Here is a 131,805-nt window from a genome sequence, read left to right on the forward strand (position 1 = left end):
TCCAACGACAGTAACGGCCAATTGGCTGGCACGCCAATGTCCAGCGAAGTCCTTCACCAGATCAGGGTCACCAATTCTTAGGGTTGCGTCAATTCGAATCTGGTATCAGGATAAATATGACAATGAGTCACCGATTGATTGTATGTTATGTATTTTTTATTAGCTAAGCAATAAGTGGTAAATGCAATTCTCGTATATACGGGCTCTCTGTCCCACCTCGCATGGCAAACAGAGAACTGACTTGTTCCTGACAAAGATATTATAAATATACTCTGACAGAGGTAGTTCCTGCTTCCGAGCTGGCCTGTCAGAGTAGAGACTGGACGTGGTTTAGACTCACCCAGCCTATCGTTGATTGTTGGCGCAGAGGCTGGTCCCAGCCCCCTAAGCGCTTCAGCGGTCAGTCGTTGTAGCTGTGTAGAATATACAGTTATCAGGCACCTGGCTCCTGTTATCTAACAAAAGACCGTTTGTTCTCGCAACACTACGTTCTGAATATGCCCCCCCCAACTCAATGCACAGTTCCTGTCTTCATGTCATTCTGTATTTTTCCATCATGAGAAAGGCCCATGGCCCTGAAACTGTTAACAATGTTTCAAGTCAGCTATGTTGCATTACACATACATCCACACAAGCCAACAGCAGATAATATTCAATCGCATATATGGTAACGGGTTATAGTGCATAACACAGAATCCTCTTAGCTGCATGGCCTTCGTCAGGGAGTAATAATGTATTTGAGAGACAACAAGTGCTCATTGTGCAAATGTATTTATGTTTTCCCCCAAAATTTGGAGACATAACATAGTTTTCATGTTGTCAACAGTCTAAGCCAGCTCCATCTGCTTTGCCCCATAGTTGAGCACGCGTTGGTTTTGTTTCTAAACAACCACCCCGTCTATGGATGTATCAATAATTGTAATTACACCGTTTTCATAATTGTGACCCTAAATTATTATGCTTCATACTGTAACATTGTGTGTGACTGGTTGAAACAGTAAAAAATGGCACCGGGAAGTCAAATAACTAATTTATTTTAGTCAAAGAAGATGTCCTTCACAGCTCAGAACTATCGTTGATGGTATCCATTTTACAGCCACTTTTGCCAAATGTGAGCCGATAACACCTCTCCATGAATGGCTGACACACTGAACCATTGTGTCTGAATGTCACTGAGCTGTTTTATAAGGGGGCAGATCAATAAAGAATGCTACAAATACAGAGAATGGAGGAACAATTACGCTACAAGGGAAGTCATTTGCAAAGCAGATCTTCGATAATGGAAGCTTTGCCAAAGCATCACAAGTACTATATAATTGTTATGTTAAAAATACATGCTTAATCATTATAATAAGCACATAATAGTAGATCTATGGAGATAGTTGTAAACCCTTGTGCACACAGAGTAGGCGTGTGTGAGCGTTGTTGAGGAGCTCTTATATGGTGCGGTGGAGATACAGAGGAAGGGGAGAGGGGGAGATGCAGTTGTCATAGGGGATCTGCAGATTCTGGTCCACGTCCGTCCGGGTCTTCGGGAAGTTCTCCAGGTTGTTCCGGAGGATCATGTTACCGGTGGTGGTCACCCCACCGGCGGTGAGGCGAATGCGTTGTTGAGGCGAACACGGATGCGCAGAGCTCAGGCCACGGCCGGATATTGAACTCCCTGATCTATGGGACCACGTTGGTCAGGATGTAGGTGGCAGCACTGTCATATGGGTCAGACTGGTGCTGATCTGGGTTCAGGTGTCCTCGTTCATACAGGACTACGTCAGAGTAGTCGTCCAGCACTGCCTGGCTGTCCTCAAACTTCATGTGCAGGTAGGCGGTAAGGGAGGGTAGCATATTCCCATTCCCATCAACCTCTGCCAGCTGGAGAGAGCGGGGAGGAGGATCAGTGCATTGCTCACAGATTGTAGACACTACATTTACATTTTAGTCATTTAGCAAACGCTCTTCTCCAGAGCGACTTACAGGAGCAATTAGAGCTAAGTGCCTTGTTCAAGGGCACAGATAGATTTTTCACCTAGTTGGCTCATGGATTTGAATCAGCAATCTTTTGGTTATTGGCCCAACGCTCTTAACCACTGGGCTACCTTCCACCATACTACACAGTTATAAACATACACAACACTGGAATTTTGTTTATGGTATGTTGGATGAAGTATCCAATTAAATGGAACAAATGTAAGCAATGTGTCAAAATAACTATATGGATAATACTGATGAGGCTGAACCAAAGTGTCACACCCTTATCTGTTTCACCTGTCTTAGTGCTTGTCTCTACCCCCCCTCCAGGTGTGGGCTCTTGGCTGGGCTACGACAGTGTGGGAGCAACAATCCACCGTTTGTCTCAGTCTGGAGGAATTCGGGGCAGAGGTACGTAAAGTGTTAGATTCTCTGTAAGCTGCTCCAACTATGTCAGGATTCCCGTAGTTGGCGGCTGAGAATGCCTGGAACCCGGAAGCCCTGTTCGACACATTCCTTCACGGATTATTGGAGGTGATTAAAGACGAGCTGCCCCTGGACCTCGACTCCCTCATAGCCTTGACCATCCGGATCGATGGGCAGCTACGAGAACGTAGGAGGGAGAGGGAGTCTGTTCCCTGTTGCCGACGCTCATCCTCGATTTCCACCTTGCCTCTGAGGAATAATGGAAATCCCCAAAGTCCACATTTCCGAGTGGTTCAGATGTCACCCGAGTTCTCTCGGAAGTCACCGAGGTCTGTCAAGTCATCTCCTCCGGAGCCCTTGCAACTAGGCAGGGCTAGATTGTCTCCTGCTGAGTGCTTATGCAGACTAAACACCCAGACCTGTCTGTATTGTGGAGCTATGGGACATGCCTTATCTACCTGCCCATTTAAAGCTCAGGCTTATCAAGTAGGTACGAGTACACTGGTGAGCCATATGGGGAGTTTCCCATCTTCCATTTCTCGTACCCCAATCCATGCTATCCTGTTGTGGGGTGACCAGCCCAAATCTCTTCGGGTGTTCATTTACTCTGGGGCTGACGAGAGCTTTATGAACGCTACCCTGGTGTCGGAGCTGGGAATCCCCACTCAACCCCTCTCTATTCCTATGGACGGCAGAGCGCTGGATGGGCGCTCTATTGGCAGAGTCACCCACACGATGTTTCCCATTAACCTGAGAGTGTCGGTTAATCACAGTGAGTCTATGCAGTTCCTGCCCATTAAATCCCCTCATGCACCCGTGGTTTTGGGATTTTCCTGGATCCAGAGGCATAATCCTCTGATCGACTGGGCTACTGGTTCTATCCTGGGTTTGAGCCCATTTTGCCATGCGCATTGCCTGGACCTCTCCGCCGTTGCCGCCGAATACCAGGACCTCCGGGAGGTTTTCAGCAAAGCCCGTGCCACCGCACTTCCTCCTCATCGGCACTATGACTGCACCATCGACCTTCTCCAAGCCACTACACCGCCTCGGGGGCGGCTTTATTACCTGTCGGGTAGGAGACCAAGGCGATGGAGAGGTATATTGAGGACTCCCTGGCTGTAGGGGGTATCCGTCCTTCTGACTCTGCCACCCGTATATCGACTGCCTGGGCCTGAATGACATCACGGTTAAAAACTGTTACCCGCTTCCAATCACTGCCTCGACTTTTGAGCCTTTCCAGGGGTGCTACCATCTTCTCCAAGTTGGACCTCCGGAAGGCCTACCATCTGGTATGGATACGGGAAGGGGACAAGTGGAAGACCGCCTTTAACACGGCTAACGGACACTATGAATACCTAGTGATGCCATTCGGACTGACCAATGCTTTTGCTGTGTTCCAGGCCCCGGTTAACAACGTTCTCCGTGACATGTTGAACCGGTTCGTGTTCATCTACTTTAATTACATTTTCGTTTTTTGGCGCTCGTTTCAAGAACATGTCCTCCATGTCAGACAAGTCCTCCAGCATCTTCTGGAGAACCAGCTGTTCGTCAAAGTGGAGAAATGCGAATTCCATCGCTCCACCATCTCCTTCCTTGGATACATCATAGCTGCAGGCAACATACAGATGGATCCTGGAAAGGTGAGAGCGGTGGTGGATTGGCCGCAACCCACACTCCTGAGAGCAGCTGCAACGCTTCCTGGGGTTCGTCCATTTCTACCGCTGGTTAATCCGGGGCTACAGAACCCTGGATCCCCCCCTTTCAGCACTCACCTCTCCCAAGGTCCCGTTTAAGTGGTCTCCAGTTGCAGACCAGGTGTTCTTGGACCTCAAGATAAATTTACTACCGCCCCTATCCTAATCCACCCGGATCCGTCCTGGCGGTTTGTGGTGGAGGTCGACGCTTCAGATGTCGAAGTGGGGTCTGTCCTGTCCTCTCCCATTGTTTCAACATCATGGAAAGGAATTACGACGTGGGTAACCATGAGCTACTTGCGGTGAATATATCATTGGAGGAGTGGAGGCACTGGTTAGAGGGGGCGGAACACCCATTCATGGTGTGGACAGATCACAAGAACCTAGAATATCTCCGCACTGCCAAGTGCCTGAACTTCAATGCTATTCACCCATTTCAACTTCACCATCTCCTACCGCCCGGGTTCCAGGAATGTGAAGCCGGACGCACTGACATGCCTCTATAGCCCCGTTGCTACACCATCGGACACCGAGACGATCCTTCCTATCTCTTGTCTCGCGGCTGCACTCATCTGGGGTATAGAGAACCAGGTCTGTGAAGCACAGCGTTCCCGGGGGGAAGGGGGGGGGGGGGGACTGGACTCTGCCCTTTCCCAAGTTCTGGAATGGGCTCATTCAGACCCAGGCTTTTGTACAACAACGTTTTTGGTAGCCCACTTTGGTTCCTGACGTATCTGTGTTCGTCGCAGCCTGCACCGTGTGTAACCAGAATAGGACTCCTCAGCAAGCTCCGGCTGACCTCCTGCAACTACTTCTTGTCCCTCAACGTCCCTGGTCATGTATATCCCTGGCCTTCATCACGGGTCTCCCCCTGTCTGATGGCAACACTGTTATCCTTACCATGGTGGACTGGTTTTCCAAAGCCACCCATTCCATTCCTCTTCCCAAGCTACCCTCAGCCAAGGAGACGGCCCAGCTCATGGTGCAGCACGTCTTCCGGATCCATGGACTTCCAGTGGACATGGTCTCCGACCGGGATCCTCTGTTCTCATTCCGGTTCTGGAAGGCGTTCTGCACACTAATTGGGTCGTCGGCCAGCCTGTCCTCCGGGTCTAATGGCCAGTCGGAGCGAGCCAATCAGGACCTGGAGATGACTCTTCGCTGCCTTGTCTCTGCCAACCCCACCACCTGGAGCCAGCAACTCATGTGGGTAGAGTACGCCCGCAACACCCTCCCCTGCTCAGCCGCTGGTCACGCGCCTTTTGTGTGTTCCCTGGGATATCAGCCCCCGCTCTTCCCGGAGCAAGAGGTCAGCATGCCCTCGGCCCAGATGTTCGTTCGCCGCTGTTGCATATCTGGAAGAGAGCCCGGTCGGCTCTTCTCAAGACCATCTCCAGGTATTGACTACAGATGGACTGCCACCGGACCTCGGCTCCCCGTTATCGTCTCGGGCAGAGGGTATGGCTGTCCACTTAGGACCTGCCCCTCCGGGTGGAGTCCCACAAACTTTCCCCCCGTTTTATCGGCCCTTTCCCCATCTCCAAGATTCTTAGCCCTTCTGCTGTTTGTCTTCTGTTGCCCCGTACCCACTTTTCATCTGTTTAGGATTAAACCTATGTCCCACAGACCTTGTTTCCAATCTGTCTGCATCTGTGTCTTATCCTGAGTTCTGATACAAAGGGAAAGAAGCTACAGTGTTCAGGGAAGGCTTCTATCAAACATTTAACCGGTGTAACAGCTCAACTCCGGTCTCTGCAGAATAGGGACTTGAAATTACAAACATTTTCCGATAGGAAAAACATAAGGTTATAACATCACATTTGAGGAGTAGACTTACAAAAACAGCAATAAACAGTTTGACCGACCTGTGTTTCATACATCCAGAAGTAGTCCACACGCCGCCCTCTGTCTTCTTGAAGGAGTAGGCTGAGTAGACAGGGATGCATTTCTGGGGGTCGTACAAGGTCACAAAGCGTCGCTTGTCGGCATAGCGCTGACAGATCTTCTTCAGTTTGTCATTAATGATTCCCCGTGGTGGGGTTCCCATATATAAGGAGTTCTTGCATCGCTCTACATGGTTGAAGTCCTCGACCACAGTGGCTTGAGGTGCACTATGGAACAGGGCGAACGCCAACACCATACAGCCTGGCGATAATTGCATGGCTCTTACCAGCATGACTGCAGGAGAGTGAAATGAAAGACAAGGTAAGGTGTGCAGTTAGAATTGAAATGCCAAAGCCCAGATATGCAAAGTGAGTAAATAATGTGATAGAGGGATCCAACCATTTTGTGTGGAGTGAATGACAAGAACACGTGTTGGCTTGTTCTCTATTATCCAATCAGCATAGTCTTATGTGAACTTATGTGAATTTACTGTAACTGGTGGGGGAATAATAGAATATAGCAATTGTACCCTAACATACAAGGACTCCATTCCACACTTTACCATCTATCTAGAAGTGGCCTGCGCACAAACCCCAAAGCAGCCAGGGACACAGTAACAAATATCAGCCTGAGAGACTATCCCATTTCTACCATTAATCTAGCAATTTAGGGGGAACTTTAGGGCGAACAGCATGAGCAGGAACTTGACCAAGCATAAATGCCATAAAGACCCTGTCATCTTGGCAGAGGAGGTAGTACACTCACTAGGGAGGCTATAGACCCCTCAAAGTGAACTCCAGTTCCACAGTGTTTTTTCATTGTGCCCTTCCAATCAGGGACTTATTTAATGGGTGCAATTAATTAACAGGTAGAACAGAAAACCAGCAGGCTCCAGACCTCGTAGGCTAAGAGTTTAATATCCCTGTTATAGGCTATAGGCCAGGGATCTCCAACCCTGTTCCTGGTGAGCTACCGCCCTATAGGTTTTCACTCCAACCCTAATCCAACACGCCTGATTCTAATAATTAGCTGGTTGATAAACTGAACCAGGTTAGTTACAACTGGGGTTAAAGCGAAAACCTACAGGAAGGTAGCTCTCCAAGAACAGGGTTGGAGACCCCTGCTATAGGCTAAAGGATTACATCAAATTCTTAGGCGGTATATCACATCTTCTGCTATTTTTGAATGCTCCCTTTCATTCAATTCCTTAAAATGTCTAATCAGAGTATGACAGGCCTTTTATTGGCTATCACCTATCATAACCCCACTTTCATGAAATGTACTGAGAGGACTCATTTTACTGAGCACCCTCTGTAGTATGGAACACTCATGTTGTCACGCCCTGACCTTCGAGAGCTTTTTATGTCTCTATTTTGGTTTGGTCAGGGTGTGATTTGGGTGGGCATTCTATGTTCATTTTTCTATGTTTTGTATTTCTTTGTTTTGGCCGGGTATGGTTCTCAATCAGCCTTTCCCACCTGTGTTTTGTGGGTAGTTATTTTCTGTTTAGTGTTTTCTGCACCTGACAGAACTGTTTGTTGTAGTTTCTCACTTTGTTATTGTATTCTAGTGTTCAGTGTTAATAAAAATCATGAACACTTACCACGCTGCGCTTTGGTCCGATCCTTCTTCATCAGACGACCATTACACATATGCTAAGCATTCTGTCAACAAGCCTCTTTTGTCTTGTCATTTCAGTCTTTCCTATCTCCTCCATGTACACAGAAGTGTGTCTTGACATGGTTGGCAGACTGTAAAATGTAAAAACCTGCTCTCTAATCTATCTCTGTGGAGAACAAATATGGCCTTCAGTGTCAGGTGAGGTTAAGTAGCAAGGCAGTGGTAATGGTAGATTAGCACAATACCACAGGCAGATAAAGCACACAGGAGATTCCATGTGGACTTTGACCAAAGACAAAGGAGAGTGAGTGAGTGAGTGCAATCAAGGGACATTCATCAGATAGTTACAGTGTTACCTGCAATATGTGTGTTTTTGCTATTGAACCAAACATATTTCATATTGCAAAATAAGACTTTTCTTTATCTTACTAGTTGAAGAAAAGAGACAAAAGGAAATTGAGTGAAAGTCTTTATTCATCAAGAAACAAGGAGCTTGTGCACATGATTGAACGTCATTGGAGAAAGTAGGATTTTAAAAAGCTGAGGAAGCTTTACATGCGAAAACATGTGTTGGTCAGAACTGGGATCTTTAAAAAAATAGATATAAATCTGCCACGTAAAACCTTACTGGTTTATATGATTAACTGGTTTATAAGTAGGCAAACTGATTGTCAATTATCATTACTTGGATTGCTTTAATGTATTTGTAAAATATGTTGTTTCTTGCAGGCTACATATTCGATATATGAGGCGAGCGATCATGTAGGTTACTGTGATATATGCGTGCTGAGAGAAAATAATTGAAGGATGAAGCAAACCGTAAGCATTCATGTAAGACAACACATCAGATTCACCTCCTTTTTGATTACATTATAGTTTAAGTAAATTACGCTACACATAATTGTTTGTATAGTGTCAAGTCATGTGCAGGCCATTATCAGGGGATACACAGTTATCATAGAAGATCTGAAAGGTCTTGTCCACAAAGGTGACACTCTTGAGGAAGTTCTCCAGCTGTTGAACAGACATCTCCAGCACCTCAGGCCTCTCTTTCTCATTGAGACCGTGGGCCGCGTAGGCTGGGAACTTGGTGCGCTCCTCAAAGGGCGTGTTGCGGTCGTAGTCGATGCAGCAGTAAGCTGACCACAGGTAGGTGGGAACGGCCACACGGTCAATGTTGTGGCGGCGGATCATGTTCCCTGAGGTGGTGACACCAGTGACCATGTAGGCGATGCCGCGGCAGTAGTTGTTGAGGCGGCGGCGTATGGTGTGCTCGTGGGTCTTCCAGGGGCCGATGTTGAACTCCCGGACCTGAGGGACCACGTTGGTCAGGGTGTAGGTGGCTGCCTTGTCGTTGGGGTCAGACTGGTGCTCGTCAGGGTTTAGGTGGCCACGCTCAAAGTTCACTGTGTTGGAGTAGTCTTCCAGCACCGCTTGGGCATCCTCAAAACTGCGATGGAGGTCGCCTTGAGGAAAGGGCTGCATCTCCCCAAAATCAGACACTGTGGCGAGCTGACAGAGAGCAGAGGGTTAGTGCTCCTAGCAGAACTGGGTTCTTAGAGCTCCTAGCAGAACTGGGTTCTTAGAGCTCCTAGCATAACTGGGTTCTTAGAGCTCCTAGCAGAACTGGGTTCTTAGAGCTCCTAGTAGTACTGGGTTCTTAGAGCTCCTAGCAGAACTGGGTTCTTAGTGTTCCTAGCAGAACTGGGTTCTTAGTGCTCCGAGCAGAATTGGGTTCTTAGAGCTCCTAGCAGAACTGGGTTCTTAGCGCTCCTAGCAGTTCTGGGTTCTTAGAGCTCCTAGCAGAACTGGGTTCTTAGTGATCCTAGCAGAACTGGGTTCTTAGAGCTCCTAGCAGAACTGGGTTTTTAGTGTTCCTAGCAGAACTGGGTTCTTAGAGCTCCTAGCAGACCTGGGTTCTTAGTGTTCCTAGCAGAACTGGGTTCTTAGAGCTCCTAGCAGACCTGGGTTCTTAGTGTTCCGAGCAGAACTGGGTTCTTAGAGCTCCTAGCAGACCTGGGTTCTTAGTGTTCCTAGCAGAACTCGGCTAGACGAAAGCGAACATCTGTCCTTGCATACTTACTTCAAAGACCTTCGCTTGAAAAACAAGAAAAAATAGGCAATATTACGGTTTGTTCCTCTATATACGCTGTAGCAACAACATAGCCAGAACACTTCCTCAAAACAGTGTGAATAAATCTAAGATAAATCAATAAATCTGTAATTCATTTAGGTTTTTGCCAAGGAGTTCTTAGTTTTTTATTTTACATTTAACTAAGATGTTTGGTGCAGTATTTCTCAAGTTTAAAAATATGCATTAAAACAAATCCTTTCTCGTTAAACGACAGCAAACACTTAATTGAAGAATAGGGTCCATAGTTCCCAATCCTACTAGGAGTAGTACTGTAGAGCAATCACCGATGAAGGGGCATAGACTTCAACTACCAAACTTAGACCTATCTCAAGAAAATAATGTGTGTTCCCCAACAGCCGAAGAAAAACCTGCCGAAGACCAAAACATCACAAAATGTTGTCATGATGAGCAATCTGTTTCTACTGGGAAGCATACGGTAAACTTTATGGTAAAATGTACCATATGCTTCCCAGTAGAAACAGTTTGCGCAGTAAAATTGCCGCTTTTTTCTCATTTTTCAAGCATAGGTCTTTAGGGAGTATGCGAGCACAGACGTTCACTTTGCCTAGTCGAGTTCTGTTAGAAGCAAACCGAACCCATGTATGCGGACACCTTTAGCTTTAATAAGATAAAGAACAGTGGTACTAAAGGAATCTCAGTCAGTGAACCCTCATGGACTCTTTCTCCTGGACTCTTTCACAACAGCTCACTATTCGTTATATTTGCACAGAGATCATCGACATCTTATTGTTGCCAATAACACAACAAAATGATTCATCTGTAGACACAAGCACAAGGCAATGTTGCAGAGATAATGTAAGATACAGGAGTCTGTCAAAATACCTGTGGCTCGTACATCCAGGGCACATCAACCTTTTTGGTGCCGTCAGAGCGCTTGAACGTGTAGGCAGAGTAGACGGGGATGTGATCGAAGGTGTCATACAGGGTGACAAAACGTGGCTTGCCGTTGTAGCGCTGGCAAATCTTCTTTAGTGCTTTGTTCTCAAGTCCCAGTGGTGGTGTGCCCATGTACATGAACTCGCGGCACGCAGGTGAGTAGTTCTCCTGTACCTCTGCCTCCACCATCACCAGAACTAACACCCAGGCCAACGCCTGAGCTCGCGCTATGATGCAAAAAACCATGGAGAAGAGTGCTCACGAAGTGGTGCAGTAGGAGCTGTCAGTATACTTGTCTCTGAAATTGAAAGTATCTCTATCTCTGTTCATAGGTAGGCTAGGCTATGCAAATCCCCTGTAATAGTGATTATACTGTGTGTGTGTGTGTGTGAGAGAGAGAGAGATAGAGAGAGAGAATACAGGCTATGTGCATACTGCCCACAAAATGAGGTAGAAACTGAGATGCACTTCCTAAACTTCTGCCAAATGTATAACCATATTAGAGACACATATTACCCTCAGGTTACACGACTCCACAAAGAATTCGAAAACAAACCCGATTTGATAAACTCCCATATCTATTGGGTGAAATAATACAGTGTGCCATCACAGCAGCCAGATTTGTGACCTGTTGCCACAAGAAAAGGGCAACCAGTGAAGAACAAACACCGCTGTAAATACATCCCATATTTATGATGATTTATTTTCCCTTTTGTGCTTTAACTACTTGCACATGGTTACATGTATATAGACATAATATGACATTTGAAATGTCCATATTCCTTTGGAACCTTTGTGAGTGTAATATTTATTTTTTATTTAACTTTTGACTATAATTTATTTCACTTGCTCTGGCACTGTAAACATATGTTTCCCATGCCAATAAAGCCATTTGAACTGTATTGAGAGAGGCATGTTTATCCCACTCCAGCCCGAGAGGTGGCGGTAATCCACCAATAACTAGTTTGTCCATCGCGCGAATTCTTGACAAAATAAAAAACACAGCTGTCAAATGAAGCAAAGAGTGCGGCCATTTTTCTAAAACACAAACAAGAAGAGAAAGCGAGTTGTGAAAATATTCGCAGCGAATGTTGGTCAGAGGAAAGTATAGCTAATTAATCAAACGTTCAACAAATAGTTGAAAGGAAGTAACATTAAGATATACAGATCGTTGCGAAATACACATATATGTTAACTGGATTTAACTAGCTACATTTCAATTTCGTAAAATTTGCAGCTACCAGCTAGCTAGGTTGTAGCTGGCTAGCTGGCTACTTGGCTGGCTAGCTAGTGCGACCAGCTTTCAACGAAAGGTGAGTGTCGAATTTGGAACAATTATGTACGAAACGTGTTCTGCTGTGGAATATATTGCAATGTTTACTGCTTGGAATAATCTAACGTTCTCATTTTTGTTCATGCTGGATTGTGTCAAGATAGTTGACATTGTCCGCACACTGTGCAGCAATGTTAGCTAGTGAGGCATTCGTTAGCTTGTTTACTAACGTTAGCTAGGAAAAGGTACAGGCCAAAGCCGCGGGCTAAAGTTGAGATGTAGCCTGGGCGAGACGAGTGGGCGAAGTGCTTAAAATAGGCCAATAAACGTATAAAAAGGGGTTCAAGAACCCCCACGTGCAGGAACGCCCTGACTTGCGGGCCGCAATCACGATACACAGTGGAGTTGAGTGGTGAGACGACTACATCGACTCGGTATCAGTCCATACTTGCAAAAATGTCAATTCTACCTATGTTCGTCCTGTTTTCTTTCGGTTCTGCAATCTGTCGTTTTTGATAACTTAATTCTGTGACCTGTGTCAAATTGCACCGTGCAATGACGGGGCTGATCCTTTGGCGTTAACAATTGCCGGAGTTCGTCTAAAAGGCTAATTTAAAAAAATCTAACTACAGATTGCAGCATCCGAAGAAAAAAGTTACAAAACAAATATAGGTACACATGAAAGAATGGATTTTTGTTTGTTTTTACACGTATTAAACTCATCGCCTCGCCACTCAACTCCATTGAGCATCGCGTAGTATGGGATGCGCATTTGAAGTAATTTCCCTATTCAAATAATATCAGGAAATTGCTTAGTCGAAAAACACGATAAATTAAAATCAACTCTGTTTAAACTTGTTTGCTGCATAGCAGCAGCGGGTGGAGGGGAGGGGGGGGATAATTTGTGGAACGTTTCAACAGGAGTCTGTTCCAAAATCTTTGTAAATAACACTGTTGCCAACAAACGCATACACAGTTGTATAGCGGCAGAATATGATGCCAGGTAGGGAGTGGGCAATTTTGTTTAGTTTTTCACTCACCACGTTTATTCCGAAAATGTCTGTCATCACTTAAGAATAAGCTACGTGGTGAGTTGATGCCTATTCGACAGATAGTTAGCTAGGTGAATTGATCATGCTACTTTGTATGCATTGTTTGTTGGCATCCTTGTTATTTACAAAGTTTTTGGAACAGATTCCTATTGGAACTTTCACCAAATTATACCTACCCAGCAGCGGGAATTGGCAGGGACCTGCCTGTGGTGTGTGCATGGGAGAGAGGAAAAGTAGCCACTGACTCGAGCTAGTTAGACAACCTATGACATTTTCAAGTTTGTCTATCATCCCACCTGGCAGTGCCTGTCTTTAATGTATCAAATCTAAATAAAAATACTTTAAAATAGCCAGGTGTTAGCTAGTTGAGGATATTTTGCTGAACTCCCCGTCCTTATCGACAACAACTCCATTCATATTAAACACGTGTTGGTTACTGGTTGTAGCCTACTCGTTCTCATTTAGCTGACTTAATTCCGTAATTTACATTACTTTTAACATTGATTAGTTATCTCACACTTTACATTGCTACACATGGAGCCGCTGGCTGTGGTGTCAACATCAAGCTACATGGGTGAAACCTGTGTAGGCTCTACGGTATGTATTTTTATGGGGCGCAGGTCACAACTAACTGCGTAGTTGCTAGCCTTTATCTAAGCAAGGAGAAATGTACTGCACACTTGTGGTCACATTGTACGAAAGGTCAATGAAATGTATGCGACTAAAGTGAAAACCCTTCTCAGTTATAATAATCCTCTCTACCTTTCTGCAGATTTGGTCAGTATTCTTTGGATGCTCAACACTCAATTTGCCATTTGTGAACACTGAATTGAATATCTTGTTCTCTGTCGCTCGCTCTCTGTTGTTTCCCCAGGTGTTTGGAGGAAAGGGAGGGTTAATAGACCCTGAGGAAATAATCAAGCAGTAGGACAGTGAGAAGTGGAAGGAATAATACATGCCGGTGAAGATGACACTTGTCTCTCCCTGTGCAGCCGCTGTTCTTCACAATATTGCTTCATAGTCATTATTATGATCAACTTCAATGTTGATGTAATTACTGGTGCTGTTTGTCCATGAACATTTAGTTTTCATTTATTTTTGATAGCTGTCACGTTTGGCCGCCTCCGTCACCTCACCCAACTCCTTTCCCTGAGCCTGGCAGCTATTTGCTCAGCATATCAGATTTGTGTGGTCTGAACAATCCCACTGCACACTGAAGAACCAAGTAGCCTTTAACTCCCTCATCGAATCTGGGCGAAACTGGTCCAGTCCTCTGGACAAGGTTAGAGCGCTACTCACTCTGTAAAATTGCCCAGACACATTGTGAGAACGTTGTCATTGATGTGGATGTTGGGGATGTGTGTTATTTGGGACAAATCTTTGAACTTTGTAGTACAAGATATATAGTATTTTATTACTCCTGAAGTGGACAGTTGATTGTATGATTATGATGTGGCTCAGTGTCATGATATGGTCTGACTGACACCCATATTGTGCCAGCAGAAGCCTTGAGCTCCATTTGAAGAGAGGAGTATGACTGCTGAAACACTTAACTTCGGCCCAGAATGGTGACGCATCTCTTCCTTCTCTAACGTAGTCATTCTTTTTTCCTCCCTGCTTACCTTCCTAGCCCATAAATAACTCTTGTTTTTCATTGACTTGCTCTTATGTCAGTAAATTAAAGCGCATCTTCACTATTTTAGGCCCCCCCTTACTCCCTGTCCTTCACGTCTCTCCTCCCCCGTTACTCCCCGTCCTTCACGTCTCTCCTCCCCTGTTACTCCCCGTCCTTCACGTCTCTCCTCCCCGTCCTTCACGTCTCTCCTCCCCGTTACTCCCCGTCCTTCACGTCTATCCTCCCCCGTTACTCCCCGTCCTTCACGTCTATCCTCCCCCGTTACTCCCCGTCCTTCACGTCTCTCCTCCCCCGTTACTCCCCGTCCTTCACGTCTCTCCTCCCCCGTTACTCCCCGTCCTTCACGTCTCTCCTCCCCCGTTACTCCCCGTCCTTCACGTCTCTCCTCCCCCGTTACTCCCCGTCTCTCCTCCCCCGTTACTCCCCGTCTCTCCTCCCCCGTTACTCCCCGTCTCTCCTCCCCCGTTACTCCCCGTCCCTTCGCGTCTGTCCTCCCCGTCCCTTCGCGTCTGTCCTCCCCGTCCCTTCGCGTCTGTCCTCCCCGTCTTTCGCGTCTGTCCTCCCCGTCTTTCGCGTCTGTCCTCCCCGTCTTTCGCGTCTGTCCTCCCCGTTACTCCCCGTCTTTCGCGTCTGTCCTCCCCGTCTTTCGCGTCTGTCCTTCCCGTTACTCCCCGTCTTTCACTTCTCTCCTCCCTCCTTTCTTCCTCATTTACTCCTTCTCAACACCAGCGAACACACTGCATTTTTTCCTTCCACATTTTCTCCTTCCCCATTGTCTTGTTTTCAGAGTGAGTGCATGACCTGTCATTTTAAATTTTAGAATGTAAAGAAAAGAGAAATCCATTTTGTTTTCAACTTGTATATATCGAACTAAAATAATATGATGCCTCCAGTTCTCCTTGAGAAATGCCTCACTCGGGATGTTTTTGCAACTTGGACTTCTCACCCCTCCAATCATTCAGTAGAACACCACAAACATAAATTCTTGCTATGTTGCCAACAACTCGACATATCCAGATTGTACTAAAAGCTAATCTTCACCCGTGGTGTATTGTGTACTGTATTTTCATTTTGCTCCTGCTTGTTGCCCTTAGTTGTCTAGGGGAAGATAATGGGCGATGCATATCCAACCTAAACTTGAGGTGAAGATAAATAAATGGATATGCTCATACACATGGCCCAGTACTATTATGTCAGTAATAATGATTGCATTTGAAGTGTTATTGATGCATGGATTGTACTTATGGTGATTTCTTGTCCCCAGGCTCCGTGCACTATCCAGAGGGGGGAGTGTGACGTCCCCCCCTCCTTCTCCAGCCATGCCAAAGTCCAAGCTGGCTGATTATCGCTATGGCCGCGAGGAGATGCTAGCACTTTATATAAAAGATAACAAGGTGAGCTTATGTACAGTAATGTGTGATTCACTCTTTTATAATGAAGATTCCAATACAGGTGTTTATATTAAAGATTGCTGGCTGGCTATGACTAATGGACATGAAGTAGTGCTGCGACGATGCCAGTATTCCAATATTTTTTTCCATGGCAAAAAGGACAACACGAAGCAGACAACTCTTTGGTCTTTTAAAAACCTGCTCTGTGCAAAATATTGTGCTTAAACTTGGAAAATATGCCTCTGGGTGACCACGTCTGTTTCCCACAATAGGGCTGTTTTCTTGAAGTTAAGTTCGCTTCGTGTTTTGTTTCCTTGCCACGATACTAACGAGTGTCACAAATCTGGTATCGTCCCAGCCCTAGTATGAAGTAAAGCAAACTGTGTTGTCAGCCCCCAGAGGACATGCAGGATAAGGAGTTTGCTGCTATCATGCAGGATGAGCCTGTGCAGCCTTTGGCCCTGGAGCCTCTAACTGAGGAGGAGCAGGTGAGACTGCAGGAGATATAGGAGCTGTTAGTGAGTCAGAGGTTCACCGCTTTGATGCACTGAAGCATTTGGCCAGGATCAACTCTCTCAAATCTCAGCTCTTAGATGCTACTTTTACCCACAATATGCTGATCAGATCCTGCTTCACTGTAGGTTGACAAAACGTCATTCAGCGTTAACGTCATCGACCCTCCTGCCTTTTGTCCTGCAGAGAAACTTCTCCATGTCTGTGAACAGTGTGGCTGTGCTGAGGCTGATGGGAAAGGGAGGCGGGGCTGCCCCTGTAGGCGTGTCTAGGGGCCGTGGAGGATGCATCAGAGGAGGTAGAGGTCAGTCACCACCTGGAGTGATCAGGACGGTGCAACTCTACATATAGAAATGTATTCACTAACCTGCAGATCAGACCTGCTTACTTACAGCTGCACTAGGGTCGGACAGGCTTCTTGTGTAGAATTAAACACTGTGGCGCCGGTGCGAGATATGGCTCGGAAAACGCATCTCGATCCAGGGATGAGAAATGCATTGTACTCTGAATTGTCCCATTAACCTCTACAGGACTGGTGCCCCTAAACTGGGACGGTTGTTACTAACTTGCGCTAATGTGACTAGAATGTTGTATGCAACAGCCAACTTTCCAGGACTTAGACATGTCTTTTATGTGGGCAGAAAGCTTAAATTCTTGTTAATCCAACTGCAGTGTCCAATTAACAGTAGCTATTACAGTGAAAAAAATACTATGCTATTGTTTGAGGAGAGTGCACAACACAACTTTTATCAAGGTGACTTGTTTGACCCATTCACCTCAGAAGGTAAATTATGTACTTCAATAATCTTGCTCTGATTTGTCATCCAGAGGGTCCCGGAGATAAATTGTATGATAAAATTGTATTTTATCAAACAAAACTATGTTCAAATGTAGGAACTGGGGTCTACGGTTTGACCCCTTGGCCGTCTCTGGCTCCACATCCACCCGCCCGGCCATCTAGATGTGTATAAGCTAATGATCCATCATGTATGACATTCCTGGGATTGTGTAAACTTAAATGTTTTATTACCATAGTGTTTTTGTATGTTCTCTATACTTATGTACTTGAAAATGTATCAATTGACCAAAACTCCTGGCAGACTTGGTACAAAGTATCGTGTAGTAATGTAATCTGGATCAGTCTGACACTTTGCACACACACTGCTGTCTGCATGCCAAAATCTAAATTACACCTCTTGCATTTCAATGACTAAAAAAACAAATAACGCATGTTTTTTGTTTTGTAATATATTTGACCAGATCTGTTATATTCTCCTACATTAAATTCACATTGCCACAAACTTCAGTGTTTCCTTTCAAATGGTATCAAGAAATCAAATTTTATTTGTCACATACACATGGTTAGCAGATGTTAATGCGAGTGTAGCGAAATGCTTGTGCTTCTAGTTCCGACAATGCAGTAATAACCAACGAGTAATCTAACCTACAATTCCACAACTGCTACCTTATACACACAAGTGTAAAGGGATAAAGAATATGTACATAAAGATATATGAATGAGTGATGGTACAGAACAGCATAGGCGAGATGCTGTAGATGGTATAGAGTACAGTATATACATATGAGATGAGTAATGTAGGATATGTAAACATAAGTTGCATAGTTTGGTGGCTAGTGAAACATGTACTACATAAAGATGGCAAGATGCAGTAGATGATTCAGAGTACAGTATATACATATGAGATGAGTAATGTAGGGTCTGTAAACATTAAGTGGCATTGTTTAAAGTGGCTAGTGATACATTTTTTACATCCATTTCCATCAATTTCCATTATTAAAGTGAGCTGGAGTTGAGTCCGTATGTTGGCAGCAGCCACTCAATGTTAGTGGTGGCTGTTTAAACAGTCTGATGGCCTTGAACATGCATGTCCTTGCTACAGGCAGTTAGATTTGGGTATGTAATTTTAGGCAAAAATTGAAAAAAGGGTTACGAATCTCTTACACCGAGATTGAACGACTGCTTGTTTATTTGGAAAATTGCCCTTTTCGTTCTAATGCTTGGTAGCAGAAGCCACAGCAGTCATTTTGGAAAAGACAGTGTCAGCCAATCATCTCCTTTGTTGTTCAATGCGACATGGCATTCCATAATGGCTGCTGTGGCTATTGCTAACTAGCCTGAGTATGAAAAGGGCAGTTTATTTAACTAGCAGTTCAATCTCAGTGTAACAGTTGGGATAATAGGCAACTTGGAGTACAGCGCATTTCTCATTCTTGGATTGAGATACGTTTTCTGCGCCATATCTCACGCCGGCTCTGCGGTTTCTTTATCTACACAGGAACCCCGTCCGACCCTAGTGGAGCTGTAAGCAAGCAGGTCAGATCTGCTGGCTATGTATTCCCCTGCTGAATGTGCCCTATAATGGATTTATGTGTTTGGGTAGGGAGAGGGAGAGGTGAAGGTGCGTTCTACCAAAGAGTTCCTGGAGGTCCTGATGAAGGAGAGGTGGGCTTCGGTCGTGGCCGGGAAATGCTCCGCAGCCAAAGCTGGGATGACCGGTAGGCTCACTGTCCATGTTGCCCTCATTGTCCTAAACTACACTGCCCTCACCCCCAGATGGTTATCATTCAATCATATTGATGGCTAATTGTGTATGTTTAGTTTTCCATATTCTACACTCAAGGTGTTAAACTATCCAGTTAACTGGTCTTTCCTTCTGTCAGAGCTGAGAGGCCAAGGTTTGAGAAGCCAATCAGGTGTGCTGAAGTAGTGCGTCCAGGGTTCGAAGAGGCGGGGCCTCCGGGCAGGAAGGACTCCTGGCGTGCTGACAGCGACAACTGGCGTACCCTCCGAGAGGAGGAGGAAGAGGCAGCAGCAGCAGGAGGAGAGCAGCCAGCTTGGAGAGTTGCAGGATCCCGCCGGGATGGTACATACACGCATATTACCACTCATACACCTCTACCCAGAATGCATTTGTGCATGTTTCCCTATGTCTGATGGAGACTCCCTCAACAACACAGATGGAGGTCCTCGTTCTGCAGGCTGGCGTGATCGTGGCGGCCGGAGAAAGTTTGAGTTTGAATTCCGTGACGGCGAGGGCCCCCGCAGGGAATCCGACAGGGACGGCCTTCCTGAGTGGTGCACCGACGAGGAGGATGGAGAGATGGGAACCTTTGACTCCTCTGGGGCCTTCATGTGCATCAAGGTGCGTGTCTGTTGGCCTGTTGTCATATCTGTCTGTGTTTGTCCGTGTGTGTATTTGCATGTTATTTGTACGTCTATTCTGAGCCTCGTGCTTGTCTTAGCAGAAAGACTGTAAGGACACCATCACCGAAGAGGATCTGGAGTTTGAAGCTCTGGCGGAAGAGGAGGAGAATGATCAGGGAGGCAAGGACAACAACGCTGACAGAGGTTAGACTGGATGCTTTCCCTGGCTTTAGTATAACAATTAACAGAATATATTTTATGCATTTATAGAAGACCTATTGTCCCTCTACTCCTTTCATCTAGATGAATGTGAAGCAGCAGGTGAGGGAGAAGATAAGTACAAGACTCCTTCTCCTCCTGCCATCTCTGGCTCTCCACCCTCAGACCCTCTTCCTGCCCCCTGCGCCACACAGGCACCCATCTCCCATCCCACCAAAACAAACTATGTGCCCGCTGAAGGTAAATATTGAATTACTGATGTTGTGAAGCATCTTCACTGTGTTGTGTTTGCATCAGTTGGTATCTGCTCCAGAAGATGTTTCACCTGTATGATCAGTCGTGGCCCTATTACAGTAGTACATGTCTCATCCTCTTTACCCCTGTTCTCTCTGGTCTCATAGGCTGCCCACTTCCAGGGAGTGGTGCCCAGCTCAGCCCAGACCCCCCCTCCACCACCACTTCCAGCCTGATGCCTCCTCCCTCCGGATCTCTCCTCCCCTCAACAGGGGGAGAAGCAGAGGAGGACGAGGGCATGAAGCACCTGCAACAGGTATGAGGCGGGTTGCAGTACCCTATAAATTTGATTGGACGTTCAATACCGGATCTATTGTCAGGCGTATGATTACGCTTGTATACTGGGGGAATGTGTGTGATGTAAATGTTTATATTTATTTACTCCCTTGTAGGAGGCTGAAAAGATGGTGGCCTCACTGCAGGACACGTCCCTTGAAGAGGAGTGTTTCACTCAAGCACTACAGGAGAGCCACACAATCACCTCTCACTCTCACACACACCCAGCCCCACACTCTCACACGCACGCCGCTGGACACACACACTCGACCCATAGGGACTGTGCCCTGCCCCTCTCCCACGAGGCAGCCATGAAGTGGTTCTACAAGGATCCCCAGGGAGAGATCCAAGGTAGACACATATACATTTTTAGATATACAGTGGGGCAAAAAAGTATTTAGTCAGCCACCAATTGTGCAAGTTCTCCCACTTAAAAAGATGAGAGGCCTGTAATTTTCATCATAGGTATACTTCAACTATGACAGACAAAATGAGGGAAAAAATCCAGAAAATCACATTGTAGGATTTTTATGAATTTATTTGCAAATTATGGTGGAAAATAAGTATTTGGTCAATAACAAACGTTTATATCAATACTTTGTTATATACCCTTTGTTGGCAATGAGAGGTCAAACATTTTCTGTAAGTCTTCACAAGGTTTTCACACACTTGCTGGTATTTTGGCCCATTCCTCCATGAAGACCTCCTCTAGAGCAGTGATGTTTTGGGGCTGTTGCTGGGCAACACGGACTTTCAACTCCCTCCAAAGATTTTCTATGGGGTTGAGATCTGGAGACTGGCTAGGCCACTCCAGGACCTTGAAATGCTTCTTACGAAGCCACTCTTTCGTTGCCCGGGTGGTATGTTTGGGATCATTGTCATGCTGAAAGACCCAGCCACGTTTCATCTTCAATGCCCTTGCTGATGGAATGAGGTTTTCACTCAAAATCTCACGATACATGGCCCCATTCATTCTTTCCTTTACACGGATCAGTTGTCCTGGTCCCTTTGCAGAAAAACAGCCCCAAAGCATGATGTTTCCACCCCCATGCTTCACAGTAGGTATGGTGTTTTTTGGATGCAACTCAGCATTCTTTGTCCTCCAAACACGGCTATTTTGGTTTCATCTGACCATATGACATTCTCCCAATCTTCTTCTGGATTATCCAAATGCTCTCTATCAAACTTCAGATGGGCCTGGACATGTACTGGCTTAAGCAGGGGGACACGTCTGGCACTGCAGGATTTCAGTCCCTGGCGGCGTAATGTGTTACTAATGGTAGGCTTTGTTACTTTGGTCCCAGCTCTCTGCAGGTGATTCACTAAGTCCTGTGGTTCTGGGATTTTTGCTCACCGTTCTTGTGATCATTTTGACCCCACGGGGTGAGATCTTGCGTGGAGCCCCAAATCGAGGGAGATTATCAGTTTTCCTAATAATTGCTCCCACAGTTGATTTCTTCAAAGCAAGCTGCTTACCTATTGCAGATTCAGTCTGCCCAGCCTGGTGCAGGTCTACAATTTTGTTTCTGGTGTCCTTTGACAGCTCTTTGGTCTTGGCCATAGTGGAGTTTGGAGTGTGACTGTTTGAGGTTGTGGACAGGTGTCTTTTATACTGATAACAAGTTCAAACAGGTGCCATTAATACAGGTAACGAGTGGAGGACAGAGGAGCCTCTTGAAGAAGTTGTTACAGGTCTGTGAGCCAGAAATCTTGCTTGTTTGTTGGTGACCAAATACTTATTTTCCACCATAATTTGCAAATAAATTCATAAAAATCCTACAATGTGATTTTCTGGATTTTTTTCCAATTTTGTCTGTCATAGTTGAAGTGTACCTATGATGAAAATTACAGGCCTCATCTTTTTAAGTGGGAGAACTTGCACAACTGGTGGCTGACTAAATACTTTTTTGCCCTACTGTATATGTGCGCGCGCACACGTTCAGTGATTTAATTTTTATTTTATTTTTTACATATCACTACTTGTTGCTTATATCTTACAGATACTTTATCACATTGTCATCTTGTTTTGTCATAACCATGTCTTCCCTCCCCCGGTCCAGGTCCTTTCTCCACGGTGGAGATGTGTGAGTGGTTCCAGGCCGGCTACTTCACCATGACCCTGCTGGTAAAGAGGGGTTGTGATGAGGGCTTCCAACCCCTGGGTGACGTCATCAAAATGTGGGGCCGCGTGCCCTTCTCCCCCGGCCCATCCCCCCCGCCCCTCCTGGTGAGACAGCCCCCACCATCTCGGGGGTCCTCTGTGAGTCAACGAGCACATGTCTGTCTGGGTGTTTCTTGTTTCTGTTCACTGGTTGGTTGGCTAATTCAAGTACTGCAAAGGCACAGATACTTGACTGTGGTAAACTTATTTTCTGTGAGGAATTTATAGCAGGGTACCTCAGTGGCCGAGGCAAAATCTACTGAAGAGCTCTCCTGTAGCTCTAACATGTCTATCAGAGCAGATAATCAGTTGCATAGTGGTGTGCTGGGGTGTTGTCTGGAACTGTGGTACGGTCAGTATGGTAACCCTGTAGGTCATGTTATTCTCTAGGGCAATATGGACCAGGAGCTGCTTAAGAAACATTTGGAGCAGGCAGCCACTGCAGCTCTATACCAGCAACTACAGATGAGGTTCCAGCACATGAACAGGTGCACGCACGCACACACGCACACACACACACACACACACACAATGTATGTGAGTGTACTAATGTGTGTATTTGCAGGAGTGGAGATTCTAGCATGATGCCCTCGATGAACAGGTCCATGTCAGTACCTGATAATGGGTCCATGTGGGACATGCATACCTCGGCCTCCCAGCAGTCAGGTACTAAAGAGGAACACGATGCATCTTCCCTGCTTCACATACACCTTTATATAAGCACACTTTATGCAGATGCAGTCAAATATATATTGGAACCCACACATGATTTGCTTTTTCCTCTAGAATAAGTTTGAATTAAACTTTTTTTGTGTTCAAGCATATTTGATTTACAAATGCACAGGACAAAAACAAAAATCGAGTCTCACGTGACGATTTTGAACTTAATCAAAGTGGCCTGGGTAAAATGCTAAATTGTTATTAATTTTGTTGGAGGCAAGTGATTCTCAGCAGGTGTAGTTTATCCTACTTGTAGTAATTGGCAGGTGCCTACATGGTTAAAAAAAAATAGCCATTCAACCAGTTTTGAAGAGAATATTCTGCTCAATGCACTCAATATTTCATATCCCCCCACACTGATGCACCTCAGCTATAAATATATTTATTCACACAGATGTCCTTGTACATATTGTCATTGTATGGCAGTAATGTGTTTGTGGCCCTTTCTAGGTGGTGAGGCCAACCTATGGGACTTAACCATGAGTCATTCCACTCAGGGGCCATCTCTGGAGCAGCTACAGAAGGTACAGTCTTTTCATTTTCTCTCGGTCTCCCTGTCTCTCTCGGTCTCCCTGTCTCTCTCGGTCTCCCTGTCTCTCTCGGTCTGACTCTCTCTTTCTCGCTCGCTCTCGCTCTGTGTGTGTGTGTTCATCTGCTGTACCGCAGCTCCAGGACCGGCGTGAGGCTGAACTCAGGGCCAAGCGAGAGGAGGAGGAGCGCAAGCGGCAGGTCGAGAAGAGGAGGCAGCAGGAGGAACAGAAGAGGCGTGATGAGGAGGAGCTGTACAGGCGTAAGCAGCAGTGTCGGCAGCAGCAGGAGCTGATCATGAAGCTGCTGCAGCAGGCCCAGCCCGGGGCACCAGGGTGTGTCTCTGGATCAGGGTGGAGCGGCTCCCAGGCCTCAGCCCTCTCCAAACAAGGCAAGAGCCTCGGCCTGCTGGAGCTGGAGACCGAAAGGCTGCTCAAACAGCAGGCCCAGCACCAGAGGGCCCAGCATCAGAGAGACAGGGTGAGGAGACGCACACAACCCCAAAACCTTTACACGGGCTGTCCTGTCAAGTCTATTCCATTTCAAAGCAGGGATTAATTGACACACTAGTAGTTTCCTGAGAAGAAATGTGTAATCTGAGGATATTTATTACAATGCCCATGTGAATAAATTACATTTTATTTCCGTGTCAAATCGCCCGTTGGCAAACCCATCCCTTATGGGATTAATTGACACAAACAAACGTAACAATAATTCACTGTGATCATTCAGTCATAATTCTTGTGGTGCTCTCTGCAGTGTGACCACTGACAGATGTTCCTCTGTTCTCTCTACCCCAGCATGGAGGCTTGTCGATGGGCCAGTGGGGTGAGGGGTCTGTGGGCATGTGGTCTGGTGGGGGCATGGAGCCCAAAGGCAGCTCTGGAGGGATGGGTGTCTGGGAGGAGGCTGTGAAGAACCAAAACAGCCTCCGCAATATGGGCATGAAGAACAGCCGCAGCAGCCCATCTCTCAGGTACTCCTCCCTGTGTGCGCGCTCACGCTGTGTGCATGCGTCTGTTCAAAGCCTCGCGTTAGCATTTTGTGTGCATGTAAACTGTTCGACGGCCTGCGTTTCTGTATGTGCGTAATGGTTGCTTCCGTGTCCCCCTGCAGTGAGCAGTACATGCTGAGGAAGAAGCGTACAGAGGAGGAGGACAAGCTGCTGAAACTGCTGCAGGGCATGAAGCCCCAGGATGGCTTCACCACCTGGTGTGAACAGATGCTGCACGCACTCAACACCTCCGCTAACAACTCCTCCTCCTCACTGGACGGTAACGAACGCACTCCTTTCCTACATCACTGGATCTGTCAAATGTCTTCACTGACCTTCACACCTACACAAACATCTCCTTAGTTGCCTGACTCCAGCACTTGGCCTTTCTTTCCCCCTGGGGTTAAGTGTAAATGTCTGTTGTCGTCCTCTGAGCAGTGGCAACCATCGTGGCCTACCTGAAGGAGGTGGAGTCTCCCTACGAGGTCCATGACTTTATCCGCTCCTACCTGGGCGACACCATGGAAGCCAAAGAGTTCGCCAAGCAGTTCCTGGAGCGCCGAGCCAAACAGAAAGCCAACCACCAGAGACAACAGCAGCAACAACAGGTGTGTGTTGTATGTATTCTGAACAAAAATATAAAGTGTTGGTTTCACAAATAAACTTTGATTTGAAAGTCTAACATTGGTTCTCAAGTAACACGAGGCTGAAAAGACCTGGCATGGGCTCTCAGATCCTCAAAAAGTTCTGCAGCTGCACCATTGAGAGCATTTTGACTGACTGCATCTGCACTTGGTATGACAACTTGGCAAGGCGCTACAGAGGGTAGGTGCTACCCAGTACATCACTGTAGCTGAGCTCCATGCCATCCAGACCCACTGGTATAGAGGTCATCATAGGCTGTTCTCTTTGCGATCGCAGGACAAGCGGTAGAGATGCACCAAGTCTGAAACCAACAGGACCCTAAACAGCATCTACCCCCAAGCCATACGACTGCATTGACCCCTTTTCGAACAACCTTTTTTTGACTCATCACATATACTGCTGCTACTGTTTACTATCTGTCACTTTATTCCTAGTTATACTGAACACAAATATAAACGCAACATGTAAAGTGTTGGTCCCATGTTTTATGAGATGAAATAAAAGATCCCAAAAATGTTCCATATACACAATAAGCTTGTTTCTCTCAAATGTTGTGAACAAATGTTTACATCCCTGTTAGTAAGCATTTTGCCTTTGCCAAGATAATCCACCTACCTGACAGGTGTGGCATATCAAGAAGTTGATTAAACAGCATGATCAGTACACAGGTGCACCTTGTGCAGGGGACAATAGGCCACTCTAAAATGTGCAGTTTTGCCACAGATGTCTCAAGTTGAGGGAGCGTGCAATTGGCATGCTGACTGCAGGAATGTCCACCAGAGCTGTGGCCAGAGAATTTAATGTTAATTTCTCTACCATAAGCCACCTTTGGCAGTATGTCCAACTGGCCTCACAACCACAGACCATGTGTAACCATGCCAGCCCAGGACCGCCACATCCGGATTCATCACCTGCAGGATCAGCTGATGAAACTGTGGGTTTGTGCATGCAAAGAATTTCTGCACAAACTGTCAGAAACCATCTCAAGGAATCTCATCTGTGTGCTCGTCGTCCTCACCAGTGTCTTGACCTGACTGCAGTTCGGTGTTGCAACTGGCTTCAGAGGACAAATACTCACCTACAATGACCACTGGCGCGCTGGAGAAGTGTGTTCTTCACGGATGAATCCCGGTTTCAACTGTACCGGGCAGATGGCGTTGTGTGGGCGAGGGGTTTGCTGATGTCAACATTGTAACCGCAGTGCCCCATGGGTGGGGTTATGTGCCGGCATAAGCTATGGACAACAAAAACGATTGCATTTTATAAATGGAAATTTGAATGCAGAGATACCGTGACGAGATCCTGAGGCCAATTCATCCGCCGCCATCACCTCATGTTTCAGCATCACAATCCACGGCCCAATGTCACAAGGATTTAAACACAATTCCTGGAAGCTGAAAATGTCCCAATTCTTTCATGGCCTTCATATACTCACCAGACTTGTCACCCGTTGAGCATGTTTGGGATGCTCTGGATCGACGTACATCAGCGTGTTCCAGTTCCTGACAATATCCAGCAACTTTGCACAGTCATTGAGGAATGGGACAACGGTCCACAGGCCACAATCAACAGCCTGATCAACTATGCGAAGGAGATGTTGTGCTGCATAAGGCAAATGGTGGTCACACCAGAAACTTTAAAAAAAGATAGATATATCTGTTGGTCAGATGCATATGTTTATTCCCATTCATGTGAAATCCATAGATTATGGCCTAATTAATTTCAATTGACTGATTTCCTTATATGAACTGTAAATTGTTGCATTTCTATTTTGTTCTGTGGTTGTGTATGCGTAGAAGAGCTTATCAGTAACCACCATCCCTTTCCCTCACCAGCTATCAAAGGAAGTTTCAGGGCTGTCCAACTTTCCTATCCAGGTAGGCTCCGTCCAGGTAGGCTCTGTCCTCAGTTCATGACCATTTGGTCATCAACATGCATTTGTTTTCTTGATGTAATCACATCTATACTCTTCTCATGCTCTACACCACTTATTTGATTGAGCAAAACCCCTGTTATGTAGTCCATGTTCCAGGCAGCCCAGATGGGAAAGGGAGGAATGTATGACAGTCAGGCTGCAAAGATGAAGAAGAAACAGACCATGATGCTTCACTCTGACCCTAGCATCTTAGGTATTCAGACACTCGGTCAATAATAAAAATAATAATAATACCCACAGTACATTTATTAAATGTCTCAGCACAGTAAAAAGTAAACTCTACATAGAGTTGAAGTATTGTGTATTTGTGTGTGTATACCGGTAACCTGGGAGAGGGTAACTTTCCAACTGAAAAGTAGTAGATTCCATATTAGTTGTGGATATAGAGATGAACTGTGGTGTTTTTTCCTGCAGGATATTCATTCCTGGGCGCTGGGGACAGGATGAACCTGGGTGAGATGGAAACAGTGGAGGATTATTGATCCACAGCATCTACCTGAATCCACCTGAGGCCTTACACCTGGATTAAAACACACACTGACACAAACACTCACCCACACAGACAATGACGAATGTGCACTGCTGAGCTACTTTGCCCCCTCATAGATGAGGACCTGGAAAAGTAGTTTTTTTTTTCTCTCATCTCTGTGTGAGGGGAGGGGGGGGGGTGCAGAGGAGTACCCTCCTGCACTTCTTACAGTTAAGCACCTTAAACTAAACTAATGCACTTTATCACAGGGTTTCAATATTTGAAATGAAGTTTTGCAAGTTTGTTTTCTTGTTTTTAGGATGCAAAATGTGCATATTGTGTCTACAATATGAATACACACATGTGGATGTGTGTGTGCAAACATACCTAAGTAAGGAACTGGAGGTTACATCTCCAATAATAATGTCGGGTGATGAGGATTTCTTTTGGAAAGTATATACTTTTTTTTTTCTTTAAGTTTTTATATAAAATGTAAAGCTATAACAAATTGCATTTTATTAAGAAAAAAACTTGAAGGTTTGCACTTAGATAAACAAAACTAGTTGTAGATAAGTAGTGGAAGAACATTTCTTTGAATGCTGGTGGGTTTGTGTGGTAGACTTAAAGCCTGCACAATTTTTATTGCTTACAGAGATGCATAAAAATGCCATGTTTTTACGTTGTTCCATGATTTTTTTTTACTTTGAAGAATGTATGCAATGTGTGCCCATGTCAGATGTATATGAGTGATTGGTAGCCAATGAATGTGTATGTTTTGTACATGGAGTCTCTAAGCGAGAGTGGAGAGGGCTCTTTTCAACCAATCTTTCACCAGCTCCTCATCCCCTAAATGACTTCATTGAAGGTCTTTTGCTTTGGTGTCCAGTTACCCGACTGGCCGTCTGTGTTTTGTCATTGGTGCATTGCTGCTCTCATTCTCCATGGTGAGTCACGACGGTCCATGGGCTCTGATTCGCTGATACAACTGTGAAAACAGATCTTATAATTCAAGGCAGATTTCCGAGGTGTATTTTACTGCAGTTAAGTCACTCTCTCTCGTTTAAAGAACCATAAGGTTCTGTTTAATCATTCTCTTCCTTGTGGTTATGAGAGTTGGTAAGACCAGAGAAGTCCCTTGCATTTTCCAAGGGGATCTATTGCCTTTAACGACATGTCAGTGTTGAGGTCTTGCTTTCCTGCTTCCAGGCAGTTTTGCAGACGATTGCCACTGCGTATGTTAACCCTAGTATTGATAGCTAGAGTCCTGTCTTTTTGTTGCTTTTTGAATAGAATGTCAGTTTTTAAACAAAGTGAAAGTATTTGGACTTGATATGGAGCACTTTTGAAGCTGCTACACTATTGTATTTTTATATTGTTGTTTTAGTTTTTTTTTGCCTCTATGGTAATTATTTTTACTTTAAAAAAAAAAAAAAAATCTGGGTGTGGAAATGAATGTATTCCAAAAAACTGAAATGTACAACAGTGCATTGAGATGAAGCCAGACTTTAAACAAATCTTTTGGAGCTAATGAGTAGAGTTGTGCTGAAGAAGTATTAGAATCCCAGAAGATGAGCTACTGTAAATGAAACCAAGGTGGACACGGCTGAACACTGCCATCTCTTACTGCTCTCTGAGAAACACATCCTAATAAGATGAAGACATCTGTCCACCGCCATGTTGTCGTCCTCGATACAACACACACGAGGAACTAGCATGGGAAATGTAGCAGTCGTGTGTTTGTTTTTTAAGAGAAATTGGTCTCCTTTTTATCTTTGAATGTCTGGGTTGTTACTATTCATGAATGATCTCTTGCTTTTCCTCATTGCCTAAATCTTTGACAATTGAGTTTTTGAAGATGTGGGCAGAGGAATGATCGGTACGTCATCAGCAAACTGAAACGGTCTTCGCTTTAACCGGTCTGGATTATATTTTTAATGGAAAAAAAGCACCCCCCCCCCCCCCCCCACAAAAAAAAAATATCAAGGGGAATGGATATTATTTTGGGGGGGCTGTGATAATGTAATATGTGGCTATCATTAGATGCCATGAGTTGGAGTGAGATGGAGAGAACCTGAGATGGGCAGAGAGGAGTCAAAAATCGGACTCCTTTCGCTCTCCTTGTACCTCCAACAGAGACTTGTTCATCAGGCCGGCCTCTTGCGTCCTTGCCCTAGCTGATTTTCCCACCCTTTTACAAAATGCTGTGCTATGTGTCTCATGGGGTTTGGCATGCTGGGACCATGTGACTGGAGGCCTCCTGATGTTAAATGGACTTCTAACGAGAATTATTGAATGTTCTAGAAAATAAACTACTAAAATGGGGAGAACATTTTTGAAAAATTTTTTTTTTAACACAGGCCTACAATTGGATCCATTGAAATCCAAAACTACTGGACAATGGACTCATTGGTACGGGTGGGGTCAGTCGTGAAGCTTGTTCATCTTGTGCTTTTGTTGGGTCTAGTTGAACATTTATCAAATCACAGAGCCGAGTGTTGGGGGATGGACAGCTTTGTTGACTGAGTATGCCCCGTCTCGTTGTATTTACTCTTTCACTGGACAGTATTCCTCAAGGATTGCCTTTCCCTGGGCATTCGCCACAAGAAAAGACAACATTGAGGATGACCTTGACACAGAAGACCAGATTCTTCAGTGTTGCAGAACGATACTGCGCTGACCACCAGAGATTCACAGAAGGCAAGTTAATGATGTGACCATCTGTTTTTAGAAAGGGGCTCACTGGGGAAAATGTATGTTCTTTGTTACAGGTGTACTTTTTGTCGACTTTCTAGGTTACGATCTACCTGAAGTCCCACGTAGGACAGGTTGCGACATGGGGGAACTACATAAATTATTTGATTTGACTAGAGATCCTATTTAATAGGTTTGCTGTACCAATTGTCGTGATAGGTATTCAGTGGAGAGTTGGGTAATTAATAGGTTCTTCAGGATATGTGTCCATTTTAATGAGTTTGGACATCTAGGTATGTCTGGACAGCCCCTCGGTTCCTCATGCTACACCCAGGGGTTCTGGGATGTAATAGTTTATGAATCTATTATGATCAGGGTTGTAGTGTTTAATCATCCTCGTCTTAATAGTGTTGTTTCTGCAGGATACCTCATGGACACCACCACCTCATTGCTCTGTCCATGTAGCGGCCTCTCTGCTGGACGACTGTCTGCGGTGTATTGGCGGCTGAGGCCTGTGTACCCTGTTGGACTGGATCACAGCTGGACATGGGATGGTCTCAGAGGGGAGCAGACGGTAGAGGAGAGCCTCCCAGAAACCAGCTTTGTCCCAGTCCTGGGCTGAGGGTGAGATGGAACCCAGCTGACTAAGGTCTCAACCAGGAGTTAACACACACCTTGTGAACATGGACTCTCAATGACTGAACATATACAACTATGCTCATGGCCTGTTACATTCACACACACGCGCACACACATCTGGTTGGCAAGTTTCAACTCCTGGATATAAATAGTCAACGATTAATTCCTCTTTACTCATTTTTGTTTGGTTATTTGAACCTTTATTTGGTTTTACTTGCCTTAAATGTACAGAATTAAATTGCCCATGTGTGATGCCCCCTTCCCCACCATCCCTAAGTAATGCTTGACCTGGTGACGTGTATCCAATGATTTCTGGCGTTGGGTTGGTTTGGGACAACATTTGCCCTTCTAACAGAGCAGTAAAATTGCAGTAATGGGGATTAAAGTGAGTGCTGTAAAAATACAAATATAATGTTAAAGCTATTAGAGGAATGTCTGTCATGCAGAATTGGTTCATTCGTTTTGGGGGAAATGTTATGGGATTTGACTCTTTTGCTACTCCACCACAGCAGCATTTGAGATGGGGGGGGGGGGGGGGGGGGGGGCATTGTGTATATAGTTTTCCTTTTGAATAGACGTGTTACAGAATAAACTGTGTGGAATGCAATATGAATGTGTTGTCATAACTTCGCCATTACATATTGTTTTAAAGGGAAGACCGACTAACAGGACGTCCTTTCCCGACGATTCCACAAGTTGAATTGCCACTGTTCGTCGACGCTCAGCTGTGATCTACTGCGCACGTCCGACGTTCTTGGCGATCGGTCTTACCTCTTACGTATTACCAAAGACCGTACAATGTGATATTACACTGCCTGCGGTTTTACATGTTGCCCACGTGGGGGCATGGTAGGTTCAGTTTTGTTGTCCTATACTCTGCACTTTACTCCGCTCTCTTTTCTGCTTTTCCAATCATGAAACTACTGGAAATGAGTTGCTGAATTGTTATATTATAAATGAATAGCATCTGTTACAGAATAACGGCTGGGGGAGCTACAAGCTTGTTACTGCACATCTGGCATTTCTTAACCAACATTTGACAGGCATCTGCCACAATATTCGGGGCAAAATATGTTGGTTATAGGCTACATGCCCTTTCACTGTTCCTTGGCCACTGTCGGCATTAGACACTCCGAAGTCGACCCGTCGCTGCCATAATGGCGAAAGGATGATGATATACATTATGTGGGAAGTTGTTCCAATTCGTGTTATACTGATTTAGAGAGCATGTTTCATTTGGGCATGTCATCAGTTTGGGTGGTGATAATATTAAGGGGATCTCCCAGAGCTACACTCTGGAACACAAGTAGTCTTGCATAGCATGGGCTACTGCACTCCATCCCTATACCTAGCTACTCTATCAGTGTGCAGCATAGTACGAGGTTGAGAGAGAAGGATGCAACGAACATAAAGCAGTATAGTGAACATTAGAGCCCTCTCAGGAAACTGGCTTTGATCAAAACGAGTTAATCGAGATGCAATATGTTTAATATGGCAATATTCAGTGACTGCCTGTCCTTTTTGAAGTTTGACCTAAGTTTGACTTGATCTTTTTTAATGCCAAGATTGTGCCATAATAGCGGAAAGGATAAATGACGGATAGAATGGGCATTTTTTTGTGTGCGCTAAGACGCAGAAGGCATAACAATGGAGAAAGCGAGAAAATCCTTAATGCGTTAAGCATTCAAGAGCACAGCGAATAGGCGATCAACTTGGGTCAGCGAATGTTTTCTTATACAACATTGGACTAGGCTGCATGAGTCGGTCATTTGAGCAAGCAAACCAGTGCATCTGCGTGGCAAGGTGGGCAATGGCACTTTGCCAATGAAGATAAACGCCCGCTATCCAAAATTACGCTTCCAAAGTGGTAGAATGCCGTTACTCCGATATTCGCGACCTTCAACGCATTTGCATTTGTCTGGAGAGGTGACATTAGGAGAGCTGATAGATATAGGCTTTGTCATGCAATAATGTCCATAATTGCTGGACACATTTTAAACCAGAAAGCTGAATATTGCCACTAATGCACTTTAAACTCAAGAGGTTGACACATTCTCTCTAACCACATTCCAACTACTCTGAATGTTGTTGTCTTGATTTTTGGGACGTTTTTTCTTATGCGGTTTCCGAAGTCGCACAATAGCTGTGCGCTTCCAGGGATTTCGTGAACTTCGTTCGCAGTCTCCAAACGATTCTTTGTCTGAATCGATTCCCCGTCACTTTTTGGGGTAAAATGGCAGGAGAGAGCCGAGGAGCAGGGATGGCTTTGGCGTTTTGGGACGGCTGTAATGGCTTGGGATTTATTTTTATCTTTCTTGTGGATCTACTGGGAATAGCTGCAGGTAACATGGAACCTATTTACTGGAATACGTTGAACAAGAGGTACGTGGTTAAACGCTGTCATATAGACTAGTTTAGATGTATTTATAAGTCGTCGTCGTCTATCCCCCCCCCCCCCCCAAAAAAAACTGTCTGATTATGACTGACTGAATACATGTCACTCGTGTACACCGTGTCTTTACAGGCTGTCAACGCGAATAACTGTGCGTTATTTAGGTGACATTGCAGTCCGGCAGAGTGGCCTTTGGAGAAACATACTGAACGCAACAATTACAACTACCAACTCATGGGGATCATGCGCACCTTGGGGACACAGATTATTTTGTAAGCTTCGATTTCAGGTCTAATGACATGAGTTCACTCAATATCCAACTATACACTGGGCTAAGCTACTTGTTGCTGGTGGAGGTGAATAGTGGTGGTGGGGATACTGACTTCATTGGAGAGGAAGACGGGAGTCTCCTGGCACATAATGTCCAGCGAAGTCGGACACGGGTTCTATTCAACAGAGATGTGTGTCCTGCAGGGTTGGGCTTAATTTAGAATATATCCAATTTCAATTCTTGAATTTTAATTGAAATAGTAAACGGGATACAGAATTCAAATTTGAATAAAGGAAATATAATTTAATTCAAATGTCACTTCAAGGCCTGGTCTATACAAATATAAATATTGTACATAAAACATGCATATCAAATATTAAATGTGAATTTTCTAAGATATTATATTTCATTAATCACTTACATTTGAATTATTATATATATATTATTTACCAGAATGTATTAGTTCAACCCTCAAGTTGACCCTGTGGCTTTCAAAAAGAAGCCAAACAAATGAAATTGTGCTGGAAATCTAGTCTATTCTAAGCAATTAGTTAAAAGATTATATGAACATTTGTCTCCAGAGAAAAGTGATACACTACAAAAGTATGTGGACACCTGCATGTTGAACATGTTGGGTGATTAGGCCTGGCTCGCAGTCGGCGTTCCAATTCATCCCAAAGGTTTTTGATGGGGTTGAGGTCAGGGCTCTGTGCAGGCCAGTTAAGTTCTTCCACACCAATCTTGACAAACCATTTCTTTATGGACCTCGCTTTCTGCATGGGGGCATTGTCATGCTGAAACAGGAAAGGGCCTTCCCTAAATTATCACAAAGTTGGAAGCACAGAATCGTCTAGAATGTCATTGTATGCTGTAGCATTGCGATTTCCCTTCACTGCAACTAATTGGCTTAGTCCAAACCATGAAAAACAGCCCCAAACCATTGTTCCTCCTTCACAAAACTTTACAGTTGACACTATGCATTTGGGCAAGTAGCGTTCTCCTGGCATCCCCCAAAGCCACATATCAGACTGCCAGATGGTGAAGTGTGATTCATCACTCCAAAGAATGCGTTTCCACTGCTCCAGAGTCCAATTGCAGTGAGCTTTACACCACTCCAGCCGACTCTTGGATTTGGGCATGATGATCTTAGGCTTGTGTGTGGCTGCTCGGCCATGGAAACCCATTTCATGAAGCTTCCGACAAGTAGTTATTGTACTGACGTTGCTTCCAGAGGAAGTTTGGAACTCCGTAGTGAGTGTTGCAACCGATGACAGACGACTTTTACGTGCTTCAGCAATCGTCTGTCCTGTTCTGTGAGGTTGTGTGGCCAACCACTTCACGGCTGAGCCGTTGTTGCTCCTAGATTTTTCCACTTCACAATAACAGCACTTACAGTTGACCAGGGCAGCTCTAGCAAGGCAGAAATTTGACAAACTGACTTGTTGGAAAGGTGGCATCCTATGACAGTGCCACATTGAAAGTCACTGAGCTATTCAGTAAGGACATTCCACTGCCAATGTTAGTCTATTGAGATTGCATGGCTGTGTGCTCGAATTTATACACCTGTCAGCAACGGGTGTGGCTGAAATAGCCAAATCCACTAATTTGAAGGTGTCCACATACCTTTGTGTATATATACTGTATATTCTTTGGTATCTGGAAGTGTGACCTGTCAGATTGAATTAAACTCGTGCTAGTCGGAACCAGGAAACTCTGAAATTTCCACCGTGTTTACTTGTCAAACAAGGCACATGTATTACTACAGTAAGTTGGACATTTCAGAGTTTCCTAGTTCTGACTAGCACGTGAACACTATATGACTGAGTGGAATTTATTTAAATTGTATTGAATTAAATTCTACTTCCTGTGGGATGTGGCCAATTCTAATTTCAACTCATGAGTTGAATGGGGGTCAATTCCAAGATTCTGAAATGAGCCCAACCCTGGTGTCCTGTGCCTATAGTTCCATATAGACTAGTGTAAAACTATAGTCTACCTTTCTGGCTGTAGAGAGAGAGCAAGCAGACCGCACTTGGGTTGTTAAGCATGGGAATGCCTGTTTATGGCAGATGCTTGTGTGAGAGAGGGGGTGGTCTTTCTTCATGCATGATTGCACCCTCATAAAGGGTCGCGTGCGTGCCCTCCGAGATTTCGACCCTCCCCTCCCGCCTGCGTGGACTCATGCTGAGTTTGCGAATGGGGAATTATAAAAGCCAGTGAGAACTTGGCCTGGATTTGTCCAACGCTGTTCAAGCAAGCTCCTCTTTTGTCAAAGCCCAGACTCTCACCTATTGGCAAGCATGCAGTAATTGTGCATCAATTCATAAGCTAGGCCTTAATTTCTCTCTCGTGTGAGGACAGACACAGATACACAGTTGAACAATCAAAGAAGGTTTGATTAAATAGGCCTACACGACTTTTGCTACCCAAATCACCTTGTAGTTGTTAGGTTACGTTTCCATAGACAGAATAGATGCATGAATAAACTGCCCAAATGTCACTCTAATTAATTAATAATGTATTCATGAGAGGGTTTTGTTAAGTGAGTTGCAATAAGGGGGTACAATTATCGAGAAGAGTCAAGATGTTGAGAGTGGCCGGTGAAAGGAGGGGAATATGAAGAGATGAAAAGATGCAACCACGAGATGGAGAGACGAAAAATAACCTAGAGTTGGGTCTGATGAGTCTTTTTAAGTGGGCCCGGATAGAGGGACACACTGAGTGTGAGCTCTGTGCTACTGCTGAGAATCTCTCATCCGTATGGAATCTAATGTTCCTCCGATATATGAAAAGGTCAATGGGTTTACTCATGGCCTGTTAGACAGCTCTTCCTCAGACTCCTGATGGCCAAGACGACCAACACACAACAGACAGACAGACACAGGCAATGAATAGAGAAACATGTTCAGTACAGATATAGAAAATCACACACTCTAAACATGGATATAAGATGAGTGAGTGGAGTTAGGGAGTGCAGGGAGCCCCCCAGGTGGTGAGGGTAGGTAGCAACACATCTGCCACGCTGATCCTTAACACTGGAGTCCCTCAGGGGTGCGTGCTCAGTCCCTTCCTGTACTCCCTGTTCACCCACGACTGCATGGCCAGGCACGACTCCAACACCAAGTTTGCAGACGACACAACAGCCTGATCATCGACAACGACGAGACAGCCTATAGGGAGGAGGTCAGACACCTGGCCGGGTGGTGCCAGAATAACAACCTATCCCTGAATGTAACCAAGACTAAAGAGATGATTGTGGACTACAGGAAAAGGAGGACCGAGCACGCCCCCATTCCCATCGACGGGGCTGTAGTGGAGCAGGTTGAGAGCTTCAAGTTCCTTAGTGTCCACATGACCAACAAACTAGTATGGCCCAAACACACCAAGACAGTCGTGAAGAGGGCACGACAAAGCCTATTTCCCCTCAGGAAACTAAAAAGATTTGGTATGGGACCTGAGATCCTCAAAAGGTTCTACAGCTGCAACATCGAGAGCATGGTTGCATCACTGCCTGGTCATTGCTCGGCCTCCGACCACAAGGCACTACAGAGGGTAGTGCGTATGGCCGAGTACATCACTGGGGCTAAGCTTCCTGCATTCCAGGACCTCTACACCAGGCGGTGTCAGAGGAAGGCTCTAAAAATGGTCAAAGACCCCACCCATCCCAGTTCTCTCTACTACCGCATGGCAAGCGGTACCAGAGTGCCAAGTCTAGGACAAAAAGGCTTCTCAACAGTTTTTACCCCCAAGCCATAAGACTCCTGAACAGGTGATCAAATGGCTACCCGGACTAGTAAGCATTTAACTGTAAGGTCTACACCTGTTGTATTCGGAGCAAGTGACAAACTTTGATTTGGATTTTACATCTGAGGCAGAGTCGTGTAAGGCGAAGTGGCTGTACATCTCTTCCCCCTTAAGTGGGCATTCAAAATGAATACTTCACAGGCTGCTCAGTATGTAATGAATCGCGTGCTAATTGGCTGAGGATAAAAAGCCTGGTTAGCTGGGCTAAGCGTTTCAGATTAAAACCTTTTGAAAGATTACACTGCCACATACAGCCAGAGTGTTACACCCTCAGAGTTGGAGTGAGTGTGATGTCTGTGTCAGAAAGGAGTGTGTGTGTGTTTACTTGCCTGAGTTTGTGTTTGTGCATGTTGTTCCTAGGGGTGTGGGTATCATTGTTGTTGGGTGTGTGGGGGTATATTCCCAGTCAGTCACTCAGCGGCTGTCTCAGTCAGAGTGTTTAGACTCGCCTTGTTTACTCATCCAGTGAGGAACAAAATCCACCCCTGTCCTCCTTTGACACCTCCTGCTCAGACAGCCGTGTGCGATGGTTGGGGGGGGGTTACTATGAATGCCTAGGCGTGTCTGTGTTAAACCTGTGTATTTTCCAGTCTAAATATTTAACAGTCTAGATTGAACTGGGGAGAATAAACAGTGTCAAATGAAGAAGGGCAAAGGAAAGTGCTCTGGGACGTGTATGAATAGGCGAGCTGTCTGTATATGAGCAAGCTTGTGTGAAATGTATGCATGCTTGCAGTGAAATACTGAATGTGCGACCAAACAAAAGTTTTCCATAGACTTGTGAAGGTGACTTTGGTAACAGCACCAAATGAGCTGTACCACTTGACCTCGGATTAGGGGTGTGAGGGTAAGGGAGGGTAATCCTCCTACTCAACACACACCCAGCCGTCCCCTCTTGTGGAGTGCACCACTGTCAGTCAGACAACAAAGCATTATGTGAGGGGGATTTTTTTTTTCTCTCGCTCACTCGCTTTCTCTGCTGGTAGCCTAGTGGTTAGAGCGTTGGGCCAGTAACCGAAGGGTCACTGGTTCGAATACCCGAGCTGGCAAGGTGGAAAATCTGTCGACGTGTCCTTGAGCAAGGCACTTAAAGGAGCAGTTCACTATTTACAGCTAGCAATGAATGGAAGTGCTGGGGGCATGTAAACAAAGCAAAATAATAAATTCATGTCGCATGACTTCCATTGGTAGCTTATGGTGGCTGAAGTTTTGTAGAGGCTGTTTTAAAGAAAACTGAACCAGGGATTACAGTTTCTCCTGGCCCATAGACTACTTTCGTGTTGAGGAACCATCTAACATCAAGTATTTTTTTATCACTTACTCAGTAGCTCCATCTCTCCGTGTGCCCTCTTTTACCTGAGATTGTTACCATAATGAATAGCCACAGAGCTATCTGGAGCTGATTTATTAAATAAAACCTAACCGGTGAGAATGTTACCAGTCATAAACTACTGGATGTCAGAATACAGGCTAGTGGTGGAAGCTGCATTTGCGGCATTGCTTGGGATTCTTGGCAGAAGACTAATCTGATGGAATCTCTTCAGTAATCCAATGGTTTCATCAACTCTTGCCCAGGGATATGGGCAGGATTCAAGAGTGATGAGTAAATCAGTTAAAGGGTGCATGACATAAAGAACTTTCCTCCCTTTCACATGTTTTGTAGTAGGTGTATGGCTTAAGGCGTCAGCATGCACCCTTTAACCGAAGTCGGCTAGACGACCCGAACGAGTGTGCTCGCATACTCCCTTCAAAGACCTTCGCTTGAAAAGAATGAGAAAAAAACGCCAATAAGACTGTTTCTCCTATTGAAGATGCCGTAGGCAGTATACACTTCCTCAAAATAGCCAGAATTAATCTAAGATAACTCAAGAAATCTGTCATAAATTTGTATGTTTTTGCCGAGGAGCTCTTAGTCGCGCAAAATACATTTTGGTGCAGTATTTCCGAAAGAAAAAATGTGCATCAAAACAAGTCGTCTCTTGTTGAATGACAATACTTTAAAGAAGAATCCCTACTGTTGCCCAATCACGGACGAAGGGGCGTAGAATTTGGCTCCCGAAATTCGGCTGGCCTCGAAAAATCAAATCAAATGTATTTATATAGCCCTTTGTACATCAGCTGATATCTCAAAGTGCTGTACAGAAACCCAGCCTAAAACCCCAAACAGCAAGCAATGCAGGTGTAGAAGCACGGTGGCTAGGAAAAACTCCCTAGAAAGGCCAAAACCTAGGAAGAAACCTAGAGAGGAACCAGGCTATGTGGGGTGGCCAGTCCTCTTCTGGCTGTGCCGGGTGAAGATTATAACAGAACATGGCCAAGATGTTCAAATGTTCATAAATGACCAGCATGGTCCAATAATAATAAGCCAGAACAGTTGAAACTGGAGCAGCAGCATGGCCAGGTGGACTGGGGACAGCAAGGAGTCATCATGTCAGGTAGTCCTGAGGCATGGTCCTAGGGTTCAGGTCCTCCGAGAGAGAGAGAAAGAAATAGAGAATTAGAGAGGGCACACTTAAATTCACACAGGACACCGAATAGGACAGGAGAAGTACTCCAGATATAACAAACTGACTCCAGCCCCCCGACACATAAACTACTGCAGCATAAATACTGGAGGCTGAGACAGGAGGGGTCAGGAGACACTGTGGCCCCATCTGAGGACACCCCCAGACAGGGCCAAACAGGAAGGATATAAAAAAGTGACGTGCCTAAACAACTGAAACTGAAACAACTGAAAAACCCCTTACCCGAAGTCCAAAATGAACACAAATGTTGTCATAATATATGCACGGACTCTTGCGAACTGTTTCGGCTGTGAATCACGTGGACGCCTTTACACTCCATCTATCTCTCACAGCCTCACGTCAGAATTAGACGGTCATCCATGTTTCTCAAACGTCACATTTCGAAGTGTTAAAGGTTACGTTTAGGCATTAACTCAGACATCTTAATTTTAGGCAGTAACTCAGACATCTTCATTTTAGGCAGTAACTCAGACATCTTCATTTTAGGCAGTAACTCAGACATCTTCATTTTAGGCAGTAACTCTGAATGCTTAAGGGACAAGGATTAAGGTTTGGGATAATACAAAGTCATTTTTGTTTTATCTTCAAACCTTTGGAATCGAGGCAGATGCTTAAATCCATCCGCATCCGCATCCCCATCCACAATGCCCTAGCAAAACCAAAACCTACTTGAAGGTAACAGCGCTCACTGTTGCCCCTAGTGGCTGGTTTCCACTTCATCTCTCTGATGTCCTCAGACATGGATGGACGTCGAAGACTGACCTGTATCACGGACCTGGGTGTTCACCCACACACTAACATTTTACCCACCCTAGTAGCTACCTGCCAGTATCATTTTCAAATTCCCTTTCACCGCCCTCCTCGTTTTTAATGTTCTGTTTCAAAGGTGCTTCCCTGGCATGCCTTCAAAGTCTTGGCAGAGCATGAGAGCATGTGGCGAATAATGGAGTAATTGCAGTCTTAAGATTGCGCTGATGAGGGTTTCACTGTGAGGTGGGGGGGGGGGGGGGGGTGATGATGTATGTTCCCTCCAATATGAAATGGATTCTCAGAACAGTGCATCACTATAATAAAAACGCTTGCTTTTCCCTTGTTTTTGTGCTTGTCTCATCTATATGAACTTTCAATTTTTTTTTTTTAGCTAATTTTCCCTCCCTTCTCTCCATGTGCCTCTCTCTCATATCTCCTTGTTTCTCTCTATTCCTGCATCCTGTTTCGTTCTCCATCTACTCCTCTCTCTCTCTCTTTTGTAAAGGTTAAGTGGCGTGAATAATATTTTCTGTATGCCTTGTTTTGTGCAATTGGGGGACCATCGAATGGAGAACAGGGTCCAAGAGCCATGTCAGTAATAAGAAGGACATGTAGTTGTTTTAACAAACCAGACTAATGTTTCCCCTTCAACATTCTCCTAATTGAACCCCACTCGCTCTTTACCCCGTCTCACTTTGTTTTGCTCTCTCTCTCTCTCTCTCTCTCTCTCTCGTGCTTTGTCTCTGAAGTTGCACATTCAGTATGTCTTTCTGCTTCAAATGCACACACTTCTCTCGTATGAAACGTCTTATTCAAAAATATTACAAAGAATGGGAAACCTAGACATTCCCTGGCGTGCTAGTATGCAAGGAAGACAGGAATGAAGAAGACAAAGGGAAAAGGAGGGAGAGAGAGAAGGGACCAGGGAGTTGTTCTCTCTGACTGACTTTCTGCTTCACTCATCCTCCAAACAAAAGGAAGTGCTATTTTAAGTCTTCTCATCTTTAATCAGCCCTGTGATTTGGGTTTTATGAGCCTTTTCACGTGTGGTTAGAGTCCTGGGCATTTGGGTACATGTATCCCTCTCATAGCCTGATACATCCTGGGAGTCAGACAAACACGGTTCCACTCCCCGTTTCGAAAACTTGGTGACCCTTTACTGGATACCTACCGTCGTAACACGGTCATAACCATGTCATGTCAACAGCTGACATAAAAGTTCATAATATCGTCATAACATAGGACATGTTATGTCAGCTGTTGTGACGTGCTAGGACCTTGTCATAAAGCGTTATGACGCTAGGTGTCAAGTGAAGTGTCACACGAAAACTTCATTCAACGCTCTGAACTACAAGACCCCACTTGTAACAAACCGACCTTAAGGGCTCCACACAGTCCGCAAATGGATCCGATGGAGCTTTTTTTGCGTACCTCTCTACTTTCGTGAAGCTGAATCTTTTTTTGTAAGGCGTCGCAAACTGAGCTCCCGTTTGCGTAAACTGTGAAAACACTGGAGAGCCCTTTAGAGGGGTGTGCCTGCGTCTGAGCTCCGCTTGTGTCAAGGTTGGCCTATGTTAAGGCCAGAGTCTGATGGGGACTGAGTCATGGCGTAGGAATGTGGCTTTTTATCTCTTTAGTACTTAACTAATTAAATAAAGGCTCTAAACAACACTCTGAAAGGACCCACTTAGCAGTTCTGGGGTAAAGGGTCCTAGAAGGGCACGGTATCAGCAATTCACCAAACAGTGCTGTGTTATGGGACAAAATTGACATTTACACATATTTCTAGACACTGAATTACAGTGTTGTACAGTTTATTGGCATTAATGATCTATGGTATGAAACCCTGAGAGCTCTGTGTAAAATTGAGAAAGCAGCTTTGTTTTCTTCTGGCTGGCCTGTAAACAATTCAAGTCGATGGTAAACCATGTTCCACCTCATGCCAATAAAAGCTCTGGTCTAATGAACCAGGCCATCTCCCAACGTGTTCACCCTGGGTGGGCGACTGGGCTGAGGTGGTGCTGGACTGCCCTGGTCCCTGGCTGGCTTAGTGGACTGCGGGCTCTGGTGCATCCTGGTACAGTCCTCCCCTATACAGGACCTCCAGACTGGGGCAGGGGCAGCAGCAGGGGGGATTACGGGGGAAGTTTGCCTGAAATCATCTTCAACAGAGCAGTGAGGCAGAATGGTGTGAGCAAACATGAAGCTGGAAGTGTATTCACAAAAGGTGGGGTTACAGCTAGAGCCACAGCCAGTGCAGTCAAATAGGATGAGAGGGCACATTGCAGGCAATGAAGCAAACACCCACATTCCCATAAACACTGGGCCATGAAGGCGGCCAAAGGCCATTCCAATCTGTCCACTGCAGTGATAAGGCCATGGGATTCAGCAACACACTGAACCCTGGGTAGCCTCACACAGACCACAAGTAGAGACTGTCAAGACCTGATCAAAAGTCAAGTAAGCTTTGGTTTCCCTTCCTTTGACCTGTGTGTCATCTGGTATAAGTAGGTCATATTATGTATGCAATCCGGATCCATCATTTAAGGCACGGTTTTAAAACTCGACCATTGAATAATGCATCAGAATCCGTTTCATCAGCAGCTCTGACGAAGGCACTAATTTAGCATTGTTTTAAAAAGAGAAGTTGGAGAAAATGCAATATTCATGTAGTTCGCTTCAGCGTCAATGTGAGATCAGATGAAAGTTTCTCCAGATGAGAATCAATCAACTGCTTGAGCTAACTGTTCTCGATAAGGCATTTAATCCTAGTAAAAAGGCAGCGTCTTAGGTCAGTTAGGATCACCACTTTATTTTAAGAATGTGACATGTCAGAATAATAGTGGAGAGAATGATTCATTTCAACTTTTTTTTATTTCATCACATTCACGGTGGGTCAGAAGTTTACATACACTCAATTAGTATTTGGTAGCATTGCCTTTCAATTGTTTAACTTGGGTCAAGTGTTTCGGGTAGACTTCCACAAGCTTCCCACAATAAGTTGGGTGAATTTTGGGCCATTCCTCCAGTTTGCAGTTGCAAACTGTAGTCTGGCTTTTTGTTATGGCTGTTTTGGAGCAGTGGCTTCTTCCTTGCTAAGCTGCCTTTCAGGTTATGTCGATATAAGACTCGTTTTACTGTGAATATAAATACTTTTGTACCTGTTTCCTCCAGCATCTTCACAAGGCCCTTTGCTGTTGTTCTGGGATTGATTTGCACTTTTCACACCAAAGTACGTTCATCTCTAGGAGACAGAACGTGTCTCCTTCCTGAGCGGTATGACGGCTGCGTGGTCCCATGGTGTTTATACTTGCGTACTATTGTTTGTACAGATGAACGTGGTACCTTCAGGGGTTTGGAAATTGCTCCCAAGGATGAACCAGACTTGTGGAGGTTTACACATTTTCTTTCTGAGGTCTTGGCTGATTGATTTTCCCATGATGTCAAGCAAACAGGCACTGAGTTTGAAGGTAGGCCTTGAAACACATCCACAGGTACACTTCCAATTGACTCAAATTATGTTAATTAGCCTATCAGAAGCTTCTAAAGCCATGACATAATTTTCTGGAATTTTCCAAGCTGTTTAAAGGCACAGTCAACTTAGTGTATGTAAACCTCTGACCCACTGGAATTGTGATACAGTGAATTATAAGTGAAGTAATTGGTCTGTAAACAATTGTTGGAAAAATGACTTGTGTCATGCACAAAGTAGATGTCCTAACCGACTTGCCAAAACTATAGTTTGTTCACAAGAAATGTGTGGAGTGGTTGAAAAACGAATTTGAATGACTCCAACCTAAGTGTATGCAAACTTCCGACTTCAACTGCAGCTATGAAGCATGGACCATAGCCATACTCAACATAGTTGTGGGCTTCATTCCCAGCATTAAACTTTGAACCCACTTATTAGCAAGGTCAACGGCGTGTAGCCTTGAATTGCGTCAGGCCCGTAGTGTACAGGATGTGACCTCAGGCTACGGGTTATGACAGCAGAGTAATCACTGATGTCACATACGCACTTGACTGGCAACTTGAATATAGCCGAGTATGATGGGGATGTTGAGTCATGGGAGGATGGACAGAAATGGTACACTTAGAAATGTCCCAATAAGGAGACTTAAATAGCACACATGCTCTGTATCAAAGCATTACTATATGCCTAAACAGAGCACATGTGGCTCTGCAGAAGTGAAAAGGTACACCGTGACAGACATGATTTGATTACTCAACTCGGAGTCATAGAGAGGAGACCGCTTACACGCCTGGCTCAAAGGCCTGCACAGTAATTCTCTACTTACATTGCTAACTGTGTGTGTAGAATAACGAGTGTACGAGAGCATATATGCGATGCGTGCGCTGAGCAGAAGGTGCACGATGTGTCCGGACAAATGAAAAGGTCACTGTCTCTCACTATCTGTTCTATCTGTGCAGATCACCGTGAACCTCAAGCCTCTCTAAATGTGGTCATAGCAGGAACAGGACCTCGTTGTAATAGAGCCCAGGTTAAAGCCACTACATGGTACATACTGCATCATTCGTACTGTAGCCTATGTCACAGCAGAAACCTCAAGGGGAAAGTAACAGCCAATGATTTATTATCATGCTCTGTCAAACGCCCCAAAACCTTGTTTCCCTCTCTTCCAAAACACCTTGATCTGAGAGAAGGAAGGAGAGGGATGAAGGAGCCTGGAGCTCCCTGGTTGATTTGTCTGCTTGTCCCTCCCTGTGTTGAAATGTCACCAGGCTCTCAGGGCAGTAAGCGCTTAATGGAGAGCCAGGGAGCTGATGCTCTCTGTACCTTCATCTGCTCAAGGGTTATTCTAAGCAGAGCTATGGTCATCTGGTGGTGTAATCTACTCTCTGTTACGTTGAGCTTGTGACTGGAGGTCTGTGAGAGACTCAAGGTGGGGAGTTTAGCATGGTTGCACCGTGAAATGACAGCGAAATCACACGGAATTAAATGTGTCCTCAGACTGTTAACTGCTGTTGGATTTAGCAAGAATCATGGGAGGTTCACATCGGAATGCCAGACGACAAAAACCACTGCGAAATCCCACAATTCTAAGAAGTTGTATTAAAAGCGGAAACCATGGCAGCATAATTTACTCTAGGATTATTAGGGAGGGACCATTTGTGGATTAGAGTAACAATTAGAGAGCTTAGTTGTCAATGATTATTATTTTAAAAATTACATTTTACTCCAGCTTGCTGGCTAACATTGTGAAAGCACGCAGAATAACACAGACAGAGGACTCATCCAAGCCTGTAGCCTCCATTCCCTCACTGAAGCTGCTCGGTACTGCAGTGTTCACTGTTTGACTATGGTCGGTGGCAAATTGCAGTCCTGTCGAAAGTCTTGGTAGTGTTAATGACAGGGTAATGTGTGTTGTGCCTGAGATCGGCCACGCAACACAGTCACACACACGGCACTCCCTCTCTCTCCGTCTCTCTGAAGGAGCCCGCTGTTTTCTCTTCCTCTTTGCCTGTCTGACAATGTGTCTGCATGTGTTTCCTCATCCTGTGTGTTATCTCCACAAGCGCCTTATCTCTCCCTATCCCCACTGGAGCTGACAGGACCATGACCCAGAAAACCCTTTCAGATTTCAGCCTCCGATACACTCTCTCTGTCTCTCTGTCCCTGTTTCTCTCTTCATTAGTTGAGTTCACCCTTTTCTTTTTAAGGGTGGCAAGTAGCCTAGCGTTTAGAGCACTGGGCCAGTAACAGAAAGGTCACTGGTTTGAATGTCCAAGGTGAAAAATATGTAGTTCAAACATCAGCTAACCTTAGAACCACAGCTAACAATCACTAGAAACATCAGCTAACCTTAGAACCACAGCTAACAATCACTAGAAATATCAGCTAACCTTAGAACCACAGGTAACAGTCACTAGAAACATCAGCTAACCTTAGACACCACAGGTAACAGTCACTAGAAACATCAGCTAACCTTAAACACCACAACTAACAGTCACTAGAAACATCAGCTAACCTTAGACACCACAGCTAACAGTCACTAGAAACATCAGCTAACCTTAGACACCACAACTAACAGTCACTAGAAACATCAGCTAACCTTAGACACCACAGCTAACAGTCACTAGAAACATCAGCTAACCTTAGACACCACAGCTAACAGTCACTAGAAACATCAGCTAACCTTAGACACCACAACTAACAGTCACTAGAAACATCAGCTAACCTTAGACACCACAACTAACAGTCACTAGAAACATCAGCTAACCTTAGACACCACAGCTAACAGTCACTAGAAACATCAGCTATGTACATTCAGAAGAAAATCAAAATCTGTTCAAATCAATGTAGTTTGATGTTACTTAAAGGTGATTTAAACTTAAAGGTGATTAGGAAATAAAAACTTCCATCGGTTATTAGCTTATTTTGGCTAAAGTTAGCTGAAGTTTGTGGAGGATGTTTAAAATAAACTGAACCAGGGATTGCTGTTCCTCCTGGTCCATAGCCTACTTTCAGGGGGAGGAACCATCTAACATCAAGTTGTAAAATAGCAAACTACTCTATTTAACCCTAGTATGCTCCAGGGGGCCTACTACTATGACTGACCCTGTAAAACAACACATTTCACTGCACCTATCATGCTACTATGGCTGACCGTGTAAAACAACACATTTCACTGCACCTATCATGCTACTATGGCTGACCGTGTAAAACAACACATTTCACTGCACCTATCATGCTACTATGGCTGACCGTGTAAAACAACACATTTCACTGCACCTATCATGCTACTATGGCTGACCATGTAAAACAACACATTTCACTGCACCTATCATGCTACTATGGCTGACCGTGTAAAACAACACATTTCACTGCACCTATCATGCTACTATGGCTGACCGTGTAAAACAACACATTTCACTGCACCTATCATGCTACTATGGCTGACCGTGTAAAACAACACATTTCACTGCACCTATCATGCTACTATGGCTGACCGTGTAAAACAACACATTTCACTGCACCTATCATGCTACTATGGCTGACCGTGTAAAACAACACATTTCACTGCACCTATCATACTACTATGGCTGACCGTGTAAAACAACACATTTCACTGCACCTATCATACTACTATGGCTGAACGTGTAAAACAACACATTTCACTGCACCTATCATGCTACTATGGCTGACCGTGTAAAACAACACATTTCACTGCACCTATCATACTACTATGGCTGACCGTGTAAAACAACACATTTCACTGCACCTATCATACTACTATGGCTGAACGTGTAAAACAACACATTTCACTGCACCTATCATACTACTATGGCTGACCGTGTAAAACAACACATTTCACTGCACCTATCAAGTGTATGTGACAATACAACTCTATCTCTCCTCTTGTTTTGTCCTTTCAACCACTTTCTCATCTCATTTATTAAATGAAACATAACCAGTGAGAATGTTACTAGTCATGAGCTACTGGTTACCAGAATACAGGCTAGTGGTTGATTGGGATTCTTGGCAGAAGACTAATCTGATGCTCTCGCTCTCTCTCTCTCTCTCTCTCTCTCTCTCTCTCTCTCCTCTCCTCTCCTCTCCTCTCCTCTCTCTCTCTCTCTCTCTCTCTCTCTCTCTCTCTCTCTCTCTCTCTCTCTCTCTCTCTCTCTCTCTCTCTCTCTCTCTCTCTCTCTCTCTCTCTCTCTCTCTCTCTCTCTCTCTCTCTCTCTCTCTCTCTCTCTCTCTCTCTCTCTCTCTCTCTCTCTCTCTCTCTCTCTCTCTCTCTCTCTCTCTCTCTCTCTCTCTCTCTCTCACTCACACACACACACACCCCAACACACATTCATCCACATAAGAAAAAACACATACCACTCCCACAGCTATGCATGTACCCGCACACCCAGTGCTCCCACAGGCACTCGTCTGTGCCTCCAAACTGTGCCATGAATAGATGAGAGGCCTCCTCTCCAAACACAAGCTGTCAGACACAGAGATGGGTAAATATCACACTGTCAATCATTTGTTGCCATGGATACCATTCTCACCTCTCTCTGTCTCCCTCTGCAGGTTCCAGGATGACAGGGGGTATGTGTTGTACCCCCAGATAGGGGATCGTCTGGACCTGATCTGCCCAGCCTCCAACCCCCCAGGCCCCCGCTCCCCCAGTGAGTATGAGTACTACAAGCTGTACCTGGTGTCCATGCGCGAGCAGGCCGACCGCTGTGAGGTGATGGGCGCGCCCAACCTGCTGCTCACCTGTGACAAGCCCAACAGTGACATGCGCTTCACCATCAAGTTCCAGGAGTTCTCCCCCAACCTGTGGGGACACGAGTTCAAGACCCTGACGGACTACTACATAATAGGTGAGGGGACCTGTGTGCGTGCGTGTGTGTAAGAGAGAGAGAGAGAGAGAGAGAGAGATATATGTGAGGGGGGGAAAGGGAAACATTTTAGAAATGTGTGGTATGCAATATGGAAACACTATCTTTCCAGTTTGTGATGCATTTCTGTGTCTCCATGATAAAGTATTTCCATATGTCTCTCACAATGAGTGACACAGATAGAGCAGTGTTGAGCAGTGCCACTGTACCTCTGTTTTCTAGCCTCTCTCCTAGCTCTGTAGTAGACAGTGTGTGTTTGTGTATGAGAGGCCTGGGGCTCAGCAGTGTGTGTACTCCCCTGCATGACAGGAGCAGATCAGCAGACTGAGCTCTACATGCTCTGATCCAGCCATGACAGTCAGACTGAGCTCTACATGCTCTGATCCAGCCATGACAGTCAGACTGAGTGCCACTCATCACACTCACTCCCCACACTGAGGAGATATGGAAAGGAATGATGACACACTCTTGTATTGCAAATCCTAACAAGAGTACTTGGAAAATATGTCTCACCTCACTGCATATAGACAATATATATTTTTCCAATTAAGTTTTTAAATGGTTGTTAAATGTTTGTTTTTTGATGAGAGCATTCTGGCTTTGTTTTTACATCTGTGTGTGTGTGTGTGTGGGGGGGGGGGGGGGGGTACTATAACCATGGGGAAATCACAGCTAGTTAACCTATATTGATTGGCATTTGTTAATTTTTCCAATATGGCAGTAATGAGTTGGAGTACTGAGAGACAAAGAAAGCTGGGTGAGGAGAGGGAGTTCATTCACCGGCCTGCTGTTTTACATATTTGCATCAACATGTTGATGTCGTTTGAGCACTGGTGTTTAATTGGAAGTAATGCATGGTGGAGAGCTCAAGGGCACAGTGGGCAATGGGGGAATTGACTGGGTCTCCAGCCCACAGCTCAGTCAAGCAGCCAGACATAGGCCACCAATGCCCATACCAAACCAGCCTAGCCAGCCAACATGGACTATACAAAAAAACAAGTTGTTTCAACTTATTATTATTAAGTAACTGGTTCCACAGCCTTTTGTTTTCCGTTTACTAAACTTTTCGTTCCAAGTGTTACCTGAACAAAAAATGTTGGCCAAAACTTAGCTCCAACTTGAGAAAACCTAGTCAATTTAAAATGGTGTGTTTTCTCAGCTCTAAATTATAATTTGGGGGAATCTTAACTAAAGAAAGCTGGTTACACACACAAACAGTGCTTTTAACTTACATGATTACATTGTGCATGTTAATTTATACAGTAGTTATTACTCAACATGTCCTCACCTGGGATTTGAACTCACTACCTCTTGGTTCATGGCATTCCGATCTTCCTGCTACTCCACCATGTCGGTGCCAATTATCAGATAATCTGACTGTTCTCTCATCATTGATTTGATTGACTTATTTCAGCAATTTGAGGTTCTTCTGTATAGTTGTCTAATAATGTTAGTGGGGAATATTATTCTGCTTTAATGTTACTCCTAAATCACTATGATTTAATACAATTCGTTTTTCTTGATTGTACTTTTAGCAAGAGTTGAGATCGGTCATTGACCTGGACATGGTGGCGTAGCAGGAAGCTCAGCATGCTGTGAACCAAGAGGTTGAGTGTTCAAATCCCAGGTGGGGACATGGTGAATATCATTTTTTACAGTGTGGAACTTAGGGCCAAAGCTGCAGGTGTGTGTGGGTATGGTGACTTTTCTCACTTCTGGGTTTTAACTGGTGTGTGTAGGTACAGTTGTGTGTCTATCTTTGTGAAGCATTGTGCTCACAAGTTATTTTCATTAGATGTAGTCAGACAAGTGGATGCAGGTATGTTGTAAGAATATTAGATTGCATAGAGGTGTTTTACTGTCCGAGCATTTAGTGAGCGTTCTCCTGCTCTGTTGTCTTCGTGTACGGCTGTTTATAGGAGCTCTGTCGACTAGGTTTGATCACTCAGCAGTCATACGGCTCCCGTGGGAGCACTTCAGCCACAGCCATCCCAAAAAACAACATGAGAGAGGCAGTCAAACAATGCTGCACCATGATCACATCAAGCCAAACGCTCACTCTAAATGACTTGCCTCACAGTGGAGGGCGTCTGTCTGTGTGTGGCATTTTATCAAGCTGATGCTCCAAGTGTGACTGTCTGTGCTTGTGTGCATGCCTGTACATGCCTGCATGGGTGGGTGTGTTTTGACTGACTGCCTGACACACACTGGGTATGAGTGTGTTGGCTGCTGGCAGGTTGGCCATTGACAGTGTGTTTTATGGTGTCATAATGCATCAGTGTGTGCTGTGTAGAGAGGTTAATAATTGAGGAGCTAGTTGGATTATTTATCAGTGTTAAACTGAAATAGCGAAAAGGAGCAGACCGTTTGCTCGCTCTGTGTGTGTCTCCGCATGCGTGTATGCCTGCATGTAAAATATATCTACAGTGGGGCAAAAAAGTATTTAGTCAGCCACCAATTGTGCAAGTTCTCCCACTTAAAAAGATGAGAGAGGCCTGTAATGTTCATCATAGGTACACTTCAACTATGACAGACAAAATGAGAAAAATATCCAGAAAATCACATTGTAGGATTTTTAATGAATTTATTTGCAAATTATGGTGGAAAATAAGTATTTGGTCCATAACAAAAGTTTATCTCAATACTTTTTTATATACCCTTTGTTGGCAATGACAGAGGTCAAACGTTTTCTGTAAGTCTTCACAAGGTTTTCACACACTGTTGCTGGTATTTTGGCCCATTCCTCCATGCAGATCTCCTCTAGAGCAGTGATGTTTTGGGGCTGTTGTTGGGCAACACGGACTTTCAACTCCCTCCAAAGATTTTCTATGGGGTTGAGATCTGGAGACTGGCTAGGCCACTCCAGGACCTTGAAATGCTTCTTACGAAGCCACTCCTTCGTTGCCGGGCGGTGTGTTTGGGATCATTGTCATGCTGAAAGACCCAGCCACGTTTCATCTTCAATGCCCTTGCTGATGGAAGGAGGTTTTCACTCAAAATCTCACGATACATGGCCCCATTCATTCTTTCCTTTACACGGATCAGCCGTCCTGGTCCCTTTGCAGAAAAACAGCCCCAAAGCATGATGTTTCCACCCCCATGCTTCACAGTAGGTATGGTGTTCTTTGGATGGAACTCAGCATTCTTTGTCCTCCAAACACGACGAGTTGAGTTTTTACCAAAAAGTTATTGTAGTTGACATTCTCCCAATCTTCTTCTGGATCATCCAAATGCTCTCTAGCAAACTTTAGATGGGCCTGGACATGTACTGGCTTAAGCAGGGGGACACGTCTGGCACTGCAGGATTTGAGTCCCTGGCGGCGTAGTGTGTTACTGATGGTAGGCTTTGTTACTTTGGTCCCAGCTCTTTGCAGGTCATTCACTAGGTCCCCCCGTGTGGTTCTGGGATTTTTGCTCACCGCTCTTGTGATCATTTTGACCCCACGGGGTGAGATCTTGCGTGGAGCCCCAGATCGAGGGAGATTATCAGTGGTCTTGTATGTCTTCCATTTCCTAATAATTGCTCCCACAGTTGATTTATTCAAACCAAGCTGCTTACCTATTGCAGATTCAGTCTTCCCAGCCTGGTGCAGGTCTACAATTTTGTTTCTGGTGTCCTTTGACAGCTCTTTGGTCTTGGCCATAGTGGAGTTTGGAGTGTGACTGTTTGAGGTTGTGGACAGGTGTCTTTTATACTGATAACAAGTTCAAACAGGTGCCATTAATACAGGTAACGAGTGGAGGACAGAGGAGCCTCTTAAAGAAGAAGTTACAGGTCTGTGAGAGCCAGAAATCTTGCATGTTTGTAGGTGACCAAATACTTATTTTCCACCATAATTTGCAAATAAAATCATTAAAAATCCTACAATGTGATTTTCAGGATCTTTTTTCTCATTTTGTCTGTCATCGTTGAAGTGTACCTATCATGAAAATTACAGGCCTCTCTCATCTTTTTAAGTGGGAGAACTTGCACAATTGGTGGCTGACTAAATACTTTTTTGCCCCACTGTATATAAATATATACATATACATGTGAGAGGAGAGAAGAGACTGTGAGAGGAGAGAAGAGACTGTTAGAGAACATGGAACACTCGCTAGTAACAGTCCAGTGACTGTTCCGTGTGTGATCCTGTGTGTGTGTAAGAGAGGGGCTGTGTGATGACTGTGAATAACACAAAGTGACACGTCGCTTCCCCGATCTAGGTCAACAATCAGAACCGTACCACGCTGTAGTTGTGAGTGTTTGTGTGTAGAGAGAGAGTGCAACAGAAATGAGAGATGGCCTTTGTATCTGCTTGTTCATGCTTGTCTATTCAAGCATCCATCTCTGTTTTTCTGCATGTGCTTTACCGAACATCATGTGTGTACTGTGTGTGTGTTTTCTTCGCTGAGGAATGTCATTCCGTACAATTCTCCAAAAAAATTGGATTGAAAAGGTTTAACACACTGATTCAATAACCTTCTGGTTGTGCCAGCAACTCACATTAACACAGACGTTCACACACTTTTTAAACACGGCGGCAGGAAATCTGCAGGGACTCTCTCTCTGTCACACACACACACACACACACACACAGACATTGTTTTTACAGACATTCGTGTGAGCAGAGAGAGAGATTACAGTGGTCAGGGGATTGGGGGAATTCACTCCACCAGCTGTTCACTAGGGACAAGGACAGACAGACAGACGGACGGACGGACGATACCAGGGTAATATAGAGTTGATCTCTAACTGCGGTATTAACTATAACATGGTGGAGCTCATGCTTGAACAGGCACTTGTAGATCTGCGTAACACACACACACATACACACACATTCTGATACCACCCCTAAGGCTATGGGATTTGCTGTCATGCCAGAGGCTTAATTCTCGGTATGGTGTACAGTCCCCCAGGCAAGTCTTTAATAGACGTAGAAAAGGCCAAATAATCTGCCTGTGTGGAGCGTGAGGGTGATGATGTAATGGCTCCAGGAAGAGGATCTCTTCACCATCCTTAATCTGACTGTGCCTCTTCTCTTCAAGTACTAGAGACAGACTGAGACCTCTCAGGTGCCAGTCAGTCCACCTCGTGTGCCTCTGAGGCCTGACAGAGAGAGAGGTACTTAGTTTACATGGTCTGTGAGCAAGCACGTGTTATAACATGCCTACAACAAGGAAATACCATTTAAACATTAGCGCGTCTGGGGGAAAAAAATGTATTTTTTTTATTACTTAGATGTTGATCTTGATACTCATATCTGACATGAGGAACATATGGAAGATATAGAACAGATGTGTTTTTCTACACACGCTGTAGATGTATATCTATTCCTTTCTTTTCTCCCATCGGTCCTGCTACCCTCCTCCAACCAGTGACATACTTTTAATGTATGCCATTAAGAAACTAATTAGGATAATGAACAGAGAGAGGGGGGAGGCCCGTCTCCTTTTCCCAGGCTCTAACGTAACAGACTGTATCCTCTCGCCACACACACACACACACACACGCGCGCACACATAGCCACACACACACATAGCTAACACGTGTAATGCTGCTACCACACACACACACACACACACACACACAGCTAGCACATGGGCCTAGCATTGGCATAAGTAACACAGCTAACGTGACTACACTGAGACAGTCGGCGGAGACGCCGATTTAAAAAGAGATTTGATCCCATCTCTATCCCTCTCTCCCCCTCTCTCCCTCTCTCACTTTCTCTCTTTCTCTGCTCCTCTACCCCCTTGGCTGTGATCTGACTCAGTTGTCAGACTCGGTTAGTTCGGCTGGATGGCTCTCTATAATGTCTCTTTTTATTGTGTATTTGTTCTCCTCTTTGTGAGGTTGCAGTGTGGGGGCGGGCAGGCTTTTTTGATTGTACTCGAGGGGAAAGAGCCTTAAATGATATAGCGCAATCTCAGATCTCCAATCCCCTTTACATGTTCAACATTTCACCCTGCTCCTCTGTCAATAATACAACTCTGCCGGGCGGGAACAGCGATTCGCCTCACATAATGAACAAACATGATTAACGTCACCATATACTCAATTGGATGAAACATGAATGAAAAGGACATGGGAGTGTCGGCATTGGAGAAGGTCTTTGTGTACTGTGCGTAGGTGGCTATGATTATGTTTTGTTTTTGTCTTACAGGTTTTGGAGGGTGTGTGTATGTGTGTGACAGTTGGGCAGTATGGGCCTGTCCGAGGGATCCAGGCAGAGCATAATCAGCCGTTACACAGCTGATGGAGCACCGCTGTTTTCTCTTCCTCTTTGCCTGTCTGACAATGTGTCTCCATGTGTTTCCTCATCCTGTGTGTTATCTCCACAAGCGTCTTATCTCTCCCTATCCCCACTGGAGCTGACAGGACCATGACCCAGAAAACCCTTTCAGATTTCAGCCTCCGATAGAGTCTCCTCATCTCTGTCTCTCTCTAACTCTCTCTCACTCAATCTCTCTCGCCACATTCCCTGTTTCTTAATTTAGTCTTCCCTTCTCTCTCTCTCTCCCTCCCACTCCCCCTGTTTGTGCTCTCAGCCTCTCTCCCTTCCTCCCTCCTTCTCTTCTTCCATCTCCCCTGCTCTCTTTCACCTCTGTCTTATTTCTGCCATCGATTCACCTTTTCCAACCCTTCCTCCCTGCCCTATTTTGGTCCGTCTTTCTTTTACTCTATTGGAAATCAGCTCGCTGTGTTTTGGGCTTCAGCGTCATGCCCTATAACTACAGAACTAGCCAATGTGGAGAGACATTGCTCTGCAATGTAATGATGTACATGATGTACCTGAGGTACAATGCTGATGAGGGAGAGGTTTCTGTGATGAAGATGTAGACGGAGACACAGATGGCCTGCAGAGACAGAAAGCGTTGATAGCCAGAGCGGAACAGCGAAAGAGAGAAGACAAGGAAGGACAGGTGATGCTGAGTCACAGGTGTGAATCTGTCTATTTAACTAAGGTGAACCCTGACCCTAAATCTGAGTACCTGCTTCAACTCCCAAGCCTTCTATTGCCTAATAACCACAGTTAGTATTCAGTGAACGGCCTCATCCAATCAAAGAGAGGTGAAGCGTCATCTGTTTCAATTTGTGTCCAATCAGGCGGTGTCCTCAGTGACTCCACGAATTACAGATTAGTGCACTGAGGCAGGGCTACTGCTATTTGGCTCCGGAGACACTGCTGCCCACACAGATTGGGGAAAATTGTTTCGGCCCAAGTTACAACTCACAAAAAAAACACAAATTCAATTTGAAAGAGGGTGTGTTAGCCTATAAACCAATTATTTGAAGCTTGCATGGACAGAGATGTAAGGGAGAATAGAGAGGGAAGAATCTGAGTGTTTAAAGCGGCAATCAGCAGTTCAAACGATAAGAGTGTTCTCTGCCCCTGTTTCGGTAAAAAGCTGAGCGATGGGACTGGAGAAATGTAACCACTCTTTAAATCATAGACAGAGCTATGGATGCAAGGACTGACCATCAATAATATCATTTAAAAAATGTAACCATGTTTTGAGGCTTTATAGTGTTTTACATTTACTTTGTTTACAAACATTTGGTTCTGATGGCATGGTTGAACTAAGCTCATGAGGCATTTAGAAGTTATATTCTTCAAGAATCAAGGAGTACATTTCAGTCATAAGTAAAAAATATATATATAAAAAAATGGATGTAGCAAATGCAGAAGGGCCATTTATCAATACAAGGAACCCTATTCAATCAAACCCAGTCACCAGATTCCTAAGATAAGTATATTTGTGCCTTGTTGGAAGCAGGTTTAAATCAGTAGGCAGGGGAATTTCTTGCAGTACACATGGTTTGGATGAGTGCATGTGAATGTAAACGTGCGCTCATGCAGCACAATACAAAAACGTGTTTTAGACCATACAGTGGGGCAAAAAAGTATTTAGTGAGCGACCAATTGTGCAAGTTCTCTCACTTAAAAATATGAGAGAGGCCTGTAATTTTCATCATAGGTACACTATAACTATGACAGACAAATGCTCAGCTCACTGCAATACTTATTTTCAACCATAATTTGCAAATAAAATCATTAAAAATCCTACAATGTAATTTTCTGGATTTTTTTTCTAATTTTGTCTGTCATAGTTGAAGTGTACCTATGATGAAAATTACAGGCCTCTCTCATCTTTTTAAGTGGGAGAACTTGCACAATTGGTGGCTGACTAAATACTTTTTTGCCCCACTGTATATCTGTTTACTATGTTAAGATGGAATAGGAGCCAATGTCTTGCACACAGTAAAAAGTATGTTACGATCAATACATCATCGCAAATAGTTTATTGTCAATCCTAAATTCATACATTTTAGCATCCTTCCACCTACTGTAACAGCCAGCCATGTGTAAAGCTTCATCTCTGTGAGCTGAGCAGAGTTTGTTTTAATGGATGTTAAAGCCTGCCACTTTTTTTTCACAACATAACCTTATCTGAGTCAGACATCAGAGTCCAACCCCACTATACCAACCAGGGATAGAGCAGCACTGCACTGCACTGTACTGCATGCAGCTTGGCTGAGTCATGTTTAGAACATAGCCTACACACAGACCACACCTCATTTAGAACACCAGATAACAGGCTTGTTAACAATGGGCTGATATTAGGCTACTGTACTTTACAACATACAGATTGCAGTCTAGATTTCCAACCATGTCTAGCCAAACCTATCCACTTCCCTGTAAGGGAACGTTGACTGCACGTTGACTGCTATGGGATTACGTTGGCTGCACGTTGACTGCTATGGTGCTACATTGACTGCACGTTGACTGCTGTGGCGTTACGTTGACTGCACGTTGACTGCCATGGCGTTATGTTGACTGCACGTTGACTGTTATGGAGCTACATTGACTGCACGTTGACTGCTATGGCGCAACATTGACTGCACGTTGACTGCTATGGCGTTGTGTTTACTGCACGTTGACTGCTATGTCATTACGTTGACTGCACGTTGACTGCTATGTCATTACGTTGACTGCACGTTGACTGCTATGGCGTTACATTGAATGCACGTTGCCTGCTATGGCGGTACATTGAACACACGTTGACTGCTATGTTATTACTTTAACTGCACGTTGACTGCTATGGCGTTATGTTGAATGCACGTTGACTGCTATGGTGCTACATTGACTGCACGTTGACTGCTGTGGCGTTACGTTGACTGCACGTTGACTGCCATGGCGTTACGTTGACTGCACGTTGACTGTTATGGAGCTACATTGACTGCACGTTGACTGCTACGGCGCAACATTGACTGCACGTTGACTGCTATGGCGTTGTGTTGACTGCACGTTGACTGCTATGTCATTACGTTGACTGCACGTTGACTGCTATGTCATTACGTTGACTGCACGTTGACTGCTATGGCGTTACATTGAATGCACGTTGCCTGCTATGGCGGTACATTGAACACACGTTGACTGCTATGTTATTACTTTAACTGCACGTTGACTGCTATGGCGTTATGTTGAATGCACGTTGACTGCTATGGCGTTACTTTGAATGCACGTTGACTGCTATGGCGTTACATTGAATGCACATTGACTGTTATGTCATTACGTTGACTGCACGTTGACTGCTATGGCGTTACTTTGAATGCACGTTGACTGCTATGGCGTTACATTGAATGCACGTTGACTGCTATGGCGTTACATTGAATGCACGTTGACTGCTATGGCGTTACATTGAATGCATGTTGACTGCTATGGCGTTACATTGAATGCACGTTGACTGCTATGGCGTTACATTGAATGCACGTTGACTGCTATGGCGGTAAAATGAATGCACGTTGACTGCTATGTCATTACTGCTAGTCATGACCTGACTGCCCTTAACCAACAAAAAAACATCCTATGGCGTTCTGCATTAGCATCGAACAGCCCCCGTGATATGCAGCTGTTCAGGGAAGCTAGAAACCATTATACACAGGCAGTTAGAAAAGCCAAGGCTAGCTTTTTCAAGCAGAAATTTGCTTCCTGCAACACTAACTCAAAAAAGTTCTGGGACACTGTAAAGTCCATGGAGAATAAGAACCCCTCCTCCCAGCTGCCCACTGCACTGAAGATAGGAAACACTGTCACCACTGATAAATCCACCATAATTGAGAATTTCAATAAGCATTTTTCTACGGCTGGCCATGCTTTCCACCTGGCTACTCCTACCCCGGTCAACAGCACTGCACCCCCCACAACAACTCGCCCAAGCCTTCCCCATTTCTCCTTCTCCCAAATCTTCTCAGCTGATGTTCTGAATGAGCTGCAAAATCTGGACCCCTACAAATCAGCCGGGCTAGACAATCTGGACCCTTTCTTTCTAAAATTATCTGCCAAAATTGTTGCCACCCCTATTACTAGCCTGTTCAACCTCTCTTTCGTGTCGTCTGAGATTCCCAAAGATTGGAAAGCAGCTGCGGTCATCCCCCTCTTCAAAGAGGGTGACACTCTTGACCCAAACTGCTACAGACCTATATCTATCCTACCATGCCTTTCTAAGGTCTTCGAAAGCCAAGTCAACAAACAGATTACCGACCATTTCGAATCTCACCATACCTTCTCTGCTATGCAATCTGGTTTCAGAGCTGGTCATGGGTGCACCTCAGCCACGCTCAAGGTCCTAAATGATATCTTAACCGCCATCGATAAGAAACATTACTGTGCAGCCGTATTCATTGATCTGGCCAAGGCTTTCGACTCTGTCAATCACCACATCCTCATCGGCAGACTCGACAGCCTTGGTTTCTCAAATGATTGCCTCGCCTGGTTCACCAACTACTTCTCTGATAGAGTTCAGTGTGTCAAATCGGAGGGTCTGCTGTCCGGACCTCTGGCAGTCTCTATGGGGGTGCCACAGGGTTCAATTCTTGGACCGACTCTCTTCTCTGTATACATCAATGAGGTCGCTCTTGCTGCTGGTGAGTCTCTGATCCACCTCTACGCAGACGACACCATTCTGTATACTTCTGGCCCTTCTTTGGACACTGTGTTAACAACCCTCCAGGCAAGCTTCAATGCCATACAACTCTCCTTCCGTGGCCTCCAATTGCTCTTAAATACAAGTAAAACTAAATGCATGCTCTTCAACCGATCGCTACCTGTACCTACCCGCCTGTCCAACATTACTACTCTGGACGGCTCCGACTTAGAATACGTGGACAACTACAAATACTTAGGTGTCTGGTTAGACTGTAAACTCTCCTTCCAGACCCATATCAAACATCTCCAATCCAAAGTTAAATCTAGAATTGGCTTCCTATTTCGCAACAAAGCATCCTTCACTCATGCTGCCAAACATACCCTTGTAAAACTGACCATCCTACCAATCCTCGACTTTGGCGATGTCATTTACAAAATAGCCTCCAATACCCTACTCAACAAATTGGATGCAGTCTATCACAGTGCAATCCGTTTTGTCACCAAAGCCCCATATACTACCCACCATTGCGACCTGTACGCTCTCGTTGGCTGGCCCTCGCTTCATACTCGTCGCCAAACCCACTGGCTCCATGTCATCTACAAGACCCTGCTAGGTAAAGTCCCCCCTTATCTCAGCTCGCTGGTCACCATTGCATCTCCCACCTGTAGCACACGCTCCAGCAGGTATATCTCTCTAGTCACCCCCAAAACCAATTCTTTCTTTGGCCGCCTCTCCTTTCAGTTCTCTGCTGCCAATGACTGGAACGAACTACAAAAATCTCTGAAACTGGAAACACTTATCTCCCTCACTAGCTTTAAGCACCAACTGTCAGAGCAGCTCACAGATTACTGCACCTGTACATAGCCCACCTATAATTTAGCCCAAACAACTACCTCTTTCCCTACTGTATTTAATTTATTTATTTATTTTGCTCCTTTGCACCCCCATTATTTTTATTTCTACTTTGCACATTCTCCCATTGCAAATCTACCATTCCAGTGTTTTACTTGCTATATTGTATCTACTTTGCCACCATGGCCTTTTTGCCTTTACCTCCCTTATCTCACCTCATTTGCTCACATCGTATATAGACTTGTTTATACTGTATTATTGACTGTATGTTTGTTTTACTCCATGTGTAACTCTGTGTCGTTGTATGTGTCGAACTGCTTTGCTTTATCTTGGCCAGGTCGCAATTGTAAATGAGAACTTGTTCTCAACTTGCCTACCTGGTTAAATAAAGGTGAAATAAAAAAAATTACGTTGACTGCACGTTGACTGCTATGGCGTTACATTGAATGCACGTTGACTGCTATGGCATTACTTTGAATGCATGTTGACTGCTATGGCGTTACATTGAATGCACGTTGACTGCTATGGCGTTACATTGAATGCACGTTGACTGCTATGGCGTTACATTGAATGCACGTTGACTGCTATGGCGTTACATTGAATGCACGTTGACTGCTATGGCGTTACATTAAACGCACGTTGACTGCTATGGCGTTACATTGAATGCACGTTGACTGCTATGGCGTTACATTGAACGCATGCTGACTGCTATGGCGTTACATTGAACGCACGCTGACTGCTATGACGTTACTTTGAATGCACGTTGACTGCTATGGCGTTACATTGAATGCACGTTGACTGCTATGGCATTACGTTGAATGCACGTTGACTGCTATGGCGTTACATTGAATGCACGTTGACTGCTATGGCGTTACATTGAATGCACGTTGACTGCTATGGCGTTACATTGAACGCACGCTGACTGCTATGGCGTTACATTGACTGCACGCTGACTGCTATGTCATTACGTTGACTGCACGCTGACTGCTATGGCGTTACGTTGACTGCATGTTGCAAGGCGCATGCCGGCAAAAAATTGCAGCAGGATATTTGAGTTCAGTGACCTCCCGTAGGACAGTGTCCCTGTTTTAACACCCTGGTGGACAGAGTGGGCGAGAGAGAGACTGCCTGCCCTGTTTACCAACTTGGCCCTAATGTAGCTTCCCAATGTGTCTGTATGTGCTGCTACTGCTGATGGAGACTGGCCAATTGGGCAGAGTGACAGCTGACGTGGGCACAACTAAAGCCTGAATCTGCTGAACTGAATTAAAATGATGTTTTCAGATTCAGAGTGTGTAATAAGAATGTCCATAGGGGGAGCATCAGGTAAGGTAAGTGTACTACCCGCGTCTGAGGGATTGAAGCGGGGAGAACAGGTCGTGGCTTGGGTGGCTGGGGTCCCTGATGATCTACTTGGCCTTCCTGCGACACCTGGTGTAGGGCACTATGGTATTGAAGGCCGAGCTGTAGTCAATGAACAGCATCCTCACATATGCATTCCTTTTGTCCAGGTGGGTTGTTGTGTGGGGAAAAGGGTTTATGCAAGGCACAGAGATTTCTTTAATTTCACATGGGATGGGTTAAACGGGCTACGATTTAGCCCGGTTAAAGGCGGGGTAAACCCATCTTTTGGAGTTACACTCCTTGGTCAACACAGGTCAATCCCTTAGCTGCTCTCTCACTTAGAAGAGAGGGGAGGTTTGGCAAGGGGAGGAGGGGGGGGGGTGGGGTTGGGCTAAGTAGGTTACTCGCTGGGTCAATTTAGGATATGCTAGAGGCGAAAATACCCCCCCCCCTCCTCCTGTCGCTTGTCTGTGTATAAATCCTCCTCTGTTACAGAGTGGGTGTGCTCGTGTGTTAATGGGTCAGTCTTGTTTTATTTAAATGTATTAACAACTTTCCCTTTTGTCTTGTGTTGGGGGTTTTTCCGAGCAACTTCCGCCTGTTTCTGTCCGTGGCTGTACATCACGCCCTCTCTCTCTCTTTCTCTCCTTCACCACAGATCATCATCTCCATTACGAGCTCCTCTTTTTCTCCTTTGCTCTTTTTCTCTGCTCTTCTTCTATGTCTCGCCCCAAACTTGGTCATCATCTCCATTACTCACTCCTCCTTGGTCATCATCTCCATTACTCACTTCTCCTTGGTCATCATCTCCATTACTCACTCCTCCTTGGTCATCATCTCTATTACTCACTCCTCCTTGGTCATCATCTCCATTACTCACTCCTCCTTGGTCATCATCTCCATTACTCACTCCTCCTTTGTCATCATCTCCATTACTCACTCCTCCTTGGTCATCATCTCCATTACTCACTCCTCCTTTGTCATCATCTCCATTACTCACTCCTCCTTTGTCATCATCTCCATTACTCACTCCTTCTTGGTCATCATCTCCATTACGCACTCCTCCTTGGTCATCATCTCCATTACGCACTCCTCCTTGGTCATCATCTCCATTACGCACTCCTCCTTGGTCATCATCTCCATTACTCACTCCTCCTTGGTCATCATCTCCATTACTCACTCCTCCTTGGTCATCATCTCCATTACTCACTCCTCCTTGGTCATCATCTCTATTACTCACTCCTCCTTGGTCATCATCTCTATTACTCACTCCTCCTTGGTCATCATCTCCATTACTCACTCCTCCTTGGTCATCATCTCCATTACTCACTCCTCCTTGGTCATCATCTCCATTACGCACTCCTCCTTGGTCATCATCTCCATTACTCACTCCTCCTTGGTCATCATCTCCATTACGCACTCCTCCTTGGTCATCATCTCCGTTACTCACTCCTCCTTGCGTCTCTCTTCTTTCTGCTTCTCATTTAATTAACCTAACATGCTTTCTGTTCTCTATCATTCCATTATTTATTGCTCTTCTGTTCTATCACTCTTTCATTTATGTTTTTTACACCTAATTGGAAGAGAAGGAGGGAGGGAGACATCTTTCCTTACATCTATACTTTACCTACTGTTGTATTCTAAAGCCTCAAGCGGTAAATAGGAGGTAGAGGCTGTAGGAGGGTGTCATGTGGTGTGATTATGGCTGATGAGGGTTAAAATGGCCACTGGTCTTGGTTTGGATTAATATGACTGGGTTTGGGTTTAAAAGGTCAGGGGATGTGGCTGGGTTGTGGTGGTCAGTGTGTCTGGGGTATTGTGTGCGTGATATGGCTGTGGCTTTGGGTTCACAGTGTGTCTGATAGAACATGGCTGTGTCTTTGGGTTCACAGTGTGTCTGATAGAACATGGCTGTGTCTTTGGGTTCACAGTGTGTCTGATAGAACATGGCTGTGTCTTTGGGTTCACAGTGTGTCTGATAGAACATGGCTGTGTCTTTGGGTTCACAGTGTGTCTGATAGAACATGGCTGTGTCTTTGGGTTCAATGTGTCTCATAGAACATGGCTTCTGGCTTCCTGCTTAGACCTTGTCCCCCTGACCAGAAGGCCCAGCTGTGCCATGGTTTTGTGTGTGTGTGTGTGTGTGTGTGTGTGTGGGTGTGTGTGTGTGTGTGTGTGTGTGAGCTTGCCTGATGTTACGTGTTGAAGTGTGTCACGTTACAGAGTGTGTAAGTGTGGTTTCAGAAAATATGTATGAATGTATGTATTACCGTGTGTGAAAAAAATATGGGAATAATTTGAGGGCTTTTGACTCCATGTAGTTTGCTGCTGAGGTAATCCAACCTGACAATATTTACTTCAACTGCATAGTTTGACATGTGTGTGGGATAGTGTTAGGTATCTCTCTAACGGTAGTCTTCCACTCCTCCTCTTCCTCTCTTAGCTACCTCTGATGGGACGAGGCAGGGTCTGGACAGCACGAGAGGAGGAGTGTGTGTGACACGAGGGATGAAGGTGATTCTCAAAGTGGGACAGAGTGAGTATCATCACCATCCTTACTGTTAAATATATATATTCTCTTTGATTTGCTGTAATTAGTCTTTCAATAGTAATCATCCTCGTATAAATTCATCTGCATGGGGTCTGGCATATTCTTGTACAGATTTTGTAACAATATTCATGAAACTGTGCTATGTAATGTTGTTCACAACCCTAAAGAAACTGTGGGATTTCCCATAGATGCATATGGCCTCCCACCCAAACCCAAACCAGACTCAAACCGCTTCCACCCCAAAGGTACAGTACTCTCCTCACTGGTTTAATGATACAGTATCTACAGTATTAGTCATTGATCCTAACCCCTCTTCACTAACAGGGAACGGTACCACGCCCAAGGCTGGTGGAGAGGGCGAGGGGAACAACCCTTTACCTTCCTCTAACGTGGCGGTGATCACTGGAGCGGCAGGGGGCGGAGCCTTCCTCCTCATCGTGACGTCTGTCGTCTGTGTGGTGTGTTACCGCTGGCGACAGAACAAGCACTCTGAGACCCATCACCCCACCCTGACCCTGACCACCCTAACCCCCAAGAGGGGCAGCAACAACGGGGCCGGCTCCTCCGCCGGAGGAAACAACGGCTCGGAGCCCAGTGACATCATCATCCCGCTGCGGACTTCAGACCAGGCTTACTGCCCGCACTACGAGAAGGTGAGCGGGGACTACGGTCACCCCGTCTACATCGTCCAGGAGATGCCCCCCCAGAGCCCAGCCAACATCTACTACAAAGTATGAGGGAGACATCTAGACGGCCCAGCTGGAATAGACACAGTATCCACAAATAGACTGCTGTTTTCAACGTAGAAATCCAACTGTCCCTCTAGCTCCCTCCACACCCTTATCCTCCCACCTCCCTCTCTATGACTGACTGTCGGGATGGCTGCCCTCACCCTCCTGCCCTATGGACTGTACTGTACAGTGGTCTGCCACTGTGGATGGATGGGGGGGGTTGTGTATTGGTGGGGGTAGGACCTCTTCCCTGCTTTGAACCCTGTGATTGGGTCCATGAGGCCTGGACATGAGGGCCGTTAAACTGGTGGACTCACAGTGGCAGCGGCTCAGTGTCGCCTCTCACTCAAAGTGAGAGCTGACACTAGATATGAAATGTCAAAACTTTTCAAATGGTTAGTCTGTGTGTGTGTGTATATTTGCGTGAGTGAACGTGTTTTTGTGTGCGTGCGCACGTACGCACAAGCAGTACGTCTGCTCGTGTGATAACTTTTGTTTTCGGGGTATGTCAGTTTTAAAACCAAAACCACACGAGCAAATATCAAAGCAAGATTTCTACCCACGGTCATCCTTTACAGATGACATAATATAATGATTTCCTAACTCGTTTGTAGATATTTCAGTTCAGATTTCTGTTAGGCACTGTTTTCTTGTCAGTGTTGTATGTTCTCTGTTTTGGAGTCTAGATGAGATCTAGGTACTGGTATTTAGGATTGTGTTTTGTGTTCGTCTTCGAAATGAAGAATCTACTCTTCCTTTATCCCATCCTCTCACTCACTCTACAATGCCTTAGCATTGAAATAGTTCACTTTTCTGTATATAAAGTTTCACAGAGGAAGGAGGAGAACAGCACAAAGAGGTGTACTCAAGAAGAGGAAGAGTATTGGCAACGTGTTTGAACAGACGAACCCACAAACACTGTGATTCTCCCATACTGTACACACAGCTACACACACACATCCACACACAGCTACAGAAACCTTTTAACCCCACTGTGTTGTTTATGTTGCTCCTCTGTGACTGGTGAAAGTGTATTTTTTCGAGACAAATGATCTGTTTGGTTTTGTGGCAGCTGCAGTCTCTTTTCATTCCCCACAATGCATTGGTAGCTGATGACCAACGGTTGGCTGGCTGAGGAGAGGAATGCAGCAAGTAAAGAAAGTGAAAAGGTCAGAGGTCATTGTTGAAATGCCACAGACGACAGTCAACATATATAGCACCATGGTTGAGTCCATGCCAATGTGACTTAGAACATCCTTTGTCTACGGGACTGTTTCAACACAATGTGCTATGGAGGAAATGTCTTACACGCTGGCTTTACAAACTCAGTCCTCGAGTCTCAGGACCACACCTCATACACAGAAATAGATGTATTGTTTCATGTTTTCATACAAACTAATGGATTCCTATTGTCGTTTTTATGTAGTGTGATGACTTCTAGGATGTTGAGGTCTGTAGTCAGAGTGTTGGAGGAAGTGACGGAGTGATCGGAAACATCACAGATCAGTCCAGCTCCGGCTGGGTCTGACACCTCTCTGGGTCTGACACCTCTCTGGGTCTGACACTTCTCTGGGTCTGACACCTCTCTGGGTCTGACACCTCTCTGGGACATTTCATCACTCTGGGACATTCTGGACCTCATACTTACATCACAACTCTTCGACAACATTGGACTCTGATTGGACAACAAAGCAACAGCACACTACCTGAGACATGGTGGCAGACGCCTCTGATAAGAAAGTGATTTTCTGGGTGCTAAACATGTCCTGTCCTTGTGTACCTTTCAAGACATTCTGCTTTTAGTTCTCTACCAGGGACCAGCTGGACTTAAGGCCAGTGTAATTCTGTGTCCCATTCTACCGTATTCTGTGTACCATTTGCCATAGTGTTTCATTTGTCTTTCTCAACTACTATTTTCCACTCAGTCATTTTGTGCCAATAACCTCATCCAGAGGAGGGGCCCTGCTTTTCAGAACTGAGGAGAGATGGATCAGGTGTTGGTGAGACAAGGGATGAGACATTGGTTTGATGTGGTAGGCAGATGGTTAAGGAGACCTTTTTGAGATCGATGAGACTGAATGTTGAGACTTTGCAGGACACTATAAGATGGTTTATGTTGCCTCCCCAGGGTCTCTGCTCTCCTGTCCCTTCCCAATCATCTCTTTCCAGACGTACATTCCAGTTTTGGGGGGGGGGGGGGAAATTACATAAAAACCTAAGTATGTTATAAAATCATTGTGTCTCAAGTGTGTTTCTTTGAGTGTTCATGTTGACACAGGTGTGTTCTTCTGAGGCTCCTGTTCCCTCCTCTCACACTGCATCTGTTTCAGAATAACACGCGCACACAGTTCTAACCGCTTGTTTGATCCGCAGTCTCATTTGGTTGGTTGCTGCTTGGCAATAAGGGAATTTGAATTGTCCAATGCCTTATTTTTTCCTTACCCTTTGTGTACGTCTATGCATCCTTCTCTTCGTCTCTCCTTGTACCCACATGAAAAAAATAACATGGTCTAAAAACTGTTTTACTCTCTTTAACGTACTATGGTATATTCACTGTAGTATTACTATATTTACGTACTATGGAATTCACTGTAGTATTACTCTCTTTAACGTACTATGGTATTCACTGTAGTATTACTACATTTACGTACTATGGAATTGACTGTAATGTTTTTGCGGACATGACTAGTGTTTTTGCGGACTTCACGGTAGTATTTACTATAGTATTTGGTGGACATGACTAGTATACTGTAGTATTTTTGCAGACATGACTGTAAAAACACCTGCCGGATAGGGTTAGCTAAAATGGCACCACCAGACAACGCCAGTTACTGTTCAGTGAGGGGAACACCTCAACCAGAACATATGACAGGTTCGTGACAGGCCACCCATTGAGTTGGGTGAGTTTTGAACAATGCAACGGACCAGACAACACCCGAGCAAAAATATAGCATTTCTATCACAATTGTAACAAACGTTAGAAAAGGTTCTAGGCCCATTGAAGGGAAATAGTACAGAGGCAAATACAAAGAACATGCAATGTTTATTAAAGCCTAGAAGATTAGGTTTGCTTGTTTGACAGATAAATAACACACATGAGAGTACACCAAAATAACTTAAATTGTTACTTTCACTAGATAGCTTTCTGAAATACAGTGTTTTCGCAGAGATTCAGCTGACCATGTTCACAAAATGACAAGCAATACTGTACTATTGATGGGAGGAAATAACAGTAACCTCTGCATTTACGTAAATAGATATTTTAGAAATACAAATGACTTTACCTAAAGTGCCCTTATTGTAGGGTGATGCCAATAAAGTGCCTGGACCTCGAACCAGCAAAGCCTCTCCAAACAAACTGAAACCCAAAGGACATTATTGCAGTGGCGAACATCTTGAAAATTTTTACACATGAATAATCTCACTGATAGTCAAACTCAACGCATACCATTCAGAACAAAATCGACCACACCCCCAAACATTTCTTCAAGTCAGTCTGGTCACAAAATGGTTGCTCACAGAATTAAAAAAAATACTCATGCGCGCACAGACACACACACACACCACACAACCAAGGATTGCTGTTATACATTTCCTGCATGTCCTCCCTTGCCCAGGGAAACACTGACCAAAACGTTGGTTCCTAGACTATCACAATATTTCATTCAGTTACAATATTGTAACTGATTGAGAGTTAGATGATTATTATACATTATCATCTACTGTGGGACTCCGGTTAAAGAGCAGGTGGAGGTAGAGATGTTTATTATACATTATCATCTACTGTGGGACTCCAGTTAAAGAGCAGGTGGAGGTAGAGATGATTATTATACATTATCATCTACTGTGGGACTCCAGTTAAAGAGCAGGTGGAGGTAGAGATGATTATTATACATTATCATCTACTGTGGGACTCCAGTTAAAGAGCAGGTGGAGGTAGAGATGATTATTATACATTATCATCTACTGTGGGACTCCAGTTAAAGATCAGGTGGAGGTAGAGATGCAGTTCAGTTTAAGAGTTTATAGATTCAGGACATGGAGAGGTTTCAGTGCCTTAAGAAAGTATTCCTACCCCTTGACCTATTCCACGTTTTGTTGTGTTACAGCCTGAATTCAAAATGGATTAAATAGATTTTAAATAGCCTTGCTGAAGCACCCCCAGATCATCACCGATCCTCCACCAAATGTCACAGTGGTTGTGAGACCTGGAGAGGCCTACAAGCCACAGTGTCTCGCACCTACTGTGAAATTTGGTGGAGGATCTGTGATGACACCCCCCACGGTGCTTCAGCGAGGCTGGAATCAGGCAGATTTGTCTTTGTGAAGGATGCATGAATCAAGCCACGCACAAGGTTGTCCTGGAAGAAAACTTGCTTCCTTCTGTTCTGACAATGTTCCCAAACTCTGAGGATAGTTTTTTCCAGCAGGACAATGCTCCATGCCACACAGCCAGGTCAATCAAGGTGTGGATGGAGGACCACCAGATCAAGACTGTCATGGCCAGCCCAATTTCCAGACCTGAACCCCATTGAAAACTTCTGGAATGTGATCAAGAGGAAGATTGATGGTCACAAGCCATCAAACAAAGCAGAGCTGCTTACATTTTTGCTCAGGAGTGACATAAAGTCCCCCAACATCAATGTGAAAGACTGGTGGAGAGCATGCCAAGACGCATGAAAGCTGTCATTGAAAATCAGGGTTATTCCACCAAATATTGATTTCTGAACTCTTCCTAAGTTAAAACTACTACTTACAAAGCATGTAGAGGTCTGTAATTCCAGAAAATCCCATTGTATGATTTTAAAGTAATTAATTTGCATGACATATTACTCCAGTGCTAGCCTCCCTACACTGGCTACCTGTTAAGGCAAGGGCTGATTTCAAGGTTTTACTGCTAACCTACAAAGCATTACATGGGCTTGCTCCTACCTATCTCTCTGATTTGGTCCTGCAGTACATACCTACACGTACGCTACGGTCACAAGATGCAGGCCTCCTAATTGTCCCTAGAATTTCTAAGCAAACAGCTGGAGGCAGGGGTTTCTCCTATAGAGCTCCATTTTTATGGAATGGTCTGTCTACCCATGTGAGAGACGCAGACTCTCGCAGTCTCAACCTTTAAGTCTTTACAGGAGACTCATCTCTTCAGTGGGTCATATGATTGAGTGTAGTCTGGTCCAGGAGTGTGAAGGTGAACGGAAAGGCTCTGGAGCAATGAACCGCCCTTGCTGTCTCTGCCTGGCCGGTTCCCCTCTTTCCACTGGGATTCTCTGCCTCTAACCCTATTACAGGGGCTGAGTCACTGGCTTACTGGTGCTCTTTCATGTCGTCCCTAGGAGGGATGCGTCACTTGAGTGGGTTGAGTCACTGATGTGATCTTCCTGTCTGGGTTGGCGCCCCCCCTTGGGTTGTGCCGTGGCGGAGATCTTTGTGGGCTATACTCGGCCTTGTCTCAGGATGGTAAGTTGGTGGTTGAAGATATCCCTCTAGTGGTGTGGGGGCTGTGCTTTGGCAAAGTGGATGGGGTTATATCCTTCCTGTTTGGCCCTGTCCGGGGATATCATCGGTTGGGGCCACAGTGTCTCCTGACCACTCCTGCCTCAGCCTCCAGTATTTATGCTGCAGTAGTTTATGTGTCGGGGGGCTAGGGTCAGTTTGTTATATCTGGAGTACTTCTCCTGTCTTATCCGGTGTCCTGTGTGAATTTAAGTATGCTCTCTCTAATTCTCTCTTTCTCTCTTTCTTTCTCTCTCTCGGAGGACCTGAGCCCTAGGACCATGCCTCAGGACTACCTGGCATGATGACTCCTTGCTGTCCCCAGTCCACCTGGCCGTGCTGCTGCTCCAGTTTCAACTGTTCTGCCTGTGGCTATGGAATCCTGACCTGTTCACCGGACGTGCTACCTGTCCCAGACCTGCTGTTTTCAAATCTCTAGAGACAGCAGGAGTGGTAGAGATACTCTTAATGATCAGCTTTGAAAAGCCAACTGACATTTACTCCTGAGGTGCTGACTTGTTGCACCCTCCACAACTACTGTAATTATTATTATTTGACCATGCTGGTCATTTATGAACATTTGAACATCTTGGCCATGTTCTGTTATCATCTCCACCCGACACAGCCAGAAGAGGACTGGCCACCCCTCATAGCCTGGTTCCTCTCTAGGTTTCTTCCTAGGTTTTGGCCATTCTAGGGAGTTTTTCCCACCCACTGTGCTTCTACACCTGCATTGCTTGCTGTTTGGGGTTTTAGGCTGGGTTTCTGTACAGCACTTTGAGATATCAGCTGATGTACAAAGGGCTATATAAATAAATTTGATTTGATTTTGAACTATTAAAGACTACCAGAACCAACTGGAACCAACTGGATTCTCCAATTACAATGAAGACAAAATACAAACCCTCCAACCCAAAAAAGGCCTATGGGGTTGATGGTATCCTAAATTAAATTATAAAATATACAGACCACAAATTCCAATTGGTTATACTTAAACTCTTTAACATCATCCTCAGCTCTGGCATATTCCCCAATATTTGTAACCAAGGACTGATCACCTCAATCCACAAAAGTGGAGACAAATTTGACCCAATAACTACTGTGGGATATGCGTCAACAGTAACCTTGGGAAACCCCTCTGCATTATCATTAACAGCAGACTTGTACATTTCCTCAATGAAAACAATGTACTGAGCAAATGTCAAATGTGCTTTTTACCAAATTTCCGTGTGACAGATCACATATTCACCCCGCACACCCTGATTGACAAACAAAACAAAACAAAGGCAAAGTATTCTCATGCTTTGTTGATTTTTGAAAAAGCGTTCGACTCAATTTGGCACGAGTGCCTTCTATACAAATCAATGGAAATTGGTGTTGGGTGGGTGGGTGGGGGGGGGGACACACAACATGATAAAATCCATGAAACAACAAGTGTGTGGTTAAAATTGGCAAAAAAAACACATTTCTTTCCACAGGGCCGTGGGGTGAGACAGGGATGCAGCTTGAGCCCCACACTCTTCAACATTGATATCAACGAATTGGCGAGGGCACTAGAACAGTCTGCAGCACCCGGCCCCACTCTACTTTATTCTGAAGTCAAATGTCAACTGTTTGCTGATGATCTGGTGCTTCTGTCCCCAACCAATGAGGGCCTACAGCAGCACCTAGATCTTCTGCATAGATTCTGTCAGACCTGGGCCCTGACAGTAAATCTCAGTAAGACAAAAATCATGGTGTCCTAAAAAAGGTCCAGTTCCCAGGACCACGAATACAAATTATGTGCGGTAGCAGAGAAAACAGTCTATGACTGATGCCGAGCAGTTACCATACCAGGCAGTGATGCAACCGGTCAGGATGCTCTCGATGGTGCAGCTGTATAACTTTTTGCGGATCTGGGGACCCATGCCAAATCTTTTTAGTCTCCTGAGGGGGAAAAGGTTATGTCGTGCTTCATGATTATCTTGGTGTGTTTGGACCATGATAGTTTATTGGTGATGTGTACACTAAAGAACTCGCTCCACTACAGCCCCTTTGATGTTAATGGGGGCCTGTTCGGCCTGCCTTTTCCTGTAGTCCATGAACAGCTCCTTTGTCTTGATCACATTGAGGGAGAGGTTGTTGTCCTTGCACCACACTGCCAGTTCTCTGACCTCCTCCCTATAGGCTGTCTCTTCTTTGTCGGTGATCAGGCCTGCCACTGGGTGTAACAGTATAGCTTCTGCCCCTCTCCTCGCCCCAACCTGGGCTCGAACCAGGTGCTATTTAAGAGTGACTGGCCCTGTGCTCCAGTTGTCTTTAGAGATGTGGAGGGTTAATACCTTTAGTTGGTGAGGCTTAATTAACGTAATTTCAAGACAAACAAGCCTTTAGCTTTTCTTCCCTGTTTTTGTTTTGCTCCACCTTTTTCCATTTGGTTCCTGTCTAAGTTTGGTGTGTGTTTTTCATTTTTTTGCTTCGTTTTGGGCAAATTTATGGCTCATGGTGTATGTCTTTTTGGTTCCAGTTTTTGTTGCTAGTCAACTTTCACTTAACACCCACATGAGTCTTTTAGAACCCCTCCTAAAACCACACCTGTTTAGTGTTGGTTGCCAGTGGCTCTTTGTTGCTCTGTTTAAGCAACATTTTTGGTTTTCTTGCTGGGAAATGTATCAAACCTGCCAAGAATGCCCTCCCACGCATCCACAATGAATTTTGTGTTAAGATTGAAAACCAACTGGCAGTTCCTTTTGACTTCACCAGTATGAATCATCAATCAGACAACCAATACATACCCAGATAGTGGCTTGCTCTGCTCAGTCATCAATATGCTAGGTATTTGAAATGAGCCTCTGTGATATGTAACTTGAAGTATTTATAGATGTCTGAGTTGAGCAAGCCACTATCTTGGTACGTATTATTGGTTTCTGGTAATGCATGAAAGGAACTGCCAGTTGGACATTAGTCTTTGTACATAATTCCATGCTTAGTGACATAGATACGTGGGAGGGCACTTGCGGCAGTTGTGCCCTCTATTTAACTCTATGGAAATGTTTTTAGATGGACAGGTTTGAAGGTGTCTCCTTTCAATCCGGGTCTTCAAACCGACAGAGCTGAGGAGTTGTGCACGTCAAACACACAGCATGCTTCCTTAATGAGTACAAGTCTTATCTTATAAAAGATGAGTACTCCCAAACCATTGTTTTCTATAGTTGATATCAGCTGCTAATAGCTGTGACATGCTAATGTCTAAACATTTGGAGTGTATTGCACTGTTCTCTTTGGTGCTTGTACTGTAAATGGGCACATGTTAGTTGCACTTGTGCATTATCTTTGTTACGCTAAGTAGGCCTGCTGTATGGCTATGCTTGCTACTTTTGTTAGCATGGCAGGCAATCACTATATAGCAGTGGATAAATTGACGTACTATAGCTTTGCCTGCACCTTTCTGGCCATTCATTGTTAACTGCTGTTTATGCCTAAGTTTAACCAGTTATATGCTTATTGAAAATCTGTTGACGTAGATATTTTGCCATAACAGCCGCTGTATTATGCATATCACTTATTGTTTGCACCTCTCTACTTTTAGACAAAGCCAATGAAGTCTCAATTCAAGATGAGTCGTGTCTGTCAATCCCTGCCATGTACCTTCTCCATTACCTGACTCTTAAACTGAACTGCATCTCTGCCTGCTCTCTCTGCCTGCTCTTTCACTTAAACTTCAAACAGTTAGACTCTTGTAACTGAAGAAAATTGACAGGCTACGAACTCAAGTTTTGGTTGGTGTTTCCCTGGGCATGGGGGGACATGCAGGAAATTTACAAAGGTCCTGCGTGTGAATAGGTTGTATGGCATCCTTGCTTTTGGTTTATTTCTGTGTGTAACCATTTTGACTGCTTTGAAGAAATGTTTGGAGTGTGGTCGATTGCTCTGAATGTGTTGCGTTTAGCCATCCGTTTATTAATGTGATAATATTCAAGATGTTCTTCATGTAAAGCCACTGCATTGTCCTTTTGTTTGAGGAGGCTTTGCTGGTTTGATATCCAGGCATTTTTTTGGCATCACCCTCCAAAAGGAAAGTACATTGTGTTTCTAAAATAACCAATGTATTCAAATGGGTGACTGTCTTTACTACCATCAGAAGTACAGTATTTGTTTTGGTCATCTTGAGAACTTCAGCTGAATCCATGAAACATTGTATTTCGGAAAGCTGTCTCGTGGATGCAACAGATTGAAGTCATTTTGGTATACTCTTAATGTGGGCTGTCAAACAAGCTAATCGAAAGTTTAAACGTTGCGTGTTCATCTGTCTCTGTACTGTTTCCTGTTAATGGTCCTTGAACCTGTGTAACGTTTAGATATTACAATTGTAAAGTTATTTTGCAGGGTAGCCTAGTGGTTAGAGCGTTGGACTAGTAACCGGAAGGTTGCAAGTTTAAACCCCCAAGCTGACAAGGTACAAATCTGTCGTTCTGCCCCTGAACAGACAGTTAACCCACTGTTCCTGGGCCGTCATTGAAAATAAGAATTTGTTCTTAACTGACTTGCCTGGTTAAATAAAGGTAAAAAATTGGTTAAGGTGTTGACTGTTTGTTGATTAGAGTCAACTGTTCTGAGCGACGCAAAGTTTATTTGTCACGTGCGCAGAATACAGGTGTAGACCTTACAGTGAAATGCCTACTGGCTCTAACCAACAGTGCAATTTGTAAGTAAAAAAAAAGGTATTAGGTGAACAATTAGCATAGAAATAACAACCGTAAAAAAAGACAGTGACGAATAACAGCGAGTCTATATACAAGCACCAGTTAGTGAGGCTGATTGAGATGGTATGTAGGTATGGCTAAAGTGACTGCATATATGCTAAACAGAGTGTCGCGTAAAAGAGGTGGTGGCAGGAAACAATGCAGATTGTGCGGGGGCACCGGTTAGTTGAGGTAGTATGTACTTGAATGTCTAGTTTAAAGTGACTGCATATGATAAACAGAGAAGCAGCAGCGTGGAAGGGGGGGTTGGGGGGCCATTTGATTACCTGTTCAAGAGTCTTATGGCTTGGGGGTAAAAACTGTTGAGAAGCCTTTTGGTCCTAGACTTGGCACTCCGGTACAGCTTGCAATGTGGTAGTGGAGAGAACAGTCTATGGCTGGGTTCGTTGACTATTTTTATGGCCTTCCTCTGACACGGCCTGGTGTAGAGGTCCTGGATGACAGGTAGTTTAGCCCCAGTGATGTACTTGGCCATACGCACTACCCTCTAGTGGCTTGCGGTCAGAGGCCGAGCAGTTGACGTACCAGGCAATGATGCAACCAGGATGCTCTCAATGTTGCAGCTGTAGAACCTTTTGAGGATCTGAGGACCAATACCAAATCTTTTTAGTTTCCTGAGGGGGAGGGAATAGGCTTCTTCGTGCCCTCTTCACGACTGTCTTGGTGTATTTGGACCATTCTAGTTTGTTGGTGATGTGGACACTAAGGAACTTGAAGCTCTCAACCTGCTCCACTACAGCCTATCGATGAGAATGGGGGCGTGCTCAGTCCTTTTCCTGTAGTCCACAATCATCTCCTTAGTCTTGGTTACGTTGAGGAATAGGTTGTTATTCTGCACCACCCGGCCAGGTCTCTGACCTCCCTATAGGCTGTCTTGTCGGTGATCAGGCCTACCACTGTTGTCATCTGCAAACTTAATGATGGTGTTGGAGTCGTGCCTGAGCTTTGAGGGTACTATGGTGTTGAACGCTGAACTGTAGTCAATGAATAGCATTCTCACGTAGGTGTTCTTATTGTCCAGGTGGGAAAGGGCAGTGTGGAGTGCAATAGAGATTGCATCATCTGTGGATCTGTTTGGGTGGTATGCAAATTGGAGTGGGTCTAGGGTATCTGGCATAATGGTGTTGATGTGAGCTATGACCAGCCTTTCAAAGCACTTCATGGCTATGGACGTGAGTGCTACGGGTCTGTAGTCATTTAGGCAGGTTATCTTAGTGTTCTTGGGCACAGGGACTATGGTGGTCTGCTTGAAACATGTTGGTATTACAGACTCAATCAGGGACATGTTGAAAATGTCGGTGAAGACACCTACCAGTTGGTCAGCACATGCTTTGAGCACACGTCCTGGTAATTTGTCTGGCCCCACGGCCTTGTGAATGTTGACCTGTTTAAAGGTCTTACTCATGTCGGCTACGGAGAGCGTGATCACACATGCATCCAGAACAGCTGATGCTCTCATGCATGCCTCAGTGTTGCTTGCCTCGAAGTGAGCATACGTGATTTAGCTCATCTGTTAGGCTCGTGTCACTGGGTAGCTTGCGGCTGTGCTTCCCTTTGTAGTCTGTAACAGTTTGCAAGCCCTGCCACATATTACGAGCATCGGAGCTGGTGTAGTACGATTCAATCTTAGCCCTGTATTGACGCTTTGTCTGTTTGATGGTTCGTCGGAGGACATAGCAGGATTTCTTAAAAGCGGCAGCTCTACCCTTAAGCTTAGTGCGCATGTTGCCTGTAATCCACGGCTTCTGGTTGGGGTATGTATGTACGGTCACTGTGGGGACAACGTCCTCGATGTACTTATTGATAAAGCCAGTGACTGATGTCATCGGAAGAATCCCGGAACATGTTCCAGTCTGTGATAGCAAAACAGTCCTGTAGTTTAGCATCTGCTTCATCTGACCACTTTTTTAGTCACTCACTGGTGCTTCCAGCTTTAATTTTTGCTTGTAAGCAGGAATCAGGAGGATAGAATTGTGGTCAGATTTACCAAATGGAGGGCGAGGGAGAGCTTTGTACACTTCTCTGTGTGTGGTGTACAGGTGATCTAGAATTTATTTCCCTCTGGTTGCACATTCAACATGTTGATAGAAATTAGGTAGAACTGATTTGTTTCCATGCATTAAAGTCTCCGGCCACTAGGAGCGCCGCCTCTGGGTGAGCGGTTTCCTGTTTGCTTATTTCCTTATACAGCTGACTGAGTCCGGTCTTAGTGCCAGCATCCGCCTGTGGTGGTAAATAAACAGCCACCAAATGTACTAGATGAAAACTCTCTTGGCAAATAGTGTGGTCTGCAGTTTATCATTAGACACTCTTCTTCAGGCGATCAAAACGTAGAGACTTCCTTACATTTCGTGCACCAGCTGTTGATTACAAATATGCACAGACCTCCCCCTCGTCTTTGCAGCGTTTATCCCGCTACCTGAATATCCATGTCATCATTCAGCCACGATTCCATGAAACATAAGCTGTTACAGTTTTTGATGTCCAGTTGGTAGGATATTCGTGATCGTACCTCGTCTAATTTATTGTCCAGTGATTGCACGTTGGCGAGTAATATTGACAGTAATGGCAGCTTTCCTACTCGCCTTCTGCAGATCCTTACGAGGCACCCCGCTCTGTGTCCTCTGTACCGGCGTCTCTTCCTCTTGCCAATAACTGGGATGTTGGCCTTGTCGGGTGTTCAGAGAATGTCCTGTGCGTCCTGCTTGTTGAAGAAAAAATATTTGTCTAATCCGAGGTGAGTGATCGCTGTCCTGATATCCAGAAGTTATTTTTTGCCATTTCTGCCACCGTATCTTATGTACAAAATAAGTTACAAATAACGTGAAAAAAAAACAAAATGGCCCAATTGGTTGGGTGCCCTTAAAACTGCTGCCATTGTGAACCTGTGTCTTGTGTTCTGGTTGAGGTGTTCCCCTCATTCAACAGTAACTGGCATAGTCTGGTAGTTGTGCCATTCTTATCTAACCTAGTCAGCAGGTGTTACTAGTCATGTCTTAAACGTTATAGTAAATACTGCAGTATACTAGTCATTAACAAAGCACTATTGATCACTATAGTATGGTCATGTCTGCAGAATGACCGTATACTAGTCATGCATGCAAAAACACAGTGAATATTTGAGTATTTAGACATATTATTTTTAATGTGGGTTAGCTGTAAATGTAACACGTTTGAATTTGGACAGGAACGGAAATGCATTTAACACTATTTGTTGACACATTTCTAAAGGCTTGTATCCACACTTGCGGTTGCATTGTTTTTATATTGTGAAAATCAATCAAGGGCTACTACCTTGGAGAGTGTAATATTCTACAGAATGGAGGGGAACCTCAGAGGAAATCCCTGGCATGAGGACCCCCAAGTTCAAATCAAAATGACAACGCTGGCAGCAAATCAAGTGAGCATGTTGATGGGTAACAGCCAGTGCTAACCAAAACTAGGATGTCCTGAAACAATGTAGCTGCACCACTCCCGAGTGGCACAACGGTCTAAGGCACTGCATCTCAGTGCTAGAGGTGTCACTACAGACCCTGGTTCGATTCCAGGCTGTATCACAACCGGCCGTGATTGGGAGTCCCGTAGGGCGGTGCACAATTGGCAATGGGTAGGCAGTCATTGTAAATAAGAGTTTGTTCTTAACTGACTTGCCTAGTTATATCAAATAAATCAAACTCCCAGTCCCTGCTGTCTGTCTTCCACAAGCAGCAGCACAGGGGCTTTGCGGATGGGCATCTGGCAGAATTAACCAGAGAACACAGCATCTCAACAACAGCACACCAGTCTGAGACATAACTCCTAACACCGAACATGTCATGCATCTTCAGTCAGGAAGCTGCTGATAAGAACAGATGTTTGTTTACTCAGCAGGATAAGCATAATTATTCTATTTTGGTTCTCATTAGATTTGGTTCTCTTATCACAGAGAACGTTTTCAAGTATGTAGAGAAAGTAAGATTGATGCAGCCACGTCATTGTTATCTCTGTTACAATGTGAGAAGGAGAGCTGGTCTAAACTGCCAGGCTCTAATGACCAGCTAATGACATGACGATGTGGAGGAGTTTGTCTGGCTGGCATAGATAGTGGCTGTGGGGGAGGTGGTTTCAGTACGCTGAGGTGGGAGGAGGGGCACGGTTAGTACCAGTGCCAGACACAGGATAGGTCAGTGAGGTTTAGCAGACACGGGATAGGTCAGTGAGGTTTAGCAGACACAGGATAGGTCAGTGAGGTTTAGGACGGACGGAAATACTGAAGGGAATTGTCGAGGTAATTACACAGATTTAGGCTGGTTGACCATATCCTCCATCTGCTGCTCTGCCTGGGTAGTCCACTGACACACATTACATACACTCCTGCTCAGAGGACAATATGAGAGGCTACACACGGATATAAAACAATGCATGTAGCTGTTAGCGGATGATACCTGCATGTCAACCCTGTACAAGTATAGAACACATGGTGATTAGATACTTGGTGAAGGGCAGTGGTCTTCAACTTGTTTGGTGAATTGCATGCATTGGTAGTGGGACTCGGGACCCGTTGACGTGCATGGAAGCAGTGGGGGTCATGCCCTGATGGAGGAAGCCACCTACGTTAAATTGGTGCCGTGACCTGTATTACTAAAGGTTGCCGTGGATTGGTCGAGTGAATGTCAGAGGTCAGTGTCGTATGCAAAACACTGACAGGTGGTAGGTTCCACAGCAACCCACATATGCACCCCCCCTTTCTTTCTATCCACAGACACACAGTCAAAGGATGGTCACTGCAGTACTGACTCACACAAACAGAAGGAGAATGATAGAAGGAGATTTGTGATCTTGTCGAGGTTATTCCTACTCTGGTTTCTAGGTCAACATGCCCCCAGAGACACATAGGTCACACACAGATCAACAGCCCCCCTAAGAGACATGACACACAGGCGTGCGTGCGCACACACTCACGTGTTCGCTTAATTAAACACACACATTGAGATTAACATCCTCTATGACAGACGGGGTCTTTCATTTAGGCCACGAGTCAAACTCATTCCACGGAGCGAAGTGTCTGGGGGTTTACGCTCCTCCCTTGTACTTGATTGATTAATTAGGGTCACTAATTAGCAAGGAACTCCCCTCACCTGGTTGTCTAGGGCTTAATTGACAGACACTAGGGCCTCCGTGGAATGAGTTTGACACCCCTGGATTAGGCCCACACTCAGTAACAGCTTGGATTCATGACATCAAAGAAGAACAATAATGGAATGTTCTAAATTAAATACCATAATAGTCTAGTCTCATCCTCTTTTAAATACCACATGAGTTCTATGATTCAATATAATATATCTAACCCCTTGTGTGATCAGTATTATCTAAACCAACTCAGTTCAACCAGATTACACTTTCATAGGCAAAACTTTTTATAAACATATCATGTAGCATAGCCTTGTAATTAACTCACCATCTCTTTTAGCTCTCTTTCCCTCCATAACTCTCTCCCTCTCCATCCTTCAAGACAAAAGGCCAATGTTTTGCGATATGAATAGACTTCCAATCCCATCCGCCCTGTTTTGATAGCCGTGGCCTTAGACCCTGTCGTTGGAATGGGTGTGTGTGAGGGAGGATGGAGACAGATGGGGGAGAGTGGGGGGGCGGGTTGTTTTTTCTCCACACAGCAACTGAAGAGCAAAAACACAGTGGAATCTGACCAAAGGGGCACTGAGCTGTATCAAGTGTGTGTGTGTTTCTGTGTGTGTACCACATGGTGGATGTAAATAGAATGCTGTGACCAGTGACAAGCTATGTTGTGGGGCCCCAGACCTCTCTCCGCTCCCAGCCCCTCTGGTACCCTCTGTTCAACCCCAGCACCCCTCCTATGGACCATGGTGGCAATGCACCAGATCCCAGAGAACATGTTGGTAATGACTGCATTATTACATTGATGAAGAGCAGTGTGTCTCACACAGCTAAAAAGTAATGTCACCCTGACAGAGCCGTGTGTAAACCAGGACTGCAGGATATGAACACCCCCCACCCCACACACACACACACACACACACACACACCCATACAGGTCGGTGGTGTCCCGTCTGTATGTCTGTCTCTGATGTGCCCCTTTGGCATGTCTGTCCCTGGTGTGTCTGTTTGGCCCACTCTATGCCAAGCACATCCAGCCTCCAATCAAATCTGCTCTCAAAGGTCAGCAGCTCCCCACAGCACAGACACACAGAGCCTCACAACGCCTGGCCCAATACTCGACAGGTTCTCTCATATCAGCCTGGATGTCTCACTCCATCTCACTCCTCCCTATCCCTCCCTTTCTCTCTTTCGCTCTTCCTCTCTCCTGTCTGCAGCCTTCTCTCTCTCTCTCTCTCTCTCCTCCAGCATAAGAGGTAATAAGTAAATGAGACAATCTCTGCTCATCTATTTACTCTGCTTTTAATACAACTGATTTATTAAGGCTGACCTGTGATCTCATTAGCCCTCATCTGCTCTGTCTCTGCTGTGTGAGCCGCAGCTTCAGACTGAGCAGCAATTACACTCATCAGATTGACACGTGTTCCTCCTTTCCTCTAATCTCTTCAAAGTTGTATGTCATGTATATTCAATGTGCACAGATTTTTTTTCCCCCCCAACACATGCTCAAGCTGTGCGTGAATATTTGTGTGTGTGTGTGTGCGTGCGCATGTAAGTGTTTTCGCATATGTGTGTGATTGGCTCTGAGTGTCTGGCTGTGTGTTGATGTGTCACTTTCAATGACAGAGCCCTGTCTCTCTGTGCATCTTTCTCTGAGTCACTGGTTCTATTAAAAGATGTCTGTTCTTTCCTCCCTATACAGATCTTAGTATGTGTTTTCTTTGTGGGAAAATATGTCTACAAATGACATATCTGTCCGTGTAGTTATGCATCTGTTTCACATTTGTTTTGCCTGCCTCTGTACCACAACAGTGGTTTGGGATTGTGTCTGCGCTTCTTGTGCGTGCGTGCTTGTGTGTTTGTGTGTGTGTGCGTGTGTGTGTGTGTGTGTGACAGAAATGGTTTTGGAGTTTGTCCTACATTCTGTCCTAACCCAGTTCAGTCAGCTGGAATGTGGTGCTCACTCTCTCCCCACGGCACATCAGCAGAATTTGCCAAATTTACGCAACTGAGCTCAACGCACCACTAAACTGTGTCAACTGAAGGGCGGCCATCCCTCCATATTTGCACTCGTACTCAGGGCAGCCACCCAGAGCCTGCGTTAATGCGCCTGTGTCTGTTTGTGTGTGCCTCTGAGTGGCTTCGAGTGGGTATGTGTGAGCATGCATGTGACTACGGTGTGTTGTGTTTAGGGAGTGGATTTGTGCGTCTGTGATCGTGTGTGTGCATTTGGTGTGTGTGTGTGTGCATGAGTGTGGTTTTGTTGTGATGGCCCTTCTTTGCAGTTCTTTACATCCCCCTGCTGTCTGTTCTTGGTACTGCTACTGTCACTTGTTGCCCTACAAAAGCCCACGCAATGTAACCCTGGATTCACACAACTCTTGTCATATAAAGATGATACTAGTCTAAATCATTGACAGACCATTGTGTGTACGAGCATCCAGCTTTACCCAGAGCTTTAAACATAGGCTTCTTCTGGCATAAGTCACGAAAACAGAGAGAGATGGGCAGGCACAGTGAGGGAGGTAAGTAGTGAATGACGGACATAGCACAGGAGGTTAGTGGCACCTACATTTGGGAGGAAGGGCTTGTGGTAATGGCTGGAGCGGAATAGGTGGAATGGTATCAAACACAAACGCCTGGTTTCCATGGGTTTGCTGCCATTCCATTCGCTCCGTTCCAGCCATTACTGTGAGCCGTCCTCCCCTCAACAGCCCCATGTGAGACAGAGAGAGAGACAGACGGAGAAAGCAACGGCTAGATTTATAGCGCGCAGCCACCTGGATTCTATGACGACCGGTCACCTCACCCGGCAACGGTATAGACAAAAGCGCTGTAACCATGGCAACCAGCCGTGTCTGTCAAATCAAATCAGATTTGATTTGTCACATGCACCGAGTATAACGGGTGTCAACTTAACCAAGAAATGCTTGCTTACGGCCCTTTCCAATGATGCAGAGTTAAACATGTGTAATAAAATGAAAAATAGAGCAACAAGAGGATTAAAATACACGTGAATGGAGCTACACACAAGCATTTTGATCAAATCAAATCAAATGTATTTATTTAGCCCTTCGTACATCAGCTGATATATCAAAGTGCTGTACAGAAACCCAGCCTAAAACCCCAAACAGCAAGCAATGCAGGTGTAGAAGCACGCGATAACATCTGCTAAACATGTGTATGTGACCCATAACATTTTATTGGATTTGATATACAGGGAGTACCAGTACCAGATCAATGTGGAGGGGTCTGAGGTATTTAAGGTAGGTATGTACAGTCATAGCCAAAAGTTTTGAGAATGACACAAATATTAATTTCAGTGTCTTTAGATATTTTTGTCAGATGTTACTATGGAATACTGAAGTATAATTACAAGCATTTCATTAGTGTCAAAGGCTTTTATTGACAGTTAAATCTAGTTGATGCAAAGAGTCAATATTTGCAGTGTTGACCCTTCTTTTTCAAGACCTCTGCAATCTGCCCTGGCATGCTGTCAATGAACTTCTGGGCCACATCCTGACTGATGGCAGCCAATTCTTGCATAATCAATGCTTGGAGTTTGTCAGAATTTGTGAGTTTTTGTTTGTCTACCCGCCTCTTGAGGATTGACCACAAGTTCTCAATGGGATTAAGGTCTGGGGAGTTTCCTGGCCATGTACCCAAAATATTGATGTTTTGTTCCCCACTTAGTTATCAGTTTTGCCTTATGGCAGGGTGCTCCATCATGCTGAAAAAGGCATTGTTCATCACCAAACTGTTCCTGGATGGTTGGGAGAAGTTGCTCTTGGAGGATGTATTGGTACCATTCTTTATTCATGGTATCCCCAGCCGCGCCCTCAGAGCATGCGCAGACCAGCTGGCCGGTGTGTTTACGGACATATTCAATCAATCCCTATACCAGTCTGCTGTTCCCACATGCTTCAAGAGGGCCACCAATGTTCCTGTTCCCAAGAAAGCGAAGGTAACTGAGCTAAACGACTACCGCCCCGTAGCACTCACTTCCGTCATCATGAAGTGCTTTGAGAGACTAGTCAAGGACCATATCACCTCCACCCTACCTGACACCCTAGACCCACTCCAATTTGCTTACCGCCCAAATAGGTCCACAGACGATGCAATCTCAACCACACTGCACACTGCCCTAACCCATCTGGACAAGAGGAATACCTATGTGAGAATGCTGTTCATTGACTACAGCTCGGCATTCAACACCATAGTACCCTCCAAGCTCGTCATCAAGCTCGAGACCCTGGGTCTCGACCCCGCCCTGTGCAACTGGGTACTGGACTTCCTGACGGGCCGCCCCCAGGTGGTGAGGGTAGGCAACAACATCTCCTCCCCGCTGATCCTCAACACTGGGGCCCCACAAGGGTGCGTTCTGAGCCCTCTCCTGTACTCCCTGTTCACCCACGACTGCGTGGCCACGCACGCCTCCAACTCAATCATCAAGTTTGCGGACGACACAACAGTGGTAGGCTTGATTACCAACAACGACGAGACGGCCTACAGGGAGGAGGTGAGGGCCCTCGGAGTGTGGTGTCAGGAAAATAACCTCACACTCAACGTCAACAAAACTAAGGAGATGATTGTGGACTTCAGGAAACAGCAGAGGGAACACCCCCCTATCCACATCGATGGAACAGTAGTGGAGAGGGTAGCAAGTTTTAAGTTCCTCGGCATACACATCACAGACAAACTGAATTGGTCCACTCACACAGACAGCATTGTGAAGAAGGCGCAGCAGCGCCTCTTCAACCTCAGGAGGCTGAAGAAATTTGGCTTGTCACCAAAAGCACTCACAAACTTCTACAGATGCACAATCGAGAGCATCCTGGCGGGCTGTATCACCGCCTGGTACGGCAACTGCTCCGCCCTCAACCGTAAGGCTCTCCAGAGGGTAGTGAGGTCTGCACAACGCATCACCGGGGGCAAACTACCTGCCCTCCAGGACACCTACACCACCCGATGTCACAGGAAGGCCATAAAGATCATCAAGGACATCAACCACCCGAGCCACTGCCTGTTCACCCCGCTATCATCCAGAAGGCGAGGTCAGTACAGGTGCATCAAAGCTGGGACCGAGAGACTGAAAAACAGCTTCTATCTCAAGGCTATCAGACTGTTAAACAGCCACCACTAACATTGAGTGGCTGCTGCCAACACACTGACACTGACTCAACTCCAGCCACTTTAATAATGGGAATTGATGGGAAATGATGTAAATATATCACTAGCCACTTTAAACAATGCTACCTTATATAATGTTACTTACCCTACATTATTCATCTCATAGGCATACGTATATACTGTACTCTATATCATCGACTGTATCCTTATGTAATACATGTATCACTAGCCACTTTAACTATGCCACTTTGTTTACATACTCATCTCATATGTATATACTGTACTCGATACAATCTACTGTATCTGCCTATGCTGCTCTGTACCATCACTCATTCATATATCCTTATGTACATATTCTTTATCCCCTCACACTGTGTACAAGACAGTAGTTTTGGAATTGTTAGTTAGATTACTTGTTGGTTATTACTGCATTGTCGGAACTAGAAGCACAAGCATTTCGCTACACTCGCATTAACATCTGCTAACCATGTGTATGTGACAAATAAAATTTGATTTGATTTGTTCCTAGGCAAATTGTGAGTGATCCCACTCCCTTGGCTGAGAAGCAACCCCACACATGAATGGTCTCAGGATGCTTTACTGTTGGCATGACACAGGACTGATGGTAGTGTTCACCTTCTCCAGACAAGGTTTTTTCCGGATGCCCCAAACAATCAGAAATGGGATTCATCAGAGAAAATTACTTTACCCCAGTCCTCAGCAGTCCATTCCCTGTACATTTTGCAGAATATCAGTCTGTCCCTGATGTTTTTCCTGGAGAGAAGTGGCTTCTTTGCTGCCCTTCTTGACACCAGGCCATCCTCCAAAAGTCTTCGCCTCACTGTGCGTGCAGATGCGCTCACACCTGCCTGCTGCCATTCCCGAGCAAACTCTGTACTGGTGGTGCCCCGATCCCGCAGCTGAATCAACTTTAGGAGACAGTCCTGGCGCTTGCTGGACTTTCTTGGGCGCCCTGAAGCCTTCTTCACAACAATTGAACCGCTCTCCTTGAGTTTTTGATGATCCGATAAATAGTTGATTTAGGTGCAATCTTACTGGCAGCAATATATGTTAAGCCCTTTTTGATGATGATGATGATGATGACGGCACGTGTTTCCTTGCAGGTAACCATGGTTGACAGAGGAAGAACAATGATTCCAAGCACCACCCTCCTTTTGAAGTTTCCAGTCTGTTATTCAAACTCAATCAGCATGACAGAGTGATCTCCAGCCTTGTCCTTGTCAGCATTCACACCTGTGTTAACAAGAGAATCACTGACATGATGTCAGCTTGTCCTTTTGTGGCAGGGCAGAAATGCACTGGAAATGTTTTTGTGGGATTCAGTTAATTTGCATGGCAAAGAGGAACTTTGCAATTAATTGCAATTCATCTGATCACTCTTCATAACATTCTGGAGTATATGCAAATTGCCATCATACAAACTGAGGCAGCAGACTTTGTGAAAATTAATATTTGTGTCATTCTCAAACTTTTTGGCCACGACTGTACATAAAATCAAGGTAAAGTGACTAGGCATCAGGATAGATAATAATAAGAATAAAATAAGGAACAGATTAGCAAGAGCGTATGATGAGTGTAAAAGTGTGTGTGTATGTGTGTGTTGGTGTTGTGTCAGTATGCATGTGTGTGTGTATGTGTTGTCAGTATGCTTGTGTGTGTTATGTGTGTGTGTGCGTATGTAGTGTATGTGAATGTGTGAGAGTGTCAATGCAGTGTGAGTGTTTATATAGTGTATATACACTGAGTGTATAAAACATTAAGAACACATTTGTAATATTGAGTTGCCCTCAGAACAACCTCAATTCGTTAGGGAATGGCCTCTACAAGGTGTTGAAAGTGTTCCACATGAATACTGGCTCATGTTGACTTCAATGCTTCCAAAAGTTGTGTCAAGTTGTCTGCATGTTCTTTGGGTGGTTCTTGATACATGGGAAACTGTTCAGCGTGAAAAACCCAGCAGCGTTGCAGTTCTTGACACACTCAAACCGGTGCGCCTGGCACCTACTACCATACTCCGTTCAAAGGCGGTTAAATATTTCAATATTGTCTTGCCCATTCACCCTCTGAATGCCACACATATACAATCCATGTCTCAATTGTCTCAAGGCTTAACAACTATTCTTTAACCCGTCTCCTCCCCTTCATCTACACTGATTGAAGTGGATTTAACAAGTCACATCAACAAGGGATCATAGCTTTCACCTGTATTCACCTGGTCAGTCTATATCATGTCAAGAGCAAGTGTTCTTAATGTTTTGTACACTCTGTGTATATAGTCTTGTTAGTGTGCATAGGGTCAGTGCAGATAGTCCAGGTAAACATGAATGAACTATTTAGCAGTCTCTTGGTTATTTAGCAGTCTTATGGCTTGGGGGTAGAAGATGTCTCTGAGCCTTTTGATCCAAGAGTCAAATCAAATCAAATCAAATCAAATTTTATTTGTCACATACACATGGTTAGCAGATGTTAATGCGAGTGTAGCGAAATGCTTGTGCTTCTAGTTCCGACAATGCAGTAATAACAAGTAATCTAACTAACAATTCCAAAACTACTGTCTTGTACACAGTGTAAGGGGATAAAGAATATGTACATAAGGATATATGAATGAGTGATGGTACAGAGCAGCATAGGCAAGATACAGTAGATGGTATCGGGTACAGTATGTACAAATGAGATGAGTATGTAAACAAAGTGGCATAGTATAGTATAAAGTGGCTAGTGATACATGTATTACATAAGGATACCGTCGATGATATAGAGTACAGTATATACGTATGCATATGAGATGAATAATGTAGGGTAAGTAACATTTATATAAGGTAGCATTGTTTAAAGTGGCTAGTGATATATTTACATCATTTCCCATCAATTCCCATTATTAAAGTGGCTGGAGTTGAGTCAGTGTCAGTGTGTTGGCAGCAGCCACTCAGTGTTAGTGGTGGCTGTTTAACAGTCTGATGGCCTTGAGATAGAAGCTGTTTTTCAGTCTCTCGGTCCCAGCTTTGATGCACCTGTACTGACCTCGCCTTCTGGATGATAGCGGGGTGAACAGGCAGTGGCTCGGGTGGTTGATGTCCTTGATGATCTTTATGGCCTTCCTGTGACATCGGGTGGTGTAGGTGTCCTGGAGGGCAGGTAGTTTGCCCCCGGTGATGCGTTGTGCAGACCTCACTACCCTCTGGAGAGCCTTACGGTTGAGGGCGGTGCAGTTGCCATACCAGGCGGTGATACAGCCCGCCAGGATGCTCTCGATTGTGCATCTGTAGAAGTTTGTGAGTGCTTTTGGTGACAAGCCGAATTTCTTCAGCCTCCTGAGGTTGAAGAGGCGCTGCTGCGCCTTCTTCACGATGCTGTCTGTGTGAGTGGACCAATTCAGTTTGTCTGTGATGTGTATGCCGAGGAATTTAAAACTTGCTACCCTCTCCACTACTGTTCCATCGATGTGGATAGGGGGGTGTTCCCTCTGCTGTTTCCTGAAGTCCACAATCATCTCCTTAGTTTTGTTGACGTTGAGTGTGAGGTTGTTTTCCTGACACCACACTCCGAGGGCCCTCACCTCCTCCCTGTAGGCCGTCTCATCGTTGTTGGTAATCAAGCCTACCACTGTTGTGTCGTCCGCAAACTTGATGATTGAGTTGGAGGCGTGCGTGGCCACGCAGTCGTGGGTGAACAGGGAGTACAGGAGAGGGCTCAGAACGCAACCTTGTGGGGCCCCAGTGTTGAGGATCAGCGGGGAGGAGATGTTGTTGCCTACCCTCACCACCTGGGAGCGGCCCGTCAGGAAGTCCAGTACCCAGTTGCACAGGGCGGGGTCGAGACCCAGGGTCTCGAGCTTGATGACGAGCTTGGAGGGTACTATGGTGTTGAATGCCGAGCTGTAGTCGATGAACAGCATTCTCACATAGGTATTCCTCTTGTCCAGATGGGTTAGGGCAGTGTGCAGTGTGGTTGAGATTGCATCGTCTGTGGACCTATTTGGGCGGTAAGCAAATTGGAGTGGGTCTAGGGTGTCAGGTAGGGTGGAGGTGATATGGTCCTTGACTAGTCTCTCAAAGCACTTCATGATGACGGATGTGAGTGCTACGGGGCGGTAGTCATTTAGCTCAGTTACCTTAGCTTTCTTGGGAACAGGAACAATGGTGGCCCTCTTGAAGCATGTGGGAACAGCAGACTGGTATAGGGATTGATTGAATATGTCCGTAAACACACCGGCCAGCTGGTCTGCGCATGCTCTGAGGGCGCGGCTGGGGATGCCATCTGGGCCTGCAGCCTTGCGAGGGTTAACACGTTTAAATGTCTTACTCACCTCGGCTGCAGTGAAGGAGAGACCGCATGTTTTCGTTGCAGGCCGTGTCAGTGGCACTGTATTGTCCTCAAAGCGGGCAAAAAAGTTATTTAGTCTGCCTGGGAGCAAGACATCCTGGTCCGTGACTGGGCTGGGTTTCTTCCTGTAGTCCGTGATTGACTGTAGACCCTGCCACATGCCTCTTGTGTCTGAGCCGTTGAATTGAGATTCTACTTTGTCTCTGTACTGGCGCTTAGCTTGTTTGATAGCCTTGCGGAGGGAATAGCTGCACTGTTTGTATTCGGTCATGTTACCAGACACCTTGCCCTGATTAAAAGCAGTGGTTCGTGCTTTCAGTTTCACACGAATGCTGCCATCAATCCACGGTTTCTGGTTAGGGAATGTTTTAATCGTTGCTATGGGAACGACATCTTCAACGCACGTTCTAATGAACTCGCACACCGAATCAGCGTATTCGTCAATGTTGTTATCTGACGCAATACGAAACATCTCCCAGTCCACGTGATGGAAGCAGTCTTGGAGTGTGGAGTCAGCTTGGTCGGACCAGCGTTGGACAGACCTCAGAGTCGATGCTCCGGTACCGTTTGTTGGACGGTAGCAGAGTGAACAGTATATGGGTTGGGTGGCTGGAGTTTTTGCAATTCACCGCCTGATATAGAGGTCCTGGATGGCAAGGAGCTCGGCCCCATTGATGTACTGGGCTGTCTGCACCACTATCTACATTGCTTTGTGGTTGAAGGTGGTGCTTGCTATATCAAGCGGTGATGCAGCCGGTCAAGATGCTCTCGATGGTGCAGCTGTAGAACCTTTTGAGGATCCGAGGGACGTTGACAAATCTTTTCAGCCTCCTGAGGTGGAAGAGTCGTTGTCATGCCCTCTTCATGATTGTGCGGGTGTTTGTGGACCACGTTAAGTCCTTAGTGATGTGGACTTCAAGGAACTTGAAGCTCTCGGCCCACTCCACTACAGCCCCGTGGATGGGGCATGTTCTCCCCTCTTTCTCCTGTAGTCCACGATCAGTCCCTTGGTCTTATTGATGTTGAGGGAGAGCTTGTTTTCATGGCACCACACTGCCAAGCCTCGTTGCCAGTGATCAGGCCTACCACTGTCGTGTAGTCAGTTAACTTGATGATGGTATTGGAGTCATGCGAGACCACTCAGTCATGGGGGAACAGATTTTACAAGGGTCAGCGTGGCAGAGGTGCTGTCCGCTACCCTCACCCCCTGGGGCTGGGCCATCAGGTGGTCCAGGATCCAGTTACAGAGGGACCTGTTCAGTCCCCGAGTACCCAGCTTGTTGATGAGCTTGGAGGGGACTATGGTGTTGAAAGGCTGAGCTGTAGTCTATGAACAGCATTCTCACATAGTTATTTCTCCTCTTGTCCAGGTGGGAGAGGGCAGTGTGAAGTGCAATTGAGATTGCGCCACCTGTGGATCTGTTGGGGAAGTATGCGACTTGGAGTGGGTCCAAGGTGTCTGGGATGATGGTGTTGATGTGAGTCATGACCAGCCTTTCAAAGCACTTCATAATTATATACCTTATAGCAAAAAGGTCTGAAAACGTATTTATGAGTCTCGAAATTTAGCTCAGGTGCATCCTGTTTCCATTGATCATCCTTGAGATGTACCTGTGGTAAATTTCGAGACTCATAGGAAAAAGGTCTGAATACTTATGTAAATAAGGTATTTCTGCTTGTTCTTTTTTTTATACATTTGCAAAAAAACAAAATTGTGTGTCCAATCAATTTAATTTACCACAAGTACAGCCAAGACAACGCAGGAGTGGGACAAGTCTCTGAATGTCCTTGAGTGGCCCAACCAGAGCCCAGACTTGAACCCGATTGAACATCTCTGGAGACCTGAAAATAGCTATGCAGCGACACTCTCCATCCAACCTGACAGAGCTTGAGAGGATCTGCAGAGAAGAATGGGAGAAATTCCCCAAATACAAGTGTGCCAAGCTTGTAGCGTCATACCCAAGAAGACTTGAGGCTGTAATCTCTGCCAAAGGTGCTTCAACAAAGTACTGAGTAAAGGCTCTGAATACTAAAGTGAACACTAATTTTAGTTAGTTTAAAAAAAAATTGGCAACAATTATGGGGTATTGTGATGTCATTATGGGGTATTGTGATGTCATTATGGGGTATTGTGATGTCATTATGGGGTATTGTGATGTCATTATGGGGTATTGTGATGTCATTATGGGGTATTGTGATGTCATTATGGGGTATTGTGATGTCATTATGGGGTATTGTGTGTAGATTGATGAGGGGAAAAAAACGACTCAATCAATTTTAGAATAAGGCTGTAACGTAACAAAATGTGGATGAAGTCAAGGGGTCTGAATGCTTTCCAAATGCACAGTATGTATATGGGTAAAGTGATTAGGCATCAGGATATATGATGAACAGAGTAGCAGCAGTGTATATTAGTGTATACATGTATATGAGGATTGTATGTGAGTGTGTGTTTAGAGTCAGTATGAATATGTATGTGTGTTATGTGATTGTAAGCAAATGAAGTGTGTGAGTGTGTGTTGGAGTGTCAGTGTGAGTGAGGATGTAGAGTCCTGTCAGTGTGCATAGGGTCAGTGCAAAAGTAAAAGAGTCAATGCAGATAGTCCATGTAGCCATTTTGTTAGCTATTTAGCAGTCTTATGGCTTGGGACTTTATCTGCCTTTCAATTACTCAAGGGTTTTTAAATGTATGTTTGGTGAGATAAACCATCAACATGAATATATGCACAGGATAGGATAGTGACCATGGGGATGATTGGCATGAAGTCCGTTGACCTCCAAAGCAGCCCAAGGCAGAGAGACCGGAACAGACACACGTTGAGTTCTGCCCTGTGTCTTAATGTCTGAATGTGTTTTTGTGTATAATAGTACATGCATCTGTCTATTTGCCTGTCTTGGTAGATATGTCTGTTCCTGTGTCTCTGTCTTTATCTGTTTCTCTGTCCGTCTCCCTCAGACCCTTGGAACAACCGTATTCCCACTGCTCTGCTCAACCTGCTTTGCTTAACCCTACGATCATTTTCTGTACATATTGATCATTCATGGTCTCTAAATCATTGTACCTACTTCCATGGAATGTTGGTGCCTTGGCCTTACAGTATAATGTACCACACCCCCAGAGGATTTAGCACAGTGGCTGCTGGTCAGGGGAAGCAGTGAGAAAACGGTGACCTAAAATGCTTCAATAAGTTTCTACTACAGCCAGAGTTGTTTCGCCGTTACACAGATAGTTAAACAAGTCAGGAAAGAGAAACAAAGAGAGAGAATGAGAGAGACAATATTGGAAAAGAAAGAAATGACATTTTCTCTCTGCTTCACTTCTTTGCTCTCCTTATCTCACACTAGAGTATTTACCGTTGGGCAGAGAAAATGCCTCAGATGTCTCACAGTGCTGAGTGAGAGAGCAGGAATGAACTTAAAGCAGAGACGGATAAAAAAAAGAGAGAATACATTGCATGAAGTGAAAGTGTTCATTTCTTTGCAGTGCTTCTCCACACAACAATAGACAGGTGAGAGAAGGAGGAGAGAGCAAGCGAGGGAGGTGGATGGCAATACTTGTCCTCTAGTTCTACTGGTGGTGACAGACGCATTACACAGTGCCTGATGCCAACTCAATAACCCAGTAACACACACACACACAGAAATGCACACACCTATGTATGCACATTCGCTTGCAGCCGGACATGCGCCCACCTGCCCACACACACATTTTAAATACTTTATTTGAATCCACGAATCACATTACATCATAAATGATTCACATTTTTTAAAGGTTTAAAGGACTTTCCCCTCCACACAGCTAGGCTGCCCATCACGGCTGAAACAGAGCAGTACCCCCTCCTCCACACAGCTAGGCTGCCCATCACGGCTGAAACAGAGCAGTACCCCCTCCTCCACACAGCCAGGCTGCCCATCACGGCTGAAACAGAGCAGTACCTTGTCATCCACACAGCTATGCAGCCCATAATTTCTGAAACAGGGCAGTACCCCCTCCTCCACACAGCTAGGCTGCCCATCACGGCTGAAACAGAGCAGTACCTTGTCATCCACACAGCTATGCAGCCCATAATTTCTGAAACAGAGCAGTACCTTCTCCTCCACACAGCTAGGCTGCCCATGATGGCTGAAACAGAGCAGTACCTTCTCCTCCACACAGCTAGGTTGTCCATAACAGCTGAAACAGAGCAGTACCTTCTCCTCCACACAGCTAGGTTGCCCATAACAGCTGAAACAGTGCAGTACCTTCTCCTCCACACAGCTAGGCTGCCCATAACGGCTGAAACAGAGCATACCTTCTCTTCCGCACAGCTAGGCTGCCCATAACAGTTGAAACAGAGCAGTACCTAGACACTTGTTTTGCTCTTCTCTTAGACAGGCCTGCAATCTGAATGTTTATGTAAGTCTATGCACGTGGCAGAGACGGCCAAATATCAACGCCCCCAACCTGCATCTGTATTCCAGGCTGTCCAAGTGTGATATGAGGGGCTGCTACTTAAGGAGCTTGTCAGATAAGGCTGCTCCATGTAACAATGGAATGAGCAGCCCACCTCCAGTACCAGCCCCTCCCTCTGGTCTCCCACAACAACAATATCTGGCTTATTCAGCAGACAAGAAAACACATGATCATCAACATCAAACCGGGCTCCTCTGACAACAGAATGTTTATGTATGTGTGCTGTTGGTGAGACCACCTGTCCACCACACACACACACACACAGAGTCGCCATCATTGCCATGCCCTCGGTCTGTGAGTGAGTAACAGTGGAGTCTCTTCAGAGGATGAAGAGGTGAATTTTTCAGGAAAAAAATGTAATAGAAAAACATTTAAAAAGTTATCATTTTTATATGAAACTATACTAAATATATTCACGTCACCAAGTTATAGATGAAAATACACTGATGGTCAACAGCACTCTCTGGTGTAGCACCATGGGACAGCTAGTTTCCATCCTCCTCTGGATACATTAACTTCAATACAAACCTAAGAGGCTCATGGTTCTCACCCCCTTCCATAGGCTTACACAGTAATTATGACAACTTCCGGAGGACGTCCCCCAACCTATCAGAGCTCTTGCAGCATGAACTGACATGTTGTCCACCCAATCAAAGGATCAGATAATTCATCTAGTACTGAAAGCATAAGCTTCAGCTAGCTAGCACTGCAGTGCGTACAATGTGGTGAGTAGTTGACTCAAAGAGAGAGAAAGACAATAATGAACAGTTTTGAACAAATTAATTTCTTAAAAAATGGAGGAGAGAGAGGTTTAGTTGTATTTTCTTTCACTTTCAGTACTTAGCTAGCGAATGCAGCTAGCTAGTTTAGCCTACACAGCCTACTCAAACACCTGGCTCAAACAGAGAGGGATACTATGTTAGCTAGCTGGCCATAGCTATTCAACACTGGAACTCTTCTGAGTCAAGGTAAGCTTTTGGATTAATTAATTTATTGCCCCTGGTGTAACTGCTAAACTGCTTGCTTTTACACTGTACTGCATGATTGGAACAGGTTTTCTAACACTAATAGCTATGTTGATTATCAAGTTACCTAATGTAGTGACAATGATGTAGGCTGTGTGTAGCGGTTAGCGGTTATGGTATGAACATTTGTGTTGGAAAAGTGTTTTCTCCTGGTCACAGACAGTTGTGCACTGAAGTCCACAAGTGAAGGGAAAAGGTGAGAGAAGGAGAGTGTGTAGATGCCAGAAGGAATTATACAACGAGCAAAGTGATCATACTGTTTGTTTGTGGCTGCTATGAAAGTGAACTGTGTTTACGGGTGATCAGGGCTGTATTCATTTCGCAGATTCTGTTGAAAAACGTTTCTTAAACAGATGAAGACGGAACAAAATTAGGATTCACATAGCTGAATTTGTCCAAGAGAAACTCTAGTTTGCAACTGTTGGACTAATGATTATACCCTAGATCAGCTAGATGCAGGCAAGAGTGTGCAATGCGGTATTGAATGTGTCACCGTCTGTCACCTTGATTACTCACATTTTTATCTCGACCTGTGTGCCTACGTTGTAAACTTCATAAGCTAGGTTGTAGCAACCTCATGATGGGTATAGAGAAAATTATCATGTAGTAGCCCAAACCTATCACTGTTACATTGAACTGGGTGAAAGGAATATGAATGAAAAATCGTCCTCCCGGCCTCCTGAGTGGCGCAGCGGTCTAAGGCACTGCATCCATCGCAGCCCTTGAGGCATCACTACAGACCCGGGTTTGAGCCCAGGCTGTGTCACAACCGGCCGTGACCGGGAGTCCCATAGGGCCGTGCACAATTGGCCAAGCGTCATCTGGGTTAGGGGAGGGTTTGACTGAGGGGGCTTTACTTGGCTCATCGAGCTCTAGAGACTCATTGTGGCGTGTTGGGGCCTGCGGTGTTTCTGGCTGGCTTCCAGGTTAAGCGGGCGGGTGTAAAGAAGCGCGGTTTGGCGGGTCAGGCTCCCTCCTCTTTATCATAGAGGCACTCACATCCACTACACTACATACTGAGAGAAATACATACTGAACACATACTGTATGTAAACATACTTACTCATACCGTGTAATCATCTTTCTCACTCTCCTTCTCGCTCTGTCACACAGTCAGTTAATTCAATAGCAACTATATTCTTGGCATCAACAAAGCAGCGTTCACCTGCTCAGTGCTCCATAATGGATGTAGCTTTATTTAAAGCCTCGTAAACAACTAACACAGACAGACAGAAGGAGATTCACATGCAAATCAGAGTGCACATCCTACAACCATGCCCACAGTTCATTTGGCATCATTACGGAGGGCCTGCGGCCATATTGTTCTGGAGGAAGAGTTGGTTGTCTGATGTATTTCAAAGGCTCTGTTTGTGTTTAGAGGGGATGGGTGGAGGCTGTGGGTGAGCAGCAGTAGGCTGCTTTATGTGGGGGGTTAAAAGACAGAGGAAGAGGGGCATGGAGAACGACTAGAGCTTTTAGAAAGTCAGTGATTATTAATATCTCTTCTGGTATCTCGCTTCACTAAGAACACATTTGTAGAGACATGCTCCTCCACATAATACAGCATTTGTGTTTATGGAATTACATTGCTGTAAAGCCCATTAGTGGAACCAGCATGCACACTAAAACTATGTGTGTGCGCGTGTGTGTGTGCGTGCATGCGCACATTATTGGGTGGTATAACATGACGGATTGGTAGGGTGATCACCAACGGTATGAGTGGATGGGGTCTGACGATCATACTGGCAAAGGAAGTAGAAGAAGGCACCAGACCCAACCAGACGTCACAATGCCCGCCCCCGGTTTATTACAACCAATTATAGACTCCTCTGCTACATGAAGAGCTCTGATTTAGCCTCTGGATTAATCTGACCAATTGGAGGTCGGCCCCCGGTACTAATGGGGCCAATTAAAACACCCCCTGCTTTATGGTGGCTAATCAGCCTGTTAGGAGTCTTCGGGGGATTTTCTTTCAACCATTTACAGATTCCTACAGAAAGGTCAACTTTACTTGTCAAATGTAGTGTGTCAGTGCTTGAAAGCCTCCCACAACACCAAAGGCCATGCCTTGTTAAATATCAATATGCAACTAACAGTCAGGAATTGGTGCTGCTCTACAATCCTGCAAAGGGTAATGGTGATGATCATGAAAAGCAGAGGAAGGAATGTTAGAAACAACATTAAGGTGCAATAATATTCACCAGGCTCTATTTTAGCTAAAGCAAAGTGACAGCTGAGAATGTCAGATTTGTGCTGTGTGCTGCATGTGCTGGAGTGGTTGTGCTGGAGTGGATGTTCTAGAGTGGATGTTCTAGAGTGGATGTTCTAGAGTGGATGTGCTGGAGTGGATGTGCTGGAGTGGATGTGCTGGAGTGGATGTGCTGGAGTGGATGTGCTTGAGTGGATGTGCTTGAGTGGATGTGCTGGAGTGGATGTGCTAGAGTGGATGTGCTAGAGTGGATGTGCTAGAGTGGATGTGCTGGAGTGGATGTGCTGGAGTGGATGTGCTGGAGTGGATGTTCTAGAGTGGATGTTCTGGAGTGGATGTACTGGAGTGGATGTTCTGGATGTGCTGAGTCAATCCCCGCAGACACAGATCTGGTCTGGCTGACTGGATCCATTACATCAAACATGACTGTGAATGCTGAGGCCAAATGTGTTTACTGGGAAGACAGGAGTTTGGTCCGAGTGACTCGAAGGAGAAGAAAACATGGTTGAGATTGCAGCTCATCACTAAGAGAATGTTACAGTGTTGTTTCAGGATGTTTGTTCCATGTGAGGAGTGCGTGTGTGTGTGTGCACCTAACCTGACATCGGTATGTGTAACACGAGGACAGGCTTTTCCTCTCCAACCTCCAGTTCAGGTATGCATAATTCATTAGAAGTAGCCTGTGATTTCCAAGGTGTCACATGAGTATGAATTATGGATTATTAGCAGAAGTAGATTAAAATAACACAATAGACACGGAACAAATGTTCCAGACTGGTCTTGAATATCTAAGCAAACCCGCACATCACCTCACTTAGATATTACCTCCAGTACCATATGAGCTCAGATGTCTATTTGCTTTTTATAGAATTAAAATCATTATCCCCTTCCCTCTCTGTGTCTCTGTGTATCTGTCTTTCCCATTGACTCTCTTCCCAGTGTGCATGAATCATTTAGACAGGCCAGTCACTCTGTCATTTGGATAAAAAATAAGACGTGTCCCTAGGCATGACATTTAAAAAAATATATATATACGTTTTAGTCTTTTTCATCGGATGCTTCAAAAACACACACGCACACGCACACACACACAAACTGTCTCACTCTCACGCACACACAATCTCTCTCATGTGAAACCACTAACACACACACACACACACACACACACACACACAGGCCATGAGGCGCACATCGTAGGGTTCATGGCTGCAAGAGGATATTGTAGTATTATGTTTGTTCGGAGTGCCAGGAGTATAGAGCCAGAGAAGTATAAAGCTATGAGAGACAGAAGGTTACACGTGAGATGATGCGTGATGCACGGGGAAGGAGGCGCATGGTGGCTGAGTGTTTGTATGTGTGTTTCCTGTTCAAGGAGTGATGATATCAGGTTGTAGGTTTCCCTGTCTCTCCTGCCTGCCTCTGAATTAATCATCACCCGGCCCAGCCTAACCCTCTCTCTCTCTCTCTCTCTCACACACACACACGTTTAGGGATGAATCACAGCTGAGTAGAGGGATATGGGACCTGAGTGAGTGCAGCTCTGATGTTGGGTCTGGTCCCATGCTAAGAGAGGGAATGTTTAAGCATGCAGGTCCACACAGGGGTCCACTGGGTCCGAGGCTCTATGTGTGTCTGCTGTGGTCCTAGCAGCTCCCCCTTCCTCACCCCTCCTCAGCCCTCCTCCGTCACCTCAGGATAGAGCTGCAGGGATGAAACGCAGCCGAAGCGTTTGAAAAAAGGGATTTTGAAATACAAAGGTCTCGGCAGACGTGTTTGAAAAATGTAGTTTGAAATGGAAAATGGAAAGAGGGATGTGGTGGATGAGAAGGATGGGTAATTCCTGCTCACAGACACAAAGTATCCTGGTCTTCCACAAGGGACTCCTATAAGCCCTGGACAATCAATCATTTAGATATTTATCAACTGCTAAACCAGATCTGATGGTTTGTTTGAAAGCAGGAAGGGGCTCTGTGAATCTCAATCAGCCACAATGGTCATCAAAGAACCACCATAAAGAGAGTTAGATATGAGTTCAACAGTCCTATAGCAGACTGTGTTTCTGCTGCAGGACAGAGCAGCCTTGATGAAATCCCACAGAAGGAACAGTGAGTACCTCTCTGATGGGTGCCGCCTCAAGGTTTCTGTTGTTCGGAAATATCCTCAGCCTCAAGAGATTTCCTTTGCTTTACCTCCTGAACCATGAAACAGTTCCCTTTAGCCTGGGGAAGGGTTGCACTGCGAAAAAGCAACAGGTGTGACAGGTATCAGATTGGTACATTAGGCTGATATTAGATATTCAGACTGCAGTGGAGGCTGCTGAGGGGAGGACGGGTCAAAAAATATTTGCTGAAACGAGCGAATGGATTGACATGAAACACTTGGAAACCATGTGTTTGATACACTATACAGGTAAAGAGAAAAGTATGTGGACACCCCTTCAAATTGGTGGACTCGGCTCTTTCAGCCACACCCGTTGCTAACAGGTGTATAAAAAGCAAGCACACAGCCATGCAATCTCCATAGACAAACATTGGCAATAGAATGGCTTTACTTGTCACGCGGAATGACGCTGGGGAGGCGAGGCAGGTACGGGGAGTAAAACATTTCATTATAACGGACAGAGACTAGACAGGAACAGCGTCAGAAACCAATTTAAAAGACAAAAACAATACTATGCAGCAGTGGGGAACAGAGCAGGGAACTGACAAATATAGGGGAGGAAATATCAAGTGATAAGTGAGTCCAGGTGAGTCCAGTAACGCTGAAGCGATTGACGAGGGAGGGCAGGTGTGAGTGATGATTGGCAGGAGCGTGTGATGCAGGGTAATCTGGCGCCCTCAAGCGCCAGGGGAAGGGTGGAGCGGGAGCAGATGTGATATTACTGAAGAGCTCAGTGACTTTCAATGTGGCACAGTCACAGTCAGTCTGTCAAGTTTCGTCCCTGCTAGAGCTGCCCCGGTCAACTGTAAGGTATGTTATTGTAAAGTGGAAACGTCTAGGAGCAACAACAGCTCAGCTGCAAAGTGTTAGGCCACACAAGCTCAGAGAACAGGATCACCGAGTGCTGTAGTGCTGAAAAATGGTTTGTCCTCAGTTGCAACACTCACTACCGAGTTCCAAACTGCCTTTGGAAGCAACGTCAGCACAATAACTGTTTGACAAGAGCTTCATGAAATGGGTTTCCATAGCCGAGCAGCCGCACATAAGCCTAAGGTCACCATACGCAATGCCAAACATCGGCTGGAGTGGTGTAAAGCTTGCCGCCATTGGACTCTGGAGCAGCGGAAAAACGCGTTCTCTGGACTGATGAATCACGCTTCACCATCTGGTAGTCCGATGAATAAGTCTGGGTTTGGCGGATGCTAGAAGAACGCTACCTGCCCCAATACATAGTGCCAACTGTAAAGTTTTGTGGAGCTATTTTTCATGGTTCGGGCTAGCTCCTTTAGTTCCAGTGAAGGGAAATCTTAATACTACAACATACAATAACATTCTTGACGATTCTGTGCTTTCAAATTTGTGGCAACTTTTCCTGTTTCAGCATGACATTACATAGCCCATTTAAATCTCACCCAATGTCTTCAGTCTTTCTAGTGAGGGTGATCAGGCCTCACCAGGAAGTCAGAACAGAGGTCATAGGTCAGTCAGCCCTATTAAGTATTTTCTTTCCCTGTTCTTCCGAAACCATTTAAAACATTTTTATCATTCTGCTTATCCACATTAGTGCCATGGTTACAGGAAGAGCCTTATAACACTTTAAAGGTCATTATAACTATAATGAACTACTGTCCTGTTACACTGGAAATCTCTGAGGGGAGCAGGTTGATACTGCTTCTTGTTTACTTTCATTTGTAATACTTACTCAGAGTATCCCTAATATGGCCTGTAGTCAGGTTACGCTCCATTTGTTTTATACATCATACACAAAAGGGAGAGGGGTTTGTGGGTAAGCAGAGAGCTTTTTGTCCCATTTTTCTTTGTGGATTTGGAATGTAACTTCAAAATGAGTTTATGTGAGTTCATACAAAGCCCAAATGAAACCAAAAAGCATTTATAACTGTTTGGATCAGCATCAGAAACACACTCACCACTTCCCCTCTAGAGATGTCCGCATATTACATAAACACTAATGGGCTGGGGTCACAAGGTCAAGTATTGACCATATTTCAGAGGTGGTCGCCTGCTCCCTACACTATCCGTCTGCTACACTGACCCTCTCCTCTCCTCTTCTCTACTCTCCCCTAATTTTCTCTCTTCTCCCATCCCCATCCCCCTCCTCTCCTCTCCTCTCCTCTCCTCTCCTCTCCTCTCCTCTCCTCTCCTCTCTTCTCCTTCTCTAGATTAGGAGTCTGTCAGAGGAAGTCTCTAAACCTTGGCTGTGTGGGCTTCATTCCATCTGATGAGGAAGGAGGTGCAGTATGCAGGTCAGTAAAAGGTCACACAGTGTGGCAGAACACGAGTTAAGAGACATCTGTCGTGATTCCTGAGTCCAATGACTCTCAGACTGCACCTCCTCTCTGTCTCTAAGCCTCTTCAGACACCTCAGCCTCTTCAGGTTTTCTCATTTTAATTTCTCCCCAATTAAAAAACTTCAGCTTGTTTTTCCGTAATTAGAAAGTTGAGCACCATCTTCTCTCTGGCTATCCAATTACCCCAGCCAAGCCAGCATAAGCCACTTGCACTGGTTACGAGAAATCATCTTCCTAAGGCTGTCTGCTGATTAGTTTACTCTTAAACTGATAAACAGCTGTTTCCATAACCACACCTCAAAGGCTAAGGACTTAAAGACACAATAGTTATGGTATCGTATTGCTGTGTTACCGTATATAGGCTGACATGGCTCAAAACATGAATATCTAACACGATATCCATCATTGCGTAACACATCAAAACACAAGAACTACCTATTGTTCACCTAATACCTTTTTTGCACTGTTGGTTAGAGCCTGTAAGTAAGCATTTCACTGTAAGGTCTACACCTGTTGTATTCGGCGCACGTGACAAATAAACTTTGATTTGATTTTAACTAATCACTAGAACTAGATCCATCGGATCAAGTTGTCAGTATTTTTCAGGCCACTGATCCCCATGTTTTTCTTGAAGAGAGATTTCCACAGTGCATCATAGTGACTGGCTTACTCTCCCCTCTACAGACATACAGGAAAATGTATAAAGTGGAATTGATTTTGTGTGATTGCTGGGGACCCCCACAACAGCTACACTCCTAAGACCACTCTCACCGTGTCAACATGAACAACTCCAGGGAAATACAATACATGCCTGCAGACCCTTACACAGGCATGGTCTACTACCCAGTGCACCAACTACCAACCCTCCTTCTACACACAAAGACACCGCTCACATGATCCTGTTCTATGCGTGTAAAACAAGGGTTAGTAGGCGGTCAGGTGGGGGGAATATTGTGGAGGGGGATGGCCAGGTTGATAACAGAAGCATATTATTCCTAGAGTGAGGCTGTGACGCTTCCACAAGTGTGAGATGTTAGGCACATACATATGGTGTAAAGTTAAAAACTTGGCACGGTTAAACTTTTATGTGTCTTTTCATTTCCATGCTGTTATATTATGTATCGGTGTTATTTGCACTGGCAAATAAATCTAAGATGTCCGCCATTGCTATTTTGGTGGCTCAACCCTTTAAGAGTGCATGTCCCTTTAAGAAAGGAAGCGTTCTGGGAAAAATGTTGGTGTTTACCTGGCTAAGGTTTTATTGCTGTTCAAAAGCCTTTTGCAGCCTAGAACAAACCGTTAAATTAATATACCTTGCAAATGTGTATTATTTCTCACCCAACAAAGGAATATTATTTTTGTTGGTTTTAAAGGATTCCATGAACATTGACCCATTCTGAGGAAATCTCTACAAGGTCGGATTTCCACTTTCTTCTATAGTCCGGTGAGATTTATCCTGTGAATGTATTTTTTCACACTCATTATTGGATATATATATATATATATATATATATATATATATATATATATATATATATATATATATATATATATATATATATATATATTGGATACATATATTTGTGCATTTTTTGCTTTGGGATTGACTTTTTAAAAATTGGACATTGTGACTTTTGCGTTTGGATTCTAATTGGGTTTTGGACTTTGTCAACTTTATTTTGGAACTATTTGAAAGAAAGATTTTTATTTTTTTTATTTAAATCTAATTGGTAATTATGCGTTTCTTCTGCTCACTTGATATAATGTTGTCTGCCTTGAACTTTAATATTGCAACTTAGTTTGAGATCCAAGCTGATTGTTACAAGACCTACATACCCAGTGTTAAATAGTGTACCAAGTTCATATACACCTAACTAACAGAGAGAATGTCTGAGAGAACCATTAGAGCCAGAGAGAGAGGAGTAGATGAATGCAGGTCAAATGAGTTTTAACCCTTTAACTGTCTCTTAAAAACTGTAGAACAATTATTTCACCTTAAATTCCTAGTTCTAACAACTCAAATAAGAACTCCCAATAGCATTTACAAATGCATGTTTATTTAGGAAATTACAGAGCCCTATCAGGCGGTTGAGTTGTCAAAAGAGGGTCATACCAGCAATGCCATATTAGAATGGCTATTTGCATAGCATTTTTACTAATCTCAAGAATATTACATAAATTACTTTAAATCCGCTTGAATGGCTTTTATAGGTAGGTTAGCATTGTTAAATGAGGACAGATGTCAAATTTAACCAAATGATTGTAACTTTGTGTCCAAATAATATTCAGATGCATTGAAAATAATGCATTTTCAGTTGGTCTATAGTGCAATGTCACCAACAATGTTTTTCTTACATTTCAAATGTCCACCATATTTCCCACATGTTCAGACTACCTTTTAAGATAATATATGACAAAGTGCAATTTTTTTGTTACTATTAAGGGCATTATTTTATAGTCAGAATATGAATTAATTGGCCCTATGGGGCATGAAATGTGGTTTAAGAAATGTGTTGCATAATTGTGTGTTGTCAACAATTAAATCAAATGTTTCACCAAAATAAATACGATTTTATATATATATATACACACACATCATTCTTTTTACTGACATCAACCACCTGGTTGAGCATATTTCATTTTTTAAATTCTAGATTTTTTGCCTTTTTACATTTGAACATTGTATTTACATATTTCTACTCTTCAAGGTTTTCTACTGACAGGAATGGTGCAATTTTCACTCTTCACCAACTGAATTCCTGCCTTTTATCCCTTCTCTTTGGTGGCTGATTTTGACCTACAGCCCTCTGAACGGGCAAAGTTAGTGCCACAACACTGCAGCAAACCAAAAGGATAAGCATTATGTAAATGAGTGTAGTTTAATGTGAAGATTTTATTTCATATCCACTTTTAAATCCACTGTCAATTGAGAAAACAGTAAGAGTTCAACTGTCATAGCCATTAAGTCTCTTCTCTGAGAAGTGTACTGCAGAAACTTAATAAGCAGATCTGTCACTTGATCCTAATCAGAGCATCATCAGTGACTTAAAGCCTTTTTGATGTGCTCAGAGAGTCAAACAGACATTGAGCCCTAAGTTGTACAGGATGTAATTATGCATTTGGAAAGTATTCAGACCCCTTCGATTTTTCCACATTTTGTTTCGTTACAGCCTTATTCTAAAAGGGTTTACATAGTTTTTCCCGCTCATCACTCTACACACATTACCCCATAATGACAAAGCAAAAACAGGTTTTTAGAAATTGAAGGTAATAATATAAAAATGAATAACACATATCACATTTACATAACTATTCAGGCCCTTTGCTCAGTACTTTGTTGAAGCACCTTTGGCAGCGTTTACAGCCTTGAGTATTCTTGTGTATGACGCTACGAGGTTGGTACACCTGTATTTGGGGAGTTTCTCCCATTCTCCCGTCTCTCCAGAAATGTTCAATCCGGTTCAAGTCCAGGCTCTGGCTGGGCCACTGAAGGACATTCAGATACTTGTCCCGAAGCCACTCCTGCGTTTTCTCGGCTGTATGCTTAGGGTCGTTGTCCTGTTGGAAAGTGAACTTTCGCCCCAGTCTGATGAGGTCCTGAGCGCTCTGGAGCAGGTCTTCATCAAGGATCTCTCTGTACTTGACTCTGTTAATCTTTCCCTCGATTCAGACTAGTCTCCCAGTTCCTGCCGCTGAAAGAAATCCCCACAGCATGATGCTTCCACCACTATACTTCACTGTAGGGATGGTATTGGCCAGTTGATGAGCGGAGCCTGGTTTCTTCCAGACGTGACACTTGGCATTCAGGCCAAAGATTTCAATCTTGGCTTCATCAGAGAGTCTTGATCTGAGAGTCCTTTAAGTGCCTTTTGGCAAACTCCATGCAGGCTGTCATGTGCCTTTTACTGAGGAGTGGCTTCTGTCTGGCCACTCTTCCATAAAGGCCTGAGTGCTGCAGAGATGGTAAGAGTGACCATCTTGGTCACCTCCCTGACCAAAGCCCTTCTCCCCTGATTGCTCAGTTTGGCCAGGACGCCAGCTCTAGGAAGAGCCTAGGTGGCTCTAAACATCTACCGTTTAAGAATGAACGAGGCCACTATGTTCTTGGGGACATTAATTTGTTGATACCTTTTCCTCGACACAATCCTGTCTCTGAGCTCTACGGACAATTCCTTCAATCTCATGGCTTGATTTTTGCTCTGACATGCACTGTCAACTGTGGGACCAGATATAGACAGGTGTGTGCCTTTCCAAATCATGTCCAATCAATTGAATTTACCACAGGTGGACTCCAATCAAGTTGTAGAAACATCTGAAGGAAGATCAATGGAAACAGGATGCACCTGAGCTCAATTTCGAGACTCTTAGCAAGGGGTCTGAATACTTATGTAAATAAGGTATCTGTTTTATAAATTTGCAAACATTGTCAAAAACCTGTTTTTGCTTTGCGGTTAATAAAAAAAATATATATGTATACAGTTGAAGTCGGAAGTTAACATACACTTAGGTTGGAATCATTAAAACTAATTTTTCAACCACTCCACAAATTTCGTGTTAACAAACTATAGTTTTGACAAGTCAGTTAGGACATCTACTTCGTGCATGACAGAAGTCATTTTTCCAACAATTGTTTACAGACAGATTATTTCACTTATAATTCACTGTATCACAATTCCAGGGGGTCAGAAGTTTACATACACTAAGTTGACTGTGACTTTAAACAGCTTGGAAAATTCCAGAAAATGGTGTCATGGCGTTAGAATATTCTGAGATGCTAATTGACATAATTTGAGTCAATTGGAGGTGTACCTGTGGATGTATTTCAAGGCCTACCTTCAAACTCAGTGCCTCTTTGCTTGACATCATGGCAAAATCAAAAGAAATCAGCTAAGACTTCAGAAAAACAATTGTAGACTGGTCTAGTCTGGTTCATCCTTGGGAGCAATTTCCAAAGGCCGGAAGGTACCACGTTCATCTATATGAACAATTGTACGCAAGTATAAACACCATGGGACCACGCAGCCGTCATACCGCTCAGGTTGGAGACGCGTTCTGTGAACGCAGTATGAACGTACTTTGGCGCGAAAAGTACAAATCAATCCGAAAACAACAGCAAAGGACCTTGTGAAGATGCTGGAAGAAACAGGTACAAAAATATTTACATTCGCAGTAAAACGAGTCCTATATCGACATAACCTGAAAGGTTGCTCAGCAAGGAAGAAGCTACTGCTCCAAAGCTGCCATATAAAAAGCCAGACTACGGTTTGCAACTGCACATGGGGACAAAGATCGTACTTTTTGGAGAAATGTCCTCTGGTCTGATGAAACAAAAATAGAACTGTTTGGCCATAATGACCATCGTTATGTTTTTAGGAAAAATGGGGAGGCTTGCAAGCCGAAGAACATCATCCCAAACGTGAAGCACGGGAGTGGCAGCATCATGTTGTGGGGGTGTTTTGCTGCAGGGGGGACTGGTGCACTTCACAAAATAGATGGCTTCATCAGGCAGGAAAATTATGTGGATATATTGAAGCAACATCTCAAGACATCAGTCAGGAAGTTAAAGCTTGGTCCCAAATGGGTCTTCCAAATGGACAATGACCCCAAGCATGCTTCCAAAGATGTGGCAAAATGGCTTGAGGACAACAAAGTCAAGGTATTGGAGTGGCCATCACAAAGCACTGACCTCAATCCTATAGAAAATCTGTGGCCAGAACTGAAAAGCCTGTGTGAGCAAGGAGGCCTACAAACCTGACTCAGTTACACCAGTTCTGTCAGGAGGAATGGGCCAAAATTCACCCAACTTAATGTGGGAAGCTTGTGGAAGGCTACCTGAAAAGTTTAACCCAAGTTGAACAATTTAAAGGCAATGCTACCAAACTTCTGACCCACTGGGAATGTGATGAAAGAAATAAAAGCTGAAATAACTAATTCTCTCTTCTATTATTCTGACATTTCACATTCTTTAAAATAAAGTGGTGATCCTAACTGACCTAAGACAGGGAATTTTTGCTAGGATTAAATGTCAGGAATTGTGAAAAACTGAGTTTAAATGTATTTGGCTAAGCTGTATGTAAACTTCCGACTTCAACTGTATATTTAACCTTTATTTAACTAGGCAAGTCAGTTAAAATGAAATTATGTGGTATTTTATGTAGATTGATGAGGAATAAAATGTATTTAATCAATTTTAGAATAAGGCTGTTGTTGGTTCCACTTTTCTAGTAACACGGCACCAACAGAGAGGGCTGCCTCGCTTCTAGTCCTTAGGAAACTTTGCAGTGTTTTGTTTTTTAATGTATTATTTCTTACATTGTTAGCACAAAAAATCTTAAATGTTATTACATACAGCCGGGAAGAGCTATTGGATATCAGAACGATGTCAATTTATCAGCACTACAACCAGGAAAATGACTTTCCCGAAGCAGATCCTTTGGCCGAACCATCCAGGCAAAGAGGTAGACAGAGCAGTCTTCTGGTCAAACTTCAGAGGCACGCACACCACCCACCGCTTCCGAGTATATCTCTCGCTAATGTCCAGTCTCTAGATAACAAGGTAGACGAAATTAGGACAAGGGCTGCTTTCCAGAGAGACATCAGTGATTGTAGCATACTGTGTTTCACAGAAACATGGCTCTCTCGGGGTATGCTTTCGGAGTCGGTACAGCCACCTGGATTCTTTGTGCATCGCGCTGACAGGAATAAACATCTCTCTAGGAAGAAGAAGGGTGGGGTGTATGTTTCATGATTAATGACTCATGATGCAATTGTAACAACATACAGGAACTCAAGTACTTTTGTTCATCTGACCTAGAATTCCTCACAATCCAATGCCGACCGTATTATCTCCAAAAGGAATTCTCCTTGGTTATTGTCACAGCCGTGTATATCCCCCCTCAAGCCGATACTACAACTGCCCTCAGGGAACTTCACTGGACTTTATGCAACCTGGAAACCATATATCCTGAGGCTGCATTTAATGTAGCTGTAGATTTTAACAAAGCAAATTTGAGAACAAGGCTACCCAAATTCTATCAGCATATTGACTGTAGCTGCTACTCTAACTTCCGCAATGTCTACAAGGCCTTCCACTGCTCTCCTTTCAGCACATCTGACCACGACTCCATTTTGCTCCTCCCTTCCTATAGGCAGAAACTCAAACAGGATGTACCCGAGCTAAGGACTATTCAATGCTGGCTGACCAATCGAAATCCACGCTTCAAGACTGTTTTGATCACGCGGACAGGGACATATTCCGGGTAGCCTCAGAGAATAGTGTGATTCGGGTGAGTGAGTTTATATGGAAGTGCATAGGAGATGTTGTACCTACTGTGACTATTAAAACCTACCCTAACCAGAAACCGTGGATAGATGTCAGTATTTGCGAAAAACTGAAAGCGCGAACCACCGCATTTAACAATGGAAAGGTGACTGGGAATATGGCCGAATACAAACAGTGTAGTTATATCCTCCGCAAGGAAATCAAACAAAAGAAATGTCAGTATAGAGACAAAGTGGAGTCGCAATTCAGCGGCTCAGACACGAGACATATGTGGCAGAGTCTACAGACAATTACGAACTACAAAAGGAAAACCAGCTACGTCACGGACACTGACGTCTTGCTTCCAGACAAACTAAACCCCTTCTTTATAGACTTTGAGGATAATATAGTGCCACCGACGCGGCCCGCTACCAAGGACAGTGGGATCTCCTTCTCCGTGGCCAACGTGAGTAAGACATTTAAACGTGTTAACCCTCGCAGGGCTGCCAGCCTAGACGCCATCCCTAGCAGCGTCCTCCGACCAAGCGCAGACCAGCCAGCTGGTGTGTTTACGAACATATTCCACCTCTCCCTATCTCAGTCTGCTGTCCCTACACGCTTCAAGATGGCCACCATTGTTCCTGTACCCAAGAAGGCAAAGGTAACTGAACTAAAGGAATGCCACGTAGCCAGTCAAGGATCATATCAACTCCACCTTACCAGTCACCCTAGACCCACTTCAATTTGCTTACCGCCCCAATAGGTTCATAGACGATGCCATCGCTATCACACTGCACACTGCCCTATCCCATCTGGACAAGAGGAATACCTATGTAAGAATGCTGTTCATAGACTATAGCTCAGAATTCAACACCATAGTACCCTCCAAGCTCATCATTAAGCTTGAGGCCCTGGGTCTGAACCCCACCCTGTGCATTTGGGTCCTGGACTTCCTGACTGGCCACCCCCAGGTGGTGAATGTAGGATACAACATCTCCACTTCGCTGATCCTCACACTTCGCTGATCCTCAACACTGGGGCCCCACAAGGGTGCGTGTTCAGCGCAGGGAGAAGGTGAGGGCACTCGGAGTGTGGTGTCGGGAAAACAACCTCTCACTCAACGTCAACAAAACAAAGGAGATGATCGTGGACTTCAGGAAACGTCAGAGGGAGCACCTCCCTATCCACATCGACAGGACAGCAGTGGAGAAGGTGGAAAGTTTTAAGTTCCTCGGCGCAACAGCACCTCTTCAATCTCAGGAGACTGATGCACAATTGAGAGCATCCTGTCAGTCTGTATCAACGCCTGGCACGGCAACTACACCGTCCACAACCGAAAGGCTCTCCAGAGGGTGGTACGGTCTACACAATGCATCACTGGAGGCAAACTACCTGCCCTCCAGGACACCTACAGCACCCGATATCACAGGAAGGCCAAAAAGATCATCAAGGAAAACAACCACCCGAGCCACTGCCTGTTCACCCCGCTACCATCCAGAAGGCGAGGTCAGTACAGGTGCATCAAAGCTGGGATAGAGACACTGAAAAACAGCTTCTATCTCGAGGCCATCAGACTGTTAAACAGCCATCACTAACACAGAGAGACTGCTGCCTACTTACAGACTTGAAATCATTGACCACTTTACTAAATGGATCACTAGTCACTTTAATAATGTTTACATATCTTGCATTACTCATCTCATATGTATATGCTGTATTTTATGACATCTATGTCGCTCTGTCATTGCTCATCCATATATTTATATGTATATTTTAGATTTGTGTGTATTAGGTAGTTGTTGTGGAATTGTTATATTACATGTTAGATATTACTGCACTGTCGGAACTAGAAGCACAAGCATTTTGCTACACTCACAATAACATCTGCTAACCATGTGTATGTGACCAATAAAATGTGATTTGATTGAACTAAATGTGGAAAAGGTGAAGGGGTCTGAATACTTAACGAATGCACTGTAGGTGTGTGTGCGTGTGTACATGCAGTACGTGCATGCGTGTATGTGGTGGAGGTTGTGTTCCTCCTCAGTGCCCTATCCATGACCTCCCTCCCTTTATTCGCTCTATTCCACTCCTCCCAGGCAGTTAACTAATTACAGATCTACTGTGAAGTTATCACGTAGCTCACCCAGTTGATGACCTGAAAAAAGCAATTACTGTAGATGCAGAACTATAGACTGACTGTGTGCCATCCTTCCTCTATCCATCCTTCCTCTATCCATCCTTCCTCTATCCATCCTTCCTCTATCCATCCTTCACTCACCCTCTCTCTGATTCCTCCTCTTTGTGTTCTCAGAGCGGTTGGGATTTTGCCACTCACTCAGAAGGATCAGGTTTTAGAAGCAGACCCAAACCATGTGCTAGGGCCCAGTGGAGGCCGCTGAGGGAGGACAGCTCATAATAATATGGCTCATATTAATAATAATGGAGTCAATGGAGTGGGATCAACCACATGGAAACCGGGTGTTTGATGTGTCTGATACCATTCCATTTACTCCATTTCAGCCATTATTGTGGTTGGAATTCCAGCCAATATATATACACTGAGTGTAAAAAAAAACATTATGAACATGCTCTTTCCATAGTATAGACTGACCAGGTGAATCCAAGTGAAAGCCATGATCCCTTAGAGGTCACCTGTTAAATCCACTTCAATCAGTGTAGTTGAAGGGGAGGACACAGATTCAAGAAGGATTTTTAAGTCTTGAGGCAATTCAAATCAAATCAATCAAATGAAATGTTATTTGTCACATGCGCCGAATACAACAGGCGTAGTAGACCTTACAGTGAAATGCTTACTGACAAGCCCCTAACCAACAATGCAGTTTTAAGAAAAATAAGTGTTCAGTAAAAAAATAAATAATAATAATAATAATAAAAGTAACAAGTAATTAAAGAGCAGCTGTAAAATAACAATAGCCAGGCTATCTATGTACAGGTGGTACCGGTACGGAGTCAATGTGCTGGGGCACCGGTTAGTCAAGGTAATTAATGCAATATGTACATGTAGGTAGAGTTAAAGTGACTATGGATAGATAATAAACAGAGAGCAGCAGCAGCGTAAAAGGGGGGGGGGGGGGGGACAATGCAAATAGTCTTCTTATGGCTTGGGGGTAGAAGCTGTTAAGAAGACTTTTGGACCTAGATGTGGCGCTCTGGTATCGCTTGCTGTGGCATCTTTGACAATTTTTAGGGCCTTCCTCTGACACAGCCTGGTATAGAGGTCCTGGAAGGCAGGAAGCTTGACCACAGTGATATACTGGGCCGTACGCACTACCCTCTGTAGTGCCTTGAGTTCGGAGGCCGAGCAGTTGCCATACCAGGCAGTGATGAAACCGGTCAGGATGCTCTCGATGGTGCAGCTGTATAACTTTTTTAGGATCTGAGGACCCATGCCAAATCTTTTTAGTCTCCTGAGGGGGAATAGGCTTTGTCGTGCCCTCTTCATGACTGTCTTGGTCTGTTTGGACCATGATAGTTTGTTGGTGATGTGGACACCAAAACTTGAAGCTCTCAACCCGCTCCACTACAGCCCTGTCGATGAGAATGGTGTCGGTTCTCCTTTTCTTGTAGTCCACAATCGTCTCCTTTGTCTTAATGATGTTGAGGGAGAGGTTGTTGTCCTGGCTATGGTCTCTGACCTCCTCCCTATAGGCTGTATCATCCTTGTCAGTGATCAGACCTACTGTAGGACACTGTTGTGTCATCGGCAAACTTAATGATGATGTTGGAGTCGTCCCTGGCTAAGCAGTCATGAGTGAACAAGGAGTACAGAAGGGGACTGAGCACGCACCCCTGAGGGGCCCCCGTGTTGAGGATCTGCATGGCGGCTGTGTTGTTACCTACCCTTACCACCTGGGGGCGGCCCATCAGGAATTCCAGGATCCAGTTGCAGAGGGAGGTGTTTAGTACCAGGGTCCTTAGCTTAGTGATGAGCTTTGAGGGAATTATGGTGTTGAACTCTGAGCTTTAGGCAGGTTACCTTAGTGTTCTTGGGCACAGGGACTATGGTGGTCTACTTGAAACATGTTGGTAATTACAGACTCAGTCAGGGACAGGTTGAAAATGTCAGTGAAGACACTTGCCAGTTGGTCAGCGCATGCTCCGAGTACATGTCCTGGTAATCTGTCTGGCACTGCGTCCTTGTGAATGTTGACCTGTTTAAAGGTCTTACTTACATCGGCTACAGAGAACGTGATCACACACTCAGTCCGGAACAGCTGATGCTCTCATGCATGTTTCAGTGTTACTTGCCTCGAAGCGAGCATAGAAGTAATTTAGCTCGTCTGGTAGGCTGGAGTCACTGGGCAGCTCGGGGCTGTGCTTCCCTTTGTAGTTTGTAATAGTTTGCAAGCCCTGCCACATTCGACGAGCGTCTGAGCCGGTGTAGTACAATTCAATCTTGGTCCTGTATTGATGCTTGCCTGTTTGATGATTTGTCTGGGGACATAGCAGAATTTCTTATAAGCTTCCTGGTCAGAGTTCCGCTCCTTGAAAGCGGCAGCTCTGCCTTTTAGCTCAGTGCGGCTGTTGCCTGTAATTCATGGCTTCTGGTATGTACATACAGTCACTGTGGGGACGATGTCAGCGATGCACTTATTGATGAAGCCAGTGACTGATGTGGTATACTCAATGCCATCAGAAGAATCCCGGAACATATTCTGTGTTAGCAAAACAGTCCTGTAGCTTAGCATCTGCTCCATCTGACCACTTTTTCATTGACTGGGGCACTGGTGCTTCCTGATTTAGTTTTTGCTTGTAAGCAGGAATCAGATGGATAGAATTATGGTCAGATTTGCCAAGTGAAGGGTGTATGAAAGCTTTGTACGCGTCTCTGTGTGTGAAGTAAAGGTGGTCTAGAGTTTAGTTATTTTTCCTCTGGTTGCACATTTAACATGCTGGTAGAAATGAGGTATAACGGATTTAAGTTTCCCTGCGTTAAAGTCCCCGGCCACTAGGAGCACCGCCTCTGGATGAGTGTTTTCCTATTTGCTTACGGCCGTATACAGCTCATTGAGTGAGGTCTTAGTGCCAGCATCGGCTTGTGGTGGTAAATAGACAGCTACGAAGAATATAGATGAAAACTCTCTTGGTAAATAGTGTGGTCTACAGCTTATCATGAGACATGGATTGTGTATATGTGCCATTCAGATGGTGAATGGGCAAGACAAAAGATTTAAGTGCCTTTGAACGGGGTATGGTAGTAGGTACCAGGCACACTGGTTTGGGTGTGTCAAGAACTGCAACGCTGCTGGGTTTTTCACGCTCAACAGTTTCCCTGTGTGTATCAAGAATGGCCCACCACCCAAAGGACATCCAACCAACTTAACAAAACTGTGGGAAACATTGGAGTCAACATGGGCCAGCATTCCTATGGAACACTTTCGACACCTTGTAGATGTTTTGTACAGGGATGCTGGCCCCAAAACATTTTTTGCAGATGGATACACTGCTGCCATGAAGGAATGCACCTGATTGGCAATAATGTCCAGATATCCTGTGGCATTCAAACATTGCTCCACTTTTATCAAGGGGCCCAATGTGTGCATGAAAACACACCCCACACCACCACCAGCTTGCAGTGTCGACACGCGGCATAATGGATCCACGTACTTGTGGTTTTCTCCATACTCTTTCGTTCCTTACCCCACTGCAATCCCAGTTTATTGTTTTTTTGCTGAAAGAAGTGGAACTCTTTAGGGTCATCATCCCTATTTGTGCCAAGGTACGACGAGTTCTTTCTTTTGGGCACCAATGTTGTACTGGACTGTCAGTTGACTAACTGTAGCCCGTCTGTTGCTCCGCACAATTCGTGTCAGCCTCCTTTCTCCTCTTTCATCAATGACCCGTTTTCCAACCACTGGCCTGCCGTTGGCTGGATGTCCTTTGGGTGGTGGAACATTCTTGATACACACGGGAAACTGTTGAGTGTGAAAAACCCAGCAGCATTGCAGGGCTTGACACACTCAAACTGGTGCGCCTTAAACCCTTTTCTTTCCCATTCACCCTCTGAATGGCACTCATACACAAGCCATGTCTCAATTGTCTCAAGGCATAAAAATACTTCTTTAACCCGTCTCCTCCCCTTCATTTACACTGACTGAAGTGGATTTAACAGATCGATAACATCAATAAGGGATCATAGCTTTCACCTGGATTCACCTGGTCAGTCTGTCATGGAAAGCGCAGGTGTTCCTCTGAATAGACCTGTTGACAGTCCTCTCACGTCAGAGTTCTTAGAGATCACATTATGGTGTCCAGATGTTTTCAATCTCATTCCAAGAAATGAATCATCGTGCTGTTCGTGAAGTGCCAGCCAACTAATTGTGTTCATCTCTCTTCTTATGTCACTCAAAACAGACAGTGTGACAGCTTCATAGATTTTCTCAACGAATCCGTTTACTGGATCTCTTGTTCTCTGCATAATTCAGCCTTTGTAACTTCGTGTTGCGCTGAAGGGTTAAACGTAGATCTATCCTACAGTCATTCAGCTCTCAAAGGGTGTTCAGTCACCGTGATGCCTCTGTCAGAGCCCTGAGGAGTTGACAGACTAGCAGGATGAATACTCTCCGAAAGATGCATTGTTTAGTTGCATCTTTGATTCAATCTGACAGTTGGATGAGATGACCGAGGCAATGTCATGTGTCCCCACCGTTAGCGGGACCTGAACAGGAGTGCAGTGTCCTGCCGCTGTGCCCGTCCATCTGTCTCCGAGCATCCGTCCTCAAACACGCACCCAAACGACACTCACCCAACCATCAAGGCTTTGTCCTCTACTGTTTATTCATGGGCCAAAACCAGTCAGCGACATGGCAACTGTCCCTCTTCCAACAATGAAAGAACAGGTCACTGTTTTTTTTTCTGTGTGCGTGCGCTGCGTGTGAATGTGTTTGTGTGTGTGATCGATTCATAGTTTGAAGTCGGGTGTTATTATTTCATTTGGTTTCTGCAGTTACACAGGGTTTTCATGATTACCTCTGTAGCATCTAAAAGTAGACTGTGTAGACATTCCTTGGTCCATACCACTGCAGTAGCCTATACATATTGCACATATGGTAAAATTGTAAACATTTTCAAGTTTTTTTTCAAGGATTTTCTTTTTAAAATGAAAAGTTTGTGAGGATGTTGTGATTTTGGAATGTGACCTCTCCTCTGTCACAGTCTGGCTTATTTCCACTATAATCATCTGTCTGTTACTATAACATGAAGATACAGTGTATTCAGAAAGTATTCAGACCCCTTGACGTTTTCCACATTACATTACAGCCTTATTCTAAAATGTATTAAATTGTTTACTTCCGTCATCAATCTACACACAATACCCCATAATGACATCACAATACCCCATAATGACAAAGCAAAAACAGGTTTTTAGATTTTTTTTTACACATTTCTCAAAATAAAAACTGAAATATCACATTTTACATAGGAATTCAGACCCTTTACTTAGGACTTTGTTGAAGCACCTTTGGCTGTGATTACAGCCTCAAGTCTTCTTGGGTATGACGCTACAAGCTTGGTACACCTGTATTTGGGGAGTTTCTCCCATTCTTCTCTGCAGATCCTCTCAAACTCTGTCAGGTTGGATGGGGAGCGTCGCTGCACAGCTATTTTCAGGTCTTTCCAGAGATGTTCGATCAGGTTCAAGCCCGGGCTCTGGCTGGGCCCTTCAAGGAGAGAGAGACTTGTCCCGAAGCCACTCCTGCATTGTCTTGGCTGTGTGCTTAGGGTGGTTGTCCTGTTGCAAGGTGAACCTTTGCCCCAGTCTGAGGTCTTGAGCACTCTGGATCAGGTTTTCATCAAGGATCTCTCTGTACTTTGCTCTGTTCATGTTTCCCTCGATCCTGACTAGCCCAGTCCCTGCCATTGAAAAACATCCACACAACATGATACAACCACCACTATGCTTCACCCTAGGCATGGTGCCATGTCTCCTCCCGACGTGACGCTTGGCATTCTGGAAAAACTTTCAATCTTGGTTTCATCAGACCAGAGAATCTTGTTTCTCATGGTCTGAAACCTGTAGGTGCTTTTTTGGCAAACTCCAAGCAGGCTGTCATGTGCCTTTTAAGGCTTGATTGGTGGTGTGGCAGAGATGGTTGGCCTTCTGGAAGGTTCTGTCACGCCCTGACCTTAGAGAACCATTTTATTTCTCTATTTGGTTAGGTCAGGGTGTCATGTGGGGTGGGCATTCTATGTTTTGTTTTTCTATGATTTTGTATTTCTATGTTTTGGCCGGGCATGGACCTCAATCAGGGACAGCTGTCTCTCTGATTGGGAGCCATACTTAGGTAGCCCTTTTCCCTCCTTTATTTGTGGGAAGTTAACTTTGTTTGTTGCACATAGCCCTTAAGCTTCCCAGTCGTTTTGTATTGTTTATTGTTTTTGTCGGCATCATCCTAAATAAAAGGAATATGCAAAAATGTCTAAAAACCTATTTTTGTTTGTCATTATGGGGTACTGTGTGTAGATTGAGATTATTATTTTTATTTAATACATTTTAGAATAAGGCTGTAACGTAACAAAATGTGGAAAAAGTCACAGGGTCTGAATACCTTCCGGATGCACTGTATGATATCAGCATTATCTCATTCTATGAAGCCATTTGTCAAGAATAACGTTAATGGATACCCTTTGTTCTAAAACATCAGACCTAAAGTTTCCCTGTGATTCACAGTACTAGCATTGTGCTGTACTTTGGAGCACTATTTGGTGCTTAAATAATAGATCCTGTTGTTCATTGAAGCAGTAACTCTAAGATAAGGGATTGAGACAACAACGACCGTTGAGAGCTCCCCCAAGTTAGAAGTTGCTACCAGCTACATTCCAGGGATGTTTCAAGGGGTGTGTTATCTCACTAATTGGCAGATAAAGCTACCATACACGTTGTTTTCTCTAGACCCAACTCTCTCTCTCTATCGCTCTGTATCTCTCAATCCCTATTCCCATTTCTCTTTTTCTGCACAACCCTTATCCATCATTCTCCTTCATCCATCTCTCATTCTCCTAGTTAAATAAAGGTTCAATAAAAAATAAAAAAATACACCTTTCTCTCTTTGTCGCCGTATCCCTCGTTTTGGGCATGGTTGTCTTTGCGCGGATTTATTTAATAACGTGACAACATCCTCTAATACTAAAAGCCTATAGGATTCTGTTCTACACACACAAATGCAGTCATACATTCACACGAATGAATCACGCACCAACACACGTACACACGCTCACACACTACCAGGTGCAGCCAGTGGCAGCCATGTGTCACATACCTGCAGGACTCCTTGTTAGGTTAATTCAGGCGGGTGGCAGTCTGTGGTGATGTCATAGAGAAAGAGAGAGAGAGAGAGAAAAAATGGCCAGGCATTCTGTAAAGTAGTAATCCCAGAGTTGGATGAGCGACAGTGCAAGATAATCTACCCTGGACTGGGCGTGATACCAACCCGAAATAGAGCTGAACCCAAATCCAAATTCCATTAATTACACTTGGATTGAGTCACATTGGATCATTAAACGTGGGGAACCGCAAGTCTCTCTGATTCATAATAACTCACAAGGGCATTTGACCCTTTTACAAAAAAGAGGGATGGACAACTGGACAGCTATTCATTGAGTGGGCCTCTTTCTCACAAAATACACAGTATGCAAATCACCTGGCCGATGTCTTGCATACTAAACATCGCTCCTTTTCAATAAAAGGGGTTACACACCTGGACAAATAATATCTTTGTGTGTTTGTTTCTGAGAGGGGTGTACAGCTGTGGGAATTGAACATCTGTGTGTGGAGCTAAAAGAGTGTGTTAAGCGTTTGGATCAGGGCCGGCTCCAGGCATACCGACATAAGCAGTTGCTTAGGGCCCCCAACGCTCTTTTTTTTGCAAGTTCGAAATTGAGTTGTGCATCAGCTTTTTTAAATCTTGTTATGTCAGTCACTCAGTTAGCCATGTCAGCTAACAACATTTTTTATTGTTAAATTATTCTAGCCAGCTATCTAAACTTATAGTAATCATGGCCGAATACCTTCACGCAGGACCCGTGCTCAGGGGCCCTGATTCCCAGGTGGCCCCCATTTAATTTTGTTAGTCACTCTCACTCGGATATCATTAACGTGGCATAAGTCGTGGCAAAATGTGTAGAATTGCAAGAATTTAAAACTTAAACGATTTCTCTCCACCCCAAGGCAAAATTAGTGGAATTGCAGGAAATTAACTTTTAAAGGGTACATTTGTCTCTCCGCCGTCAAAGAGGGGGAGCCACTAAAATGTTTTACCTGCAAGGTGAGATGGCCCCAACCAAATCTCGCTTAGGGCCCCCAAAAGGCTATAGCGGCCCTGGTTTGGATGTGGAGAGCACGCTAAAGCCCTGGGCCCTGACTGTTTCCAATCCACTGCAGTTTCCCCTGTACGCCATTGCAGGTAGGCCTGGGCCAGACAGGGAAATCAATACCAAACGTCAGCTCCAAATAAGCCTGGCACTGGACATAATCCATTGTCACACTGGCTCACCACCACTCTCTCACCATGCTTTCATTTTAATATTTCTCCCGGTATTTGTCTTTCCCTCATATCTGCCAATTTCTTTTCCTGCCTGCCTCGGGGTGTATTTTCTGCGTCTCTGTTTGTGCCCATCTGCTTTTCTGACTTCCTCCAATTGATTCCTGTCTTTTCATTTCCAGTCTAAGAGGGTTTATATTTGCTGAGGTTTCAATAATGGGGATTTGTTGGATTATCTCCCCTGAAGGCCGAGTTAGAGGCTGTGGCCTCCCATATTAATATATCTGATGCAATCCTGGCCACTCACAAATGGGATGCAGCCTCTCCGTCGTAGATATTCAAAGGAACATTTAAGACGGTTTAGACAATCTTCCAAATTCCAGGGCGTCGGCTATTCAATTCCATTCACTTCCAAGGCGTATGCTATTCAATTCCATTCAATTCCAGGGCGTCTGCTATTCAATTCCATTCAATTCCAGGGCGTCTGCTATTCAATTCCAGGGCGTCTGCTATTCAATTCCATTCAATTCCAGGGCGTCTGCTATTCAATTCCATTCAATTCCAGGGCGTCTGCTATTCAATTCCAGGGCGTATGCTATTCAATTCCATTCAATTCCAGGGCGTCTGCTATTCAATTCCATTCAATTCCAGGGCGTCTGCTATTCAATTCTATTCACTTCCAAGGCGTATGCTATTCAATTCCATTCAATTCCAGGGCGTCGGCTATTCAATTCCATTCAATTCCAGGGCGTCTGCTATTCAATTCCAGGGCGTCTGCTATTCAATTCCAGGGTGTCTGCTATTCAATTCCAGGGCGTCTGCTATTCAATTACAGGGCGTCTGCTATTCAATTACAGGGCGTCTGCTATTCAATTCCATTCAATTCCAGGGCGTCTACTATTCAATTCCAGGGCGTCTGCTATTCAATTCCAGGGTGTCTGCTATTCAATTCCATTCAATTCCAGGGTGCGTGCTATTCAATTCCAGGGCGTCTGCTATTCAATTCCAGGGTGTATGCTATTCAATTCCAGGACGTCTGCTGTTCAATTCCAGGACGTCTGCTATTCAATTCCAGGGTGTATGCTATTCAATTCCAGAGCGTCTGCTGTTCAATTCCAGGACGTCTGCTATTCAATTCCAGGGTGTCTGCTATTAAATTCCATTCAATTCCAGGGCGTCTGCTATTCAATTCCATTCAATTCCAGGGCGTCTGCTATTCAATTCCAGGGTGTCTGCTATTAAATTCCATTCAATTCCAGGGCGTCTGCTATTCAATTCCATTCAATTCCAGGGTGTCTGCTATTAAATTCCATTCAATTCCAGGGCGTCTGCTATTCAATTCCATTCAATTCCAGGGCGTCTGCTATTCAATTCCATTCAATTCCAGGCAGTCTGCTATTCAATTCCAGGGCGTCTGCTATTCAATTCCAGGGCGTCTGCTATTCAATTCCAGGGTGTCTGCTATTCAATTCCATTCAATTCCAGGGTGTCTGCTATTCAATTCCAGGGCGTCTGCTATTCAATTCCAGGGTGTCTGCTATTCAATTCCAGGACGTCTGCTATTCAATTCCAGGGTGTCAGCTATTCAATTCCATTCAATTCCAGGGCATCTGCTATTAAATTCCATTAAATTCCTGGGTGTCTGCTATTCAATTCCAGGGTGTCTTCCATTCAATTCCAGGGTGTCTGCTATTCAATTCCATTCAATTACAGGGCGTCTGCTATTCAATTCCATTCAATTCCAGGGCGTCTGCTATTCAATTCCATTCAATTCCAGGGCGTCTGCTATTCAATTCCAGGGCGTCTGCTATTCAATTCCAGGGCATCTGCTATTCAATTCCAGGGTGTCTGCTATTCAATTCCATTCAATTCCAGGGTGTCTGCTATTCAATTCCAGGGCGTCTGCTATTCAATTCCAGGGTGTCTGCTATTCAATTCCAGAGCGTCTGCTATTCAATTCCAGGACGTCTGCTATTCAATTCCAGGGTGTCGGCTATTCAATTCCATTCAATTCCAGGGCATCTGCTATTAAAATCCATTCAATTCCTGGGCGTCTGCTATTCAATTCCAGGGTGTCTTCCATTCAATTCCAGGGTGTCTGCTATTCAATTCCATTCAATTCCAGGGCGTCTGCTATTCAATTCCATTCAATTCCAGGGCGTCTGCTATTCAATTCCATTCAATTCCAGGGCGTCTGCTATTCAATTCCATTCAATTCCAGGGCGTCTGCTATTCAATTCCATTCAATTCCAGGGCGTCTGCTATTCAATTCCATTCAATTCCAGGGCGTCTGCTATTCAATTCCATTCAATTCCAGGGCGTCTGCTATTCAATTCCATTCAATTCCAGGGCGTCTGCTATTCAATTCCATTCAATTCCAGGGCGTCTGCTATTCAATTCCATTCAATTCCAGGGCGTCTGCTATTCAATTCCATTCAATTCCAGGGAATCTGGTATTCAATTCCATTCAATTCCAGGGCGTCTGCTATTCAATTCCAGGCTGAATAGAAGGAGCTGCTGTTGGAGAGCAGGGGAGGAGTCTTCCCTCAGCCTGCAATGAAACTGTCAGTATTTGGCTTGGAAAAATTGTTTAAGGGGAGCGGGAGCCTGAGTGTGTCTCTGGGTGAATGGCAGCCAGCAGCATTCATATGGCAACTGGTCCAATGAGTCTGACCCAGGGAGACAGTTGTGCACATCAAGCATTCCCTTTCCTACATATTCAGGCCAAATGTTGGTTTATGGTTTTACAGCAGGCTCATTCAAGGTCAGGCCCTCGTCTCGTCTCCCAAACCCACAGGAGCTCTGTTAGGAGCCTTGGATCCAGCCGAGTTCCAGCATGAGTTTCAAACCACCGCCTTGGAGATGATGACCACACAGAGCACCAGGGAGCATGAACTTGACCTTCCTAAATGCTAATACGAACACATGAACGTCTACTGGAAAGCATTGACATGTGGAAGTACACGTTCATATGCTTCTCGTTATTCTATGAGAGAATGATCTCAACCATGTGTTTTGGCAATTGAGCATAATCCATACCACAAGATATCATGTTCTGTTAGAAAAATAGATATCCTGTCAAAATGTTGCACGAGCCAACAGCTTGGAAACAACATGAACATGATCATCTCCTTCGCAAGGGTCAGAGAGCTGTGAGCATGAGAGAAAGGCTGAGGGATGAGTAAGAATATGAAATATTGCCAGTTGTATCATACTTTGGTCTTCAAAGCACTGGAGCTCTCAAATAGAAAACAGTGAAAGCATATGTATTTGCTTCAGTGTTTAACATGGCGCATAAGGGTTTCCAGGAAATGTCCCAACCAATCAGCAGCAAGGACTTTCACAAGAGCAACACAAAGACTGTGGCCTCAACATCTACAGTCAGAGAAAAGGCCAATACGAAACAGCCACAGCAGACAGACACAGCCATAGTGTTCTGTCCAGGAGCCATGCCCGGTCAGGGTTCAAATTCCTGTCATCACTAACGGCCCAAACTGACTGTCGCTGTAATTGATGTATTCAAGGATTGGATCTACTGTCTAATTCAGACATGACTTTCACGTGTTCTCTTTGTGCTACTGGGGTAAGAGAAGATTCAAGGTGAGCTGTCAAAGCATTCTAAGAACACTGAGGCAACGCTGGTGGAAGAATCACTGCATAAATACCGAGACACACTCGCTCATAATAATGGATGATCATCATGTTGATGATGATTGAGGAGGAGGATGAAGGTGCAACAGTAATGGGTTTCTACGGGTTTTTGCATTCCTTTATCTTTCTATGATGGTCGCTTTCTACGAGGCATAAACTTCCAAACTGAGGATGCCACAAATGATACACTTTCCCTGACAGGCCAACTGCCGTCTACTCAAAGTGTAATATCGCCCCCAGGTGTTTAGAATGAGCACCGCATGGCAGGCCTAGACTTGGACAACGGCATTTTATTTCACACTATCAACCACATTATGACGTCCATAATATATCTGCTGTATAAGAGTGTGTGTTTGACCAACGTACACTGTACTTAGTATAGTGAGACCTTGGGACTAGAAAGTTCTATTTTATGTTTTTTTGAGTTAGTTACATATAATTGATCTTAAGATGGTTCTTCATATGTCAGTGTATTTTGAAAAATAGAAAGTCATGTTTGCATCAACCCATTTGAGCTATAAGGTTCAATATGCAATCCAATCACAAGTCTGAACAAATACATCTCCCTTTAAGTATGTTTTAGGCTAGTCTAGCCAGCAGTAATGGCACACACCTTCAGAAATATTAAAGGAAGCTATGTTGCCACATCGTTGTTCCGTGATGACAGCATTTCATCTGATGATCATAATGCATTTCTTAATATAGAGTCAGAACACTTCTTCAACTATCTTGATAAAATAGTTTCAGTCTATCATTGATGCATTCAAATCGCTACAGTTTTCTTAACTGAACACGTCTAGTTCAGAAGTGTCAGACAGAACCTTATGGTTGAACCCAGATTGACATTTCAGAGCCATAAGGTTCTATCTGTGATTGCACGCCCCTAAAAAATGGATTTACAAATGTCTCAGCATTTTGATACTCTGCACTTCAGGTATCTTTAAGGTGAGAACCTTAATGGGTTATGAAAGAACAATTCAAAACAGTTCTGAGATCTGGGATATGAAAAGTATTATGCTCAATATCTCAGAACTATGCTTTGTGCAGATAGAACCTTATAGTCCCAAGGTCACGATACCAGTGTGAATGTGACTATATGCAGTGTGCTGTCAATCTCTAATATATGTGTGTGTGTGTGTGTGTGTGTGTGTGTGTGTGTGTGTGTGTGTGTGTGTGTGTGTGTGTGTGTGTGTGTGAGGTTTGCATGTGGCATTCTCAGGTTAGATAACATGTAACACGTGAGGCTCTGCGTGTTGTCTTCATCAAGGTCTCTTCTCCCTATGTATGAGTTGTTTGTCTGTGTGAATGTGTGGTTAATAACCCCTCGTCTGTGCTGGAGGTCAAGAGTGTGTCTCTATGCTGAAGAGGCTGTTTCTCTCATTTCCTGAAGCATTTGGTATTCTCCCTCCACACACTGCCATGACAACGGCAGCCCTCCAGGCAGCCAGATAATAATGCTTCAGTATCTCACTATATGAACCCACTGCTAGCGTCTTGACCTCCGCTACTCAAACAGAACACTCTCAACATGTTACATGCAAATGAGGCCATTATTAGGCTAAACTAATTTCCTCTAAAGTGTTCCACTTATCCCTGAGCACAGTCCTCCTTGGACAATCAAATGTGCTCTCAGACTGTCGTGTCAGACAGTTGATCATTTGGAAAGTTACGTCAAAGATACTGGAAACTAACCCAAGATACACCACCGGTGGTGTTTCCAATTGAGAGCAAATGGAGCATAGTGGGCAGAACAAGCAAGGATGTGGGCACAGCCAAGAATGATCAGGCGAGATCCCATTGGTGCGTCCTAGCATACATTTGCGTTTTTTTCCATTAGGGAAGGCCTACTCTGTGAAGTGTGCGTGTGTAATAACTAAATTCACCCTTGCACTCCTAAACAATGACATTTTTAAAAGCTTTTAGAAAAGTAAAAGTCCATTCGTAACAGAATGTAGTTTTGGGAACAGAAAACTGTATTGAGATCGAATGTTTCATTGATTAGAAAATTAGTAGAATGTCGGCCAAATTGAATCTAGCTCCATCTCCTCCAACCTCCCGCAATGGACTTCCTCTCATCACCATATTTGGTGGTGACAAGAAATTCTAAACGTGGTTATGTTCTGCTGTCTGGGCAACAACGGAATGAATGTACAGTATGTACACGTCTTGACTGAGTATTCACTGTTGTCATGTCAAGATTTTGGTATGATGTGGTATCCTGGATACAAACTTCCCTTGTATGATGGAACCTTGAATACTTATAACTGAGCGAGTCATGTCATGATGGCATTTTCAGGTTATTTCAAACCTGCGTTGCATCTACAGTATATGTACTCCTTTATGGACTATGACATATTGAATTTGAATACGTTTCAATTGGAAGGACAATTGAGAAGGGATTAAAGCAATGTGCTGTGACAGGATTTGTGTGTAATCCTTCTCTAGAGGGAAAAATACATCTTAGAATGTCGATTGAAATTGAGGAATCTTATGAATAAAGGAAAATGGCTTCAAAGTGAAGTGACCTGAATCCCATTTGAATGAATTGACCTTGAGATAGAAGTGGAAATTATTGAATTTGAATGACTGGTATAATGAGCCAGCACATTTTTATTTTGCCAAATCAAGTCAATCGGGAAATTAATAGGCAACATTTTGTAACATTAAACTCTTGCAATCAGACATTTGATTGAGTTTCCCTTCTAATTCAAACACCAAAATACTAGATAACAGATAGGCCTAGAGCTGTACTCAATCCTGGTCCTGGGGACCCAAAGGCTGCATTTAGACATGCAGCCCAATTCTGATTTTTTTTTTTTAAACGAATTTGTCAGAATTCTTATCAGAATTGGACTGTCTGTGTAAACGCAGTCAAATGGGTGCATATTCTTTATTTTGCCCTAGCACTCACAAACTTTGTTCAAATAATCAACTCTAGGGCACAAACTAAAATGTTCACCCCTTTGGGCCCCTAGGACCAGGGTTGAGAAACAAAGAGTACTGTGACAGGGTGGAGGTACCATTATTAGAGTACATTCATTTAAGGTTGGTCAAAGTCCCGTTCTCGAAGTCTACGCCCCTTAGTCAGGGATTGGTCAACAGTAGAGATTCTTCAGTGTTTGTAGCCAATCAAAGACAGGCGACTAGTTTTCATACACATTTTAGTTCATGTAAAATTGCACGACTAAGACAACAGCTACATTTTCAAAATTAATTACAGATTTCTTGATTTATCTTAGGTAAATTCAGACTATTTTAAGGAACTGTACTTGTTAGTACGGAGTCTCAAGAGGGACAAACAATAATATGGCCACTTTTTTCAAGCAAAGGTATTTTAAGGGAGTTTGCGAGCACAGATGTTCACTTTGCCGAGGAGCTCTGCTCGGAGTAGTTCGAACCTATGTATGCGGACGGCTCAACCCTAACCTTAGCCATAACCCTTACCTTAACCGTTTTAAATTTCAACTTCAATGGGTTGACTTCAGAGTTGGAACTTCCCAAGCATCCTGTTTTCCATTTTAATGTAGTCAATTTTATTCTTCTTTTGTGTTTGAAAAAAGTGTGAAGCTAATTTGAGTGATTTTCTACCACAGGCAGCGCTGGAATCCTGAACCAAATTTTGTCATTCATTTATTATGGTCACTAGATGGCGGCATTCACAATAACCATGTGTTGTGAATGCCTGTAGTACTCAGTTCAAGTCTTAATTTACTTAACTCTATCTAGTCTGTGTGTACACAGGCAGCCCAATTCAGACAGAGAATCTGATATTTTAACTTCCAATTTATACCACCTCCATATGAATTTGTTTACACAGACAGCCCAATCCTGATCTTTTACCCAATTATTGGCAAAAGATCTGATCTTGTTGGTCAAAAAATCAACAGTTGGGCAAAAGATCAGAATTGGGCTGCCTGGGTAAACGCAGCCTTTGTGGATTTAAATCATGATACAAACCCAATCCTCCATATGTCACCTCTGTCTGGATGCTCAGATCAGATTTATTTTACTCTAGAGTGTTTTTTTGTTTTTGCACATGACCTTTCCAGTGGTGGAAAAAGTATCAAATTGTCATACTTGATACCTTAATAGAAAATGACTCAAGTAAAAGTGAAAGTCACCCAGTAAAATCATACTTAAGTATAAAAAAGTATTTGGTTTTGAATATACTTAATTATCAAAAGTCAATCTAATTGCTAAAATATACTTAAGTATTAAAAGTAAAAGTATAAATAATTTAAACTTCCTTATATTAAGCAAACCAGACTGCACAATGTTCTTAAAAAAAAAAAAAAACATTTTTGGAGTAAAAAGTCGATTATTTTCTTTAGGAATGTAGTGAAGTAAAAGGAAAAGTTACTAAAAATATAAATAGTAAAGTACAGACACCCCCAAAAATGAAGTACTTTACACCACTGTGCAGTAGGGATGACCAGGGATTTTCAAAATGTAGTACTTTTGGGTGTCAGGGAAAATGTATGGAGTAGAAAGTACATTATTTTCTTTAGGAATGTAGTGGAGTAAAAGTTGTCAAATATAAATAGTTAAGTAGTTAAGTAAAGTACAGATACCCCAAAAAACTACTTAAGTAGTACTTTAAAGTATTTTTACTACTTTACACCACTGGCCATAATAATGACAACCACCCCAAAATGTAAAGGAACAGAGACAGGAAATTAGCTTCAGTGTGAATACCCAAATCTGATATGGGTTGTTTGAAACTGATCTTGGACAGTCAGAAAAAAACATTCGGGTAGAGAAAGAAAATCAAATTTGGGTTCTTAGGGTGGCTGCATAAACACAGCCGTAGAACCTTTGGGTGTTACAGTTATGTGTATTGAGTATCTCTAACTATCTGGATACATGGGCCTCCCCTCAGGTCTGGTTCCTCTAGAGCAGGGATCATCAACTAGATTCAGCCTGATTTTTTTTCTTGAGCGGATGGTCGGGGAGCCGGAACATAATCACATATAATTTGTAGACTGCAAATTGACAGCAAGAAGACAAAACATACAGTACCATTCAAAAGTTTGGGGTCACTTAGAAATGTCCTTGTTTTTGTAAAGAAAAGCTAAAGAAATGTCTATTACAATAACATCAAACTGATCAGAAACACAGTGTAGAAATTGTTAATGTTGTAAATAACTATTGTAGCTGGAAGCTGGACATTTTTTATGGAATATCTATATAGGCATAAATAATACATACATAAAATACATACAGTTGAAGTCGGAAGTTTACATACACCTTAGCCAAATACATTTAAACTCAGTTCTTCACAATTCCTGACATTTAATCCTAGTAAAAATGTCCTGTTTTAGGTCAGGTAGGATCACCACTTTATTTTAAGAATGTGAAATGTCAGAATAATAGTAGACATAATGATTTATTTCAGCTTTTATTTCTTTCATCACATTCCCAGTGGGTCAGAAGATTACATACACTCAATAAGCATTTGGTAGCATTGCCTTTAACTTTGTTCGTTGTTTTTAAAACGTTTTGGGTAGCCTTCCACAAGCTTCTCACAATAAGTTGGGTGAATGTTGGCCCATTCCTCCTGACAGAGCTGGTGTAACTGAGTCAGGTTTGTAGGCCTCCCCGCTCATACATGCTTTTTCAGATCTGCCCATACATTTTCTATAGGATTGAGGTCAGGGCTATGTGATGGCCACTCCAATACCTTGACTTTGTTGTCCTTATGTCATTTTTCCACAACTTTGGAAGTATGCTTGGGGTCATTGTCCATTTGGAAGACCCATTTGTGACAAAGATTTAACTTCATGACTGATGTCTTGAGATGTTGCTTCAATATATCCACATAATTTTCCTGCCTGATGATGCCATCTATTTTGTGAAGCGCACCAGTCCCCCTGCAGCAAAGCACCCCCACAACATGACGCTGCCACCTCCGTGCTTCACGGTTGGGATGGTGTTCTTCGGCTTGCAAGCCTCCTCCTTTTTCCTCCAAACATAACGATGGTCATTATGCCCAAACAGTTATATTTTTGTTCCATCAGACCAGAGGTAATTTCTCCAAAAAGTATGATCTTTGTCCCGATGTGCAGGTGCAAACCGTAGTCTGGCTTTTTCATGGCGGTTTTGGAGCAGTGGTTTCTTGCTTGCTGAGCGGCCTATCAGGTTATGTCGATATAGGACTTGTTTTACTGTGGATATAGATACTTTTGTACCTGTTTCCTGCAGCATCTTCACAAGGTCCTTTGCTGTTGTTTTGGGATTGATTTGCACTTTTCGCACCAAAGTACGTTCATCTCTAGGAGACAGAACGCGTCTCCTTCCTGAGTGGTATGATGGCTGCGTGGTTCCATGGTGTTTATACTTGCGTACTATTGTTTGTACAGATGATCGTGGTACCTTCAGGCATTTGAAAATTGCTCCCAAGAATGAACCAGACTTGTGGAGGTCTACCATTTGTTTTCTGAGGTCTTGGCTAATTTCTTTTGATTTTGCCATGATGTCAAGCAAAGAAGCACTGAGTTTGAAGGTAGGTCTTGAAATACATCCACAGGTACACCTCCAATTCAGTCCTCAGAGCATGCGCAGACCAGCTGGCTGGTGTGTTTACGGACATATTCAATCAATCCTTATCCCAGTCTGCTGTTCCCACGTGCTTCAAGAGGGCCACCAGTGTTCCTGTTCCCAAGAAAGCGAAGGTAACTGAGCTAAATGACTATCGCCCCGTAGCACTCACTTCCGTCATCATGAAGTGCTTTGAGAGACTAGTCAAGGACCATATCACCTCCACCCTACCTGACACCCTAGACCCACTCAAATTTGCTTACCACCCCATTAGGTCCACAGACGACGCAATCGCAATCACACTGCACACTGCCCTAACCCATCTGGACAAGAGGAATACCTATGTAAGAATGCTGTTCATCGACTACAGCTCAACATTTAACACCATAGTATCCTCCAAGCTCGTCATTAAGCTCGAGACCCTGGGCCTCGACCCCGCCCTGTGCAACTGGGTCCTGGACTTCCTGACGGGCCTCCCCCAGGTGGTGAGAGTAGGTAACAACATCTCCACCCTGCTGATCCTCAACACTGGGGCCCCACAAGGGTGCGTTCTCAGCCCTCTCCTGTACTCCCTGTTCACCCATGACTGTGTGGCCATGCACGCCTCCAACTTAATCATCAAGTTTGCAGACGACACTACAGTGGTAGGCTTGATTACCAACAATGACGAGATGGCCTACAGGGAGGAGGTGAGAGCCCTCGGAGTGTGGTGTCAAGAAAATAACCTCACACACAACGTCAACAAAACAAAGGAGATGATCGTGGACTTCAGGAAACAGCAGAGGGAGCAGCCCCCTATTCACATCAACGGGACAGTAGTGGAGAAGGTGGAAAGTTTTAAGTTCCTCAGCGTACACATCACGGATAAATTGAAATGGTCAACAACGTCTCCACCCCGCTGATCCTCAACACTGGGGCCCCACAAGGGTGCGTTCTGAGCCCTATCCCTACCCTCTCAGTAATGGAGAGGGTAGTACGTTTTAAGTTCCTCGGCGTACACACCACGGACAAACTGAATTGGTCCACCCACACAGACAGCGTGGCGAAGAAGGCGCAGCAGCGCCTCTTCAACCTCAGGAGGCTGAAGAAATTCAGCTTGTCACCAAAAACACTCACAAACTTTTACAGATGCACAATCGAGAGCATCCTGTCG

At 44.5% G+C, this 131,805-nt stretch overlaps 3 protein-coding genes and 1 pseudogene across 8 annotated transcripts; 2 read left to right on the forward strand and 2 right to left on the reverse strand.

Moving 5' to 3' along the window:
- Positions 1-1,566: 1,566 nt before the first annotated feature.
- LOC139419234 (endonuclease domain-containing 1 protein-like) lies at positions 1,567-6,246 on the reverse strand (annotated as a pseudogene).
- A 2,258-nt stretch (positions 6,247-8,504) lies between these two features.
- On the reverse strand, positions 8,505-10,866 carry LOC139419235 (endonuclease domain-containing 1 protein-like). Its single transcript, XM_071169205.1, has 2 exons — positions 10,567-10,866; positions 8,505-9,101 (listed from the first exon to the last, which is right to left on the reverse strand). Exons 1-2 carry the CDS (start codon positions 10,864-10,866, stop codon positions 8,505-8,507), a joined length of 897 nt encoding a protein of 298 aa, XP_071025306.1.
- A 786-nt stretch (positions 10,867-11,652) lies between these two features.
- Positions 11,653-31,830, forward strand: LOC139418490 (GRB10-interacting GYF protein 1-like). 6 transcript variants are annotated; one of them, XM_071168000.1, is made up of 27 exons: positions 11,661-11,933; positions 13,820-13,906; positions 14,051-14,227; positions 14,449-14,513; positions 15,676-15,723; positions 15,846-15,975; positions 16,365-16,460; positions 16,672-16,789; positions 18,888-19,002; positions 19,168-19,370; positions 19,465-19,649; positions 19,753-19,855; positions 19,955-20,110; positions 20,272-20,420; positions 20,557-20,791; positions 22,501-22,700; positions 22,992-23,089; positions 23,167-23,267; positions 23,772-23,845; positions 23,988-24,329; positions 24,650-24,825; positions 24,966-25,123; positions 25,282-25,451; positions 27,324-27,380; positions 27,509-27,617; positions 27,839-30,590; positions 31,007-31,830. In XM_071168000.1, the coding sequence occupies exons 4-26, from the start codon at positions 14,479-14,481 to the stop codon at positions 27,904-27,906; spliced, it is 3,126 nt and encodes a 1,041-aa protein (XP_071024101.1). In that variant the 5' UTR covers positions 11,661-11,933; positions 13,820-13,906; positions 14,051-14,227; positions 14,449-14,478; the 3' UTR covers positions 27,907-30,590; positions 31,007-31,830. The 6 variants fall into 6 exon arrangements, with proteins under 6 accessions (XP_071024102.1, XP_071024101.1, XP_071024104.1 ...); XM_071168002.1 differs by having other exon boundaries at positions 11,668-11,933; positions 22,501-22,667; XM_071168001.1 differs by having other exon boundaries at positions 11,653-11,933; positions 13,820-14,227; positions 27,324-27,365.
- A 781-nt stretch (positions 31,831-32,611) lies between these two features.
- Positions 32,612-65,925, forward strand: LOC139419560 (ephrin-B3-like). The gene is made up of 5 exons (XM_071169531.1): positions 32,612-33,605; positions 49,013-49,308; positions 64,877-64,969; positions 65,173-65,229; positions 65,309-65,925. The coding sequence occupies exons 1-5, from the start codon at positions 33,457-33,459 to the stop codon at positions 65,719-65,721; spliced, it is 1,008 nt and encodes a 335-aa protein (XP_071025632.1). The 5' UTR covers positions 32,612-33,456; the 3' UTR covers positions 65,722-65,925.
- The last annotated feature ends 65,880 nt before the right edge of the window (positions 65,926-131,805 follow it).

The sequence above is a fragment of the Oncorhynchus clarkii genome, chromosome 10 (assembly GCF_045791955.1).
Source record: "Oncorhynchus clarkii lewisi isolate Uvic-CL-2024 chromosome 10, UVic_Ocla_1.0, whole genome shotgun sequence".
Taxonomy (NCBI): Eukaryota; Metazoa; Chordata; class Actinopteri; order Salmoniformes; family Salmonidae; genus Oncorhynchus; species Oncorhynchus clarkii.

Excerpts from the sequence above, each read along its gene's own strand:
- LOC139419235 (XM_071169205.1), bottom strand. The coding sequence starts at position 10,866 with ATGGTTTTTTGCATCATAGCGCGAGCTCAGGCGTTGGCCTGGGTGTTA. Across the intron at positions 9,102-10,566 it reads CCTGGATGTACGAGCCACAG|CTCGCCACAGTGTCTGATTT; the intron begins GTATTTTGACAG and ends GCTCTCTGTCAG.
- LOC139419560 (XM_071169531.1), top strand. The coding sequence starts at position 33,457 with ATGGCAGGAGAGAGCCGAGGAGCAGGGATGGCTTTGGCGTTTTGGGAC. Across the intron at positions 33,606-49,012 it reads TGGAATACGTTGAACAAGAG|GTTCCAGGATGACAGGGGGT; the intron begins GTACGTGGTTAA and ends CTCCCTCTGCAG. Across the intron at positions 64,970-65,172 it reads GATTCTCAAAGTGGGACAGA|ATGCATATGGCCTCCCACCC; the intron begins GTGAGTATCATC and ends GATTTCCCATAG.
- LOC139418490 (XM_071168000.1), top strand. The coding sequence starts at position 14,479 with ATGACTGCTGAAACACTTAACTTCGGCCCAGAATG. Across the intron at positions 14,514-15,675 it reads CTTAACTTCGGCCCAGAATG|TTGTCTAGGGGAAGATAATG; the intron begins GTGACGCATCTC and ends TGTTGCCCTTAG. Across the intron at positions 22,701-22,991 it reads CACCATCTCGGGGGTCCTCT|GGCAATATGGACCAGGAGCT; the intron begins GTGAGTCAACGA and ends GTTATTCTCTAG.